Below are 144,179 nucleotides of genomic sequence, written 5' to 3'. Positions count from 1 at the left end.
AGTCGCTTTGAGTACCTCAAATTTCTACAAACATGCTAAAATGCACTTAATACATTTAACATTTGATTATATTTAAGAATGTTTAATTAAACAGTTTCCTTCTATTCATTGTTGTTATCTAACATTATAATGTTGTACTTACCAAGGTAATATTGAAAGAGGTTGGCAATGACCAGCCAATTTAGCTTGTCTATACATTTTACAAGCATGTCCGATTCAGATAAAAAAATTAAAAATTCCTGTCCTTATATACTAACAATTTATAAATTTATTTTAACAGTATAGTAATTGTTGTCGGTCGAACAATTAATCTATTCAATTAACTCTAATGGTAGTTTTTTATTTCTTTTTTTAACAAATTTTATTGCGACTGTAAATACATTTTGAAATAATATATTAAATATAATTCGACCTGTTTAGATTTTTTGTAGTTTTAATTGAAGTATTAATATCTGAGGCGGCCGCAGAACAGGAAAATAATAAACGGCTCAAATATAATTCCTCTAATTTGGTCTCTACTCCAACTCTACTCTTGGGCCGGGGGGTTCAGGTGCACAGGCGCTGAAGACAGATTTAAGTTGGCCATAGAGACTACCGGTGATTATCGCAATACTGCGACGAAATGCTGCCAGCCTTAAAGGTACACTGTCACAGGGACCAAACCTTTTAAATGTGTTTTTATTTTCTATTTATTAATTTTAATTATTATTATTACTATGTAGGTTAAGAAAATTGTGAATAATGTATATTTGTTTAGTTAAAAAAAATATTTTAATTTCAACTTACATTTCAGTTATACTATACGTTTAACTCACGTCATCATTTGTTAACAAGAATGTCAACAGAAGTATGAGTTTTATTAAAATAGGATTGTAAGGTAACTTAGAAAATAAATAACTCATAAAGATTTGTGTTTTAGTATGTTTGTAACGAATTAAATCAAGTACTACGCTATTATTAAAACATATTATGCATTTCGATCTAGATTCTTGTGATTTTTCAATAGGAAATCACCACATCACAATCTCAATCACTAGCAAGCGATACGCTTCATTGTTTTCGTAAGGGATTAATTTCCAATTATAGTGTTTGAAGCGGTTGCTGTTCGAGGTGGTATTTCGAAAAGGGACAAATACGGGACATAAAATAAGTAATAACCATGTACAAAGGTGTATGTTGGTGTACTAAGATAATCTTATTCACAAAAGTCGAACAGCTATTGAATAGTGTCCTTGTCACTGTCTTGACACTGAAAATGAAGGGAACAAAACATTCTATTAACGTGCACTAATAATTTTGCTTAAATTTTTTTGTAAAAAACATCGTAACTATGGGAACAAACACGTATATATTTTTTTCGTTTCGAAAAGTTTTAGTTATAATGGGGACAGAACTAAAATTGTTGTGTAAGTGTTCGAATGGTTTCGCGATGTGATAATTCTGTTCTTATTTAAATTTTCTGTTAATACATTTTCCGTAGTATTCGTATTAAGTTCTATATGAGTAGTAAATAAGGAAACAAATAAATCTTGCCGAGATTAAGTATGCCTTCCGTATGAAGGTTAGATTTGACGTACAGGAGTCATTATAGCGCTTAGTCTTGACTCTGTCAACCTAAATTCTATTAGGAAAGATAGCCGAAAAGCCGTATCAGTCCAGTAAATTACGTTATTTTTATAGTACGTACATACAAAATATAACCAATATTTTTATAATTATATGTTCCAATTAAACTTTGAAAGTAAAGATAGAAATATCTTGAAGATTCTTAAGTTTAAGATAATTATGAATCTGGCATCGTTCCAGCGCTGCACCCTTATGTAAGCCGAGGTTTCGCTTACCTCAAATTTTTTCCTGATTTACAGCTAGTAAGCATACCTTTTATACATAAAATTACGTAACCTAAATACGATTTTTGTAAACTAAGCTATTAAAATAGAAATTCTGTGTAGTGAAAGTATGAAACTTTCACAATTATTAACTTAAGACGCACAAAATGATACGACTGTATGAATGAGGCGCACACGTTTTACACGTCGCGCTTTGAAACATTTAGCTCTACATAGATCAGGGGTCAAATGAACTGAATAAATATTAATTGTTTTATATTAAAATTACGGGTAACACAAAATGTTATTCCAACGTAAGAACTGAGATACGTTATGTCGTTCTACGATTACAATATATATTAATTCTTCTTACTAAAATAAAGACAATTTTGGATAGAGGTTTGTAGGATTACAAGATGGTAATCAATGTCGCGCCGGCGCATTGCAGTTATTACGAAATTTTAAAAAAATAACCTTCTTTATTTGAGTAAATGACTTTTAGAAAGTTGCGAACAATAGAAAGATTTAATAAAAAAAAGCTATGATATTATTCATTTACATACTAGGTCAGCTCCGGCATAAAAGATTAGCTAATTAATAAATAGTTTTTACATGAAAAGACGGAATGATAAAACTGAAATAAAAATGCGCAAACAAAATTAAATAATTCGCCATGAAATGTTTTATTTAGATCATATCATTGAATCGTAATTCCGATTAGTTATGAACTGGAAATAAATTGCTATAACACAGGGAAAATCAATAATTCGCGCGCCGTCTCAGTGCCTCACTCGCACAGCTGTCTATTGATTCCTTGACGATTCCTAATTGAAAATAACAAGTAAAATTGGCTCACCAATAATATGCGATCTTGTCTCCGTGCCCCTTTTCTATATTCCTGTCGAGGAGGTTCACGCAAATATTTGTAACGGCGCCTTCCATCCATTTCACAAAAATGTCACCCTTGGTTATATCAAAATTATAGGAGACGAATTTTCCTGGCTGATACGGCGTCTGCCAATAGAATTCCTTGGCTATTTCCGACCAAAACTCCTCCGGGTTGTCGAGTGCCTTTTTGTACATCTCTTTGTATTTATCTAACGATGGCAATCTCGACTTCTCGACTACGTGAGCCGAAGGTTGAAAAACGCGCGACATAGCGACAGGAGCCTGATAATCGCGCTCAGTAAATGCGTCTGGTTATGATGGCGTTCAATCGGTTACTGTCTACTGATACTGAATGAACGGCAAAGTCAGGCTACAGAGACTCCAAACGAAACCGATTACGTATAGAATGACGCATGCATGAGACGCGCGTGCGCGTTCAGTATCCACTGAGAATTCTGCTGTGAATTGATCATGGCAGGCCTTGAGCACGTATCGCCAAAATAATGAGGGGTTTCTTAATTGTTGGCTTGGTCTACTTTATAGCTAATTACAAGCAAGTACGACATGGTAATGTAATTAATTGAACTGGTACAATTATTAGAATTGCGATGTCTATTAAGTATCTATAGGTTATTAAGGTATTACGAGTTCTATTTCCGGAAAAAAATAATATTCTAAAATTAGTCACATGTCATCTTTACAAAATATCTCAATCGGTTGATATTTGTGTACTCTCAATTTAGTGTAATTCATCGGAATTATTCACTGGTTAGAAAACTCCGAATCTTTCATTATTTTATATTAAGATACTCTCTTCTGCTTAAGCGATTTTAATAAATAATTTTAAATCACTTTCTTCGATATTTATTTTCAAATAAAAAGGCAATACATGATCAGCTTATACATTATCATTTATTAATGTAATCATTACTTATAATAATTATATTATACTTTTGAAGACGAGATTTTCGTTTGTACCAATCTTATTTACACATCTATTTTCTATGCCACAAGTAATAAAAATATAATAATAAGCATTTGGAATTTCTTTAACATTGGTTCAGTGAGTTCATTCTAGGAAATCGAAAACGAGTGACCAGAATTTGTTTTTTACTTTATAAGGGAGGCGAGTAATTTGTTCTGTGTGTCAAGCAGACGATTGTTTTGGGTTTAAGCCTAAGATTTAGCGTCGAGACTTTGTCATAGTCAGGTATTCATACATAGCGCTATTCTTGATTCTAAAACTTACGACAAAAAGAACAATATATTGTTGTATACTTTATTTTCAAAATAATGCTCACGTGGTAGAGTCTTTTATACACAAATGCGTTTTTAACCTATTTACAATTCACTAAAAAACGTTGACATTAAATAACAATCTTTGTGCTAATTAACATCACAAAGGAAATAAAATCTTAAAATAATCGTAATATTTCGGAAATTCTCCGAATAATAACACCGGAGCTTACAAAATAATCAAAATTTTTAATCATTTTTTTAAATGGTCATTGTTAAAGTACGATGTACAAATCCATTAACATGAAAAATGATTCTAGTTACTAAGATAGCTGTTCTAAAGTTCTCTTCAAATCAATATTGTGGCCGCTTAAACAGTTGAAGCTAATTTTCTCTCCTGTCAAAAAAACCATAGGTAGTTAGCTACGTCTTAATATAACAAATATATAATATACAAATATATATCTATATAGGCCTATGCCTAGCTTAGTTACGAGAGTTATTTCAGCATAAGTATCATCTGTTTTGTGGCAGTAGACTGTGTTCCACATCAGAATTTTATGTTTCAAGTCCCAACTCCCGTATATCAAAATCTAGCTTACATTTAGACATCAATCTTAAATATACCATAATCTTCTAATACAGATATTATCAAGTATTTTTAACAAATGAAATATTTTGCTAAACCAATTCGTGATAAGCTTGTGAACTGAAATATAAATATTATTTATTAGGAATGAACTACTAAAAACACCTTTGCATTAAACATCTTAATAATAATAAATTACGCATTACATGATGCCGTGGCCTCTACATAGTGTGTTTTACCTACTTTCGTTGGGTTGACAGATCAAAAATTGCATTAACATTGTTTGTTGAGAAATAAACATTTATAGTTTTATAAGATTAACAATAATTATGTAAACCTAATTAATGTAGATAATTAGTGTAAATGTACGTTCAATAACAAGAAACAATTGCATGGTAACTAATACTTAAGGTTGAAGACGTCCATAGACTATTTTATACAAATGAGAGCAAACAGGCACAAAGTCGAATAGTTCGGAATGACTATGGGCAGCTGGTTCCACATAGAGATACTGCGCGTGATTTAAAAAACGCTTAGTCATGTAACCGAATATGAAACTCAGCTTCAGGTCATCCGAACAATTCTTCTAAACGGACACATTTGATCACAAAAAATTGCAATAGAAGTGATTCGCTAACAGCTACTCCGTTATCACGACACATACATTTGACTAAGTCATATGTATCACAAATATTACTAAATACACAGTATAGAGCCCGGATCTATATACTTATGTGTCCTAAGTAAAACCTTGATATCTAATATACGCGGTAAAACGTGTATAATTTAGGTGTAATTTATATAAAATTATATTCACTGGTACGCAGTAACGCTTGATTACGAAAAAAACATGTTATAAATAATATATAAATCAAATAAAAAAGTTGATAAATTTATTCATACACGAAAAATTATGTACCTATAAGAAATCTCATTATAATACACTGTCGAATACGATATTGAAGCAACAATTGATTGTAGTAATTTAAAATTAATAATAAATAAATTACAGTCGACTCTCGATAATTTGAAACTCAAGGGACCAGAGATACATTTCACATTACTAAGAGTTCAAAATAATAAGCCGTTAAATATAATAATAACCACGAGGTGTAGGGGTCCTCAAGCTTATAGTCAAGTAAAAAAAATCGTGATTTATTGTTTCTATATTATTAACAATTAAATAATACAAATACATACATATTAATATTTTTTTATTTCGACTTACTTGCTTTTGATTGACCGAATTCAATGTATAATTTTAAGAAGAACTAAAAGAGTAAACGAAACGTCTGTACATGATAAACACTTCAAAGTATCACATGTAGGCCAGTAAGATATCTTACTACAGGTAATACTGAAAATGTTTAGAAAATGAAAAACGGCTTAATGTAGAAAGTTGCCAATAGTTTTATTGTTTTTCGAAGTAAGCGTTCCTCTCTACACATCGTCGCATTCTATGGAACTACTGAGAAAATCAGTGGGCCCATTCATCCTTAGGGGTCTCTTGTACATTTTTTCCTTGACTTCTTCCTTTCTTTACCTTAATTGGCCGATCCTCGAAAGGAAACACCGACTGAGCTGATTGTCTATTGGTTTCGGGTTCGTAGCAATATATCCAGCTTTCATCACCTGTGACGATGTCAAATACAGCATTTGAGTCACCGCCGTTGAACTTATCTAATATTTGGCGACACCAGTCCATGCGAAGGTGTTTCCGGTCGTCGGTTAAAATATGGGTAATCCATCTGATACAAAGCTTCCTGACGCCTAAATGTTCGTGTAATTTATTGAACTTGACTCATACTAGGCTAGGCTTGCCCGTATCTGCTGATAGATCACTCGTCGCACAGCACTGAAGTTATCTTCGGTAGTCCCTGTTAAAGGACGTCCCTCACGCGGATCATCATTGAGATTGATGCGTCCACGCTTAAACTCGTTAAACCAATTGTAAATAGCGGTACGAGATGGGGCTTAATTAAGAAATGCTAATCACAGCCTATCATAGCTTTTTTTGTGGAATAAGCCCACAACGAAAGTCATTATAAATCATTGATCGAAAATTTTCTCGCGTTACGTTCATTTTCACGTGTAACAAGAGTTTTAGATTTGCCGCCAATTCACAAAACAAATAACAAATGAATGCAATATACCACATAAGGTTACCAAAGAGTTCTAAAATTGATATTCAAAAAAGTTTTCATTAGCAAAGTTTCTAACTGGCCAGTTTTAAACATTTTCAGTGTTACCCCCCGTACTATTCCTTCAACTTCAAATTACCGAGGGGAATTAATTTATAAAGTATTTTTCAAGGTACCGGAAATTCAAATTAACGAGAGTCTGTATTACTTCAAATCACAAAAAAACATTAAACGTCAAACATAAATTCCATGAATCTATGTTTGACGTTTGAGTTATCAATCATATAGAAGAATTACAAAACACATAAATCATGTCAGTCGTCAGACGACAAATTTAAAAAGAAAGTAGTTAAATATGTGTCTTTTTTTAATGGTATTCGCAATTACAGGCATTCTTCAATTAAAATCTTAGGCCTAGATTTTTTCTGCGAAAACAAAATTTATTGGTTTTAGCTTTTAGATTCCAATACTAAAATAATTTACTTAAGTAGCCAAAGAAATTAATTTCCGCCGTTTCATTTTACGTCCGTATCTCTTCCAGAAAATAACTGTGCAATAGACTATGGCTCCTATTGCAATCACAGTAAGGGCTCGATTGCTATAAGTCGATTGTTGCTCGATGTTAGACAGGACTTTCGTCGGGGCTACGCCAGCCCCACGCCAGGCCCTAGGCGCTGGCTCTGTGCCTTCTGTTTCTGGTGCACCTGATTACAAGATAGACAATAAAATAAGAAATGAAAACTCTGCGTCAAGATAATTTGTTTTCTATACGGAAAAACGGGATTTATCTTTACGCCAGTGCGCAGTGCCACACACTTATAATAGATAATAATATTTTTTTTTTGGTATTGTGTTTTTATAGTTAGCTAGCCAGTAGGGTTTGCCTATTACCATTATTTACAAAGCTTTCTAAAAGGTTCGTAGTTTTTTGTATCGAGGATTGAAACTTTAAACGTACAAAGCCTACTAATATAATAAAGGAGTAGAATTTTAGTAAAATCCAAAAATGGGTATCATCCCGTCATCATACTATCAGTGTTAGGAGCAGATGGCCGGTACAGTAATACAAATCGACATTAAACTATATTTTTGTGTAAAACGTCTACATGGCGCCAAAATTGTAATATGCCAAAAATTACGTGAAAGTTTTTATCCTTAGTTATCGTAATAAATAATTCGCATGTTACGGTAATAAATAAAAACACATGCCAATGCTTCGTGGATCGGTAGGATGATGTCGTGGGGCCAAAGTGCGTGCGGCAGGCGGGGCTTGTACGGGCGTGGGCGACAGCGGAACGTCGCGCACGCATTCGGGTAACGTACGCGTACCGCTACCGTCAGGTAATAATACGCGCGAGTACGCGTGCAGTCGCCCACCTTCTGATCGCTGTGGTAACTCTATAAAGAACAAATATATAAAACTAGTTACACATTAAAATAAAACTTCTTAACAGATATAACCGCGAATTTATTGCATTATTTATATAACTCGAAGTTTCATTCGTGGCAGCAGGAGACTGCTACATCAAGTCGGTAAACATTAAATATTATGATTAGAGTAACTGTGAGTAGGTAACAAGACCTATGCGAGCCAGCTCGTCGATCTTGTCGTGCGTTCATACTCTGGCAGTAGATTGAATTTTCTAACCACCCAATTAACATTTGTTCATAGGGTGAAGGTAAACATCTTGAGGGGTTTTAGTCACAATAAAAAACAGTCTAAGAAAAATAAAGTAATATAACAGATACAGAAATGTGTATTATTTAGGCTATTTACTTATTTAAATGTTCATAGATTCAATCGCTAATATGTTTTATCATTTTTTATTAAATCAATTGTCATCAGTCATTTTAATTTCGTAGCTATGTCCCAAAATTTTATTTACATCTCTCTCTTGAGTAAGGCTGTCAACGGTCAACTTTGACAGATGGGAGTAACAATTTGGGTCATGAGTATTAAAGTAAAAAAGGTTTAATAGCTCTATTTTTGCTGATATTTTTTTACTCAAAGCCTAATCAACGATTAAACAAAGGTTTAATGGTATTAACTGAATTAATTGAGCTTATTTATACACAACTATTACATTCGACAATAAACAAAAAATATTATTTAAAAAATCGGTATTCTCTTCTAGAAATCGACCTTAGGCTTATAATTTAGAACCTAAATTTAACTGTAATATTGATAAAAAAGGCTATAGGAATAATGTAAATTGAGTAATAGATTTCACAATAAAAAACTTTAGATGTTGAACTTTTCCAAAATGGTATAGTTTCTAAAAATATTTTATATATTGGATAAACGTATGGTATTGGTAACTCGTATTCCGAAGTTGGTGTTAAATACCTAGACCATTTTAATGTAAATCATGCAGGACTGTTTATAAATTAAGGTCAAAATTCAGATGTTTTTGTAGTTAAAGAAATAACTATCGTCTCCATTTAAAGATAATTAATATATATTCACGAACGTTTTTGTGATAAAAATTAATGTAACAATACCATTTTATGACCGATGACAATTAGGTATTTAAGCTAACACAAAGTAATCAATTATATTTTAAGATTGAACAAAGCAAATCACAATTAATTAACACAAATGCATCGTTATGTGCAAATCGTATTGTCTAAGAACTGAGCACAGATAAAACATTACACATCTAAGGAATGGGCAACAGTGAAGTACTATGTTATTTATGGTAATCTTTGTGATCCACACTCATAAGTTTAGCCCGCTGTAAGAGGCAAATCACAAAAACCGGTAACGCTACAACTCTAGGTATTCTTCTGTCCATTTTTTTAAATAGGCATGTAGGTTCTCTTTCTCCGCCTGACTTCTTGGATCTAATTCTGTTTTCCTTCACGAGTGAGTGTTAAATGAAAAGACCATTGGCCAACCTCCAGGGTTGAGGCAGATACAAAACAGAAATAATTAAATTTACCAGAAGGTATAATATGCACGTCTCGATGCTTCGAAGCAGCTTCCTTAAGCGCTGAAGGGACGTGACCTCCAAGCGCGTATTGCAAAGCAGCTAACAGCAACCAATGGCAGGGTCGACCAGCTCCACTTTCAAGGCAAGACGAGTCACCGTATACGACTAGTCTACCCGCCTACACATAAATATATAAATTACTTTTTTTTCTTCTAATAAACTAAACTGAGGAAAATAAATTGTTGTAAGCATTTTATAAAAAAAATTGAAATAATAATTTTAAAAAATGTATTACCATTGTTTTGGAATTCAGTATTAAGTTTCTCTGGGAATCCTGACACAGGTATATTTACCTTCACATTTTATTGAATAGTTATAAGGAATAATAACATTTTTTTTTTAAATTTATTATGATCCGAATTGCCGCCATCTTGTGTGTGTTGAACACAGCAACAAGATGGCGGTTTATGATCAGCTGTTTTAAAATCAAATTACTTTGATGGTCAATGGTCAAAATGGATATCTAATGTGTATTCTACCAGTACAGTCCATCGCCAACAACCGCGAATAATATTCTGGTAATATACATTGGAGGATTATACTGTGATTCTAAAACGTATTTAGAAAAAAATATGTATAGAAAAACGGTTTTCTGGTAATTAAATTAAAATCAATTTTTGCTGAATAATGTGTAAGTTTTATAATATTTTTAGTTTGGACTATGCTTTCTGTAAATAAATAAATAGATAGAGAACGTTAAGAATGAAATTGAAATTGTAATTACATAGTCAAATAATTTTTAAACTTCGTTTATAGGTTTAGAGAGATTTAATTAAGAGGTGTTTAAATACATCGGCAATTTTAACAGATTTAAAAGATAAGGTTATCAATTCGATGTACAATTAAAAAATATTTAATACCTTGGGAACTTTATTAATAGTGTTATTGGTGTAATCTTTGGCCTCTCCGTCTGTCTGTAGAAGACCCAAAATCGGTACATCCACTGTTGGGGCTTTATTAGAACCACTCCCACCACTAGCTTTGCCCCCAGACATTATCTGGAATACGATCACGCATGTTTGTCTTCAAATTTATTTTATTAGTTTTATATAATTTTAAAAAATATTTTTGTATTAAAATAACCGTTTCATTTTAATCAGGCTTTACTTAGTTCTAAGTTTAATTAAGATCGGTTAAGTAGTTTATGGGATGTATACACCTGAATAATATTGTACATTTCAGATAACAGGTATTTGAATAATTTTATTGTACTTGTATAATGCATTTGATACACACCTGCTGTCCCTGATCGACCAGATGAGCATTGACAAGCACGCCATGTTCGGGAAAGCTATGTATATGTGTACCACTCGCGTAGTACATTGGATGGCCGCCCAGAGTAAAAGTGCCTTCGAACACTCGATCGCCCAAAGCCACCTGTATTAACGAAACTTATTCATAAAATTAAAAATATAATTCTATAGATATTTTTTAAACGACGGCCATCGGGACAGCTATAAAAAGCAGCTACCGCAGCGCATGGATGGATGTGAGTGGGTGTGTTGCCAGCTTTAAATCGTCATTAACAATTTGTTATGATAACAAGTCTATAAAGATTGATATATTTTTATTAATACCTAGGTAACACTGAAAATGTTTATAAAATGAAAACCGGCTTCATGTAGATGTTGCCAATACTTTTATTGTTTTTCGAAGTAATCTCCGTTCCTCTCTACACATCGTCGCATTCGATCGAACTACTGAGAAAAGAAATTGGGCCCATTCTTCCTTAGGGGTCTCTTCTATGGCATTTTCGTACGTTTTCACCGCATCTTCAGGGCTCGTAAAGCGAATACCTCGAATTGTATCTTAGTTCTTAGGACTAAATGAAAGTCGCAAGGCGCCAGGTCAGGATTGTATGGCGGATGACTGATTATCTCGACTATTACTATACTCGACATCATTCTAAATATTTTCAGTGTTACCCACGTATATCATTCTCGCACCAATAACTGGCGTTAACTATCTATATGTGAAAACTGAACGTAAAACCGTACGTTCGTTACTTAAATTAATATATATATGAAAATAAATTTCCTTAGATTTTTAATTTCCATTATCATTATAATTTAATTAATACTATTTCTCATTTTTGATTACCTGGAACATGCTCAATAAGTCATTCAGCGCTGGTACATTCGCACCACCCGTTTCTGGTATCCACCTGAGAGCAAAACATTGATTGAGTTACCCAAACCCAATTATTGTTTTCAACAATCACTTTTGAATATATGTAACCGCAGAACGAATAACGTGTAGGTAAAATTTGTATAAAAAAGTTAAATCATTTTTATATTAGTGGGAAAGTGATTTCATGGCATAAAGATGTATGATTTTGTGAAATTTGTTTCTTTTTTTTATATTTGTGTTAGAATATGGAACAATTTGTTCCTCTTTTTGGCACTAGAGGTCGTTTCAGTACTTTAGCACAAACTTGGAAGGCAACAAATTTAATTTCTCATTTCGTCACGAGAGGTTCTTTACTTTAACATAAAATTGGAACGCAACCAATTTAGTTCCTCATTTTGGCACTAGAGGTCCTTCCACTATTTAAGCACAAAATTGGAACGTATCAAATTTAGTTTCTCATTTCGTCACGAGAGGTTCTTTACTTTAACATAAAATTGGAACGCAACCAATTTAGTTCCTCATTTTGGCACTAGAGGTCCTTCCACTATTTAAGCACAAAATTGGAACGTATCAAATTTAGTTTCTCATTTCGTCACGAGAGGTTCTTTACTTTAACATAAACTTGGAACGCAACCAATTTAGTTCCTCATTTTGGCACTAGAGGTCCTTCCACTATTTAAGCACAAAATTGGAACGTATCAAATTTAGTTTCTCATTTCGTCACGAGAGGTTCTTTACTTTAGCAAAAACTTGGAACGCAACCAATTTTGTTCCTCATTTTGGCACTAGAGGTCCTTCCGCTACTTTTGCACAAACTTGGAAGGCAACAAATTTAATTTCTCATTTCGTCACGAGAAGTTCTTTACTTTAGCAAAAACTTGGAACGCAACCAATTTTGTTCCTCATTTTGGCACTAGAGGTCCTTCCGCTACTTTTGCACAAACTTGGAAGGCAACAAATTTAATTTCTCATTTCGTCACGAGAGGTTCTTTACTTTAGCAAAAACTTGGAACGCAACCAATTTTGTTCCTCATTTTGGCACTAGAGGTCCTTCCGCTACTTTTGCACAAACTTGGAAGGCAACAAATTTAATTTCTCATTTCGTCACGAGAGGTTCTTTACTTTAGCAAAAACTTGGAACGCAACCAATTTTGTTCCTCATTTTGGCACTAGAGGTCCTTCCGCTACTTTTGCACAAACTTGGAAGGCAACAAATTTAATTTCTCATTTCGTCACGAGAGGTTCTTTACTTTAGCAAAAACTTGGAACGCAACCAATTTTGTTCCTCATTTTGGCACTAGAGGTCCTTCCGCTACTTTTGCACAAACTTGGAAGGCAACAAATTTAATTTCTCATTTCGTCACGAGAGGTTCTTTACTTTAGCAAAAACTTGGAACGCAACCAATTTTGTTCCTCATTTTGGCACTAGAGGTCCTTCCGCTACTTTTGCACAAACTTGGAAGGCAACAAATTTAATTTCTCATTTCGTCACGAGAGGTTCTTTACTTTAGCAAAAACTTGGAACGCAACAAATTTTGTTCCTCATTTTGTCACGAGAGGTCCTTCCACTTCTTTTGCATAATAGTTGTACTTGTTTAGTATGAGATAATTTGTATTTACTAAATATTCCTTATTACAACATTCACGAACAGTCTAACAATTAGGAAATAAATAGAAAAAAAAATTAATAGCAAACATACCATTGCCTCGTGTTTTCATCGTAAAACTTGACGTGTCGTAGTAAAGACGCATTATACCAATCCGCAAACACAACGAGCGATAACCCTGAATCCACCGCCTTCTTCAGAGTCGCCATCTCCTCTGGGAAATATTCGTCTTCCGGATCTACCAACATGAGGGCACCGTACAACGACGTATTAACGCACGTGAGGGGAGCACCTGAAACATATAAACCTCGTATCAACTCAAAAATCTATATTTATTCAAACGAAGGTTGTACGAACGACCTACCTGAGGGCTGACTTTAAACGAAACGTGAAACTAGGGAAAGTTATGTTTTGATTCGTTTAAAAAGCACGCCTAGTAGCATCCATAAACTGGTAACAATTATCTACAACTAGCTGCCACCGCGAACTTCGTTTCGCTTTAATATAACTTTTTTAACGAAGCCTAACTTTTTAGTAGCTACATATGGAACCTTTTGCTGAACCATAGAGAATGTTCGCCTCCCGAAAATAAAAACCAAAAGACTAAATAAAAAAAAAAATTCTATTTTACTCAAGTTGGAATATAAAATATTTTACGATACACTTTTTTTATATAGATAACAAGTAGGCATTCACTTTACAGTTAAACATCTGACTGAATTAATATCAAACTACAGAACGGGCAGTGTGACAAACGCTCCGTTGTACAACGTGTCCTTTATAAACGCACTACAAAGAAAATAAATAAGCTATAAGTCGTATTTGTTGATAAACACTCTGAACTCACCCATAACTTCAACATAATATCCGTGCTCCCGCAGTCTTCGATACATATCTCTAAAGTTTGTGTGTATATGATCTGCGTGCCAATCGAGAGGGTCGTGTTTTGCCCGTAAATCGTCTCTTGGGAAATAGCCACCCGGGTATCGGAGACTATGGAATTGGTCCCAGAGGAGACGACGCGATCGAACCGGCACTGGGATGACACGCCCACTGAAAATGGTTTTATATGCTTTTATAGAATGGCTGGAGTCTAGGCTCAATGAGTAAGATTCAAAGGAGACTTAGACTCCAAAATTTAAATTCCTAAATTATTTTTCTTTCTATTCAAGGGCATCACTGCCCATGGACACCCATTTTAGTGAGTGCGTTACTAGCCTTTCTAGGTACGCTCTTTATTTAGACAACTGGATCTCGTATCTCCCAGGGACGACCCCCACCGGGCGTTGATTTCTGTGTGTACTCGTAGTGGCTCGAGGCGTAGTGAGAAGGTTGTAAGGGACAAAACCGTTCCAATTAGTTCGCACGTTACTTAACACTAAATAGTGGTAAATGAAAAAATACAACACAAGAACAGTCCTCTCCTGAATAGCGACTGTAAGTAGTGGTATTGGACACTTTCTCAAGTGAAATATGACTTAAATTACTTATTACTAAGTTAGCCTAGATCGATCGACAATTTATATTAAATACCCGCCATGACCCCTGTATGTCAAAAACCACCGAAATTTCGACATAGTGGACTAGCATTGTTACTTAATAAATTGTGTAGTAACTGCTACATATTTCATTTAATGTACAACCAAAATGTTAAATTAATTGAAAATACTTACCGTATTGGTAGCATCAGTGTTGTATTCCTGGTCTTTTGACGAAACGACTCGTCAAAACTTTCAATTGTAATATTCACATGTCCCTGAAATTTATTCACTCATTGCCAAATTCGCAGAATAATAACGTTATTATTATTGCTAATACACAATGTGTACCATAAACAACGTCAAGCCAAAGTCGAGTAAGAGGTCAAGTAGTGGACAAAATTAATTTAATGTAATTAATATTATGCCAAATTACCATTTTTACCATTTTATTGTCTTTTAACTCATCTCTTTTAATCATAAGGTTATATTATAAGATACTACAGGGTAGTAACTAGTAAAAACTTACTTCAACAATTCCATCAAAATCAGCCCCACTTTCCAGCACAGTGAACCTTAATGCCAGCCATCCAGAGTATGGCCAAATGATATCAATATGGTCCACCGCCACGGACAATATTAATCCGTTCGGCAAATGTGGGTGCCACGTTACACGTTTCTGAAAACAATATACGTATTGATAGGGTTCACGCAGGTAGGTGATTCTTTTGTTTATAGCGAAACAATCATTGTTTATACGGGATTTAATTTGGGACTCGTTAGTGATATACATACAAAGGGATTAAACTACCCGTTGTATAGATAAGCGATCCAAACTTGCGGTAGTACCAACTTCGCATCCCGGCTGTGCTTGTGTAATCAAAAGAAAAAAACATCGTGAGACGACGTTAGTTTAGTACAGTGAAACCTGGTTAAGGACCTGGATAAATGAGAAACCTCTATTATTGAGAGTTGCTACCAAGTCCCGGTTCTTTTTCATTAAATTACCTCTGTTAATAGTACTTTTTGAACCTGCTTAAATAAGATTTTAATTCTAAGACTTTTTCGATGTTTACCTCTATAATTGATCTGAATCTCAATTACCTGTATAAGTGAGACAAATTAATCAGATTTCAACACGTCAAAACGTGTTTGTTTACTTACATACATTTCTCGTCGTCTTTCGCGCATGCTTTGATTGTCAGTACTACATATCTCATGTTTTGCTAGCAATTAGCAATCAAATACAAACAAATGTAACCGATTACTTTAAGTCATAAACTTTACCGTATTTTTTTTCGACGCAATACATTATGTATGTACATTCATACCTACATTAAATTCATAACATCAAAAATACGCATTTTTATTAACATTTCCACCTCTAAAAAGTAATAACGGCACATTTCGACCTCTGTAAAAACTATAAATTTAAACGTGTTTAATTGGAAAACTGGATTATTGAAAACCCTCAATAATTGGTACATATGTCTTGGTCCCTTGAGATCCCAATTCACCAGGTTTCAGTGTATTTGTTTAAAAATTTGTGTTTGTTAAAAATTCTCATCTTAATAAATTTATTCGTAAACCTTTAAAAACAGTGCTGACGTCGTCGTTGTGCACCAACAGACTTGTCGACTTGATTTTAACACTTACTCGGTAAAGACACAGGCACAGAACCACCTACTCGCCTATTAGATTGACAAGTGATCACGAAACAGATACATAAATGTGATGCTCAAAATACTTATAATACCACTGTTATTATAAGTAATTTAGGTAATTGTAATGCTTACATTTGTAAAAAAAAATACGAAAGAGTATCGGAGATAATTGCCAGTTCTCGTCCATATTGAAAACAGACAAGAATGTTATAGAATAATTTATTTACGTTAAGAATGTAATTCCTTATTTACATCACAAGTTAAAAGGCGGTCCTACTGCTACAGATCCCTTCTTCAAATCTGTGCGTGTGTTTGTAATTATACTCATATAAAAACATATGTGTTCAAGTGGATTCAAGAATTGTTTCGTAAATATAAATGTTTTTTTGCTTTGATCAACATTATTGAATCAAAAATTATAACTTCCAGTTTGTGTATTAAACTTCTATCTGCTAGTTTATAATAAAAATATTTTAAAGTTTATTGATTTTTAAGCATTTTTTTTTAATTTAATTAAATTTTATCTTACCACCTCTCCAGCTACACCAAGGCCATTTATAATAGTGACATTGACAATCGTTGGCTGAGCACTGTAGTACAACGGTTGAGTACAATACGGCCACATGTACGTGCATTCCGTTAGATCAATGTATGACGGACTGAGACTAGCTTGGGGCTCGTATTCGCGTAGAAACTTAAATTTGAATTGTACATAAAATAAATTAAAGTAATTAAAAACATCGACCTGTAAATATGAAATATATCTGTCTACTAGACCTATTTTGATTTAACTCAGATTGTTTTAAACTGAATCCTTTTTTTTTAATCAGTATCTAACATGCAGGGTTATGTTGGTTAAGTGCTTCATTTTTATAAAAACAGGGGCAAACGGAGAGGCTGCTCATCTGATGTTAAATTTGAGTGCCCATGGACTAACACTACCAGAGGACTCGCATGTGCGTTGCCAGCCTTTTAATAATAACACTCTTTTCTTGAAGGAGTCTTCAGTCGAATTGGTACGGAAATACTCTAGAATGGGTAGGTTCCACATAGTGGTGGTGGGCGGAAAAATTTGCCTTAAAACCCGCACAGCTGCGAAGCGACAGACCTCGAGATGATTCGGGATAGTATTTTGCAATCCCTTCTATTATATATTAATAAATATTATTATTATAATTTCATTTATACTTTTTGTCAGTGAAGAGAGATTCGGATGTCTTGTCCTTATCTAACTCTCAATACAATAATTGAAAATTGATGCCGAAATGTCAGAATATTAATAACTACATCCCGAAGATCTTCGTATCACCTAAATATATTTGTGTCGATGCTAAAAAATATTTTTTTTCAAACTGAACAAAGAGTTCACACCTCATACTTTAGATATGAAATTTCTGACATAAAATTTAATGATAAATATATGACAATCAAGTAATAATTTTATATTTCCAAAAATCTATATAGATAAAATATTTACCAACCAGGAACAGGTTTTATTGGAAAATTCATTTGTCGTTTCAAGTATTTTTCTTTACTAAGCGTTTATGTTTCCCACGGTTTAAGCCTTCTCTAAGATATATTAGGTCCTTACATATGCAGAAGCGCTCAGCGCAATGGTTGGATCCTGGCCAGCCAGCCAAATCCTGCCCCAAGCGAAAATTAACCCCAAAAAAGTTACTTGTAAGCGTTTGGTGGACTAGTGCCGGTATTGTTCATTGCAGTTTTCTCAAATCTGGCCAGACTATTACGGCTGATTTCTATTGTCAGCAATTGCAAACCATGATGGAAAAGCTACCGGCTAAACAACCTAGGTTGGTCAATCGCTCCACGCCACTGCTACTTCACGACAACGCTAGACCACACACTGCACAACAAACGGCTACCAAATTAGAAAAGCTTCAATTGGAATGTCTATGACATCCTCCGTACTCCCCGGACCTTGCTCCAACAGATTACCATTTTTTTCGAAATTTGGAAACTTCTTGCAAGGGAAAAAATTTAATTCTGATGGAGTCAGTCCAAATCGCCTTCAAAGATTTTATTGATTCCCGTCCGACTGGTTTTTTTAGTGATCAATGCACTACCTATGAGATGGCAAAAGTGCATAGAAAACAATGGTTCATACTGTTACGAAGACGGGTCGACTGCAATGTTTCTATACTTTTCCACTAGTTAGAGAACTTTTCAGCAGGCTGTAATATGATTTCTGATCGTTTCAGGAGAGGGTTAAACACTTATTAGACAATTGTAATTTCCATAATGTCACCCTAGTTTTCAGGAAGCTGAAACCTTTTTTCAGTCGGTTTCAGAACATGTGTAGTTGAGTGGTGCAGTTTTCAGGGGACCCGTTTTCAGGCGTTTTCAGGCCTAGTTATACCCCCTTTCTAGGTGTGAGACAAGGATGAAATGATACGAGAGAGAGAGAGAGATCAGAACTTTCTCGAAACTAGACTGAGCACTCTAGAACGCCGTACGACAAGGACGGAGCAACGTGCGAAAGAGACAAAGAGTGCGAACGTTCTAGAATTGTGCAATCGCTACTCGAATATTGTTTAGAATTATTCCCAGGGATATATAAGCGAGCCGAAACGCGACTAGTCGCCTTTAGTTTTGAATGCGATTACACGAGAGGAACACCGAAGCTATAAAGTACTGTGTGACGTGTGCATAAGTGAAGTAATAAGTGACTGTGTTTTTGTGTGTTATTAGTGCATCTCTGCAATTAATTTGTGCCCATAAATTCCTCATTGATTTATCAAGAAATAAACCGTTGAAGAAATCTACGACATTTTCTATCCGATCCCCTAGCTCGTAACAATACTTTGATAAAAAAAATTATTAAAAATATTCGACTTTTTCCTCCTCCTGACTCCTGACTCCCATACAAAACGCCAATTTCATATGTAAGGATCTAATAGAATGGTTGCTCCGATATGGTTAATTATGATCTTAATATATTTGTAGACATTATATAGATTATATCTGTTTAAATCCTCGAACAAATCCTGTTATCATTGTTTATTTCGGGCCGATTAAGACAGACAATTTTCAGCTCCCACATTACCTGATAGGCGCTAATAAGGTCCAATTTCCCGTGTCCTTGCTCGAACATGTTAGGCCCTACCAGTCTTCGAGCGGTTATGCACAACGCTTGTTTGACCGAAGCCGGCGTTAGGTTCTGTCTAGGCACACCACTGGCTAATAAGGCTATTGCACCGGCTACAACTGGCGATGCTACTGATGTACCTGTTATTTCCGTAAAAAAATCCTATTTATTACAGTATAAACTCAGTATAGCGTGGAGGCATTATCAGAAGTTGTTTTTTTAGAAAGTTTTTATTAAAGTGTAAACTCAGTATAGCGTGAAGGCATTATCAGAAGTCGTTTTTTAGAAAGTTTTTATTACAGTGTAAACTCAGTATAGCGTGGAGGCATTATCAGAAGTCATTTTTTTAGAAAGTTTTTATTACAGTGTAAACTCAGTATAGCGTGGAGGCATTATCAGAAGTCGTTTTTTTAGAAAGTTTGACATTACATTGAATTTAAACGGTATATTTAAAAGAACTGCTGATGGAATTACAGTCATGTACCCTCTAGATACCCAAAGCATCCAGTCGTCCTATATTTCCTTCTTTCTAAAGATCGCGTTGTGGCCTAAGCATTCTGATTAAGGAGTTAGCTAGGTCTATATTGCTGCTCTCACACTTTAAATGTTCCTTTAGTCTTTAATTGTTGAATGAATGTTTTATACCTTCATGATTGTAGTTTATTATTATTAATGCTGCATATTAAAAAAATTGTATGTAAAAGTGTGCCCATTATTGGCTGGTAAATGAAAAAAAAATTCTATGTATACCGGCAAACATCTTGAACAAATGTACTTGCCTGCGCAGAAGCGATTTTTAGGTATTACTGGGAGCGTGTTGAAGCGGGCGGTGTCGATCTCGTGATTTGTAAATTAGTTGATGTCTGTGTCCCGCGCACGATGCACTAATTTTCCCCCACTCCCACACGCTCCCAGCGCTCATGCTAATCCTCAAGAAGTTTGCCGGTATCTGTATTAGTCATTAGTTAATTTTGACGAATAGTAACAATCAATCAATTTTATAAACTAAACACGGGCATTTAAATAAATTATACATAAAATAATACCTTTTGATTAATTTTATAATAGTATTAACTTCGCAAGACAGGAATTTTCATTCGCATAAGCCAAATTAACTAATAAGTCTAACAGTTTCAACAGAGCATTCATTCACTTCGAATAAAACACATAACTACATATACTGCCATTAAATCAAAATGCGATTAAAAGTAGTACCTATATGGTTCAAGAATATACTAACAAAACAAACTTATGTATAAATTTTCTATTTTTGTAAGGATACACATACGTGGTTACAGGTTTTAAAGTTTAAGTGTAATATTTTATCTGTATGTGTAGTGTTAATAAATAAAATAACAGAGCATCGAGTTATTAAAACAATTCGCTTGTTTATTGTCTATGGTTTTTCTTGGACTTACCACTAAGAGACCGGCACCCTCCATTCACGCTGGAGCCACGGACTCCACTCCCATATGTCACTATGTCGGGTTTAACGCGGCCATAACCCTGACAATACAACCATATTTAATTATTAATATCATTGGAATTATAAATGCAAAACTGTTGTAACCGATTTAAAGAAGTAAGCGATCTTTTGACTCTGATTCCTGGTTAAAACAATGGCAAATTCCGTTAAAGCTGTAGTTAAGTTTTTTTTAAACGGACAATTCAATCTTTAATCACGGATTAATATACTAAAACCAGTTCAACACAGCTCCGATATCTAAATACCTGATAACTTCATCGTACATAAAAAATAGTCGGTGCAAATAAATTATTATTCGGTTATCTGTGTAAAAAAAATTGTAACCATACATGTGAAGGTAAATGTTTAAATCCGCTTTGAACATTAAACATATTTACATGTGGCAACTCCCACGTAGTCATCCCTCTTGAGGAGAACTTTGCTATCCGGTCATCGAACCCGATGCCACCCACGCCAATAACGTCCATTTGATCAGCCGGATTATTCAATGTACCATACAACGGTCCATCATTACCAATCGCTGACACCATAATCACCTGTTGTAACAGTTTAAATTTGTTTGAAGCACTTTTTGCTACCACTAACCAACACCAGCTGTCAGTAAAAGTATTTAAGCGTATCATTGAAGAAGGGCAACACACCCGTAAGCCTCACTACCTTACTTATGCATGATATGCATGCACAGCGATAAGCAGTTCTTATTAAAGCCAGCTCGTTTGGTACGTCCCATAAAATCGTGAATTTATTTAATAATTATTATTATTATTTGTGCCAGGTTCTGAAGTGGTGAGAACTGTATTGCAGGAGCCTGTGATCTCCCAGTTACATGTATTGTGTAGCGATATCGACAACTAATTTCTGATAAAGTAACATACATTTATCTAATAATTATATTTGTCTCTTATTTTATGTTTGGATTTATTGTTTATGATTATCAATTATTAATACTACACTCGATTTCGCGAATAACGATGATGAAGAATGTCGTCTTTATATCCGGAAGTCTTAACAGGAAAAGGTAGAAAAAGACACATACATGTGTATAGTTTATATTAATTTATAACAATCAGAAGAAATCATTTATACAACTACATTAAAAAAACTTAGTATTTATTTTTTTGTCCTTGTGTGTTTTTAAATTTTTAAGGATTTGGATTCAAAGTATTCTAAATAATTTATCACGGTTTTTCCAAATCGTAGATATTGTTGAATAGGAAATTTTGTATTCTTTGCAATAATCAGTATTCTTTTCACCGTTTTTCAATTTTGATGTGATTTCCGCCTTTTCTTTAACAGTGAATGTGCGTCTATACAGCCATACTTATTCAAAAGTTTACTTTAGTCTGTTGCTACACAGAATACCACCTTTTAACTGTACTTTAAATTTAACTCCTAAGATAGGAAATTTTTGTGATAGAGATAAATAGTTGTGGCTTTGGCGGCTGACTCCGGTCGCAATATCTGCATAGGATTTCTAGGAATTTGTTGCAAATTCATGAAAACAGTCGTTATACCCGAACTCGGCCTTACGTCCCAAGTCGCTACAGTCACATGAATTTTGCACTAAAGTATGCTTTAAATTTTACGTCGTCATAGCTACAACCAAGTTCATAATAAATGAAATCCACTGTATTTTATTTGAAAGTTATTTTCACGGTGTATTTTTACAAAAAAATAGATTTATTACAAATTTAGCGTTGATTTGAATGTACAAAAAGTTTATTAGCTCACCTTATTTGCAGTAAGTTCCCATACTTTGTCAACAAATGGGTGATCCATAAAATCTGGTCCACCTATACTTAGATTTAGGACGTCAATTTTCTTCATAATTGCATAATTAAATGCATCGAGGAACCACGATGTATAGGACACCTAAAATAATGTTATTATTAAAAATTTGTGATATTTATTAACCGAAGGAAATTTAACAAATAAAACATGACGTATTCAACGGTAAGTATTTGTACCTATTGAACAAGAATTGTTCGTTTGATTTGTATTTGGTGGAAGTTATTATGTACATTGTACACATACTATTTTGACTAAGATTCAAATCCACGATTATGCATGTTTGTTTTTTGTTTTGGAATTAGATGAAATATTTTATACTATTTTTTTTTTTGAGACTCACTAAAAGTTTAAAGTCTTTTTAAAAGATTTATTTAACACACCAAAATGAAAACGTAAACTTTAATAAAATGTCGGGTCACAGCTTCTACACAGTCAGGTTTGGAGGACGCACTTACGGGCCCACCTATAATAAGCGAGAAACTCAAATTGTGAAATAGCGGAATCTTGACGAAAACCGCTTACTGTGTAGAATCGGACCCTACTTTATATTCATCATTGGTTTAATATATACCTAACAATCGGAATTACATTGATAGCGCGTTTCAGAAACATATTTTCTTTGATTCAAATAAACGCTTAAATCGTGGATTTGAATCTGTCATATGTTTTTTATATTTTTGTTTTAGATTTCGATGAAATGTTTTACACTATTCTTTTTTTAAAAGCCACAATAATAAATAAGGGGATTCAATCAGCCGTTTTTGTAAAATGTCCTCGAATATTTCAAATCGCTTTGCGCCAATAGATGGCCTTAATACGGAAACATTTCAAAGGACGCTAATGAGAATATCAAATAGGCAATCATGAAAATGTAACAGTCGTACGCTGGAACTCAATCGCCATATCATATTGTATAAATTATATAATTAATTGCGGTTAAAAAGACCTGGTGTCAATTAATTTAACCCCAGATAAGTCATACTAATAAGTAATGGGTCACAATCATTCGGTTTTAAGAAAGCCCACGAATATTACAAATCGCTTTGCGTCAATAGATGGCGTTAAGACGGAAACATTTCAAAGGACCCTAATGAGAATATCAAATAGGCAGTCATGAAAAAAACGTAGCAGTCGTACGCTGGAACGCAATCATCACATTGTATAAATGATATAATTAATAGCGGTTAAAAAGACCTGGTGTCAATTAATTAAACCCGAAATAAGTCATACTAATAAATAATGGGACACAACCATTCGGTTTTAAGAAAGCCCACGAATATTACAAATCGCTTTGCGCCAATAGATGGCCTTAATACGGAGACATTTCAAAGGACCCTAATGAAAATATCAAATAAGACAAACAGAAAATATTTCTATAATATTATACCGTAACATTAATATGTATCGATTACATTTTTAATTTTTATGCCCCAAAAATATTCCCAACATAAAATTTCGACAATTACATTATTAACTTTAATAAAAGTGCGGGTCAAAGCTGCTACACAGTTAGGTTTGGCGGGCACACTTACGGGACCCCCTTATAATCATTGAGGAACTCAAATCGTCTAACAACGGAATCTTGACGATTGCCGCTTACTGTGTAATAACGGACCCTACTTAGTTTTCATCCTTCGGTTAATATATACCTAACAATCGGAATTGCTTCGATAGCGCGTTTCAGAAATGCTTTGGCCATACTTCACAAATTACGAAAATACATGTTTTTTCTATTTTTTTTATGGAGCTAATTTTATTTCTTCACAGAAAATTTAATTTTTTTTTTAGTTATTGTGTGTAAAGTGTTTTTTCTTAAGGTTATTTAAAAATACATTTTATTTTTTATTATTTTATAAAAAATATTTATTTCGACTTTAATGATACTGTAGTTAACCAAACCAGTATATATTTCCGGTGAGTAGTTTAATGAATGTAAATCTTATAAAAAAAATATCTTTGCATTTGCTTGTTAAGGAATTTAAAATTATGATTAGTAGGTAATCTTCTAGCCGCCTTCGTTATAGTGGTTTAATGAATGTAATGTAATGTGCGGAAAGATTTTTCAGAGGTTTTCGAAAGTTGTAGGCTGCTCACCTACTTGTGAAGGATCAATGTTATATAACCAGAAATGTCTGCTTCATTTGAAGCTGTGTCGGAGTTGTTTAGCATGTAGGATAACAAAAACAAAACCTGGTTATCAGTAAAAACGCGAAATATATGCAATTCAGCATCAGGCGCGAATCCAAGGCAGTCTGCTCTTGAAGCGATTACCCCAGCAACAAACGTCCCATGCCCCAAGGCGTCATCTAGCGTTTTCTCCCCAGTCCAATCGGTTCGTTCACGTATATGACCAAAATGTGGGTGGTTGCGTGACAGCCCGGTATCGAATACTGCAACTTTGACGCCTTCACCTACAATTAATATTATATTATTATTTGTGTGTGAAAGGAGTCTAGCATTAAATCTCTAATGGTATATTGAAGAGCAACTCCACTTGAAAATTTATGTTTAACTATTCAGATAAGCATAAATCAGGATAGACTGAATTGAATTTAACTTATTTATATACATATCTTATCATTACAAAAACAAATGAACATGACTCAATAAACAATTAAACTTACATAATTTCGTTCAATAAAGCATAAAATTAAAGCAGGTATTCAAATTTAGGTTCTGTAATTTCATAGAAAAACAAAACAAAACAACACATAGAGAGACAAAAATATAAAAGACAGAAAGTATGAAAAAAATATATTGAACTCAAGTGGGAAAACAGAACTTACCTGTTACACCGAGCGACCACAACACATCGGCCTTCAACACTGACGTTATTTGTCGGGGCACTGTTCTTAACAGCTTTCGGGATGAGTAGCCATCATTCTAAAATGGAGGATAATTTTAATAATTATTGATATTTTCTTTGATCAGGTGGAGGTGGTCAGCTGTGTCTAATTCATTCAAGCCAAGAGATAGCAAGTTTCTTTTTTGTTTCTTGTACACATAGATTGAATAGGGAAATGCTATTGAATATTGCTATATAGAATTGTGCTTAATACAATGTCCCACATAGTATGATAGAGAATGACTTAGTGGTTATACGGACAAGGTTTTAAATAATGAGTTTTGATCAATAAGCACCAGGATTTATTGCAGTTATGTGCCTGAACAATAATTTATATCCCTGTGAAAATAAATATATAGTACTCACTTCTTGCAACTTTCTCAGAGAGTGTAAAGCATGCCCCTTGATACTTTGACTTCTCCAGCCAGAGTAGAGACACTCTGGTGATCCACAGTCATCCTATAATAAAACAAGTACTTTATTTAGAAGGCAAGGATTTACAGATACCATTTCACATATACCATATATAGTAGACTTTTATTATTAACATTTATTTAATTGAAATACAAAAAAAGCTTAATTATTAATATAAGTAAATAAATACCTCTTTGATGTATTTTATAGTGCGCTGTACTTGCCGTTGAGCTGTGATTCGTCGAATGGCAGGGTGATCACCTAGTGATTTTAAAGCCAGATTTTGGTCTTCATTAAGTACAATAACTTCAAAATCACTAGGAAAGTCTTGGGCTGCATTTTCTCTTTCCAAGATAGTCCAATTTTTTATCTGAAATAGATAAATCAAACATGGAATTATGATAGTGTTACCAATCACTTATGAATAAAGCAGTTATTTACACAAATAAAAATATATCAACATTGGTGTATCTGTAGTATTAATTGAAACTTATCTCAAGGTTTAATCCAAAAACATTGACTCCTGAATTCTTAAGTGCAGCCATAATTTTTTTTAGATAATTTAGAAAAATAATCAGAAAATGTAACTATGTGCTCACTTAGCACAACATCAGGAACTGATGTTAACTATAAGTTTACAACAGTTGTAAATTTATAGTCAACAAATTGTGGATTTGTACTATTAAAACTATTTGTATTCTCTCTCTCACCGCTTATATATAAGGCTAATTCTATAAATTCCAGAGGCGCGCAAAGCAGTTATTTACATAAATTTAAATATTGGAGTACATGTAGTCTTAATAGAATTTAATTTCTAAGTTCAATGCAAAAAAACACTTACTCCTGAATTCTTAAGTGCAGCTGTAATATAGTTTTCTCTAGATAACTTAGAAAAATAACCAGAAAATGTAACTATGTGCTCACTTCGCACAACATCAGTTGTAAAGTGATATTCTACAAGTTCTGGATTTGTACTATTACAACTATTTATATTCTCTTTCTCTCCAAATACGCATAAGGCTAATGCTATCCATCCCAGGGCCGCGCAAAGCAGGAACTGGGTTAATCCCATATCTGACTCAAGTACACAGTTATAACATGATTTGTACCAGGGTTTAGTCAAACAAAACAGCAGATAGACTTGTATATTTATTCATTATTACAATGGCGACGCAGCGTTCTTTATATTAACATTAAGTAATTAAAGTAATTGAAACACTTATCGCAATGTCATCAAGAGACTTTAATTATTCTAGAGCGATGTAGTCAACGGCTAAGGCTTGAGGATTCATCTTTTGTGTGTTTAAATGTTATTAAACTTGAATTATATTTATGGTCATCAGAACCCTGAAATAAACTCAGATGATATAATAGCACTGAACAGTAATAAATGAATGTAAATTTTAAATTAGTATTTAGATGCGGATTTGCGACTACGAAATTGCAAGATGTAAACATCAAAAGTCAAAGCCTATGTTATATTGTAATCTTTGACCAAAACAAAGGTCACAGATAAAAGAAAACTTAATCATAGTTTGTGAATCTGTGAACACCCACAGATACGGCCTATCGTCTATCTACATTGTTAACATGTTATTAATCTTGCCTAGATTAATTAATTAATGCACCGTCGAATAATCATTGATCTTAACTTAACTGTTACTTTAGACTGTCTCACTCAAAAACATTACTGTTTTATAATAACTGTAATCACTAGGACTTTTAATAAAATTGTTAATATTTATGTTATTCAATTTACAATTGTCTAGTCCTACATAAATGGTTCAAATACATGTTTATTCTCTTCACAAAACCAATTGGCTATTTTGAACTTAAATTAAAAGTATTTAAGATTCTTTTTTTAGGTGTCAAGAAACAGCATTGTAAAATTAAATAAACAGAAATGTTAACTGGGGCACGTTGGTGCCAAGTTGTGGGTACTAGAGAGAGAGTATTATTATAAGACATTAAGAAGTATAGAAGAGTTGTAACTTGGTTCCTACTCTCAATAATACTTGATTCTTACTCTCAATAATACTTGGTTATTACTCTCAATAAAATCTAGTGAGTAGGAGGATTGGCAACCAAACAAAAGATAGACCATAGTCAAACAGAATACAGAGATAACTTTGTTGACTTCAACATTAAAGCTAGTCATGACTGTCACTATAATATTGCCGTAAAATACCTTTTGTATAATTTATTTTGTTAATCCTAAACTTCTCCTAGATTTTATGATAAATTGATCACAATCATGGCTTACAACCGTAATCAAAGATTTGCCTCATCACCTCCATATTTTAGAATTTTAGATCCTGGTGCATATCAAAACATCGGTACAGCGTTAGTCAAAAGCAATAAAGCACCATTTCTATCCAAACAAGAAAGACAAATACAGTCTGGCAATAAAATATGGACTCATGCAATATATAACAATAATACCACATCCTTCATTCCCAACTGTTCGGCCTTGATGTCCAATATTCCTAGATTTCCGTATGAAGCTGTTAATAAATTTTCTAGTTTCGAAGATATTGTATGTGAATGCGAAGATCCAAATGTTTGCGAATGCGAAAGTGATGATAAAAGTACACCGGCAGTAATATGTCAAGGGAAGGTTAGACGTATATTATATAAAGGCCCACCACCAAAATCTAATCAAAGTAGTGGACTGTCAGCTCCTTCGAAAAACGATAATGGATTTGAAATTACCCCAGATGGCTCCCACAAACGTGTTTTTATAAAACCTGAGAAAGAATGTCCTCCATTTTATAATACGGCCATAAATGAATCTACGGCGTTTTATAGAGGCTGTAAGTGGAGTCGCAGGACGGGTAAAGTTCCTATAGCTAAAGACGACTTTCCTGGGCCGGCACATTATTCATTAGTGCATGAGCCAAATATTGATGAAATTTGTGCTGAAAAAGTAAGATCCTTTAAAAGAAAAACATCAAAGCAATTCCGATTTATAGAAATGGTCCAAAGAAGAAATATATTAGACAATTTGCCTGGGCCAAGTAGTTATAAACCTGAAAATATTAAAGGGACTCAATTAAGCTATTTAGGACCAAAGGCAGCACGATTTCGTAGCTCTATTTTTAACAAAAATAAATGGCCGGGACCAGCAGACCATTGGCTTCAACGTGACTTTGATCTACCTAAACGTCCAAGTAAATTTTGTAAAGCAATCTTACCACCAAGAGCACCTTTTTTATCTCACGCCACAAGACTAAAAACTCCAAAATTAGTGGATTTAAGTCCAGCAAGCTATGTTCCCATTTACAAACCTTGCCAATTTATTCGATGTTCAAAAGCTCCATTTTTTGTGTCCTCAAAAAGATTTGAAGAAATAATTTATGATGACGAAGATGATCACGACTATATTGAAGAATTTGAAAATGGTTCGCTCGAGGATAAAAATAAAACAATAACAAAACATCTCACATGGCAGTTTAAATCCCAAACGGTGAGGATGAGACCTTTAAAAAAGGAAGGACTTAGATCCATTTCGGTTCATGCGCAACCATCAAGCATAAAAAAAAGATCGCTAGAGTTACAACATTGTTCACCATTCTTTTCATCTGAAGCAAGATTTCGACCTTGGTTCAACTGGATAGCGGTTCATGCAAAAGTTAAAGCACCTGGACCATCTTACTACACACCAGAAAAAGCAAGATGTTACCCTGCAGTCACCCATGGGCCATTAACGAGGGTTCAGAGATTTCTACCCTGCCATAAACAGAGCCCTGCGCCAAATGAGTACCACGTTTCCAATGGTATTGAAACAATTTTACATACTCATAATGAACGACTAAAAAGTAATATTATAAATCAGCACAAATTTCATTGGAATCCGCCAGGAGTATCAAGACTATTAAACAATGAGGAGAAAGAATTGATTTTACTAAATAGGTCAATAGAATTATTAAATCCTGATGATGTTATTGATAGTTTTGGATCCAAGTTAAAACGTGGCAAAAAAGAAAAGAAAGTACTACGTTGTTTTGTTAAAAATTAAAAATGTTGCTCATAACAGACGAATATACGTAATATTTTATTCTATCCGAACAACCAGTGTTTAACAGAACTTATTAAATAAACCAGCTGTATACGTTATGTAGGTTGCAATCACTAAACCAATTGTGGAACATTAATAATAAATTTGGTGCAAATAATAATGCGTGAGTATTTAATAAATTTCGATGTAAACTGAATAATATAGTGAAAATATTTATAAACTGCATCAGACATCGAGATTATGACGTAACTATTGTATTAGAGTCATATAATATATATAATTATGAATAAAAATGGTTGTTTAGTTGTTTCAGTGCAACCTTATTTATTTCCTTTCACTTAATATTATAATATTAAACACCACCTTTTAAATTTAAGCCGCAACTGCCTATCTCAAAATCAAAATACTCGAATGTCAAATAACAAATCTGATATCTTGACGTTAACAAAACTTTAATATTTTTTACAGATAATTATTTTTTATTATATAATTATAGCAATGTTGTTGTTTTGCTAATTAGAAGATTTATTGAAAAGTAAAATAAAAAGATATAGTAAATTTAATTGCGAATTGTTCTAATATTTTCTCTACTATGTCGCGTATACCAGCTGTGCATTTCAAAATGCCTTCTGGAGTCAATCAAACAGGGACCGTTATATTTTTCCACGGCTCTGGTATGTTATAAGTAAAGTTACCAATACAACTTCCAACGTGTTTGAATGAGAATAAGTAAAGGTAACCGGACGATAAAATTGTTTTTAGGTGGCACTGGTGACTTAATGAAGCAATGGGTGGACTTAATGGTTAAAAACTTTTCATTTTCTCAAATAAAAATAATATACCCTACAGCTCCATTACAACCATATACACCTGCTGCTGGTGAAATGAGAAATGTTTGGTTTGATCGGATAGATATTAACCAAAAAGTTCCTGAAAATTTATCTTCACTAGCACAAATAGAAACAGAAGTTAAAAATTTAATCAAAAAAGAAGTTTTAAGTGGTATTCCAGTGAATAGGATCATAGTAGGTAAGACTTCAAATATTAATGTATTCTTTATAGGGTGTCATATGAATATTAGATAATAATATAATAATTTCTTTATTTTATCCCATATAACATTTGCAACCAATAACGAGATATCAGTTAAGAAGGTATTGGTAGACTGGTTTTCAAACTAGTTAAGAAGCTGTGATATGGATAACCAGGCTTCCATTCCAAAGCAAAGTCATACTGAGTGGTAACAAAAAGTACATACATATATGGGTAGGCAAACAAATTTAAAGGAAATAAAAAGAAAAAGTCAACTAGTTACAAATAAAGTTGTATGGGTGTTAGGAGGGTGTGTGTGTGTGTGATAGAGAGAGAGTCTGTGTGAGAGTGAGTGTTAGGTGGGTGTGTGGGTATGTCTCAGGCACACACCTGAGATTATAAGTGAAAATTATTTTAATACATCTAGCAGATTTTCCATTTGGTCATAGATCAAATTATGTAAAAATTTAAGAGCAATAGTTCTAAAGCAAATATGCTTAACTCATTTTTTAGTTTTAGGATATAAATTCAGAATTGATAGACTACAGATATTTAATTCAAAGGTGTTGTAGTATGGTTTGTTATTTCATTGATATATTAGATAAATATAGTTAAATGATTTATCCATGTGTGTGATAAGATGCTGTTGATGAGATAAGATTTAGGTTATATTTATTTTGCTCTATTTCATTTAAAATAATAATATTTTATATCAATATAATGTTTTATATAGCTTCAAAAGCATAAATGTAATGCATCATTATATTTAAATGTTGCTTTTGTTTCAGGTGGGTTCTCAATGGGTGGTGCATTAGCACTGCACACAGCATACAGATGGGAGCCCAACTTAGCAGCAGCATTTGCCTTTAGTTCTTTTTTAAATGATAATTCCATTGTTTATAAACAACTTAAAGATGGTGATGGAAAATGTAAGTAATTATTGTTAATAATTATTTTTATAAAAATATCTAATTGTGCTCTTATGTCTCATTATCTCAAATTGTGTTTATTATGTTATGAAAAGAGAGTACTTCAGTTAGATTTATATATATGTTGTATTCCATCAGTTGATTCTTAAAACTAGTCCATATTTCAGTGCCTCCATTACTACATATCCATGGAAACAGTGATGATCTTGTTGATTTATCTTGGGGGAAATCTACTTTTGAACACTTAAAAATGCTAGGTGTTCAAGGAGAATTTCACACTATTCATAGGCTGGGACATTCCATTAACAGAACAGGACTAAATCTCATATATTCATGGATACAAAAGCATCTCCCTGAAATATAATTTTTTTGATAATTCCTCTTAGTATATGTGGTATAAACATTAACTTTATTCAAATGTGTTGTATTAAGTTTAAAAGATTTGTATTGAAATGTTCTGCTGTTTTTTATTTGACCTCAATATCAATTGTATTAGCATTAGTTATATATATGTATGTATGAATATTGTTTTGAGAAAATTTACCTTAATATTATTTATACTTCAGCATTGTGAAGTTTGCTACTATTCTATGAATGGTATAACTTAATTGACTTGCTGCACCACACTTTATAATATCTACTTATTGACCTAATCTCATATATTCCAGATATTCATAATCTCATAGAAACGGGTCTAGTTGTTACGGAGGTGTTCTATGAGAAACAAAATGACACGAAATTGTATATTTTATTAATTTATAAATCTTTAAGGTTTTCTTACCTTATAAAAAAGTAAATTTTAAGCTTTATTGACAGATAATGTCACTGTTTGCTATTGTGAACTTAGATTGTGCACCATTTCAATTTATTTATTGATAGTTTATGTTGTAAAGCAAATAGATTGTTTTTAATTAAACAACTACATATATTATAATATGGGGCCCAAAAAACCTGGTAAAGATACAGAGGATGAATTTCTCTGGCGCACCTGCATTGAAGAAGCCGCATTAGATGATGATACATGGAAAGTTAAAGTAATTTTATTTGAGGCAGCTGGAAGTGACCAAGACAGACTATACTTAAATAAATTTGAGGTATATGCAGCAGAGGAAAGACGATTTGTTATAAAAAATATCTGCAAAACTGAAACGATATTTATGGTTAATCAATTAGGTGGGGAAAAAAAAGTTAAGGATGAGAATCTTAGAGTATTCGAAGAAGGCCAGTCTTATTTAAAAGAAAAGCGTGATATTCCGGCAGATATTTTAGCTTTAATAATAAAAAAATTGATATTAAAAATGAAAGATGAATACCTTTTTATTAAACGCCAGAAGCTTGAAGTCAGAGAAGGTATTCGACGTGAGTCTAACACTATGATTAACAGGTCAGAAGTTCGAGGAACTGTTATTGTTAAACAACCAGAACCAGTTGAACCGCCCCCGGAAATTCCGAAAGGTAAAGGTAAAAAGGGAGACCAGGAAATTCCAGAGGTTCCAGAAACAGACGAAGATAAAAAGTACAACACGCAACTTCGAGTAAGAGGTGAAGAGTGGAGAGACAAAGTGTACGTAGATGACTTCCCTACAGATGGTCCTAACATTTATGTTGCTGTCACAGGATTTGTAGAGCCATACCTTGCTGAAAGTCTTATAAAAATAGGAATACCTTTGACAGCCGTAGTACAAATTAGAATTAACCCGGCTGAGGTTAGAATACCGTCGACGTTATTTCGGGCAACGAAACGTGGCCAAAGTCAAACGGATCTTATAATGGAACAGTCTTTAAAGTTTTGGGAAGATTTGCAGCAATTAAGAATACAAAAACAATCAGCCGATTATTTTAAAGGTACTGCTTTTTTAGTATATTCTCCTCCTTACTGGCAGAATGAAAACTTATCGGGTGAGTCTGAAAAAATTTACGATGAACTATGTTATCTCATGTACGATGTTCAAGATTTGACTAGGCAACATGTTCATTATTTAGAAAATGTAGATATTGTCAATGTACCAGAAGATGAAAGTGACGGAAAGTTTACTAATTTTTATTGCCGGCTCATTGAAGATATTCCTTTAGAGTGTATGACTATTTATTCTATTTTAGATAGCATTTTACAAACGGTTTCTAAAAGTGACTATTATGGCGAAACTACAAGTCAAACTTCACTATCTACAGCTGTAACCATAAATCAACCTCGTCAAAATTCAAAAAATGACGACAAGGCAGATAAAGCTGAACATTTAGTGAAAGGCGTGTTTAATGCGTTGTGCAGCACTGATGCAAAGACTAAATCGTATCGTATTAGTTACGGTGAAGAATACGAAAACCATAAAAATCCTTTAATTATAAATTTTGGAGATATAGTTAAATATAATACTTTTCATCTAGGAAATTTAAATCTGGATAGTTTGGTAAAATGTATGTTATTTGGGATGCCTACAAATAATTTATGGTGTAGTTACGATTACCCTAGAGGCGAGTTGGAAGCAAAAATTCAATTTCATATTAATATTCTTCTATCGTGTTTTGACAGAACCGATGTAGAAACTACAGAATTGAATAGACTTTTGCATATTTTAGCTTGCCGTAAATTATACAACAATAGAAGCTCTTTAAAAAAGTGCCATTTACCAATAAGTACACTAACAGAATTTAAAAAGACATATCTGAAACGTAGTATTCTTGCCGAACCACTTCCAAGATGCAATTCTGTGTGCCGTGAATGGAGTTCGAATTCGCCGTCGTTTCCTTCAATGCTTAAGAGTAATGAAGACAACGTGAGATCTCTGGAGAGTGATGAAGAAACATATCGAATGAAATTTCTTTTTGAATGTCCTGATATAAGTGAGCTGGTCTCGGCAGCTGAAATAGCTAATCGTACACCTGTTGCTCATATTATTGATGATTTTGAATATTTTGAAGATTTTAGTGGGTCTTGTGCTTTTCAAACAATGACCGAAGCCTTTTATAAATTTAACTGCTTAGACTACAAGTATTGTGAAGTAACGGACTGTCTTATTATGATGTTTTTTAATAGCCATGATTCAGATGGTATATCTCGTGAAGAGTGGCGTTGTCATTTGCCGACTCCATTATGTTTACAAGACTTCTTTGACTTCGTTCTTGAGGAACAATATGATTGGATACAAAAGGAAGAAAAAATCTACGATGAAGAAATGGCTTTAAAGTCAGAGTCAGAATGCAAAGTATTAATTGGTGAAGTAACTGCGAAATCTTGTGTTGAAAATTCAGATATTCAAATGGAGCTTCTTATAGAGGGATCTTTAAAACACAAAGAATTAATTGAAGCTGAAAATGCGGAGCCAGAAGATTCTGAAATTCCGGTATCTGAATTTAAAAAGTCTACAAAATCCCTTTCAGAGTCGGAAATGGAATCTAAAAGTAGTAAAAAAGCTAAGTCACCAACAACTTCAACTCCAAAACCTCTAAAAAGCTTTCAAACTACTGAATCTGCCATGTTTGTGGAAAGTCCTAAAAAACCATTTTCTGGTTATGACTTGGGTGATAGAAGAGTTGAAGTGTTTGGAAAAGATTCAATATTTTTTTCCCAAGACGGAACTCGAGTTACAAGTGCATATTCATTAATGATACCGAATAACCTAGAATATATAAGCCTAAACATAATTCCGGGTAATCGTGATAATACATTTTGGATGCATAAAACTCTGGGAGATTCTCTAAAACCTGAAACACTTGATACTTGCGAATCTTTTAGAATTGTTAGTAAAAGCAATGTAATTATTTATGTTAAAAAACAAACTTATGACGTACCGTTACCTACATTGGCAAATGTTTCTTTGGAAAATGCTAAACCGAAAGAAAGCACTGTCAAGTCGCCAAATTTATCATCTAAACTTAGCAATACTATTCCTCAATTATTTGAAACTATTTCTTTCTACTCGTTACTTGTCACATGGCCTAATGGCCTTGTCACGGAAACTATTCATGAACATAACTCTCACCAAATATCTCATATAAAACAATCTAATATAGCCACAACAACAAACTTAAATGAAGAAATGAGGTGTATAAGTTTAAATGGCGAAGTAGTTGTATTTAAAATAGAGGGTGACATTGAAATATTGCGTCCAGATGGATCATATATACTCATTACAAACTGTCAAAAACGTCGCATCTGCAATGATTTAGATGAGACCCTCAGTGAAACTAGCTCTGAGAAAAATAAAAAAGGCAAGGTTAAAGGTAAGGAAAAACTAAGTAAAGCATCTTCAAAGTCGTCTAAAAATGTAATTATAGATGAAGATTTATCGGAAAGTAAGCCACCTGAATATGAATTAGTAATTGAAGAATTTATAACTATTGATACAAGCGGCTTAAAAGAGAAGTGGATTTATGATAATTCATTCTTTATGGAAAAATTACTTGTTAGAACCGCAACAGATTATTGTCTGGGTGAAGTATTTTCAAGAAGAATGGATGGTACTCACATTCTTTTGAATAAAGAAGGCTTACAAAGTGTTACTTTCTCTAATGGTACTCGTATAATATCCCAATATTTTATTGAAGATGAAGAGATATACCCAGAGTGGAATGAAGAAGAATTACTGTATTTCTCTTTGATTGATTCTGATACAGGAGATATTGATACTTTGAAGTCAAAAGGGTCCGAGTCGCAAAAAAGTGTTGATTTGGAAGAAGCTGATTATAGTAGTAGCTACGCCAGTGAAACTTCAAAAAAAGTTGAAGAAGAGTCTAGCAAAACGGCCCGTACAGATGGATTTATATCCGTACAAATTTTATATACAATAGAGCATCCCAATTTCACTACAGTTACCATAAATAAATCAAGTGGAAATATTACAATAGACTCTCCCAACGAAACAAGCGTTACAATAAATAACAAAAACAATTTTAATATTTTTTTGGATAAAGTCACCACCGCGTGTTTTAATGGGGAAAACCTTGATATAACTTACGAGGCCTGCTCAGGCTGTCAGTCCAAAACTAAATGCACGGCTAAAATCAAGCCTGAGGAAATGTCCAGTGTCACTCAAGTACAACGAAACTGGTTAAAAATGGAAGATTCATTTGGAAAAAAAATTGTTGTTAACGACGAAGGAAGCCTATCAGTGAGCTGCGAAGCGGTATCTGAAGAATATCTTGTCGTTGACGAATCCTGTCAAAACGGGGAATTTGTTCAAGTTGGTAAAAAACCATCACTCAATAAATCCACAAGCACAATATCAAAACACGGAAAATGTAGGGAGATGTACCAAGCGAAAAATATGAGATACTTTATTTTGAAGCGGTAAGTCCTGTACGTACAAGGACTCGAAATTCTACTTTTGCTCTTATTGTTTTTAATTTTTAGTGATTTGACCTGTTCTGAATTACTACATCGCAGCGTTGTGGAGGATTACAAAAAGGATTGTCGATGGCAACCATGGTGTTCAATTAATCGTTACAACACATTTGGCGATCACCGAAGCATTGTATCCATATTAACTCCAGTACATAGAAATGAATCGGAGGTATTATGTCCAATAATCTGTATTTGGAAATGAATTATTGCTAATTAGTGACTTTTTGGGGAACGTATTATATTTCATTCCCAATTTTAAATATTATAGTTAAAAAATCGATTTACACTACAAAAATATTTATTTAGTATTTGCCGAAGCTGCTATATTGAATTTTGTGCAGATATTTTTTTTTTAGATAATATTTGTATAAATTCTTCAATTTCATACGTAATTTTTGTTCTCCCAGAAATGGTTAATGGAATCTAAAATGGCAGACAAACCCAAGTATTTAACTTATAAGGATCTTAAGAAAGATAGTGGTAAAGGGTTTTATCATTGGATGCGTCCATATGAAAGATTTAAACCAAAACCACGGAAACCAGATAATGTTCTACCGGATAGGTTGCCTTGTGCCTATTTATTCAGGTGAGTTTCTTTCGAACCCCCTTTTTGTTTCAAACCGAAAGTTCGAACCGAAGTTTTTCCGGACCGCAATACGCACACGCACTATTCTAAAGATAACCTCGGTCTGCTAGACTTATAGCCTATATGTACAGGTGTTTAATACTCATTGAATATAGTTAATACCAATTCGTCATTATTACCTACTAGAGCATGAACCTGGACAATTAAACCCTAACATGGCGTATCTATACCTTATTGTACATTGTTAAGGGTTTAGTAATTTCAGATTTACTCATTACAGATTTATTAGAAACATCATCATAGACTTTGAAGTAAACAATTATTTCTCTCTTGATCTTACCGGGCCTTATTCAGTAAAAACAAAATATTACTTTTTTTATTAACTTCTTGGTCTTGTTGTATGAAATTTAATTTACGCCGCACTGAGATCTAGATATCTCAGTGCGGCGTAAATTAAATTTTTGAGTTCAACTTGTAGAGTCGTGGAGCAACAATGGAATGAGAACGAAAGAGAAGAACTGAAGGGTGGCAAGGAACTTTTGTACGCTATTCTAAGATATCGTCATATTATTGAGAGTGACAGTGGGACAATTTTGAACATACCAATTATTGACTTACGACCTGAAGATGAACGTCGAACCGATAGTATTATTCAAGCCATCGCTCATAGGTAACTAACTCAGAGATTTCTAAGTAAAGTTCTGTGACGAGGTTTCACGATAATTTGTAAACGGGTCAACTGGATTTTACTTTTTAACCTTACCCCTATAGTCTAGTTTCATTTCAGCGTCTTAATTATTGAAATCCCTCGTTAATAGGATTTGTGTCTTCCAACCCGTAACTACTATTGTTTCGTCAGGAGCCGTAGTCATAGATCAAATACTTTTATTAGAAAACTCTTCAGATACCTTTAGAGAGACAGTGTTATGGTCACAGATTCTGGTAACCACCGCGGCTTCATTTGTTCAATTGTAGTATAATTTAAAAACTTCATTTCAAATTTCTTTGGTTATAGGACGTATGAAGAGCTGAAGACAAAATTGGCAGAAGACGTCCAAAGTCGTGTGAAAATGACAATTACTACAAAGGAGCCACCGTCGCAAGACGAAATGTCTATAGATGGGGAAATCGATGACGGTAGGTATAAATTTATATTAGTACAAACAAACCCAGTATTATCATTTGAAAAGGGAAAAATAAGTATCTTGTTTCTACAACGCAAAGTCTGTCTCCCGTTCGTAAAAAATGTATTTGATTTTAACAATCAAGAGTCATAGTTCAGTTCACACATACATTCATTTCTACATCACTTCTCCGTACTTCCTTGACCCTACCAATCTTGGAATCCGCGTTCAACTTCAATTTATGCTTGGGGTCGCTATTGAGAGTGGAGTACTCGAGCCAAACTCTTGCACTATCCCGTGTCTCAAGAATGAAACTCGCCTAACTCCTATTTCTGAATAGAACTTTTTTAACAACTTCCACCACCAGTCATGTTCATATAGGTACATAAATGTTTTATGTAGTAAACCAAAGATATGTTTTAGGAGAGACGACTGGAGAGTTTAAATCAACAGAAGAAGTCTCTAGTTTAGTACAAGAAGTGGCAGCGGCTGAAGAGTTGAGCTCAAATCTTAAACGATACTGGCGTCGCCGAGGTGAAGAGTTTAAAGAGGAACAGTTTTATCAGTTAGTATGCGTCATAGTTAAATTAAAAAATTTCTCAGAATCTAAAATTTGGCAACCAGTTAGGCAAGCCCGATATTAAGAAGGATAAATTATATAGTAGAGTATGAAGCGTTAACCTTACGATTAAAAAAAACAATATTAAATATTCTAGGTTTTTAATGTCAATCTCTTTTCTCTCTGCCCGCGCTTTGTGCCGTAGGATTTAGTGTCGTACTTAGTAAAACCAACGCTTGATCAGACTTATTAGAAGAGAGCCCCTTTTCAATAAACCTTGATGTTGTTTTTAGGTTCCAGTTGCTGTCGTTTGTATCCCGAGTCAATTTTAAGACAGTTTACTTAAGGTAATGTTTGTATAGGTACCTTCTTCGCGAAGGCAGCGTTCCACCGTACTTTAGAAATGTGTTAGGAGGTGCCATCTGGTGGGAAATGAATAACGCGGCAGGTGAAGCGGCTACGGTGGCTGAACGGAAAAAGATGAAATGTCCTTGTCCGGATGAAGAAGTTTCAGATGTGCCTCCTTTTATGTAATAAATAAAAGAAGAAAATTTGTTTTATTTCTGTTGTATGAACTACTACGTACGTAAGACATTAATTGCTATTGTAACAGAAATAAGGTTAAATTTTTGTATTGAATACATGAGCAGCGTTCATTGTAAGAATACAACCATGTAGTGAAACCTAAAATGTACAAATTGTATGGTGATAGAACGTTCTAGCTGTCAGGAGTGACTTATACGAAAGGCTTCAGTACAGTAGATATAATTAGCATATATATGTCGCAGCCAACTAGCTTAATCAGCCGTTTAACTAGCCTGAAAGATGTTCAGCCAATTGATCAAAAAGTTAGGCACATGACTTGGATCACGTTTCATTACTTGCCTAGCCTGTTGACTGTTAGTTTAAAATTAATTCCGCTGCCACTCTCAACTTCGTAACGAAACTCTTCAAACTATCAATATGGCGTCGGCTAACCACAGCTTTGATGGTGTTAGCCAATGTTTCATGAAAAACAACAGGTACAATGGAAGAGTTTAGTGAAAATCATAATGTGAATTTAATTTTAAAAGAAAAATATTTTATGTCAAATGTTTTAATTCTACGGCTGAATATCTTTCAGGAGTCAAAAGGCTAGGCTGTTAATTGCACGGCTAATTAAACTAGTAGGCTGTGACATATATACAACTGAGCGTTACCTAAAACCTTTATGACGGAGAATCTAGAGAAGTGCCTACTGATACTTCAACGGTCCGCCTTCGCGAGCAGCGGCGCAATTTATCCCTATTTAAATAAACGAAGTGTGCGGCACACCAATAGTTCGAAAACTTTCAAAATTCGAACAAAGATAAATCTTGTATTCAAAAAATAATTCGTGCCTAATTGCTATTTATTTTTCGAAAGGATTAATTTTCCTTTTTAGCTGCATTTCAGTTTCAGAGACGAAGATTAACCCGATGTACCTAATAAATTTTAGCCATACGTTAGTAATACTTATTATTATTATTATACGATTTCCACTATTAGGCATAGGGTTACGTTGGCGTGAAACTTCTCCAGATTTTTCATCATAGAACTTTCGCGTATAAATTCTATAGAATAACTTACTTAACTAACTTATTTACTGGGCAAGTAACAACGCTAAACACACATTTCTTTATACAAATGTACTACAACGTGAACAAACTAAAGAATCTTTCTGAGGAAGAACAAACAACACGTTTTCTTCTAATTCGATTGATTTTATAAATAATACCTGGGTAAAATTTATGAACAAGCTTTAGGCATCCTTCATAGGACACCACCACACACTAGGACGCGCTCACAGATTATAAGAATATAGAAAAAGGCGCAGGCGTTTGTTTTTTAAACGCTTTAAAACTCATCACAGAGCTACTGAGGAAGTGAGTAAGTATTATTTTCGCTGTTAAAAATATAATTTTTAAAGAACTTTATTTCTCATTACAAAAATGTGTTTTATTTACATGAGAAACTTAATATGTATATACAAGCGTTATGAAATCAACGTTCGAAAATTCAGTTTTCCTGGATTAAGTTGCATAGAAGTAATTACCAAAAATAATTTTAACTTGTACAAGCCTAGGGATTAGTTCGGGGGTGTGTTAAACGACAAACTCGACGACGCGTTCGACTATGTCAAATTCAATTGGTCAAAAAGATGTAATAACATGACGTATCATATTGCGTTTCAACGATATTTGAAAGGACTGGACTTAAGATACAATTGGCCAATCACAATGAAACACAGCACAACGTCTCGTCTTACGTTTTAAATTCTTACCGCCCTGCATGATCTCATGTTGACTGAGCTGCATAATATATCTACAATAAACAAATTAGATTCACTATCACTTTTTACTAGGTACTTCAGCTTTGTGCTAGGTAAATGTTACTAATAAGTGTAAAGTCGAGACTTGACCAAGTACTTATTTGGACTTCCGTAAGTCAACATCGTTTTTGTAGTTTTTTTCACAAATTTGTGTAAAAAGTACAACAAAACCCCGATTAAAATGAATGGCATTGGCTCGTATAATATTAAATTCATCGGATGTCAGCATAGATATGTGATATCATAAAAATGCGATGTTTGCCAATAAACTATGACAATTATATTACACAAGTTTAAACAAAAATATCTCATAAATAATATGCTAAATAGTAATAAGATTTTTGTGTTAATATTTAGCGAATTATATTTACGATAAAAAAAATACCCAGAATGTTGACTAGCTTCCATTATCTGAAAGCACTGGCTGACTAAGAAATCATCGAATTGGTTAAGCCTATTTGTGTCTGCCTAGTGGCGTGGCCACTAGGCTAATTATTTTGCTAAACGCTCAACTCTCGACTTAAGAAAATAAGGGCGCAAGTCGCGATGCTGTAATCCATTAATTTACTACTACGCACTACGTACTTTAAATTTGAGAACATATATCTATATTATATCAAAAGGTCGAACGCGAATTAGTATATCGCCTTCCCCACCGCTAGCTGCTGCAAAGTTGAGCCAGTTGCGAGCGAGCCGAGCGAGCTCAGTGATTGGTTATCGCGACAACCAATGTTTGAGCCGGCTCTGTCGTCCCTAATATCGAAGTGAACCGCACTGATTCCCAGTTCCCGGGCAGTCCAGCCCGGGCCATTGGATTGTGCCGTTGATCTGTATGACTTTTGTTTGTCAACAAATATTTTAGTGAGTGTATGTGTATTTTATTCGGATGTCGCTATCGTGCCGCTGATACTTTCACGTGACGTGAGTATTTAGTAATATTGTTTACACAATGCGAAAAGAGATGGCGTTAGTTATAGTTATTCATAGGTCGATGGTGTCATTGAACTGAGGTATTACGCGATCCGAATGCAGTGTGCACGGGTTGCGATGACTTGCTAGCTAGCGCACACATTTGAATGATTATTGAATCGATGTTTATTTACAAATATAGCCTATTAGTGTCATTACTATTAGCGTTAGAGTAATTATATTTAAAAAAAAAACAAACTCTATTGTACATCCTTTAAATTATCATTAAATAACGGTGTAGCTCACTACGAAATATAATACCGAAGAACATTTAATTATGCTTCTTTCTTTCGATTAGGTCTATTAAAAACAATAAAATTCTACTCTCAGCTTCCGATTAGACCCAATAAAAACAATTTTATATCTTTGCTAATTATCCATTAACTGAATGAACGATCCTAATTACATAGATGGTTATATGGAACCTTATTGAAGACTGTTTATAACAACGAAGTTTACTGTTTATGTCGACCCACTGACCTGATTCGAGCCGAGTTTTTTGCTCAATAGGGACACGACAAAGTTTACCGACGGGTGCGTAACGCTATTGTATTAAACAAACTGTTTTGTTTGTCAGAAGTCAGAAATTCAAACCACGATAACGATAACAAATTATATTCTAATTGTTATCGTTATCATGGCTAAAATTAAAACAAAAGCATAGAATTAAATTGCACTGTAAATCAAAATTATATTTTATGGAAAACATTCTCGCAAAAAATCTGTCGGAAGCTACATAAGTATATTAACAGTTATTTAAGTAAAGATCTAAACTTGTTCACCATAACACATCCTAAAACAATCATTTGCTGACGTATTCCCAGAATCATTACACATCACATTAGTGAAGCCGAGTTGCGCAGTTTAAACAATCCATATTATGGTCCTTAAAATAATTCCGGTCACATCGAATTGTGTCTTTGCCGCTTGTATTAAGGTGTATTTTACATTGTAGAAAAACGTGCGTAATAACACATCCTGCTTTTGCTAGGCAATAGATAATTTAAAAAAGGCATTCTGAATAACTATTTTAAATGGTGAAATGATTGCAGCCTGACATTAGGCATTAAGTTAAACAATAATTGGATATTAAAAATAGCGGCGGCGACTTCTCCAGCTCTCGTTTTTAATCCCATGGTTTATGAACTAGCAGGAAATGTAAATGTATTAATGTATTATCTTGACACCTAAGTTGGTATATAAGTGCACCTTGGTACATAAGTGCACCTATATGAATAATTAATGATATTTTACTTTATATGTAATTATTATGTATTTGTCATAAGATCATAGCCTTTTTATACTTGACCGTTTACTAGGGTGGGTTGGGAATTTCGATGATATTAACTAAGTAAATAAAAAGGTTTCGACGAATTAAGAAATGTTTGCGACTGAACTCCAAATTAGGCTCAGTAGTTGTATTTTTAACTCATATAGAACTCATTTGCTTAACTAGGGTCAACTAAGGTACAATACTCGGTTCGATTACTGGCAAAAAAATTGCTTAAAAGAAACTTAAAAATATGACGACACAGTTGTCCCATTGCCACATTTAGGAAACAGATATTGCACAACTTTTTATTTAGACATTCTTTGATGCTTGAGAAACAAAGCCTTGCTCAAACTACGACTCATGTCAAAATCCAATTTTGACATACGGGAGTCATACTTAGCGCTAAATCTCAAAAAATACTTTTGGTAACAACATCTAAAGCGTTTCCCACTTTGCAATTGTACCTCAAATTCTCTAGATTTAAGATTTTTAAACCAAATATTCGAGCTGACCAGATGTTTCTCTGTTAGCCTCTTACAACATTCATATTGAAATCGATACATAACCTATCTAACTCCAGACGTTATTATTTAGGTAAGAACTCACTGAATTTCCGTTACTTGTAAAAGCGACTTTGTTGCTTTGAATTAAGGTCTTATTTTGACGATCCCGACTGACGACATTTTTGCTAAATTAATAAAAATTTAAAACACTTATTTGTGGCATGGATAAAATAATTTCTGCTGGATATTATAGAATAATTCAATCATAACTTTTCCGGAAATTAAACACAGGATAAACGTCATGGTAGGTTTAAGGTCCAAATTAATATTTCTAATAATAGTTGAAAATGGTACCCATTCTTAACTGGAATATTAAATAATAATATATAAATTTAAGATTGGTTTTTCATGTTTTCAAAATATTTTGGTATAGAGGCGCAGGTAGGGCTTTGAGAATATAGCTTATCCGCTAAACGTTAGGATGTAGAAACCGCCCCGTTGCCGCAGAGGTATATGTGTACTTGAATTTAATACCCGGTTTTGAATCTTATTCCGTGTTTTTTTTTGCGTCTGCTGCGCTACTACTAGCCGAACTTCCGAGTTGCCCAATCCGATGATCGAAGCGAAGGTTGCGAAGGTGTGGAGTAGGTGCGTAATCTCGTTCTCGTCCTCCAGGCCTTTTTGCGTTGAAGGTCGTCAAGGTGAGGTGAGGTATCGTCTACGAAATCACACTCGTGACATATGGGGGTTGCCTCCCCTCCTGTTAGCCCTGTGAAGGTATACACAAAACATCCAAGCCAGTGAGGACCTGAACTAGTCGGTAAGAGAGTGCCTCCCATCTTCTATTTACCCACAAGTTGAGCACTGGACGTATAGATGTAATTGTACAGACTCCTGCCCTGTGATTTGTAACTCATCCATCCATTTCTGAAGAACGGTCCCCTGGATTTCTCATCTCTAACTGTTTATGTGTTCAGACGGGGGTCAGCACTCCTACTTCTGCTGTCTGCCCTATGCCAGTAAATCCTGGCAGGGCAGCCGCTTCGAGGTGCCGGGGGGCAGATTCTGCAATAACGCAAGAGACAGTGCGGTACGCCCGGGGTGGCAAACCCTTATGGCCATCACATGTTACGACTGTCTCAGAATCGCCCTGTTTTGAGGTAATAGAAAAATGGCCCTAATGGGGCATCCGTAGAAGTCCTTCGCCCAATCCGGCTCTTATGCTACCATAACTTCGAGGACAGTTACCAAAATTTCTTGGTCCCTCATAAGTTCTCTGCTTAAGCATCGAAACTTGCTGAACTGATTTGTATTTGGTGCTTACATCTTATAACAATATAAAGTACACGGCCAATACCGAAGCAATTTCAGATGTAGGCTCGATGAAAGACGAAAGATCTAAATCTTTCTATCTCTTTTTTTACTACTAGAGAAGAGGACTTTGATGTTAGCGGAAAAGATCTCGAGGACCATCGCCTACCCGTTTGTGGAGTACCTATCAGATAGTACCGGGAGAGGGACTGTTATGGAGGCTCAGTGATAAACCCGACTTTCAGTGGTAATGGAATCCAAAGGAATAAAAGATGACGTAGACTATTTTTTACAGTTGAAGTAGATATGCAATATAACACCTTGGTTATGTTTTTAAATAACTACGCATAATGGAACAGGTGAATCGCGAATGTGAAGTGACGAAAACATTTTTAAGACATTATTGTTAACAACATATGAAATGAAAGCGGACTAATAAGTAAAAATGTAATATTCCCTATTCATTCATGTCTATTTTAATAAGTAATATTTAACCGATTACGTATAAAGCGACCTACCACCGACCGACCAATTTTAATTGGTACTGTAGTATAAATGATTTGTTTATTTTCATAGAAAAATCGTCAACTTCGAGTATAAAAATGGTCTAAATTCGTAACTTTACTTATTACTACTAGTTCTAGTTACGGTTTTCTTCATATAAATATAAATTTAGACTTCATACATGTAATGTCATACACCCCGAATCTGAACTCTCGATCCGGCCTTGAAGACGTGAAACTTTTGCCTTTTTGGGGAATACAAAAGCGCGTTTATCAAAATAGATGGGAAAATACCGGAGGCAAAATTTAATAATTGTACCAGAATCGAGAGATAAGCCCTATTTTTAATGTTATGGTCTTATGGTGCTGATAGATTAAGTATAAAACAATCTCAACTATAAAAAAAAGCTATGTTTTCGTTATAACGCCTTTTTTGTTGTAATGTACTCGTAATATAAAGATATCTCATTCCGACAACCAATTTGTAATGTCTAGAGAAAGATGTTTTTCAAACTAAGCCGGCGTGAAGGAATGCAATAGTTATGCAATAGTACTCGCGTGTCATGCGGTTCCCGGAGACAAACCCCTCCCCAAAAAATATTTAAGTTCAGAACAAAAAATGAATTATCTATCGGAAGAAGCCCAAGTTTGGCACTCTCCTGTTATCAGGCTTATAATTGACCGACAAATGTACGCCCTTAATTCATATTCAATATGAATTGTTTGCCTACAAGTAGTACAGTACACTGATTCAAAGGGCCATGCTTATTTTAAAACATGAAACAATACAAATTCAAAATATGTTATTGTAATATAAATGTTATTTCTTTTATTTTTTGTCAATTTGATAGATTTACTCTGATTTGGTGAGTTATATAATTATTAATAATTAAGTGATTGATTTTCTGTATTTTTTAATAAAACACGGGGCAAACGGGCAGGAGGCTTACCTGATGTTAAGTGATACCGCCGCTCATGGACACTCTCAATGCCAGAGGGCTCGCGAGTGCGTTGCCGGCCTTTTAAGAATTTGTACGCTCTCTTGAAGGACCCTAAGTCGAATTGGTTCGGAAATACTTCAGTGGGCAGCTGGTTCCACGTAGCGGTGGAGCGCGGCGAAAATTGCCTTGAAAAACTGTCAGTCGTGGAACGTCGGACGTCGAGGTGATACGGGTGGAATCTGGTATTCTGCCTCGACGTTCGATGATAAAACTCAGCTGCAGGTACTAATCCGAACAACTCCTCTGAACACTCTCCATGGTAAATGCGGTAGAAGATGCAGAGTGACCTCACATCTCTACGCAACGTCAAAGGATCGAGCCGCTCGGAGAAGGATTGGTCGTCGACAATTCGAACCGATCTTCGTTGGATACGGTCAAGTGGAAGCTGGTACTGGGGAGCCCCCGCCCAGAGGTGAGAAAAGTATTCCATGTGGGGCCGTATTTGCGCTTTATAGAGTTGAAAGCGGTGGCCCGGAGTGAAGTACCGTCTCGCCTTGCTGAGCACACCAAGCTTTTTGGAGGCTAATTTAGCCTTTCCCTCCAAATGACCGCGAAACTGAACGTGGTTCAATATGTCAACGCCAAGTATTCCGATGCTGGCTGTGGCTTCAAGAAGAATGTTTTCGAAAAGAGGAGTAGCTACAAAGGGTGTTTTTTTCGCGGAAAACGCGCAAACTTGTGTCTTCTTGGTGTTAAATTGGACTAGGTTTAGTCTACCCCAGTCCGAGACTCCACGTAGTAGAGATTCGACTTCAGACACAAGTTTGTTCTGGTACTCATCGACAACTGCCCGAGAAATACCTGCCCGGCCAGTGTAAAGAGTATCCCCAGTGCTGTCATCCGCATTGCAATGAATGTTGCTAAGTTGCAACATATCATTGATATGCAGAAGAAACAAGGTCGGGGATAGAACACAGCCTTGTGGGACCCCAGCATTTACGGGTTTAAGGTCGGAACATGCTCCCTCTACGATGACTTTGATGGTCGGATCGGCCAGAAAGCTGGATCGATAGGCTGGAAGCTTCGAGAGCAGTGCTTTGTGCCACACCCGATCGAAAGCTTTCGCTATGTCCAAACTAACCGCTAGCACCTCCCAGAACCAACTCAGGAGCACAAGTACGCAGTACAATTGGAGGGATACCATCTGGACCGCTCGACTTATGAATGTCCAAGGAAGATAGTGCTTTGCGGACAGCACGTTGCCGGAATGTGATTTCCATTGAATAATCACACCGCGAAACCGATCGGCACTGCAGAGAATGGAATAAAGAGTTCCATGCCCTGCAGAACCACTTCGGCGACAGAGGCAGTGACAGAATCTGGAGCTTCCGACGAAAAGTACATAGGCCCCCAAGGGTAGGATGCAAAGAAAGACCGCATCCCATCCCAATCTGCTGGCCGATAGTGCCAAATACGGCGACAATCCAAAAAACGGGGCCGAGGAGGGCGCGTAGTAGGCACAATACTTTGGACCACACAATGATCCGATGAACCCAATGACGGGGTTGATAGGTCAACAGAGACTTAATAGGTCTCCGGATGTGAGGTCAGCAGAAGGTCCAACAAAAAGGGTTTATGACCATCCACATCTGGTATTCGCGTAATCGCAGGGACCATTTGTGACAGGTCGTAAGCTAAAGCAAAGTCTTGAAAGGATCTTCCCGCGTGATCGGTGGTTTCCGAGCCGAGCCAATCGGCATGGTGAGCGTTAAAATCGCCAAGTATCGTGATTTCAGCGGTAGGAACCCCTTCCAGCAGGGAATTTGTAGCCATTTGGATGTGCTCATTATTTGTAAGTCTTGCACATTATTAACTAGTCTGGCCATACATTCTGTAACATAAAAACTTTTCGTTCTTTTAAATTTTTAATTATTTTGAATTTCGAATATTACGCAGGTATATATAAAACTATTTTTTTAAAAACTTCGTTCAATTTTGCGCCATTTCACATATTGCTTCGTGTTCATTATCAATTTACAATATGGAATGGGGTGCTAAAGAAAATAGGATTGCAGTGATCTCCTTGCACATTGGGTATGGAGCCATAGGTCATATTCCAGACACTTCAAAAGCTTGGTATCAGCCGAATCCATCAACAGTTATAATAACGCTTCGTCTGTCGAAGACCAGACGAGATCGGGGCGGCCGCGTGCTGTTAGAACTACAAAGGCTGTTAAGCCAGAATTCGTCGAAACCCCATAAGGAAGCAAAAAATCTTCATCATCGCGAGAAATGAAGATTCCCGTTAGAACTCTGTGGTGTATTATAAAACAAGACCTGAGGCTCGTTCCTTATCGTCGATATACAGGACATGCCCTAAATCAATATTTACAATTAAAGAGAGTGGATCGATCACAACGACTTCTGTCGCGATACGAGGACTTGAAAAGCACAGAAATATCCTCTTTACCAATGAAAAAAAAATTCACGATTGCAGAACACTACAATAAGCAAAATGATAAAGTGTACGCTCACAGTTCTTAAGAAGCTACTCAAGTGATTGGAAAGGTACAACGGGGTCATCATCCTATATTTCCTAGAAGTCACATAACTATATTTTCGTGAAAAAGGAGTGAAAATTCAGCCAAAGTGTATCAAGATACAGTCTTGGACCATGTTGTGAAACCTTTTAATAATACACTTTTTAAAAATATTCCGTGGACTTTCCAGCAGGATTCTGCACTTGGTCGCAAGCACGAACTACCCAAGTCTGGCTTGAAACCACTGTTCCGAACAAGACCTCAAGACCTCAGAACCCTTAGACTTATGGTCAGTTTTAGAGGACACGGCCTGCTCAAAACGACACGGCGACATTGAGTTTCTTAAAAAATCTTTGGAGCAAGCAGTGGCGAAATTTGCCTTGGAAACTGCATTAATCCATAGATTGGTGGCGAAACAGATTAATCGAATAAAATGTTTTTTTTTAATTTTCTGCTGTGACTAATAAATATGTAGATATCAATTTTACTTTATTTAAAAAAAACATTTTGCATTTATAACAGAACTTATGGCTGGACTAAGTATATTTATTACATTAACGAGTGTTGCCAGTAAGAGATCGCGTCTCCTCTAACATATAATTACTTTTTTATTATTGTATGTGTGATAAAGTGTAAATAATTGATAACATACAAAGATAATATTACAAGAAAAGGTAATATTTTAGTCAGTCCGCAACAGTTTCGTATAGTTTCAAAGTCAACTGATCTCGGTCAATGTCCTGTTTTATAACTTATCTGTACGGTTCGGAGGGATCGCTGCGAAGCGAGGGTTGCAGCCACCCTTCGATCGATAGAGCCACTCCGGGCTACAGCCCCGACGTGATTATGTGGCACTATATCTAAATATAGCTAAATTGGATCCATAACTTGCGACCGATATAGGGATGTTAAAACGTTTTGTTGTTACATGTGTGTTTATATCTTCATTAATTTGTCTATGATGATTTTTTTTACTAGTAATGTTTGTGGTTCTCTTTTGACATTGTGTACAAGTCCTGTTGTCTGAATCAAAAGTATGTGTTAACAAAACAGTCTTCAGTTCGTTTACGATTTTGTTGGTATTTGATAATATTTGAGTTTAAGGTTAAGGTTTTTAAACAGCCGTAGTAACTTTCGTGTGTTATGTTGTACCACAAATTTACCTACGTGTTTACGTTTCAAGTTAATGATTACGATATTATTGGTATCGAAGCATTTCTTTCGCAAAATAACATTTGTTCGACGAAGGAAAATGTCGTAGTAAAATCGGCAAGTCTGACATGTTGTTTAGGATTAAAAATCCAATACGTTTATGACGTATGGGAGACGCAATTATCCAGCCTAAACACTAAAACTTAGGGTTAGACCCACAAATCGATATCAGGTTACTATCTAGTTTTCTCGAGATGTGATAAAAAATGGTCTTAATATAATTAGGTAGACCAAATATCCAAATAGGGATTTGGAATAAATTATTGTTTATAATTAAGGTGTGAGAAATTATTAGGTTACAAAGGTAAATCAAATTCGTTATCAATAGTCTATAATTATTATTATAGATTAGTTTGTCTTTAACAGCCATACCTATTTATTAAGAGCTTTCATTTGTTAATGATTGTGTAAAAAATAAGTTCACTAATTCAATATAACCATTGGTTTCATGCATGCATTTAATCAACAATTTGGGCTGAGATGAACCGACATTTACTTTATTTAAATTAAATATAACGGATGTCTCTGTTAGTCACATCTAAGTTTAATTATTTGTACGGTAGTCATAACAGTATTGATTATTTGTTAATCTTCATGCAATTGGGGTTCATCGGCCGACCATCACAGATCCACCACACCCACGCACAGAGCGGGACAGAGAGATTTTAATGCGTGAGGGAAAGAGATAGAACATTTGCGTCCGCAGACATTTGACAATTTTAAAAATCCCTAATCTTTTTACCTGACTAGCGCTTTTTGTGACCCGAGTTCTTATGATGAATAGATTTGAATGATACAAAGTTGTAAATGTGGGTGACAGTGCTTTCGATATACCTACTTATATTATACACTATCTACAGATCAGCGAACATCCTTATTCATCTCCCAGACTAAATATTTAAAAAAAGTTTTTTTGTTATTTATTTAGAATAACAATTACTATTTATTTTAATTATCTAAGATTTAGAGTCGAGATTTTGCGCTCAGTATGAATTTCGATAGTCGAAGGTTAGTAGTTAGTAAAAGGTTTTCGATGAATATAACAGCCAAATCGAATAATACATGTTGTAATATTATCTCAGTCTTCAGCCAGATCTTTTCGTTGGAGAAATTACAAATAAAAACGACCCGTAAAAAAATGAGTTTAGATTCTGGTTTAAGAACTACTACTGACATCGTTACCAAGTAAAAAACAACTCGTTTCATTGTGCTTTTTCGTAGTTTCAGTATGTACTCACAGATGGCGCTGTATTTAAGTAGACTTTCCTATAATCTAAGAAAGATGTCATCGTACACAACCTCGTTACAAAAACTATATTTAATAAAATAAAATACAAAGCCAATTAACAAACAATATATCCTTTTTCATAATCGTCAAAGATTAAAAAATATAAATGTAAAAAAACATATATTTTATATAAATATCAAAACCAATAAAATATCGGTGAATTAAAAAACCGATTTAAAATTGCATTAATTAAAATCAAACAAATCAATAATTTGGAAAAATTAAAATGAAAACGGTTTATTATTTTTGTTATACTAATGTTTTATATAAATACATAGATAGTAACTAGCAGGCACTATCGACTTATTTATCATCTATCATAAGTCATAACCCGAGTTGATAAATTGTTTATGTACAGTCAAACCTGGATTAGGGAGAGTTTAAGGGACTGCGATCGCATTCTTTTATAGAAGTTTCTCAATAACCCGAGTTTCTACCTTACAGAGTTACAGAAGGGGTCTGTCTCACGTATAGAGGTCTATACAAATACGGCAAATGTGACGTAATTAGAAGCAAAATTCGTCTATGTAAGCTAAAGTTGTGAAGCGTCTCAAATGCCTTTAAGCAACTGCTGTTTATGAACTAACTTATGTATTAAGCCTGACTAAGAAGTCACACTTGGCTTTTTGAATAGAATGAGTTCCTCGAACTATAGGTAATAATAAAACAATAACACACACATTTCTTTTGAATTATTACATTATTTAATTCCCTCTCCCAAAATTCAAAGTCCCTCGAAATTTAAGAATGTGTCATAAATAGCAAAGTTAAACACGTTCAACTATCGCTTATAGAGGTAAAGGTAAGTATCAATCTCTCTTATAGAGGTTCACGCGTGACAAATTACTGTCACTTATAAAAGTTAATATTTCTCACTCATAGAGGTTTTAGGAGGGAAAAATGATAGGACCTGGTAAATACCCTCATAAATAGTGTTCTCGCACTCACTCACTTATCCAGGTGTGACTGTATATCACTAAGAATTGTAGGGTTGATGCATTCCCCTTTTTTTCATTAACCCTTTCTTTTTAGTTAATAGTTTAATCTATAAGATTGGTTTTTTTCATCGTGGTCGTGTTATATAACATGGTCGATGTGGTAATTTATTACTTTTTAAGTGTTTTAACTTGAAACGCTTTAAATTTTTTTTTGTAAAAACAACTTGACACATATTTACTATATCCTTCAAAACTACCTACATATTAGGTACCTATAAAAAATTGAACACACCTTTCCTTAAACTTTCCAGGTATTAAGAATATTATATCTTTCAAATTAAATAAAAAACAAAATGGTATGGTGCGGAGATACTATGTGCGGCGAAGTGGATTAGAGATCTAATATTTTATAATATGTTTTCTCTCAAATAAAACAAGCCGAAAGATAAGGATAGCTATAGAAGATGTAATAATACCGCAGAAACGCTAATTTCGTTCCTCGCGCCCTTTCGTGCCGTTCCTAGCAACCGGTTTTGTTTGTGGAACGGTCGTAAAACGAGTCCACCAATAACAGTTCACTATCGGCAGCGGGCGTACCATTGGCGATGAGTAAGCGTTGGGCTAAGCTGAGACAGAATATTTAGCGGGGTTTGAGGGGAGGGTAGAAACGCGGCGCGCGCAGTTACCTCAGTTGTGTTTCACCATTCGGAAAGGAGGTTATTGTTGCAATGAGACGGGCACTGCACTGTCGATAAAGTGTGTTTGTATGTCGTTTTCGTCGATAATAAGTGTTGTGTTTACTTTCACCCGTGCGAATGTCTCAATCCTTACTTTTTTTGTTTGTTTTTAATTTTATAACTGCCACATGGGTTGGCGTTTTAGTTAACCCTTTATTTTGAAACGATGGAACGTTGTTCTTACGGTTTTTACACCAAAAGGTATTTTATGTTATATTTTTACTTTTTCAATGCGAGTGATTGTGGTTGAATGCGTCGCGTGTGGCTCATTGCAATAATTTATGGTCAAAACTTATTTATTGTGCACCTTAAACCATGTGCTTATGTACAATTTTAATATAGTGAGGGTAGTAAAATAATATGCATCCAGTAAAATTAAGATCTACTTATATAGTTATTATACTATATTATTTAACCTCAATATAATGAGGACCAACGTCTATTATTTAAGGGATTTGGTATTATTATTGCAACGCTTCGGGGAAATGCTGACAATGTGGGGCTCTCGTGCCCGCGGCACCCGAGGGTCGGTTAGCGGGGGAAGGGAGGGTTCCGTCTGTCTGCACACATGCAGAACCGGTTCGCTCTCCAACTCCCCTAGTGCGCTTTATATACCTCTCTGTTATGCCACACGTGTTCGTATTAAGCCCTCTCTTTCGCACATTTCATTATTTTTTGCTTCCCCTTGTGAAATAATGCCAGACAAGTCGTTTTTATTTGGGTTTCTTTCCCTAAAAAGGTGTATAACCTTATAATTATTGTGGTCCTGGTAAGTATGGCGCACAATTAAAAAAAACCTGATGTATACTGAATATACATACATATGAATAAAATGGGACATAACATTTTATTAAATTTATCGTATAAAATGATCTAAATTGATGGAATATAAACGTTTACATAGATAAATGAAATTAGTTCACTTAAATTTTTTTTCTATTTTTATAAGAAGGATAAATCCTCACTGACTATATTATTAACCTATTATGTTACTGTTCATATGTTGTAGATATTAACATTTATTTTTATATCAAATTTGGATCAAAAATATGGGTTTTGTTTTATACTGCTTTAATTTTACACTGACAGGTTATTGATTTTTAAGTACAGTATAATAAATTAAATAGGTGAACCCAAAAACACACTCCCATGTTACTAGTTCTAGTTTTCTTTTAATAGTTTTTAGTTAATATAGAATTGCTTAATATATTTCTCGAAAGTACCTCTACCTATATTAGAGAGCAGTTATAGTCTGATATTACATTAAAATGTTAATGAAATGCAGTATAATCTAACTATTATAACATACATATTGAAATATTTTATATCAATATTAGATTGATGGATTTATGTACCTAAAGTGAGAATGCAATGAGAATAAAATTGATTAATAATTTATTATTAATATAAATATATCTTAAAATTATTTACAATATTGCTTTAGTTCGTATGGTATTTATAATAATAAGTTAAAGTCAAAATTTTATTTCAGTTATATTATTTTAACTGAAAGAAAAACCAATGTTAAATATAACATGTTAAGTAATAACTAATTATAATCAAACCCGGCACATTCTTCCGGAGACGATTTTCAATAACGAAGCCAATAAAACAAAATAATTATTTAAATGCCTATTAAAATTCCACAATATATCTATTCGGTTTTAAGCACATCACTGTTTATATTTACTTGAAAACTATAAACTTTATATAGTCTGTTAATGATGCTAACCGCTTATTTCTAAATGACAGATAAATGACATTGATGGACGAGTTATTAATTTTTTGGTTAATATTTACTGTTTATTAATATGTAGATATATTTTTTTAAATTTTGTTCTTGTTGAACTAAATCATCAAATAATTTTATCCAAGTCAATAAATATCCATTAGGTCCATTGCCACAGTACATGCATCTTTGTTAATTTGTCCGCGGAACGAGAACGAACCTAGTCCTATTAAATTGCCTACTTTTTGCTAAAAAATACTAATGATTTTCTGCTCAATTCTTAACAATGACTGACCCTTTCAGGTAATTCTTGTCATCTGTAATTGTGAGACCGCAATGGTCTTCAAAAAAGTTAATTTAAAACTGCTTGTTTACTTGATTCTTTTTATTGTTTTAGATCTGAAATTTTGGACAACATTCAAAAGAAGAAAGAACAAGAAAAGGAGCAGCCAAGTAGTCCAAATTTTCAACAACAACAGTTATCTAAGCCACCTGAAAAACAAATTCATACCCCTGAAGCGCCAAGTGCAAGTTTAGTGTCACAACATGTCCCCACACAACTCCTTTCTCCAACACAAGTTGCTGGCTCAACAGTTCAGTCAAAGGAGGACTCTAAAGATAAAACATTAAAAGTCACAAACTCTACTACTATAACGTTAATAGAAAATAACAGTATAAATGGTGAAAAGGATAAGGATTTCCCAAAAAATTATTTTACTTTAGAGCCTAAGAATGACAAGAAAGACGATCTAAATAAGAATAGTATAACAATAACAAGAACAGTCCCAAAGCAATCTCCGGGATCGGGGCAGCCTGACAAGGCAAAAGCTGGTACAAAAACTGCCAAAAGACCTTTGCAGTATTTGGAGACTTTGGCACAAAAGGCAGGTATTACTACTGAAGATAAATATGAAGCGGCCAATACTTTACTGGCTCTAGATAAACAGAATAATACCTTCCGAAGGCCGGAGCTGAAACAACCAAAGGCTGAACCAGAAACTCATTCTCAAGCTGAAGATTTTAGGTACAGAAATCAAAAAGAAGATGATGACAAATTACAGGTAAAAGACATAGTGATATCCTCCCATTATACAGGGACAAAGCTCAGAAATTTCTGTTTGACCAATATTTTTTTTAGATAATTCTTAATTTTGTGTTTTGTAACTTTAAATAATTATTGTTATTCCAACCCAGGACACCCAAGTGCCTAAAAATCTAATCAAAATATCATTTATTCATATGAGTAAATAAATGTATACTTAAGAATGTCAATTTCTTGAATATAAACAATAGCTATATGCAATAAATTTTGTTTGTAATCATTGATTTTTTGCCACTTTCAATTTGTATTTAACTGATAATTATAATATTTCTTAGATGCAAAATAAATAAAAAAATTATAGGTATTGAACTCATTGCTTTCTGCATGTGAATTATGCATTTAATTAGTATAGTTACTTTGGGGAATTTGAGCAAACACAATATTAAGGAAAAAATAATATTAAATAATAAGAATGTTATTCATGACTAATTTTATATTTTCTTAATATTTTCAAGTAATTTATTGCTAACAAAAAAAAAAAAATTGTGTGACAAAGTAGGAAAATATGCACCTTAGATTTTAATTCTGTACAATAACTTGAATTAACATTTTCCACATTGTAAAATTATTATTTGTTTTTTATACAAAAATTACTTTTATTCATTTATATTTATGATTAGATAATTTTTATATCTTTTAGATACAACAGCAAATAATTCAGCAACAGCAACAACAGCAGTTGCAGCAACTGCAGCAGCAGCAGTTGCAGCTGCAGCAGCAGCAGATCCAGCAATTTCAGCAACAAGCGCTACAGAGGCAACATCAAGCCATTCAGCAACATCTGAAGAATCAGCAGGATCAACAAGAGTTGGTAAGTACTTTTATTTATTTCTACTTATTATTATTTATATTTATTTTCATAAATATTAAGACTGACTGTAGCCGGCCTTATCACTTATACGCGTTCTCTTCCAGCCAGTTACTTAGTTTTTATATATGATAGCAGTTTGTCTGAAATTGTTGTACTGACACAACTGTTATTAGTTAACACATGGCTTGTCAAGTAGTAAAAAAATCTATTACTTCTGGAAAATGCAGAACACATTCGGTATATTCTCAAAACAACCAAATATTAATATGAGTACAGTTGTTTTTATATATTATTGAATGTAACTTTACATTAAAGTGGATGTAACGGACCACAGCCTCCTATAGAAAGGAAAGACTTATACAATACGAATTCTATATTTTTAGCCGACTAATGCTAATAAAAACACAGATTAGAACAAAATGAACAAAATCTTGTCCGGCCATTGAATTTTGATAGTATAAATTTGTTCGATACCTATGTGTATGAGTTCTAATGATAGGTAGTTCCATATTTAAAACATCAATTATTAATCCATCGATTTAAATTTGACTTTGTACGCATATTTTGTGTTGACAATACTTCGCTTATCAAGACCTGTCCATTTTAATATTATTCAATACCAGACATTATTATTTCTGTACGAAAGTTCAGAATGGCGTGAGGGTTGAGGGTTTAATACGAAAAATCAAGCCCTATACCCGGAGTTCGGTTTAGGTGAAAGATCACAACTACAAAGCAGGTAGTTCATTCCACTAACCAATTCTAACCGTCTGCGTGTATATTTGTACACGCAATACGACACGTAGTTTTAAAAGATTTCATTAAGTGAACATTGATAAAAAGCCATATATTTTAGGACAGGTTTTTGCTTTAAGATAGGTTACAACATTATTTAACCTATCTAAGTTTCCACCGGTTTTATATAGCATAAAATGGACTTAAAAAGCCAGTAAATTCACGTTGAAATATAAAATAATTTAGTTGGTAGGTCAAGCCCATTTAAAGTGGTTTGTGGTTATTATTTATTCCATCACATGCCGTATGACAAGTATGAGTTAAAAATTTCCACTAATGTGCAATTTTAATGAATACAAATGATAAAAAAGGCAATAAATTACAGTGTTAGCTACTCTGTATTTACGTGCCATTAGACGTTAACAATGTGTTTTATATGAATTCAGAGTCAATTACTAGAATTTTCTAAAGGACTAGAGGGGTGATGATGATGATTCGTGTTCGAATAGCGTTAAAAAATATTGTGTAACAAATATAGCCCACGATACAATTAGTAAAGTTTTTGTGTATATTCGTTACAAATTTGGTATAAACAATCTTTCCTATTTATTATAAATATAGATGAGACGTAAATTAAGTTTCCTTAGAGTATTGTGTGAATTTTCCATGTTATTTGCAACATTGAGCGTGAAGCATTAGGCGGAAGCATCTTAGATTAAACCACTAGTCTCTCATTTCTGGTTCTTTTCAAAGAGTGGCAAAGGTTTCTTACATTTTATTTCACCCTCTGCTTGTCTAACATTCGTGTGTGTGGGTATCGATTTTACGGTTGTAACGCCTTGCACCTTGTCCCGTTTTCGTACCTTTATCGCCAAATAACTTTCTCATATTGTGTACATGTCCCTCATATAAATTTTAACTTATCTTTTCTGTGGAGGGTACGGGCATACGTCAAATTTGTTTTGGGAAATTAGCTAAGTACTGTTATGAATATTCCTACTGCATATAAAATTTGAAATACTTATATTTTCCTCTTAATACCGGGTTTAGCCGTGTTAACCATTAAACTATGCATAACGAATCGATCAGAGTAGTGCATTAAATTATATTTAGTAGTAAAATAATAGTTATAAATATATCTATATAATTTTGGACATATTAGTGAAAGCGACTTCTAAATGGGTTTTAGTATAACCATAAGCATTGCCACTAAATACGGCTGGTTGAAAAATGGAAATGTATTAACGACTTTCATCAGGTTTAGTACGCCATCTTGATCAGTATAGGAAGGAGATATATTTGCTTATGTCCGAGTAAAAGTAAAAGTTGCCTCATTATGAAGTCCAAATTAAAAAGCGCTTTGGTATTTTACAGTGTCAGATGGAAGCGTACGGTATTTGAATTTTTAAGTCAATCTTGTTATCTCGCCTTATCGCGTCCCAAACGTGTAAGTAAGAACGAGACAATGCACGAGCTCTTGTTTCTACCACACGCCTATACGTACAGCTGACCTTGTCATCACTGTTGAGTTATATCAGTTCTATGGCGCCCGAATCGGGTTTACCATTTACATAACGAATTATTGGATATTCAGTTCGAAATTGCCGCTTGTTAATATTGTCCCCCAAATCAAGGCATGCCCTACGTTTGATTCACCGTTATATACATCGAAGGGATGCTTAGGTAGAAATGCTATAGAAATTATTCAGAAAATAAGCCGCCACTTATTAGTAGACCCTCGCGAATGAAAAATAACGAAGGGCGAGACCACTTTTAAAGGGTAGCTATATTTATTTTTACCTACCTACCTACACGATGCATTAATCTTATGTCAGTATGGTTTCATATTAAGCTCAACGGTAAAACAGGGGTGTTTTAACCGCTTATATCCAAAACTAAATCAAACACGTTTAAACCGCTGAACTGTCTCTTTTTATCACGGCGTAAGTACAATTTGGTAGAAAGAGACGAAAGCATGACTTGATCTAATTATTATCAATTAGGATTAGACATCTGAATGTTAGTAATGATTACAGATGTAAGCAAATTTTTGACGACGATAAGCAAGGTAAGGTATTATTACTTTCTAAATTAAATTAATTGAACTTGTTGTTCCTGTGAGATGTAACAATAAAAGGCCGCATTGGTCTTGCGTGGTAACTGTAACTAACTAACATAACATCAATACATATAATAGGTATACTAACAAACGCTTAGCCTCAACACCATAAAAGAGGAGCGTTTTTTTTAAATTTAATAAGTTTTACCACAATTCGTAGTGTAGTACAGTACAATCATATATAGTAAATCATTTGTTTCATAATATTATTTAGACTTGAAATATAGTTATCCTTTAGATTTTTCAATCAATCAGTTGGAATTTGCCTGTAGAATTTTGTTTCACTCATCATTTTATTTATGAGTTTGATCAGCCTTCTGTGCCTGATACACATCGTTGATTTGTGTTGTCTCTGGTGTCACGGTGCTTTCCTTCACATGTGGTAATTAGTCACGTAGGAAGAATAATTGTTTTACAGCCGATGTTTGAAAAAACCTCATGATCGTTCGTTCTTATTGGCACGGTCATTAAAAGCGAACATTAACAACAAAGAACACCTATATCGGCGAAACAATTTTAGACAATATAATTCATTTCTTGTAAATTTATTTGAGAAATATTATATTGTCACTTGAGATGTTCAGGGACACACCAACATATTATATAATACATATCAAGTGAACGTTATTTGAGGCAATGTTTGCTATGTGGAACCAACTACCCATTGACGTATTTACGAATCAAATCGGTTAAGTGTACTGCAAGAAAGAGTGCAACAAGTGTTAAAAGGCCGGAAATGCACTCTCGTCTCTGGCATGAAGTGTCCATAGGCGGCGGTATCATTTAACATCAGGTGAGCCTCCTGTCCGTTTGCTCTCTGTTCTATAAAAAAACATCCATTTCATCTAACTCTTTTGTCGTAGCGATCGAAACACAAAACGATTTCAACTGTTATTCTTCATTACGTCAGAGACCAACGTATATCTTGATCTAAGACTTAAGTGTCTGTTTATACCAATTAGAAAATATAGAGAACACCGTCCATCATTATTATGATGGAAATCATAAGAATATAAACAAACTTCACTTTGCACAATAAATATGTTTACAGTTTGAAAATTTGTCAGTATGGTTGGGTAACTACACAATTGTTTTTATTATCTAGATTGAAATAATTTTCATTAACACAAAAAAAATTGAACGCAAGAACAGTGTCTTCGATTTATTAGAGACTGTAAGTGTGTTGGACACTTTCTTATGTTAAGGATCATCAAGGATAAAGAAGGATGTTTCACGATGTATAGATAAAGTACCAAATAGCTATGCAACACATACATTTGGAAGATAAAAGTTCCGAATAAGAAACTTCGTGGTCGTGAAACGCAACAATAGTGTTGATCCTACCAATAAGTAAATTAGGTTAGACTTAAACCACTTATTAGTCTTAAGTATGGCTAGATAGTAATTTTCCATGATGTCTTAAAGATTATGTATTAAAAAAAATACACTTAACTGCTATATATAAAAATAAGCTTAACGTACGGTTTAGCCTATTTTCGCAATATTTGTATTCTTCTTCTTTGCTTCCACTCTTTGTACTTCAAACAACAATTTATGGTTTTGCTGGAGATACAAAGCTTTAAAAGTAACATGACTGTTAAGCTGCCTTTTTTTTCATGTTTGGTAAAAAAAACAAAACAACGGTAAAATATGATAGGGGTTATGTTAACTAAAACTATGTGTAAGTGTTTGTCTTTCGTCTGAAGAGCACCGTTTTAGAGGGTACGCCGTGAGACACAACCTAATTGAGAACCAAGTGCGTGTTTCGTATATTCTAGAATTCGCCAGCTGATACATCAAGCCACCCTTCGTGCTCAATGTAAAACGCGAAATAATTATATAATGCCATAAATATAACGAGCAAAAAGACGCCCGCGCCTTGCTTGTTTAGAATTTCAACACAATATCTACCTGTTTATCTTGATCATATTAATTTAAATTTCTTTTCTTATATTGTTTTATCTTTTACGGGTTAGATATTAATTGTGTTAGTTTTGGATACATTTGAAACAGCTTTTAAGTTTTTCCTTAATTTATTCATAAACACTAAAGTCTAAATGCTCTAATTATATTACTCTTTTGTATTTTTCCTACAAATTATATGCATCTGTCTCTTAAATCATACTCACACACACATACATACATATAAACTATTGAAGTAAGATAATCATAATCACAATGTTATCTAGTGCATTCATCTGAATGACCAACTGGCTTTCCCCTTAAAGAAAAGGTTCAGAAGTTCCCTAGTAAAAAACATTGCATGTTTACTATAAAATTATTAGGTCAGCGACTAAGCATCTAATAAAACATAAGCAATGGAATTACTTATTTACTAAAATAGTCGCGCAAGCGCTAAAGAAAACTAGCTTTAATAATAAAAAGACATTTGGTTCAAGGCGATACGTTTATAATGAAACGTGTATGTTACCGAATACCCTAACTTATTGATTATCAACTATGTTTGCGCGTCACTAGTAGCAGTTGAAAAAATCAAGAAAATGAAATGAAACCATCCAACAAAATCCAGCAGCAAAATTAAGGAACTTAAAGTAAAAGATGGGCGAGAGAACTGGAATAGTCTAGCCCCATATAGGACAGAATGGGTTAAAGTAGTTGTCAATTTCGGAAGACAAACATACTATAAAAGATTTTTCAGTTTTCCAATTATTTATTTATGTAAATGATGGACAGTGAACAAAAGTGGTTTGTTATTAGTTTAAAAATTTACACACCGATTGTTAATACCGAAATTAGTAAATGGTATCCAAACCTGTTTTCTTCGAGGCCGTCGTAAGGTTTTGGAGAACGGGACTTTTGTCTGTTATTTAGATTTGCAAGTGATGTCGTCCTTATTGAAATTTGGGATTTTGTGAGTTGAACAATGAGGTATTTTATTGAACAAGCTTTTTAACCGCAGGTACCTTCACAAAGACATACAAAATTTCTGAATACCTTCAAGACTGTATAGGGTTTAACAATCTTTACATTGATTATAAAGTACAATTGTAGACAGAATTTTAACTTGATAAATCTGAAATCTAATCTTAAAATTAATTAAAACTATGGAAGTACTTTTATTAGAGTTTATAGCTACCCATCGATATTTAATAATAATTGGCCCTACTTACGTGGCTCCAAACGACGGATTATACTTGAATATTTAAATTTCAACAGAAGTGGTGATTCTCCTTCTGTTACGGACCTGTCGGTTTCGCGATGTTTGCCTATACCGTAAGGACAAATTTTAGGAGTGTAAACTCCGTGTACGGCTTTTGTTTGAACGCTCGACCTCATGGTTGAGAGTTCACTTAAACGAGTTGGCAGTTCACGTTGCTATCTCTTATCTTTACACTTTACATCCATTTGCCCAGTTTCGGAATTATATAAGTCAGCCATATAATACATATATACAACGGGCCTTAAAGCAATCAAGCGATCTCTTCCAGGTAACGCTAGTAAAGAAAAAAACATAAATACATATTAAGTGTAAAGTGCAAGACGGGTTCATGAATTACAATGCAATACAAAAGAATAAGAAATACAAGAATTACAACAGTCACGCAGTGCAGGACAGGATATGGTTAAGAAATGTTTATGTAGAAGAAATTTAAAAGAGGTTAGGTTAGGAGGTAGCCACGCATTCCGGAGAGGAGATTCTAAACGAATTGCCTAAAAAGGATCAGCTGTGAGGTGCAATTTAAAAAAAAGCATCTATTAGAGGAGCGTAATGTTAGCTCGTAAATATGTGATTGGCGTTTTGTATGGGAAGAACAAAAAGTAGATTTTATTAAATAGAATATATTTAATTAATCAAAGTATGTACCATTGTTATCTATGCACCTTTGCCATCTTATAGGTAGTCTAATGATCCCTTTACTAAAAAAAAACACTCGAACGGGAATTAATAAAATCTTTGAAGGCGATTTCGACTGCAATCATCATTTTCACTTTGCAAGAAGTTATCCAAATTTCAAGTAAGGTCTGGGGAGTATGGTGAATGTCTAAGACATTTAAATTGTAGCACTTCTAATTTGGTAGCAGCCTGTTGTGCAGTGTGATCAGCCTAGGTTGTATATCAGCTATCTTTTCTGACTTGGTTTCCAACTGCAGTGCTGTCAGTAACTACTGACAATAGACATCTACCGTAATCGTCTGGCCAGATTTCAGAAGGTTGTAGTGTCGACCCCGGCACTAGTCCACCAAAGGCTCACAAGTAACTTTTTCGGAGTAAACGCAGCAATCAACGCGCGTTTGTCGATTTGCTTTTATCAATTCGTGAGGTACCTACCCACCTTCCAAGCTTTTTCACGTTCCCAATTTGCTTTAAGAGTATTAATACAGTTTTATCACTAACACCATGCACATTCATGGTTCGAAAAACAAATGTACGAGCTGAAAAAAAATGAATTTGGAATTCTTAACCCCTTTGGAAATATTTGAAGTCAAAGTGGCAAAATACAACAAAACGTCAATTTCATATGTAAGACCTAATATATAGTTAAAAGGACCTGAGAATATTATTTCGCTAAGACAATGTTTCCGAATTGGTACCTAACATTTATCATAGAAACAAAAATTAAAAGCTTTTGTTTTCTGGTTTTGAAATTATTGACTTTATTATTATTATCTAAACGATTGATATTATCAGAGATCTCAAGTAACGTCTTATAGGTGTTATGTTACTTGATTGGCATATCCGTACTTTGACTCATCGGCTCAGGTAGGTGGAAATACTTAATATTGTATTACTAGCGTGTTGTTTATGGTTTTGTTTGACGAGATAAAAGAGAAGGTGCAAATATTGTAACAATGAAATGAATACATCATCTATTATGCAAAGCATTCTTAGCGATAAGTGGCAAATTTAGTAATGGTTGTGTGATGGTAGCTAAAACTTCTATGGCTACACGTATACGTATACAATAATGAAGGTCACATAAAGTAATAATACCTTAAGCGAAATGAAGTTTTATTATTGTCGGTCGGTTATATAGAAAGGTCTTTTTCCTCAATAGTTTTTCAACGTTACATCGTTCTTAGATATAAGAATAGTGCAAATTGTATTTTTTAATAGTTATAATATTGTTATCCTAATTACGTAAAAGTAACGTCTATTTATATTATACTTGGTGATAGTGATGAAGGTAACTTAATTCATATCTTATATGGAATGATTCTTGCAATATTTCTGTTGTAACAATAATGTATTTAATATATAAACTTCATCCTTACACTCTCTATTCTGTTTTTAGTTACAAAAGCAATATCAGCAACAACAGCAGCAGCAGCAACAACAGCAGCAGCAGCAGCAGCAGCAGCTGCAGCAGCAGCCTCAACAACCGAAGGCTGAGATTCAACAATTAAATCAGTCTCAACAAGATTTGCAACAACAAAAATTTGTTCAGGTATTTATTAAACTATCCATATTTTGTTTCTATTTTATTCAGTTTAATTATTTATTTGTTAAATTTAATCATAGACTTTACCTGCCTATTTATAAAATTATATTAAAAATGTAGAATATGAGATCACATTACGTTAAATTTCTTTGTTCTAGGTGGTCAATAATCAGTCTCTTCACACGCAGCAGTTCAATGTGCCCGGTATAGGTGAAATAAATCTCAGTTTTCTCGCATCACCGCAAAATAACGTGAACCTTCTGTTCGACAAGAATCACAAGCCCGGCATGAGCGGAGAGATCAAACAATCGGTGAGGCAATATAAAAAATATTAAAAGTGACATAATGGAGATATTGTATATCGACTAATTTCTTATTTCAGTATTTATATTCATTGGTGTCCTAAATTAATCTCCTTGCTAAGAGTTTAAAATTTAGATTTAATATTCGTACCTATATAAGGATTTCAAATCTATTTTAAGCTGTACATGGTTCGTTTTTAAATTCGATAACTCCAAGGTGGCAGTCACAGTTTTTTTTTGTAACTTCAGTTATTCACAGAGTTATAAAATCAATCTTTAAAACAAATTGAAATGTCATAAATTTTACTAATGGAAACTGGTAGCGCCGACGGCTCGCTATGTTCTGATTAAATTGCGTAGGTTAACTATTTTCGTTTACTTTGGTAGGTTTGAACGATAGCGCGTTTCAAAGCTGAAACAGCGCCATCTAGTTTGTATATAAATATGTTATGATCTTCCAATTTTTAATATTAAACTGTTATATAAACAGATAACAGAAGGTCAAAATCAGCAACAAATGAGTATGTCACAGCACGATTCGAATCAGCAACACCACCAGACAGTAACTGTGGTGTCTTCTATGCCCAGCAGTATGGCAACACATCAGGTCAGTGTACGCTTTTATTTTTTGGGAACTTAATTAAAATTGGCTCGAATAATAGTTTAATCCTAGAAAAAACACAACGTTGTGGGTGATTTAGGTACTAAATGGTATTTGTATACCACAAAGAAATATATTGTAAATTGTGTATATATGTATGCTATACTACATACGTTTTTTTATACAGGCTTTTCACACACAAATCATTTAAAATAATTATGTAATATTATTTGGAAAAGTATATAAAATATATGAAAAGCGTCCTTTTAAACTTCTTTCAGTCTCTTAAGGTCTCGACACTGGTTCCTAGTGACCATGGTTTTTAATAATCAGTCGCCACGTCGAGTTATGTAGTAAATTCGTATTTGTACGTGTTATAAAATATTGTGTTGGTCCACACCTAAAATCGATGCCACATTAAGCTTACTTACATTATTCGTCTTGAGATTTAAATAAAATGAATATAAAAAAATGATTTCAGAAAAGCCATTTTTTTGCATATAGTACCCAGTATTTCATTTGTCTGCTAGCTGATAATTTAAATTCACCTCGTAACCCAATCAATTTAAGTAATGTAAAAAAAATCTGTGATCTGCGCCATCTATGCTATGCAAGGTATAGTAGTTGTAGTTTCTGCCATTTACTATGTTGTTTATTAGGTATGAGTTATATACAGTTGTCTTAGTATTGAATCGAAATTATATATTCACGAGAATGTGGGATCCGTGGTCTGATATCGTTCAATATAAATATAAATATTTTAAAATCGTAACGTAATATTATTTTCATCTTAAATAAATCATTCCATTAATTAGGGCGGAATATTTTGAAGAAGTTGGCATCACTGGTTACTGAGTAGCGATACTGTTCAATGTGATACCTTTACACTATACACATAAAGCTTTAATTTTTTTGATTCTTGGTATTATTTTAATATTGGCGGTTCTTCTCCATGAGACCCACTTTTTTTAACCGTGCAACTAGACGTTTCATAAGAGCCTGCAAAGGCCTATTTTAAATAAAAACTTTTGTTTTTGATTTTGTGGTAATTTCAATAAACAAAAACCATATTAGGTACACTGATTACGCTAACTTTAATATTACATTTGTTTTCGATGATTATTGTAGTCTAAACAAAGATGTTCGAATTACATTAAAGTGAATTAACTTCGTTCGCATATATAGCGATGTATGTAAAGCTTGCGTACTTAGCAAATGGGTCTTATTACAATGGGAAGAATTCATATTACGTCTTAGGGTGATAGTGAACGGTTTACAGTACGAAAGATGGATGCTTTTTGTAATGTAAGTTTTTTACGGTAACAATTTGAAATAGAATTTAATAAGTAAAGTCTGGTTGTTAGAATGCACGAATGTAATAATCGTATTGTATGAACATCGCGGTGAAAACAGAAAGTTCAAATAATAAGGTTTCCCATGAAGTTTTTGTCTCGCTTTTGCCATTTGGATAACAGGGAAGCCTTACGCGGGAAGGGAGGATGATATCACAAACATAACGGGCACCAACTGCTTTCGGGATTCAAGGGAAAAAAGTTATTAATAAAGTAGACCTTCACCTCGCGAGATACCTTTACAGATTTTTATACTAGCAAAGTAATTGTTACTATTTTGTAAGAGAAATTCATGGTTTTTAATGAGATATTGATTCACTAATGAAACTTAGGTTCCGCAGCAGCAAGCAGCTGGTACAATACAGCAGCAGGCTGGAGCTAGTATATCCACTATGGGACCGATACAGAGCTTACCACCGAACACTCCACATCCTCAGCAATTAAGGTAATACTTAATTTCGTAAAAAAACAAAATTTAATGACATATACTTCCGTTTATTGCTTGAAGTATCATTTCGAAAAAATCTATAGTTTTATAATCTGAATTCTATTTACGATTGCTTGAACTTGGGTCTAATCAATGAATATCCAAAACCTTTGTCATAATATTATGTCTATGTGGTTTTAAGTGCCGATTGGGGACACGGACGTGTACAAGTGATTCAACAGCCACTTCAAAATAGCACTTACCTGCAGCAACTGTACAATGCACAAGGGCTACTTATGCCAGGAAATATTGCGTTACATCCACAGATCAATTCGCAACAGATACAGGTACATAGACTTCATTACGATTATGATACAGTTTTAAGTTTGTAATATGTATATAAGTTTGTGTGTGTAGTTTCGGCAATTATACCAGGAAATTTTTCCGCTTTCAATTTTATAGCGGTTTCAATTAATACGTCTTTACTAATTAATAGGAGATTCAACAGGATTAGTTGGATGTAAATAGTAGAAGTTAAAATGTAATTGGAGATATTATAACCAGCATTTACAGATTCTGCCTTTTTTTTAATTTAGACAATTTAAATGGGAAAACTCCAAGCAGGCAAGGCAGTACAAAACGCTTTCGCTGACTTCATCGCCTCCCGTCCGGTGGACTTAAACAGTAAAGCGATAAACAAGCTGCTATCAAAATGGTTAGCTGAAATATCACAAAAAAACCAAAATATTTATATTTCAAAATTTTCATACAAATCTCCCAAATTCCTAGGGACCTTATATTAATTTTAGACATTGAGAAATAGCTGGCGGTGGTAATAGCAAAAAAATCAACCAACGCTAAGGTTCTTTAATATCGCTGATGTTTACGTGCTAAAATATCGAATATTTTTTACATAACACAGTTATCGACCTGAGGCATTGCTCCTGCTCCTGCAGATCCTCTAACATCAATCGAAATTATTTGAGAATGATATTGCGTACGTGACCCTATACAAAAAGGTTTGGTCTCAGGCCCCAGAAACATCGACTACAACTATACATAGTTAAGTGTAGTCGATGTTTCTGGGTCTTAGAATGACCTCTTTCTATTATTAGTAATGTGTGACTGTGCTAAGGGAGATTTATTGATTTACTTCAACTAAAACATTATTACCGGATAACTGCTATACCCGGATAACCGGGTATATACTCATAAGTCGGTTATTAAAAAAGCCGGGTACGAAAAAAACCCAATTAGTACATATTGTTAATAGAATACCGTCCATAATCAAGTTATTGATTAATAGTATTCATTTTCATAATGGATTCGTGTAGGTAATCGCCGCTGGCAAACCATTTCAAGGCAACCAGCTCGCCCCACATATGCTGACTACGCAGGGGAAACAAGTACTACAGGGACAGACTGGTGAGTTTAGACATATTATGTCAAAAATGTCAGATGACCTGGCATCGACTTACGAATATTTACCTAGAATTTTCATACTCTTTATAAATGAACTTTATACATTTAGTCTCTACATGCATTAATGAAAACATTTTTAAACGAATTCGTCTAAAAGTTCAAAGTAAATTTTCATTTTAGAAACAATCGCATCTATTCTGTGTTTGTTAATTACTCTTATTGTTATTGACAAATTAAAACAGAATATATTATGTTGGTTAAGCATTCGCTTCTCACATGTACGTTCGAATGCCGGCTGTAAACGTATTTTTATAACATTTAATTAAAAATCAACATCGTATTAAATCCGGGTACAAATTTTACTTGTTTAAAATACTATATCAGTCCTATTAAACTATCTGTTTTACTCGCGTTAATATGAGATTTTAATATAGTAAAATTATTTGTTTTATTAAATATGTATTGAAAATGTTATTGATTATTTTGTTGTCTTCTAAATCAACACCGCTTATTAGTATCAATATTTCTCTCCTTGCGTATATGATGTATTATAGAAGTTTTCATACGAATCTCAAAACGTATTTGAAAGTATTTTTTAACCTGTCTTCATCAGGAATAAGGTAGAGTTCTAACGGTTAGAATTTTTTAAATCGGTTTTGATGCTTCTATGCAATTAAACAATTTCTCGTTATAATATTAGTAAATGATAATCACGGGCAATGTTTAATGTTTTTGTTTTAAAAGAGTTTCCGCTGAATTAACCGTAAAAGAAAGACTCGTCGCGAAATCCTTGTATTTCCCTTCTTTTTCTTTAAGATATTGGTATAGTTTTTTTAGCACCTAATAATAAGATGGTGGTGGTGGTGGATGGTGTAATAAGACTGATTTTTTGAAATACTTAAGTTATAAGTTACCTAAGATACAGCTAAGATAGCTTAGAAATGGAATATAAACGATGCAGATTAACAGGGAACAGCTGCACTATTTAGGTTTTTTAGTGAATTTTTCAGGTCTTACTACGTATCAGGACCAAGGTTTATGACATTTTAACAATAAATATTATATGTGTATTTAATTTCGAGCCGTTGTTTTTTTTGTGAATGTCAATGTAATTTTATGATGGACGCTGTAATATTTTTATATCCGGTATTTTTAATTTAATGTAGATATTACGTATTGGAATAATGTTTAGTGAATGTGCTTTTGAATTGGCAGTGTAATGAGGGTAGACGCAATGTTATTGCTTTGAAGAATTTCAATATTTATAACTTTTCATAATTGGGATAACGTAGGCCTGCATGCTGATGGGCATAATTTGATGGTATTTCATTGTTACATTTGTTAATTCCTATCTTTTTTACTAGCATCGTTCCCTGGGTACACCACTATACCGACGATACCTACTACGCAGAATCAAACATTCGTGTTTAGCCCTTTGGGGGTGCTGAATTCCCAACCGAGCATTCTTCCCGCCCATTCTCAGGCCTCGGGGATGAATCAACAACAAAAACCCGGAGATATGCATAAGGTAAACAGAAATGGTTATTGTATATGGATGTCATTAAGCAAATAACGTGATAATATATAAATTTAAATTATTTTAAATCTATCTAGGTTTCGTATACTTGTGTTATAGATTTAAGGTTTGAAATTGAAGCATTATATGTGAATTGAAAGGAATGTTCTGGATAAATTTTAAAGGGATGCGCTCTTCAATTATTTCTCTGGAGATCGATAAGGGGCAAATAAGTTTGAGAACGTCGTAAATAAATTCTATGTTCGTCCAAGTTTCTATAAAATATATTTTTGAATTTTTATATCGAATTAAATAGTTAACAGGACCGATTTTAAACATATCTATAAACACCACGCTACTTATTAGTTTAATTAAATGCCTTTGTTACTCATTGTTTTCGTGGAATTGACGATGAAAGATTTCTCAATGAATCCAGTATAAGTGTATATATACCTAGGCCAGCCATAATATATATATATATATATATACCTAGTCCAGCCATAAGTTCTGTTACAAATTGTATTTTTTTAAAATTAAGTAATGTAATATTATTTATGCATATCGATTAGTCTCATTAAAACATAAAAAAATATTCTATTCAAAATGACCACCTTTGTCTTTTATTTGTTTGGCCACGAATCATTGGATTCGCGCAAGGAAAATTTTGCCACTGCTTGCTCCAAAGATTTCTTATAGACACTCAATATCGCCGGGTCGTAATTAGTAGGCCATGTCCTCTAAGGTGCTGAGAGGTTTCACAACATGATTCAAGACTGTATCTTGATACACTTTGGCTGAAATTTTCATTATTTTTTCACAAAACTGTAGTTTTGTGACTCCTTGATAAGACACGCATCAAATCATCACTGACGCCGGATGAAGATTACGTTGTACCTTTCCAATCACTTGAGTAGCTTCTTAAGAACTGTGAGCGTACACTTTATCATTTTGCTTATTGTAGTGTTCTGCAATCGTGAATTTTTTTTTCATTGGTAAAGAGGATATTTCTGTGCTTTTCAAGTCCTCGTATCGCGACAGAAGTCGTTGTGATCGATCCACTCTCTTTAATTGTAAATATTGATTTAGCATGTCCTATATATCGACGATAAGGACCGAGCCTCAGGTCTTGTTTTATAATACACGACAGAGTGCTGGTGGGAATCTTCATTTCTCGCGATAAGATTTTTTGCTTCCTTATGGGGTTTCGACTAACTCTGGCTTCAACATCATTAACAGCCATTGTAGTTCTAAAAGCACGCGGCATTCCCGATGTTTTCTGGTCTTCGACAAACGAAGTGTTGTTGTAGCTTTTGAAGTGTCTGGAATATGACCGACGGCTCCATACCCACTTTGTACAAGGCGATCACTGCAATCCTTTCTAAAACAACCCCTTCCATATTTAAATTTGATAATGAACACGAAAAAACAAAACGTGGTCTATATTCAAAATCATTAAAAAGTCGAAAATAGAAAAGTTTTTATGCAACAGTATTTATGGCCAGACCCGTTACATATAACGCTAAAACAATTATATATTTAAAATTTGTAGGGGATGAGTGGAGGGAAAGTAACAACAGGCAAAGTGAATACAGGAAATGGTCAGACTGTACCACTTCAAACTCAATGTGTGCAGGTCTCTCAGCCAGTTCTTGGACAACAGCCACAAGCCCAAATCATCAGCCCTCTGCAGGTTGGTTAATACAATGTACCGTCCAGTTACTTTCATAAATCAAAATATCAATTTTCCGCAATTTTTTAATATATTAACAATTTATAAAAGTTCGTACCTCACTATTTCATTTATTTATGATAATCTATATGAATTTTGATTTATTGAAGTGACTCATATAATATGCCGTTGCGATTGTCGATTGTTTTTGACATTTAACATTTTATTATGTTTGATATTTAACATTGATGTGACTCTATAATCTATGCGAATGTTACTTTTGCTGCGCTTTATATGTTTATAAGTTATGGGCACAATTAATGTGTGGTGATATTCACAGGCTGGTGGACAGATGCAGTTTGCTCCTTGGCAGATATCAGGGGCCATACCCCAAGTTTGGGCCGGAGGATTGCAAGCTGGGACGATACCGGCTGGCGGGTTGTTAGCCCCGAACCCCATCTTCATACGAGGCTCGCAGCAGGATCCACCGCCTTCTATGTTCATACAACATTCACCCCAAAATAATGTTCAGCATACCAGTTAGTATTGCCAAAATTGATGGATCGTTTTGGCTTACATTTTTTAAATACCTTTATCGATAAGATAATAAGTTAACGATATATTGAAAAGCAAACAAACAAGAATTTGTAGGTAATTGTTATGTGTAAAAAACTTATCTCCAAAATGTCTATACACTCTTAAAATATGTATAATTACAATTGTAAAAAAAAACGTTACGAAGTTACATAACGTCTTAAAAATTATGTAACCTTTTTTTATTTGTATTTTTTACAAGTTACTTGTGTGTCTAATAAACTAATACTTAGTTAAAATTCTACAGATTTTGTTTAACTGTAATATAATTTTAATTTTACCAAACTGCTGATTTGTGGAAACACGAGAATGAATCTTTGAATGACTGAAAGTCTCTTCATATATTTCTCTCTTTTAATAAGTTGAGAGAGAAATAGGCAAATGAAGTTGGTCCATTGTTAGACTTTATAAAATACAATTTTATTAAACATCTAGATTTTATTGCGAATTTCTTTTATCGTTTATATTATTTTTTTAGTTAGCCTTATCTAACATATCCAAAATTTTGCTACGCTACCCCTTAAAGACTGTTCGCCTTTCCAGAATAAAATCTAGGTACTAAATAAAACAGTTTTTGTCTTTTATGGTTTTCCTATTTTATAGAAATAAAAAAACTTCTTCAGAGTTCAAGGAATCAATGAAAAACTCAAATTGGTCCAGCCGTCTTTGAGGTTCGAAGCATAGCAATATTTTGCGATTATTTCTTTTATATATATGTGTGGCTGTGCGACTATTGCTGTGCGCTCCTATGTAAATACAATTTTCTATATAACAATGTTGTTATAGGTGAAAGTGTGGCGTCGTCAACCGTCAGTACCACTAAGCCAAGAGTCTCCACTGATGGAATGTCAAAAGGACCCCGGCCACTGTCAAACATATTGCCCTCGAGTGGTATACGACCAGCTTCTAGTGTTTCTACGCAGACTAGCGCGAATCAGGCACAAAACGCTGTAAGTTTTATTTTTAATAATTTTTTTAATTCGCCAAAATGGTTTCAAAAACACTGATAGTTTGATATTCATAGATGTTTATTTCAAGCTGGTTCCAAAACTAGCAATACTTAAAACATGGCAATCCTGATAGTTTGATATTCATAGATTTTTATTTCAGACTGGTTCTAAAACTGGAATACTGATATTTTTTTTTATTTAATGCAGGTTTTTAAATTTTGCAACATTCAAAACATGGCAATAGTGATATATGTGGATTTTTTTATTTAATAATGCTATTCATATTACAAGAACCTTCGACACTTTATAACATTTTATTTTTAAATGTCATAAAAGACATAGAAGAGCTAATTATTAATTAATATAAGGTACAAATTATTATGTACACCATTTTCTATAAACTAGCTGACCCGGCGAAATTCATACTGCCTAACAGTCAATGAATACTGTGTCACAGACTAACTGAACTTAATTTATGAACGTAATACAATGATTACAAAAAAAACCCTAATTTATTAAGATAAAAACAATATAACAATTGTGTATAACACACGTATAAATATTTCATAACCAACTTATGTTCATACTTTTTAATTACTGATATCACATTTCTACAGTTACGAAACCGTTAAATACGTTCGTTTCGTTCTTTTTCCTTTTATTTAATAATTTCAACATAAAAATCCAGCCGTTTAGCCGTTATGTACACGTGCTATTGATATACAGGCAAAGCAACGGATGAGAGTGGGTGTACGTGCATCTACGCCGAAGCAAGATGCAGCGAATCAAACGAATAAAATGCAACATTCAATGCAACAGCAGAAAACGCAGTAAGTATTTCTATTTAGTTAAAGAATCATAAATTAACGGTTCCGGTTTGCCGACGGACGGAGCAGTATTGGCCTAGTTGTTTTAAATGGCGACTTCATCCCTGAGTTCGAAGGTAGATAGACTTTCAATAGACTATCTATCTGCGCAGTTAACACTCGCTTGTTGTGAATAAAATCATCGTGAGGAAACCGGTTTCTCTTGGAAACCTAAAAAGTCAACGGTGTGTGTCAGGCAAAAGGTTGATCTACTTGCTTATTTCAAATGATCACGGAACAGCACATAAATCTGAGTACCAGACCTAAAAAGTTGTAACGCCGTTGCTTTATATATTGCTAACGAACTAAGAAAAGAGTAGAGTTCTTCAGCATCATCATCAGCATCTTTTATTTTACTTCTAGGTTACTGGTTATGAACTCGACGGGCCAAATGACACAAATCTCGAGCGTAGACAAACAGTCTCACAACAAAAATGTGCAGCAGCAACAGCAACAGCAGCAACAACAACAGCAGCAGCAGCAGCAACAACAGCAGCAGCAACAGCAACAACAGCAGCAACAGCAACAACAACAACAGCAACAGATAATGCAGCAACAGGCATTGCAACAGGTAATGTACGACTGATATATTTAGTTGCACACAGGCTGATTTCACAATAATTGCAATATTTATAAATCGTTATAAAAATGTTTATGTTTTATTTATTCTTTTATTTATAAATTATATTATGTTCTTAGTTTAAATTTTGTGTTAATAATTTTCCCGTTGTATTAGTATTAAGTTACTGTAAGAATATAAAATAAATGTTTGCTCTCTGCATCGTTGTAAACATACGCAATTTTAACAGAGACTACCTCTTTATAGTAATCAATATAAAAAAATATTAAATAAAATGTAAAAAATCATAAGGCTTACAATAATAACAATTGAAATCGTAATGATAGTAAAAAGAACCATAAATAAAAGTATATACTGCTTGTTTATCAAACTTATTGGATATATGTAAATGTTACAATATTCCTTTCCAGCAACAACAGCAACAAGCGCAGCAACAACAACAACAACAATTGTTGCAGCAACAGCAGAACCAACAGCTAGTCCAACAGTATCAACAAGGTGATTGTTTATATATGACAAATTTAATTAGAATTTTTTATTAAATTTCACGAGTTCTTAAAGTATACAGCGACTTTCGCCCGATTTTTCATCAATAACTAGTTTAATCACACATAATTATCTCTATGTTTAACAAAACAATTTGGCCTGCTATAATCAGTATCAATTTCCATATTTAACTAGACAACGCTCAAGACTTGATTTAGGCTTGAGACTTGAGAGAATAGATACTAGTATATATGTCAAGTCTGGAACGTTGATTTTAACTCGTGTTGAATAAAACTAAAATTATTTGAGTAATTATGTTATAGCATGCATATTATTCAGTAGTTTGAGTAGAATATGTGACTTCCAGTTTTCGGGAGCGGTCTTTGGACACCCGGTATGAAACTCATTCATTTAATTAATGTTGTCTATGGTTTTTCCGATACACATAAAATGCTCGATAGTTAAAACTCCAGATAAGACATAGTAATGAGTAGTATTTGTAGAAAATCAGCGCAATGCAAATTTCAATTATAATAAATATTCAAATATCTGTTATATGGAGCTTAGCCTGGTAGCTTAGGCGTGCGACTTTCATCTCTGAGGTCGTGGGTTCGAACCCCGGCTTTCTATGTGCGCATTTAACACTCGCCCTTGCGAAGGAATCATCGTAAGGAAACCGGCGTTAGAACAAAAACGATGAGTGTCAAGCGCATCAAGCTAAACCTACTTGCCTTGCAAACAGATACAGAAATCTGTGGCTAAGTATAAGTTGGTGTTTTATGTCGTTAAAGAAGTTTTTTTTTTTAAATTAATAAATGTTATTTTATATTCACCTTGGGAACGCTGCGAAAATTAATGGACTGGTGAAATTTTTGCACTTATAATTTTTTTTTCTAGGATTACTAGGGATGCAACAAGCATTACCAGTGGGTTCAGTCGCTCAGACTTTGCCTTTGGCAGGCCTTCCGCAAATATCTATGGTGCATCAAATTCATCCAGTAAGTTAATCTAATTCTTACCTTTTGAGTTTTTATTACGAAAATTGTGGAATAAATGTATTTGAACAAAATTATAAAAAAAGAAAATATTTATGTTATTAGTTCTTTTTTATTAGTAAATTTTTGCATTATTTCAATGTAGGATTAATAACGTGAAGAAAAGCAGGAAGATTTTGATTTCCCGCAACTACATGACACAACCGTGTTCATTTTAAACTGGCCTGTATTCTAGTACGTCTAAATTAAATCTAATTTCAAGAGCTGTCGATACATTTTTTTCTATACGACGTTTGTCTCAAGATTTACATAATATGGCGGGTAGATGCCTGTGCAACTACCTACATAGACTGCATGTTGATTGTCTTTTTAAAATACTCTTTGATCAATGTGACTTTATAACAGTTAAAACGTCTGGAAATACAACTTAGTAATAGATAAATATAAAGTCAGTGGTCAAGAGAAAGAAACACATTTTAACAATTCTTCTACTGACGTATAAAATCAAACGGATCCATAACACGATTGAATTTTTGTTAAGTTGTGACGTTTAGTTCTAACAGTGAATAAAGAGCTCCTTGAGTGCAAAACGAAATACAAATAATAAACAGACATTAGTAATCCATACGAACTGGTCACAAAATTATCGATTGTACTAACATACGTACATTACGTAATAGTCTCAGATAGCCATTTACAGGTGGGTGTTAAGCGGCCCAAGTTCAAATAAACTGACTTGTGCTATTTATGGATTTTATTTGCTCCTACCAAACAAAGATTGTAAGACAAATTCGTTAAAACCCCTCCATCTAGCTAAATTTCTAGAATAAAATAAATATAAATATATCGACTACTTTCCTAGCTTCGTTGATAAATTTATATTTTTTCGGATAAATATAATAAACTCGAACTTTGTATTTAAATGTGACAAAAATAAGATCGAAGCCTTCAGAAGGTTGGGAAAGAAAGGTGAAAAAATAAGACCGGCTGTTATGACGTTTATTACCACGAGTCCGGAAAAAACATCGCGGGAATATCAGGCCATCGCCCTCTAACAAAAAAAAAACATAATATATATCAAGCATCGCTCAGTACCAGGACTTTAAGAACACCCGAAGAGGAGTCGCAAAGGATAGAGAACAGTGGGAATGGTTTGAGGTGGCCTTTGCCAAGAAGCACACCGAACTCCGAGATATACTGAAGTACATTAAAGATCAAAGTGTTTCGGAACACAAAGGCTATATTATTATAATCTAGATTTAAGTTTCATTGACGTTCTGGAATACATGCCTTTAACTATAAATGGGTATTTTAAGTAAAGAGCGATATTAATTTTTAAAAGAATCCATGAATGGATTTTTTTAATTTTTTAGTCATTTGCTAAATATTATTTTGCAGTTGGGTGGTGCTGGTCAGCCTGGCACATTAGTTAGCCAAATAAGCACTAGTCAACCAGCGCAAAATGCATTAACGCAAGTCCAAACTATTCCACATCAGCAGGTAGGAAGATTATTATAGACTTAATAGGATTTTTTCATATCTAACAGCTAAGTTCATCCAAGAAAGTTGAATTATGCAACCACTTTAAGTGATTCACAGTCATGGCGCAACAGTGTTGGTACTCTGTTATATAATGAACTTGGTTGGCAGAATTCAATGGATAGGATTTACAGTAATTGAAAATAGATGGCGCCGATGAATGAAGTTAAATAATGCTAAGATGATGCAATATTATAAATAAGTCTTATTTCTTAGTCTTATCTTAATTGATACGTTAAATACAACTATATTTATATCGCCTCATTCATTCCTAGGGAATGGTATCCGAAAGGTATGGAATAGTTCTGTGCGTCCAACGTGCGAAAAACGTCCAATATGTGTGCCCTTTTTTGGCACGGACCTCATCCAAATCCGGCCATTTCTGTCTGAACTGAGCCACTCTCTACAATTATCACCTGCTAAATTGTCTGCCTACCTAGGTCACCAGTTTCATTCTTTGTTGCTCTACTTTCCTCTTGCCATGTGGGCACATTTCCACTTAAGTTTATTTATTTCAATTTATTCAATTCTAAATAAATATCGGGATTACTATAAATAATAAAGGCGTCGTTTTAGACATTTTAAAAACTATTTTTTTCCCTAAAATACAGTTTTTACTTGATACGATTTTTTAATGTCACTAATAAATTACGAAGATCAATAAAAACATCTTTAAGAACGATTTACGTACTATATGTCTCTCTCTCCAGAGAGATAACGATAAAATATTTTGTATAAATTTGAGAATAATACTACGTAAAGTAGTATTTTTTTAAATATGTTACTTATTCATTTAGGGTCTAGTTGGAAGCGGGTTGGTTCAAACTTCAGTTGGTATGGCTATCCAACAACAGTCACTCAACGCTACTCAAATGTCCAATGTAAGTACTAAGTACGAAAATGTTCGTACGTACGTAACGTACGATAACAGAGGCAACACACACATTTCTGTCTACAACTAATAAGAATGCACAATTTAATAAATTGTGCATTTTTTTTCGATTTAAATCTAGTCAAAACCCCCTGAATACAAATACCCAATAATTTCTATTTATTTTGAGTAATTATCGGATATATGACTACATCAGAAGGCGTTAAACGATGTCTATGTTATACTCTACATGACAAATAAACTTGACATTTGACACCCGTTTCATATACGTCATTTGATGTTTTAGCGGGAAATTTAATGTTTATTAATTTTTTTCAGGTATCGTCAAACAGTTTAAGTACACCTCAAATAACAATCCAGGCTTCAGGCCTTGGACTAATAACGGCACCGGTACAAGGCTCCGTTGTGCCGTTACAGTCACAAATTGTGTCTCAACAAAGTCAAGGGAAACCAGATGAGAAGCCACAGCAGATGCCGGCTTCGGTAAGTTTTATACTCTACATAGTGATTTCGCCATAGCCTGGTACTTTAACATTATTTTGTTGTGTATTTATTTTAAGTTTTTTTTTAAATTCGTATGATTTTTTGCCAATCTTTTAGTGTTTTCACAGTGAAGCTATGGTATTCACTGTCCCCATCCGCCTAGCTTCTACTCTATCTCCCTTTAAATCTCTACTATACAAGCATTATCTGTGCACACCGTGTCGTTAACTTTCGTCTTTAATGAATATACTGAATTATTACTATGCACTTCTTGCGCTCATCTTGTTAATGATAAGGCCGCCAGTTGCTCGTCTTATTATATAATTATTTCAATTGTACAGTATTTTAATGTAAATTAATAAATATTAATGACCCCGAGATAAATTTTCTGAACAATTTTAATTACCATTAATATGTAGCAAATGATTTATCCAAAAATAATTCTACTATACGCAGTAAAAGATACGAATAGGGATTTTTTTACGTTTTTACTACACGAACCCTTTTATGTATACTATTACGTTATTGGAAAGTTATATCAGTGTTGGGCAATTTCACTTGTTAAATGGGCAAAGCCCGCGAAGGGTTCTGACAAGGGTTGCCACCTTTTTTGCTATTAAAGTACACAAGTATTAAAAGTAGGTACATAGTATCAGAGTAAAGTAAAATTTATTTCTCTTTCTTATTTTGTTTCAAAATATATTTTGTATTATTTACGGAACAGTTAAGTAATGTGGCTGTGTGGCGCTGGTGAGTAATGTTGAGTGGCAACATCAATTCAGCGCCAATCAATAAATTCCGTTTAACGAAAATATATTTACGTATAAAGAAATCACGTAGTGCAAAATAAATATTCGTGTAATTTATTGTTGTCATATACCTAGTATAGTATATACCTTAAATAACATACAACAATGTCTGACTGAGTTTAAAGTGACGGTTTCGGATGTCACTGGCCAATGCCGGCTAACATTAACATATTATTTTTCAGACGACAGTCCAGCAAGTGTCGACCTCTGACGCGTCTACGGAGGCCGTGCCATCGAGTGCGCCGGCTAGTGACGTCACTATTTCTACAACTGTCACCACACCAAGTAGGTTTTAGTCATTACTTATTGATTTAAAAAAAGGTTTTACAAGATTTTCATAGAGCATTTTTTTTTAATTTTCCCTTGCAATGAGCTTTTTAAATAACATTTCACTATGGAACCTACAGAAATTGTTATTTTTATTTATGGCTTTAAATTAAACATTCATAATTACAAGAAACCTCCTGAAAACTCTTGGCGTCAGTCCCTGTGACGTATGCTTGTAATCACGTAAACAAACCGCCGAGTTAATGATTCATAAGTAACACAAATATACATATTTTGATCAAACTCCTAGATAGTAGTAGGATTAAACGAATACGTTATTTACAAGCATGTTACGTCACCGTCGATCGACTAATCTGTGACCGTTTTGTGCCACGTGACCGAGTTTTAATTTTTTTTTAAATTTATTTACAAGTTATTTTATTTCGTGATGCATTTAAAACCCATGTTTTATATAGATTACTTTCAATTATAACTAAATACTTTAAATAGCCCATTTTAAAGCCATGTTTCTCTGACCCCTTGACTTATATGGGTTAAAACCTTTTTGCAGATATCTCTCCGTCATCTGAAGGTTCTAAGCGTTCGGAGGCTTCCGTAAGCACGTCTGTCTCTACCTCCATCTCTTCGGCACCCACTAGCAGCACGGTTACTACGAATGTTAAGCAGGTATTGTTTGTGTATATTTCTATAAATAATAGAATACTCCTAGAATGCTCTTTGGGAGACTTGTAAAATTTTATGGAACATCGTTCGAAAGACTTGCGTGGTCTCAATAAAACAGAAAAAGTTATAAAACTCTTAAGAGGAAATGGGTGGTCTTATCGCTGATCTGTGATTACTTCCAGGCAATTTTTGAATAAAAAATTCTAGGGAAAGTGCTATATGTTTGAATTTAAATTACATCATAACTGATTTTAATCTTATACTTACAGTCACCAGTTGCAGTGACGTCATCGACGACGATGTCCTCATCGGCGAGCGTGACGTCAGCGACCATGACGTCACCGACAACTACGTCTGTAGCGGCAAGTTCGATAACATTCAAGAGCAGCCAATGTACGCCAAGGAACATCAGCTCCCAACAAGGTATTTAACTTGACGCTTGGCTGTGACCCAATTTGGGGTCGTGCGTTCGACCCCCGGTGGAGAATCCATTGATTGGGAAGATAGGGATGATTAACACAGTAATATAGCCAAACGAGTAGTGAGGCTACACCATTTATTATTTTTAAACACCGGGAATCGAACTCAGGTATAATGATTTAAATATAAAATATAATAATTCGTTAAAGAGTTAAAATTATTTTCCAGTTACGGACAAGGGGTTACCCAAGGCGATGGTCAAACCGAACATTTTGACTCACGTGATTGAAGGTTACGTCATACAAGAGGCAGCTGAACCATTTGCCGTAAGTTTAATAAAAGTGATAGTAAAATGATTTTTTTTTTCCTTGCTGCACTTTTTTATACAAGCTGCTAGCTGATATTTATTATTAAGTTTAAAGAACTTTATTTTTCATTATAAAAAATTTATTGTTTTTTACATAAGAAACTTAATATATACGAACGAGATACATGTCGCCACCTGACAGCCGTCAGTCTGGCCATAAATACTGTTACATAAAAACTTTTTTTTTCTTCAATTGGAATGTATTTTGAATTTGGAACACGTTTATATTTTAAAAACTTCTTTAGATTTTGCGCCATTGTACATATTTTATCGCGTTTATTATCAAATTACAATATGGAATAGGAGCCGTCGGTCATATTCCAGACACTTCAAAAGCTAAGTATCAGCCGTATGTTCGTATATCGTACTATCAACAGATACAACGACACTTTGTCGGTCGAAGAAAAAATCGGGGCGGCCGTGTCCTTTAAGAACTACAAAGGCTGTTAATGCTGTTAAAGTAGTAATATAAATTGTAATGTACAAACAGAAAAGTAGTAATTGTAATGTAAAAACAGAAAAGTAGTAATAGTAATTGTAATGTACAAACAGAAATGTAGTAATTGTAATGTACAAACAGAAATGTAGTAATAGTAATTGTAATGTGCAAACAGAAAAGTAGTAATAGTAATTGTAATGTACAAACAGAAAAGTAGTAATAGTAATTGTAATGTACATTATACATCTGTTTGTACATTACTATTCTGTAAAAATCTACTATTGATGTACGCATTCGTTGCATTACTTCCAAAAAACCTATGAAACTTGAATAGTGTCCAAAGTTTAGTTTCTAAATTTATAGACATACATACATTTATCTAAGTCAAGCGTGTGTCGGGCACGTGCGCCTCTATAACAATGATGTCTGTTGTATTTAAATAGATTATAGTCATATAATCAATTCAATGGTAAAAAAAACAGATTATTATTTATATATTTCAATGGAGACATTATTAAATAAAGGATAACATTTTATCAATAAGTTATGAACAGATAATGGTTTAGTGGTTAAAATTTAATAATTTTAAGGTGAATCGTCCGCTCCGCGAATGGAGTTCTGGTGATAAGGAGCAAGAAAAAGAAAAGGCAACAACGGATGAACCGCCACGTGAGTATCTCTACGGTATAAACAAATGAACAATTATACAAACATTCCTATTTTTTATATTTTTCTAGTAGAACTAAATCTGATAATTTTAATCTATATAAATAAAAAGATAGTTTCTTAGCGCACTACTCGAATAAGGCTGGACTGGCTTAAATTCGGAAAGTTTTTTGGAGATGAAATTGAAAAAAGTTATTTAGTACATAGGTTTTTATTCCTGTTTAACGAACAGTCTCTGTGGGGTAGCATAGTACTATAAGTTGGTGTCCAGCTAAAAGGGCTAAGTAAAAAATCATACAAACGCGAAACGCAGTTCGCGGGGGCAACTAGTTATATATACTAATCAGTTTTATATCTAATACTGTTACTACTTTTAATACCGACGTTTTCATGCTATTTGTATTCAATATCAAAGCCTTGGGATGGCGTAATAGAATACTTCAAAATTATTTTTTATGAACCTATAGATTTGAGGGCTGAACGTTTCCGCTTGATATACAAAGTTTTCCATAACTCCAATATAATAGTAGTCCAGTAGCTCTACAACCAAAGGGTTGTTTAGAGCTATTACCAGTTACATCTTTCTTTGATCATTATTTCATAGACGAGTAGATGAACAGTCTTTTATCTGACATGCCGGTTTCCTCACGATATTATCCTACACCGTACGAGGCCATATGGGGAAATATAGAAAGGGACGAGAGTCGATGAAGGTACTAGACCAACAATGCTATATACGCCGATATTTTTAATACTTTAGCTGGCAAAAGAGCAAGGATGGATATTACTACTAGTCTACCACGGATATCGTCAAGCAACGACTCCAATCTTCCCAGTACTAGTCAGGCTAGCAATGAAGTTTCGGAGGCACCTGATACAATCCAAGTAGACGAAGACGCGAAAGAACTGCCCAACGCTCATAAGTGGACCGTAAGTGTCGGTTTTCTTGATATATGCATTTAGTACCTGATTTCATATCACTGTGAATAACACGGAGTGATAAATTAAAAAGATATCCTAGACTATATTTAGGTGGGCAATGGCTCTTAATATTAAAAATTGAGTCCTATATAAATATTATTAAAATTTCTACAAAAGCTAAAACAGACTATAGACTAAAAATAAATGGTTATGTTATTTATGTCATTTGTCAGATGTCGCTATTGGACCGAAAATTGTATCAAACAATTTGCAAATTAGGAATGTGTACCTCAAAATTGTATTATCATTTACTCGTGTTAAATTATTTATACAGATTAAAAACAACACGCCATGCGCGGCCTTTCTGACAGATTTCTTGTCATAAAGTTTATTGATTATGATTTTTACATTTAAGGTTACCGAAGTGTGCGAATTTATCCGCAACATACCGGGTTGTGCCGGCTATGCGGACGAGTTCCTCATGCAAGAAGTGGATGGTGAAGCTCTACTTCTGATCAAGCCTGAACACTTGGTGATGGCGCTGTCTATGAAGCTTGGACCAGCTCTCAAAATTGTCGCTTGTATTGATTCGTTGCGTCCGGAGAGTGAACAGACAACCGCTGACGCAAATGAATGAGGTATAGTTATACATTTTCAAGGCCAAGATCCACTAATTTGACTTTTCCTTCAAACTAGCGTACAGATACCGGCAAACATCTTGAACAAATGTCCTTGCCTGCGCAGAAGCGATTTTTAGGTATTGTCTGTGCACTGTCCACTGGGTGGTCGAAGGTGCGCCGCGGCGAGAGAGTGACGTGTCTCGCGCTGTGTACGATGTGCAAACTTTCCCCCACTCCCTTGTTCAATGCTCAAGAAGTTTGCCGGTATCTGTACCGATTCTTAAAAGGCCGGCGCGAGCCTTTGTGCGTGAGTCGTGTTTCCTCCTTGGCCCACTGTTGTATAAAAAAAAGAATTATACACGTCTGCGTAGATCACGTGATAACAAAAATATCCTCATTGAACGTGTTCCATTGAGAGTTCCATAATAAAAATAACTTATATAAAGAAAGCTATATCTAGAAAGTACTGGTTCGAATTGTAAAAAAAACTTTTTCTTTGGATTTATTTAGAAATAGTATATCCAGTTGTTATATTCACACCTATGAATTTTAATTTTGCAGCATAAACTATGTCATTGACGTCATTAAACTTGTGAGACATTCTTACAACTTTATTGGCATCTCGTAGCGGGTATAGTATCAGAATTCTTAAACATGGGCAGAGTATATTAATTTGTCTATTGACGTACGTTTTTTTTTGTTTCAGATTGGTTTTAAGGCCCCGGATTATCCGGTGGACCTTAACATGACTATTATATATTTATATTCATAAAAATCAAACCTATTGCACCGAGTTAACTCTATTTTATTTTGTCACAGTGTAAATTCAATTTGATAGACAAAAAAAAGAGTGCAATTAATTTAGTTCTTATGAGTAAGAGCCGATATGAGGCATAGTGTTTGCATGTTTGAACCCTTTAAGAATGTACAGTAGATATTTTCCACACAGTTTTTATGAATAAGTAAAAGTCGATTGGAGGCATATGTGTATACGCTTTTTGACACCTTTTTTTAAACGTACGAACGTTTGTACGACGAAATTGTTCACTGTTTAAACGAGCGTTTAATACTTTGAAATCGCAAACTAAAACTCAATGGCAAGTTTTTACTATGGATGAATAAAATATGAATATTTTATTTGTTCTTTTTGACACACAGTTTTTTTATCACTAACGCGATGTTTATAAATACAATTTGTTTTATCTATGCGTATGCTTCATAATCGCTTATCCGTTATTTTACCTTTTTTTAATTTCGTATATCTGGACATTGTCGAATCTCCGCCTATTAGTTTTAAGCGTTTGATTTTGTGTTATGCTCACGCGCTGACAATTTTAGGTTAAGTTGACGGGGGATTTTTGTACAATGCTGGAATTTTTCGTAATAGTTCGGCCGTTGTAGAGCGCTTGCAACGCCGAATGTACTCTTGCTTTATCGTTAAAAACTGGTGAAATTTACGTGAATTTTATAATTATCACAGATAAATGCGAAAATCTCTCGAATTTATTCGGCTTCACTCCCATGATCACACCAACCCACAGAAATAACCCCATGTGTGATGGTTACAACACCACATTAACGCCCATATAATCTTTAGCAGAAAAGTAGTTTTTCATTTAAATTCTAGGATGGTTATATGAGTCGTGATTTGAACTCCCATGACAGACTGGAGTCATCACTAAGTCTCGACTTTCGACACTGAATAACCTTTAGTAATGCTTAAGTTTCTGTAGTCTCCACTATAGTTTTTAATGTGGTGGTGGGTAGTTAAGTGTAAATAGGTAATGGCAAGTGCAATTCGTTAGTGTACGTGTCTTAGGTGTTTAATATTTTATTTACGTTTATGGTGCTACGTATTTTAATTTTATATTTCTTTATAGTTTAAGAATTATTTTTAGGTAAAAATTACGACGTTGTTAAAGTTTAGGCCAGGTCATTCTTAGGGTTCGTTTACACGCATGCAGAAAAGAATTGTAGATAAATTCACCGGCTTTATACTCTCGGCTAGTTATTTTTTGAATAAAGAAGGATAATAAAAATATTTCCCTATTAATTTTCACATAAAGAGTCCACCTTAAGTGGACGTTACGTTTGCACTAAAGTTATATAACGGTACTGAAATGTATTCTTATTTTGAATTCTCTTGACACTGCCTGGCATAGATAATGATAATTAATTTGTATAGCCATTTCAAATATGAGTGATTGGGACAGATAATATTTAATTTCAAACCTTTTATACTTGTTTGGACTTTATCAATTAATAGCTAATTTGAATGTCAATAGTAAATCGTTCTCGCCTTTGTTAATTAAATAGTAGATGCTCTACGAAAATATTTTTTTTATCCCAACACTCGTTGATTAAATCGTTTACTTATAGAGTTAAATTGTGTTAAATACCAAAAACAGGTCAGTATGATTGTAAAATATTAGTTTATAAATATTAAAATGTACTTAGTATAGTGTGTTCGACACGCCAAGTGGCTGCACTACGAGAAATTGTTACGTGTAAATGGCGCTGTACGCCCTAAAACCTAACAAACTACAGTTATTTGTATCTGTGTATCAACTGTATATACATCAATTTAAATCATGCAGTTAATATGAAACCGAAGTTAACCAGACGATCAAACCCATCTGTAACAATTTCTCGTAATGAGTGTACGTCATAATTTGTGTTCTCTAGAATCTAACGGCATATTATATATTATATATTCATAAGGTGTATATAATAATAAAATTTTGACTAATGTTAAACACAAGTTACTTTAATTTATGATTGTCTATGTCCTCAAATACCTTCAATAGACAATTTTGAGTTAAAGATAACTTGCTTAATGTCAATTTCACAAGTCCAAGGACACTACGTAGTTATTCGTAGTTACTATAAACTGAACATCACACACTGTCACATCTGGTAAGATATGTTGCTGTAAGTGCTTGCTTGTACAGAAATACAATGGGCCAAATAGTTTAAGCATTGTACAAAGGCACTAAAGATATTGCGATGCCCATGTATTTCTTATTTATAGATAGAACATTCGTTAAGACTTGATAAAATTTGTACTAAAACGAGTTTGTCCCTCCTGTTGCTCAATTAACAGACGCTGATTCATCTAAAATAAAGAAATGAGACTGAATTTTTATGGATTTTTATTTATAAAATGTATATGCTCTGATTTATGCAGTGTAATATTAAATACTTACAAGTTACTTTACAAGCAAAGAAAGATCTTTGCGATGGGTATAAATAAAATAGATAAGTCGTTAATAATGTTGTATATAATATATCAATACCTTAGCTGTTTATCAAAATTTATTACAGCGTAATAACAGTATCGCGGTGGACCCATCTAACTACCTTAATCTACTACGTTTTAAAGAATTCTTTTTTTTTTAATTAATATAATAATACAACTATTAGTATGGACGAATACAACAAAAACAGTGCATGTTACTATAAAAATTATTTATAAGTTAATAATGAAATCACAAAGGTAATCAAGCGGCTTACGAACTTAATTACGGTAAGCGAATAGTGTAAAACGTCAGATTTTTCTTAATAAATTTCTTTGATAAGACAATCTTACAATTTTTATTAAACATTATTGAATTGAGAGAAATCCTGTGTTATGAAAAATGCTTGATTTTTATCTTAAAAGTATGTTAGAGATAACGCCTTCCTATATAACATAATAATAGTTCAAACAATAATTCATTGAAATATGTTTTTAAATAAAACACATGTTTTCTATAAACCGAGTGTTGCGTCAAATTTCAATAATTCAACACTTAACTAAATCATTTTTCCTTAAAATTAAGCGTAGGTCGGAAAGAAGCCCTCGGCTCGAAGGTTGTCCTCATAACGGTAGGGAGGGTGGCGAGTATCATAATTTTCTTTACGCGCTGCTTGCTTGTCCAATGGTTTTGTTTTGGAAGTTTCCATAATTTTCTATGCAGAAAACAAATCAAATTGAGAGGTAATAAGTACAACTTTCTGTTTATCGCTTTAATATATTGCGTTTATATTATTGTTTTGAAGAGAAAAATAAAAAAAACAATAAATTTAATTTAAGTATCTTAAGAACGGTGCAACTGAAAAGACCCGTAAGCAGTGAAAATTCGTTATAGCTTTCAAAAGTGTTCTTACATATATTTTTACTGAATGGCTTAATAAACGACTCTTAAGTACAGGTTATTAGCAAAGATAATGTAATCACAAAGTTGCAGCTTATTGGTCCCAGACCCATTTGAGGCTTCTTATACATTTCCGTGTCTAAAATTAAAACATTCAAGATATTACCCTAGATTGATCAGTGAAATCTGTAGGTCTGCTGGCAGGTAACGGTCTGATCATCATGCGGGTCTTGGCAAGTGGTGAACTAGGCCCCTTGAACGAAATCCAGTATATCGACTGGCCATGGTGATCTTCAGGAGGGGAATACTTGCCATTCAAGTTACTGTCAACATAAATAGTATTTCGTGGAAACAATAGGTTTCTGCAGATAACATTAAGATAAAATAAGTTTTTCTGCTAAACTTATTTTTTAACCGGTGTATAATACTCATACTCGTAGATAGTTTAAATGAAACTGTTTATTATAAATATGCTTGTTATGTAATATGCTGATTACACTAGTGAGTACAGTATACCTCTTATCACATTCCTTGTACCACCACGCTCCACCATGTTCTACCGCGCAGGTCCCATCCTTCCACTCATCATTATCCACATCGGGAGTGGAAAACTTCTGACCCGCGTGGTATGACAAAGAATCGCCTAAAAATATTTATCGTTTGTTTATTTTAACATAATATACTATACTATATTTTGATCACTTTAGTACCCACTAAAACTGGAATCACGCAAGGATATTTTTTCGGTTCAACACAATGAACAATCTAAGAATATCCAAGAACAATATGATAACATAATATAGCTAAGTAAAACCAGTGTCGAAAAGTCACCTAACCGTGCCTGGCCCACGACAGACACCAGTGGAACCGGATGGAGGAGGCCTATGTCCAATGGTGGAAACCAAACCAAAATCTGACAATGCAAGGACATGATGGTTCCTAAATGTTTACGTTAAAAGTTTTGTTTTTCCGGGTCCATATTAATGAAACTTCAATGTTTATAATTAAGGGTTGCTAATAAAGACTATTACTATTATTATACTAATAACAAAACACTATTAGCAAAAGTGAGTACATTTTGTAATGGGCTCAGACTTTCTTGTCTTTTGCGTACAGGACTCACATGTAGGTTCCAATTGCAACGGCAATTTTAATTTTGGTACCCAATTTCGATATAGTTTTGTTGCGCACGTTTAAGTTTTCTATTTATCCATTTTTAATTATTATGAATATTAAGAAATATTGTAAAATCTGCATAATATATGTATGTGAAATGTACATATTCAATGTCTCAGTGTTTCCGTTAAATCGTTAACTCGTAAAGCACGCGGAACGTCGAAACAGAATTTTCAAAATATTTTGTATAATCCGACCATAAAAGTATTAAAGACTGTTTACAGACCTGCGTTTCCTCTATAAGTGCCTAAAGTACTGATCCTGTATCCTTCATGTTCAGGTCCAACAGTGAACACGGAAAATGTTGCGAAAGTTTCTTGGCTGGTTTGAGATTCCATTTCAATTCTCAATTCGTAGAGTTTCTGATTCGTGAGATAGTTCAGTTTCTCGAGGCCGAGCCAAAACTCACCTGCCAGGTTACCAAACCCATACTTATAATCTGACCATGTTTTAAAGAAGTCTTGGGACCCGTCAAATCGATTTTGTATAACCTGTAATGTATAGGCATTATAATAAATCACTTATTGATGTACGTATTATATTAACGTAACGTAATTAAATAATTTTCAAATGCATTTTATTGAGAATCTCTAATTCATATTCTTTATCTTTGCTCAGCGCTGAACATGAAAACATCCGTTGAGTAGTTTCAGAGATTATAAGATAAGTAGAATAAAGCTTATATGGATTATAAAAAGAAGTAAAATATTATTTCTGAAGTGCAGAGGCTTAAATTTTATAAAACAACTAAACCTATGTTCTCATGGATTATACCGTTACATTAAGCTTGCCTCCAAACAATTATGGTTTAGCATAAAATCTAAATGCCCTGTCTAAGGACCTGGATTAGGTTACATTGTATGACTTTCATAAATACCTATATATTGTATGAACTCGACTTTAAATTTCCACTAGCACGTTCTTACTGCAAACAAGCCGTATACTTTTTCTAAACTCACCGTCCAGCCACCGCCCGCACTGCTAAGATCACATAAGACGTAAAAAGGCTCCATATCATCGGGTCTAATTTTATAAATCCCAGACACATTGAAGCCCTGCATTTGAATCTCCTGGCAATCGGTTGGATATCTTTCTATGCGATCCACTCTACCAATCCTGGAAACAAAGTGTTCATTTACTGCGCGGCTACGAAAATATAAAACGTTAAATGTATTTGAAATTAATTCCTATTTAAATATGTAATTTTTATATGATAGTTCCACTGTGCGCTATCAACTAAGATTTAGATCACGTTATTTAAATCCAGTTTAATAAATATATTACGGTAACTTTTCCTCCAATTTCAATTTTATTAAATTTCAGTGGAGACTCTTGGAGAGTAAGGTTTAAGTGGTATCGTTCCTCGCTCTGCGTAAAAGTATTGCAATACAGCGAGGAAAAGTTAAAAGCAAGGAACTCGGCCAAGCTTTTAAACGTTATTCCAATGTTTTCATTATTTAAAGACCTATTTTAAACAGTGGCGGATTTACCAGCAGGCTGAGGGTGGTAGATGTTTGGGGCAGTAAATTTGGGGAGCGATTTTTTCTTTGCTAACTCATAGAACACATTTTGACGTTTTCAGATGTTATGTAGATAGAAGTATGCCACAAATTTTGCCGATGACTTTCACTTCTCACTTGTCAGTCTATATTTGGTGTATATACATATTCTTGGGGAACTAGCTAGAGGCAAATAGAAATCCACATCTGCGCCCTCAGCTCACGCTTTGCATTTTGCAAGTGAAAATGCTGAAACTGTATTTCTCTCTTCCTTATCAACTTATACGTGTAAGTCCTAGTACTGGATGGTTAAAATTATTTTACGTGCAATTTCAACGTAATTGTTGGAATGTAAAAATAATGTACGACATGAAAATTGTAAAGGCGAGGGCGGCAGGAATTTCACAGCATTTACCTTGAAATTTTGTTATTCCCGCCACTGATTTTAAAGTTTATAATTAAGTAAAGTTTACGAATAAAATTGTTATTGAAATAAACGTGGTCTCATCAAGAATCACTTAGTATTATATCAAATCAAAAAGAACCGCTAAGGAGTATTATATTATGTAGTACTCATAAAAAAGGACGATAAATATATCAAATAAATACTAACTTGCAGTCACATTTTCTCGACTTCTGTTCCTGTAATGCTCTTCTAAATTCTGAAATTAGTCCAATTGTTTCCAAAGAACCGGTTGCGTCTGGCCTGTAAGGAAACGATTCTTAATTCCAATACATTTTTGACATACAAGAATCATTCTTAGTGCTAGAAGAAATTCCTAAATAAACAGATTTTAACTTGAACGTGTACATTATCGTTCCGCTAAAATAAATCAGTAGAAACCGCGTGTATTTAAAATTTAAGAACAAAAATATTGTTGCCACATTATTTTTGGACACTTTCATTACACACAGTTAATACTGTGTAGACACATGGTTCTGTCTGAACACATAAACCTCTCTAAAATTGTTATCGCGATGTTTACAAATAGCTTACCTTATATCCGAAGCATCATTAACTTACATATGTTTAGTTAAAATATTTTCAAGGAAAGTTAAAAATAAATATTTAAAGATTCAATTGATCAATTGATCCTGTTCAAATTACATACATTATTATATCTCTGTATTTTGCTGATAGATTTGAAAAGCGAAAGAATGTTTTAAATGCATAACATATTGTTACGAGCTAGGGGATCGGATAGAAAAGGCCGTAGATTTATTTTATGAGGAATTTATGAGCACAAATTAATTGCAGATATGCACTTATAACACACAAAAACAATCACTTATTACTTAACTTATGCACACTTCACACAGTACTTTATCACTTGTAATCACTTTATTCGCACTTTATCGCTTCGGTGTTCCTCTCGTGTTATCGCATTCAAAACTAAAGGTGACTAGTCGCGTTTCGGCTGGCTTATATATCCCTGGGAATAATTCTAAACAATATTCGAGAACTCTCTAAGCGGGCTTGCTACTGAGCAGCGATTGCACAATTCTAGAACGTCCGCACTCTCTGTCTCTTTCGCACGTTGCTCCGTCTTTGTCGTACGGCGTTCTAGAGTGCTCAGTCTAGTTTCGTGAAAGTTCTGATCTTCTCTCTCTCTCTCTCGTATCATTTCGTCCTTGTCTCACACCTAGAAAGTTTGGTCTAGAATATTCCTTCATCAAAGGGTTATACCTAGGCCTATAAACGGGTCTCCTGAAAACTGCACCACTCTACTACACATGATCTGAAACGGACTGAAAAAAGGTTTCAGCTTCCTGAAAACTAGGGTAACATTATGGAAATTACAATTTTCTAATATGTGATTAACCCTCTCCTGAAACGGTCAGAAATCATATTACAGCCTGCTGAAAAGTTCTCTAAGTAGTGGAAAAAAATCTAGAAACATTGCAGTCAACCCGTCTTCGTAACACTACCCCCTCCTTAGACATGCTCGTCCTCATTACTTATCCTTAACAGCTGCACAAGCTCTACATTTCTTGATCCAGTCGTCTACATCTTCACGATAATGTATCCAATAAAACATTTCCTTAACCTTCATAAGAGTCCGGTTTACTTCTAAATGTCTACTAGACAAGTCACTATGACATATTTCTAATATGTCGCGAACCTTGAATCTTGGTACAACAAACTGCAAATGATCGCCTTGAGAATTTTTCAATTTGCGACATAACACTCCATTATGTAGAACTAAACTGTCCCATTGAGCCCAGTAACTCTTAGTAGTGTTACTTGTAGATTCAACTTTACTCCACTGCGGTTTGACAGCTGAAGATTTCATCCAATTCAAAATTGGTTTAATGTCAGAATCTTGTTGTTGCTGCTTTTGAATTAATTTCCCACACCAATCTGGACCTATGGCGTCTGTCCTTAGTATCCTCACGCGTTCATTATCCCTTCCATCCTGTTCGTTAACTTTATCGCACGGTCCATGAGACACATCATCTGAACTACTTCTTAGCTCTCTTTCATGAGTAGTAACATGTCAGAAAATTTCTTTAATTGTCCCTCTGCCTTTGATAGAAGTATTGACAAGGCTTCCTTATAGTTATCCGGAACTGTTCGAACTGTGTTCTACTCTTGTTGATTACTAACTTGTCCGTCCACATTGATTACTCTACAAACGTCATAACCACTATTTGCAAAGTTGCCTTTTAATGCGACTTCCTGTTCTCCACACTTAAACATCCCTTTTTACAAATCTATCTTACACTTATAATACTTCATGAAGTCTAATCCGATTATGCAGTCATCTGCTATGTCGGCAAGAACAACCTTGTGTCTGTATAAACTTCCACCAATCTTGAAGGTTGCGATACCTTCTCCCAGATCGGTTATGCGCTGACCTGTTGCCGTAACAAGCTGTACAAATCCTCTAGAAGGGCTTTTATAAAATGTCTTCAAAAGTTGGTATCTGATCACTGTTCGTGAAGCTCCAGTATCGAGTGTTAGGTTACACTTAGTTCCATTGACTTCTCCGTCGATGACTAAGGTATTCCCACGTCTAACCTTCACATCACCTCGGAAGTCTTTCTTAGGGCACGAAAACCTCATATGCCCTACTTCCCCACAGGTGTAACAGGTTGACCTACGTTTAACATTAGCTTTTTCCGTGATAGCCCTAATGCGGTAAGGTTGAGGATCTTTCCGAATCGCCTCCACCTCCAACGCATGGGCTAGAGCATCCTTCAGGTTCTTGGGGTGACCAAGATTAACACTTATCCTGACTTCACGATCTCTTATTCCATCAATGAAGGTTTGTACTAATATCTTGTCTGCTACATCTGGTAAGGATGCATAGGCTTTCCTTACCAGCTTCTCCATTTCCAGGCCCCATTCTTGTAAGCTCTCATTTGGTTGCTGCACTCTCTCCCGTAATTGAGCCCTATAGACTGGCTCCAAATGTGAGTCCCCATAACGTGATTAAAGGGCATCCAGCAGTCGCGTTAGTGTCACATCACCTTTCATGGCTTCTAAAACGGTCAAGGCTTCGCAGTCCCAACATAAGAGCAGCTACAGCCTGATCATATTTCCAACCGTTCATCTTGCACAGAGCATCAAACTGTACCTTATAGGCCCCCCAAGAAGAAGAACCATTAAAGGTAGGTGTTTCCAGCGTTCCAGATGATTCCACAAAACCTGACATCATAAGGCACTGAATCTCCTTTTCTAACTCAAGCAAGCGTTTCTCCTGTTTAGATAACCTACTGTCGAGGTTTTCAAACTTATCTTTTAACGAATCAGTTTTCATTGTCTGCATCTCCGAAGCTGCTGCAGACTCTGCCACAAACTCCTCACGATACTCCCTTGGAGTAATTAGCATTTTTCTATCCCACTTCTGACACCAAAATGTTACGAGCTAGGGGATCGGATAGAAAAGGCCGTAGATTTATTCAAGGGTTTATTTCTTAGGAGGAACAATGAGGAATTTATGAGCACAAATTAATTGCAGAGATGCACTTATAACACACAAAAACAATCACTTATTACTTAACTTATGCACACTTCACACAGTACTTTATCACTTGTAATCACTTTATTCGCACTTTATCGCTTCGGTGTTCCTCTCGTGTTATCGCATTCAAAACTAAAGGTGACTAGTCGCGTTTCGGCTGGCTTATATATCCCTGGGAATAATTCTAAACAATATTCGAGAACTCTCTAAGCGGGCTTGCTACTGAGCAGCGATTGCACAATTCTAGAACGTCCGCACTCTCTGTCTCTTTCGCACGTTGCTCCGTCCTTGTCGTACGGCGTTCTAGAGTGCTCAGTCTAGTTTCGTGAAAGTTCCTCTCTTCTCTCTCTCTCTCGTATCATTTCGTCCTTGTCTCACACCTAGAAAGTTTGGTCTAGAATATTCCTTCATCAAAGGGTTATACCTAGGCCTGTAAACGGGTCTCCTGAAAACTGCACCACTCTACTACACATGATCTGAAACGGACTGAAAAAAGGTTTCAGCTTCCTGAAAACTAGGGTAACATTATGGAAATTACAAAAGTGGAAAGAAATCTAGAAACATTGCTGTCGACCCGTCTTCGTAACAATATTCTATTAGTCACTGTGTTTACAAGTTTCATTTATTATACAGTCAATACCACTGTACCTTTTTCTACTTCTACAAAACCATGCCATGCCAGCACCACAAAAAACAGACTATATCTACCATAGGTACGTTAATACTGTATTTATTACAAGCAAAATTCATTATATATACTAATATTATTAAAAAGAAAGAAAATTTGTTGGTTTATAACGATAAAATTCAATCGATTCGAACCAATTTTAATCTTTTACCTCTAGAATACTAATAGCTTCCCTTAGTAACATAGATTAAAAATAATACATGTAAAGGGACTGGTACCTCTTACTATACTTATATATTCTATTATAAAACAAGGGTGCAAAATGAACCAAATTAAAAGGCACTCAATACATACCTGACTACAGTTCTTGTATTCTGTCGAGTCTTCACTTCGGATATAATCGAGGCAATTGATTCGACACTAGCCATTATATTCTTCATATGACTCTCCAAAAATGTCAATCGATTATCCAATGACGTTTCCATTTGGTACTCGGTCCCTTCAACTAAACAATTATATTTTAAGTAATGAAGAATTTCTTAAACACACGGGGAACTGGCATCAAATTCTGAAATTATTTATGTTACCGTACACTTTAGATGAGATAGAGCACATAATTTACGTATGTTTCGTACAATACGATCAGTTTTAAAAGGTTAACCGGCATTTTTGTCATGGTTATTAGTCATTATGAAACAAAATCTTGTCCTATTAACTAAATAAACCGTATGAATAACTACTGCGACATACCGAATAGCACGAGAAGGTGCAGATAGAAATATTCTTAAAATTATTTATTTACCCTTATCACTCGCGCGTAGATTCTTATCAAATATATTTTTTATATGACTTATATCTTGCTTTATTTTATCTAATTCCGGTTCCATCTTCTCTGAGTATCCTGAATTCTGGACAGTTTTTAAGATCTCAGTTAAGTATTTAAGAATACTATTAGATTTTTCATGTACCTCTATATCTAACCTATTTAGTCTGAAATCTATGCTATCAACTTTCTTTAAATATTTTTCACTAGATGTTATTGATTCCAACAACTTTTCTAACACCATTTCACTGTCGGATGTTGATTGTGGGACCCGAGTATAATTTCGATGTTTCTTCGAATTTATCATTGCGTTGGTTAATTCATTTTCATATTCGTTTTTCCACAACATTTTATCGCCGTGGTCATTCTTGTGCTTTCCGTGTCTCTCACTCCTAGCTTCGCATAAACCGCTTAGGAGATATATAAGAAAAAACCGTTTCACTACCATTTTGAGAAGTAGCTAGCGTGTTTGTTGATCGAAGACTGGAGCATGTCATATTTCGACGTGTAGATAGTTGATAAATAATGAAGCACCAAACAAAAACACATTTACTATATGAATACCATTTACATGATTTGCCTGTGACGAGTAATTGTTTCGATACAAGATAATTATGTATACGTTGTGTGTTTATACTAAATTAAAGAAAACAATAATTTAGTTAATAACACTACTGGGTAATAACTTCCACAAACGCCACATTTCTGCGCCTGGTGTAAAGACAATTTTTACGGAAAACGATCAACAGCTTACTGTGTTATTGGTAATCGAACATTATAGGCCTAGTATACGCCTTTGAACTGTCAGAAAATCACCTTCCCAGGGAATTTGAGTTTCAGGATTGATTAATTTAAAACCAAGACAGGCGCAGAAATATGTTCCATTAACCAAATAGAAACTACCGTTCACTTGCAAATTCTTCCCGAACCCGAACGAAAAGCGTACCAATTCTGGAAAGGCCGGCAAGACACTTACTAGCAAGCCTTCTGGCAATATGAGTGTCCATGGGCGGTGGTGTCACTTAACATCAGGTGGGCCTCCTGCCCGTTTGCCTGATATTACATAAAAAAACTTAATCGTCAATCATCTCACCTCGCATAGTCGGAATCTGTGCTAATTTCTCAGCCACAGACTGCTTCAATCTTTCCAAGTCAAGTTTTAGCGATCTCAGGGTGTCCTCCATGATTTCTGCATGCGGTGCCTTTACAACCCTTAATAGTTCGGCTAAATACTTTAATATGCTGTTTGTTCGGTCGTGAAAAGTTGCATCGAGGTGACTGATCTTCTTTTCTACTGTTTCAACCAGCTTAAGGTATCTCTCGCTTGCCATCAATGTGTCAACAAATTTCTCTACAACCATCTCCCCCTTCAGAGACCGACCTGTGGTAGTTGGCCGCGAAACATTGTATTTTGTACTTACATAGTTGAGATCGTCGTATAACCTGTCGTCTTTGTCTCTTTTCGCGATAGATGTACAGAATAGTAAGGAAATAAAGAGAATTGTTGCACACATTTCGAGTGCAGTCACCTGTGACCTGTTGCCGCTTACTGGTGTTTAATGAACGTGCAATGTGATGTTAATTGATATGAAACTTATTTTAAAACATTTCCTCTTACAGCCCTCATTGTTGGGCATATGTAAACAAATAATACTGAATGTTTAAGTTACTAACTTAAACATATGCGTAGGTTGTATAAGGCTACAAAAGAATCTTTATGGTTTGCGGTAAATACAGTTAATAAAGTCGCTGAATACTATTTATACATATATAATTAAAATCTTTAATTCCAACACACAAATATGAAGCATTAACATTTATCTTAACCTACATAGTAATAATAATAATTAAACATTAATAAATAGAAAATTTAAAAGGTTTTGTCCCAGTGACCCGATGTATACGTTAATCAAATACGGTGGCGTCGTATATATTACAAAGGCATATTATTATTTACTATGTAGGTTAAGATTACTTGAAATGGTGTCGTTAAAACTTTTATGCTTATTAATTTTAAAAAAAGTGAAGATATATGGGGTATGTCAACAGTCACTTTTAATTCCTTTATTGATGTAATAAGCTCTGAATTGTCTGTAACTTTCAACAGATGTATCGACTGTGGAGTCTTTCTGGACCAAATTAAATTCAGTAAGATTACACCATTGCTCAAGGCAGGCAGTGAGTCTTTAAACCTCAGACCTGATTCAGTGCTCCCCGGGTTGAGCAACGTTTTTCAAAAGATAATGCTAGACCAAATTACTTTACATTTTAATAAAAATAAGTTTTGCATAACAAACAGTATGGTTTCACTAAGGGTCGCTCCACAATCGATGCCGGTGTGAAGTTGATTTCGGACATATTTAACGCCTGGGAAGAATCATAGGATGGCTTTGTGACCTGTCAAAGGCCTTTGACTGTGTTCATCCTGATATTCTGGTTGGAAAGCTTCAACACTATGGCGTTGATGGCAAAGCTTCCAGCCAGAATTCATATTTAAAGGGAAGGGAAATTCAATCCAAAGAGTCACCCCTCCGGGTTTGCAGGTGTCATTCGGCGTCCCCCAAGGCAGGATTCTCGGGACTTTCTTATTTCTGATTTACATAAACGACCTCCCATTCTTTGTTCTATTTTCATGAGATAATATTATTTGCTGATGACACTTCACTTCTATTTAAAGTGAATAGGAAAAACGTATTAATGGACGATGTAAACCATTCTATCTCTCGTATAGTTAACTGGTTTAATGTAAATAACTTACTGCTTAAGAATAAAACAAAACGTTTTAGATTGACAACTACTAGCGTAAAGCGAGATATTGGTTACCTCAATGTTAAGGACAGTGAACTAAACTTTGTTGATAAAACTGTATTTCTAGGCATAACAATAGGTAGTAAACTCCAGTGAGGCACACACAGAGACTCTTTCTAATACGCTGGCCTTTGCAAAATATGAAAAAGTTGGAACCAAAAACACCCTGTATTTTCTTTTGCGACACCGCCGCCATACATATCATTAATCCTTCGAACCGTTTCTGCAGCACTGATGCCGATAACGGGATATTTCATGTATTCCATTTTGTAGAGTGACGCAAAGAAAAAGAATGAAATTGGGACCATTAAATGAATCATAGTTTTCGAAAAACAAATGCATGCAAATGCACGAGCTGTAAAAATTTAATTTGTAATTGCTAACCACAGGGGAGATATTTAAAGTCAAAGTAGCCAGTATGACAAAACGTTAATTTCATATGTAAGGACCTAATATTAAGCTAGAAAATATAGCATAGCTCTTAAAAATTTATAAATTTTCCAGGAGTAGCAATATTATTATTATGTCTGTATTGAATTTGTTGACTTTTCTTTTATTTGCATATTTAATTTCTGTGTAGGAGCTACAATATATAGTAATATTATTAAGTAGCCTTTTATGAGAACTTCTTCCTCCGACCTCCATGACATAGTTACACCTCCGGATCAGGATCGTCATTATTAAAGTGTTCAGGAATAGGTGCTGCCCACTTTTCTTTACTATAATGAACAAATGCTTTTGCCCGATTCTGAGCAGCAGTGAAATTTACGTCCGGATTTTTAATGCGGTTTTTCTATCAATAGTAAGATCCTTATAATTTTCTCCACTTTTGCAATTGCAAAACCAGTTCCATACATCGTCTGTGTTGTTTGTAGCAGAATTTTCTGATTTTTACTTTAGCTTCAACCTTGTTTGTTGTATAATTGTCCAACATTAGTCGAAGATATTGATATAAATTTGTTGTTACCACAAAAGTACCAACCTTTGCAGCCAACGTGGTATTGTAAAATTATTAGAATACAGTCATTTTTTTGTTTAGTTCAGGTGCTTTATTTAATGGTACTAGCATTTTTATAATAATAATTATTACATTCAGAATTCCAGTCAGATATTTTGACTCTGAAATAAATCAAACTATCTATTAATTATTAACACTGTAAATAAATAAAGGCATTTACTTCAAATACGGATCAAGCCATTTGGCAAAGTTAAGGCTCCGTCCATTAATGTCCACGAGGCATGCAGGTGTGAGAGTCAGGACGGGGCGCTTGTGTCCCTTGTCTTCCCTCGCATCGCCTCGCTATTGCTTAGGTCGGTTTGTATCGCTTTGAGTCAAAGGACGCGAGTGGGTGTTCTCACGACTCACATTGTTGTTAACTATTGCATAGTAAGTCGGCTCCAAATTCTCGCGCCTCGTCGAGGCCCTCGGCGATCTTGGCGAGTGGAGGCTGCACGAGAGGTAGCACACTCTCAATTTTAATCTTTGTCGAATTATTTAGTTGTTCGCTAGTCTCTACACTACGGCTCACCTGATGTTAAGTGATACCGTCGCCCATGGACACTCACATTGCCAGAGGGCTTGCAAGTGCGTTGCCGGCGTTTCAAGAATTGGTACGCTCTTTTCGTGTGGGACTCTAAGTCGAATAGGTTCGGAAATACTTCTGTGGGCAGCTGGTTCCACATAGTTCCACAAAATAAAAATAATATTTGCCATATAAGATGATTTGCCCTGGTTCAATGCTTTGTCTCAGTACTGCGTAGTTTCTGACTGGTTCTAATTTTCATTGAAATAAACTAGAGAATAGATTTAGCAAATTGATAACATGTTTATAATAAAAAATGTATATATGGACAAAATGTTTAATTCATTTATTCTGTAAGAGGAACGAACTATAAATAACATTATATTACAATTAAAATAAAAATAAATAATTTATTTGTTGCAGCAATCATGATGGCAAACATTAGTACGTTTTAATTTTCAATATATTTTACGCCCGGGCTTGAGATTAGTTACAGTAAAAACCGTTTACGACGACATTGTTTAGAACATACCGGTTATATTGACCAAAATCAATGGTTCCGGCTGAATTCTATGGTATTAGGTACTTAATAACAACGTCATCGGTTGTTACGACTATCTGGTTTTTACGACCATATATGAGTAGAGTATATTCCCCCCCTCCTTCGATGTCGTTATATTAGATTTTGACTGTATTTTATTGGTGCGATTCCATTACGTTTTAAAACTCAACCCTTGCACGAAAAAGCGTTAACAATTTTTAAAAAAACAAGCGATTTTTTTATTTACACAACGTTTGTAAGGAGTTGCAACCATTACACCACACATTGTTTCACATGACATCAGCAGGAGCCATGGTGAAATAGGAGCATGCACTTACATTCTCATGGGAACAAAACGCAAATACATAGTCGAAATAACTAACATCACCGCATACCCGAATTCAAGTACGACCAGTCACCACAAGTAGCACCCGTTCACGAGTATCACGCATGGCCAGCCATTCAGTCTATAATTTGTCATAATCTATTCTTACAAACCTACAATTGTCATCTGTTTCCCTTTTCTAAATCTGTGACAAATAGTTATGGAGCCCTTGTAAACATATACAAATTTTATATTGATCATTTATGGTACGTAGTGTGCTATATAACTTTGTCTCTTTCTGAATATAGTACCGTTGCATTCGACGAAAGAGATAAACACATTTTAAAATTTATGGCTTAAATAACTCCAAGTGCCAGTCTCGGCCATTTACTAGCTATTGCTATACTCTTTGGTTATCCGTGATGGCTGCTGCTATACATCCGGATACATCGGAAACTTGAAAAATAAGTTTTACATTTTGATTTGATTTCAACTACATAGTGAGAGTATCTAAGTATTATGATTTTTTTCAACTTTTAATAACTTTAAAACAAATTTTAGTTGAGTATTTCTGAGCCTTTATCTCGTATCCTGTTGACCAACATGATTAGATAAAGGGCGTGAAAACACCTTAAATAACATAATTTTATAATCGAATATGCCATGTAGTGATGTATGTTTACTGCGAATTTCTAAGAAGAACTAAGTGATAGTGTATTAGGTTTAGTCGGTATGCGGCACGACTGCAAAGTCAGCCTGTGTTATGAATGAGGAGGCTCTGTTGGCACGGGCTTCCGAGGAGCGGGAGCGTATCTTTCAGAGATACGAACGCGGCAGAGAGAATCTCGTCGGTCAAATCGACCCGTGGGAAGATCCAGAGTTCGAGGACTATCACAAAACTGATAGGTAAGTGATTACTTGCTGTAACTGGCCTTTTTCATTATTTATTTTATTCATGTTTGTTAAGTATTTAAATAGTTAATGTAAATTAAGTATTGAACCCGTATTAAGAATTAATATAAGTCTGGAAATATTGAAATACTTATACTGTCAAATCTCATGAAAACCTGGAAAGTTTTCAATGTATTCATGTATTCATGGTTAACCTGTTTCAATAACATCCAGATTAAATATGCTATCATACATCATTGTATTTGATATTTGTTCAACCAAGTTAACAAAATTTATCCAAATATATTGCATATTTTATGAGCGCAGCGAAGTCTATTTTTGTGCTTATAGTAAAATTACCATGAGGAAAAATTAATTAATAATTTTCCATTAAACTTCTGTAAGTGCAAAATTAAATTCTTTAAGTTAAAATAAGGAATTTAAAATTGACTGACTATTGTAATTACAATTTTTTTGTATGATCCTTCCTTCCTTTTGTCTTATATAACATGTACATAATGTGTTGCATGCAAAGCAGAAATACTTGTTTTGAGATATGCAAAGAGAAAGTGTCATACTTTCTTTAACCATATGTCTCACAATTTGACATTCTATATTTTTTAATTTTACATTAGCTTTATTTATGATTGACTATTATGTTTTATATTCTAGATGCTATATTCAAATTCTACTAAGGAACTAATTGTTTTGGTTTGAAAGTCTCGGAAGGTTTCTCTCTTGTATGGCTTAAAAATGACAGTGAAAAATGTAATGTTTTCTTGCAATTTGGAAGAATGAACATATAATTTTAATTTTATCTTGAAATAAGTAAAGACAAAATTAAAAAAAAAACAATTACTATAATGTGTGTCCTTGAATAAAAATTTAGTAGCTTTTGCGATTTTGCTTTATAAATAATTAGTTATAGCGAATTTTATATTAATTTGGATTCACAACTGTAGCTTTTTGTAATTGTACAGAAGGTAGCTTATTAAGTAAAATAAGATAGATCTGACGTGTTATTTCTGAGTTAGGTAAGTAGGCTTCCAGTAGCATGAATCAAAGCTTAGTTATCACAATGTAAAGAATTTGTGATTCATTCACCATAAAATAGTTATGTTTTCCTTTCAGATATGGTTTCATCCACGATGAGCGTTTGCCACGAAAAACGGCGCCTCAAAAGATTAATGTTGAAGTCGAAAGGGCGAAGAAATGGGTTAAGATGCTGGCATCCTGGAATTCTCCTGCTACAAGGGAAAAATTACATAGAAGAATATATAAAGGCATTCCAAATTCTCTAAGAATTGAAATATGGTGTAAACTTTTAGATGTAAATCGAGTAAAATCAGATAACCCAGCAAAATATCAAGAAATGTTGAAATTAGCTAAAATTTGGTCGACTGATGTCAGACAAATAGATTCAGATGTAAACAGGCAGTTTCGTGAGCATCAATTCTATCGAGAACGATACTCAGAAAAACAATGTTCACTTTTCAATGTTCTATGTGCTTATAGCATGTACAATACTGAAGTTGGTTACTGTCAAGGAATGTCTGGATTGGCTGGTGTTTTACTTATGTATATGGATGAAGAGGATGCATTCTGGGCATTAGCTATTTTACTGTCAGATAAGAAATATAACATGCATGGACTTTATATTGAAGGTTTCCCTAAATTAACTAGGTTCTTAGAGCACCATGATAAGATACTCACAAAGTTTATGCCTAAGTTAAAATTCCATTTTGATAAGTATGGACTGGATGCCATTTTATACTCTTTAAAGTGGTATTTTGTTTGTTTTGTGGAACGTGTACCATTCAGTTTATGTTTGAGAGTTTGGGATATATTTTTACTTGATGGGGAACGTGTTATAACTGCGATGGCGTATACAATTCTTAAGCTTCACAAAAAGGCTATTATGAAGTTAAATGATATGGATCTTATTGTGAATTACATTCAAGTAAGTTTTTTGAATCATTTCAACAATTTAATTTTGTAGGAAATTGTTATAAAAAATCATTAAGATAACTATTGTCTCACACAACAGTTGTGAGAAAAATAATTTCATTATTTTTTATGGTCAACATAGAAACAATGAAAAACATAATCTGATTCTCATGTGTTTTAGGTGAAACTGCATAAAGACTTTGGTTATGAAGATGACATAGTTATCTACAATTTAGAGCGATCCATGGAAGAATTGAAGCGGGCGAAGTTGGACTATCCTGGTCTACCACCACCGAATGAGTTACCTAAAAGGCAACTTGGAGTTTTCATTGAGCCGGATAAAAAATCCAAAATTGGTCAGCGAGCCGAAAATTTCTCTGATACAGAGAAACACGCTAGGGCTACTGTGATTTTAAGGTAGTGAACAGTTTCTGTGCTTTTTTTGTGGGTTACTTGTTAACACTTTAACATATTTCATGGTTCGATAGGATCGTTTCGGGTATTAGTCAAAAAAGGTATTTGTTAAAACAGCTTACATATAAAGATCAATAAAACTAATATTTATTTTCAACATTTAACGCGACTAAGCCGTAAATAGTGTTGCTTACAAATTCTAGCAGCTGGGATAGTTATAAACAGGAGGCTTATTAATTAAATTTGTCAACTATGAATACAAATTTCTAGTTCTTGACAACAGCTTATTATGAATTATCTCTGTGTGCCCTATTTTGGTGAAGGCCTGGTCCAAATCCCGCCATTCCTCTCTACACTGAGCCACTCTGCCATGCCACCACCTGCTGTTTCCTTAATTTGGTCTATCCAGTTTCTAATTTGTCATCCTCGTTTGCTGTACCTTGGGCACCAGCTTTCTTGCTCCAATTTTCTGTTCCTATTGCCATGTGGTCGCTCAACAAGTTTTGAAAAATCAGAAAACGAGCGTGTTAATTAAAAGAAAACTTTTCAATAAAATGACACATATTTTGCCATAAATGTAGTCGATTTTTTACAGACGTGAAAAAGCAGCTGTAGAACTACAGGAGCTCAGGGTGTCTCAAAGCGACACGGTCTCAGGTAATTTAGACGCGTCTTTACCTTCATCGAAAGCATCTTCAATAGTATCATTAAACTCAGATAAATTCACACATCTTTAATTTAATTTTGGTGGCACACGAAAACAGAAACTTTGCTTTTTGTATAGGTTTAAAGCAATTCATGTCCGTTATTTAGGGTACGAGACCAACTAACTATGACTAGCGTACGTCAAAATCGAAAACTTAAATTAGTTCAATAATTCAGTTTATTCATTCTAAATGTATTATATTATATTCTAATGGGAATCTCACTAATTTGTTAATAGTGTGTCATCATATTAAATTTTGCTTATTATATTATTTTTGTAGATAGGAATATAGATCGTACGAGATACTCAGTTGCATGATATAAATTAGTTGATATTATTGTTAAGTGATCACGAATGGCAGTTCATTAGTATTTAGTTAAATGGTTGCAAATCATGTTTGTACTTATTAAATGTATCGTTTAATGTGTCGACATATTGTGATCATTCTTAGAGTACAAATGAAAATCACATTGCAAATTGTGGCTAGAAAGAAAATTTATACACTTCCTTCGTTCTCGTTTTAAGCTTATCTTGTCTTATATTCTGTGTCAAAATAAAGGGCGCTTGACATGATTTAACATTTCACTATCTAGGTCGAGAGCTAGAGCCACTTAAAGTAATCTATAAAGTAAGAGAAAATGACATGCCAAGGGGTGAAGTAGGCTTTTAAAGTGTTCAAAGTTATGTAGCAGAATACTTAAAAATGTAATGCGTGGCTCAATCAGAATGTATAAACATGCTGCAGTATTTGGTGCCAATTGATTATTTTTTAAATATACAAGGTTGAACTCTATATCATCGATAATATTAGGCGTTGTTCTTAATAATAAAAAGCAGGGTCTCTTTAACCACCTAGATTATAAGTACGAATCGAAGCCATTACACGATATTTTTTTGTTTTGTTTAAGTACTCAAATGCATGTAAATATGTTTTATTTATGCCATCTTAAAACTTAATTAGCAATTACTGTTCATGTTAATTATTGTATAGTATCGAATTAAGTTTCACACAAAATTGTCTATTGTTCGCTTGCCAAGTCTTGTTTCATTCCATTTATCACTGTGGGTTAAACATGTTACCTCCGCACTCAAATAACGGGAATGTCCGGCATGTCATGATACGGCGCAAAAGACACTGGAAATATTGTTATTTCAATTTAAATACCGATTTATTTACGTAGTTAGTATTTAATCATTCCTTTCATTTTTAATAATAAAATCATCGAAATTTTGAGTTTGATACAAAGAGATATATTCCTAATTCAAAAGTATTAACTGAAAGGACTTGCTACTATAACATTTGCTTAAAGTAGACGAGCCTAAAAAGAAATTTTGAATATTGAATAGGATAAACTACGACGATGATAAATCCCAAGTTATAACTGCGGGGGTGATACATGATATGCACTGGCATGGTGTGGGTTATATGGAGGTGGGTTTATGTCATTAACTGTTTACTAACGTCTAGAATATGCGGACCGCATACTAACAAATAAACTAAGACTTCATGTTATTCATTCGCGCTTTTCGGAAATCTCTGCTCAATATAAACCCACCCCCAAGACTCACGATTAGTATTTAAGAACTTATATAATATTTAATGTACCTATAGGTACAGTGTTGAAGTTCTTATAATAAAATTTTTACTTAACGCATGAGATTTCATTTTTCACACAAATTAATGACAAATCCTGTTTGGAAATAATGTTAATTAAAACTTAGAAGTTAGGCGTAACGAGTGCTCGCTAAAGATGTTTATTTGCAGATGAGAGATGTGAGCTCCCTCTCCATACTTCTCAAGCGTCAATGAATATTCTCGCCCCTAGTACGCTTTTCGAACCTCCGAGTTATTTAATAAAAAAAGACAAATTAAAAATGAGTTTGTTTTAAATAAAAATATTGGTATAGAGCAGAGATTTTCTTTTTGATGAGCATGATGCACAGTTTGTTGCTTAAAATTGTACGTGTTTAAGCTTTGGTAAGTTCTTCTTTTTTTTGCCTGCATGTTGAGTATGTTTTAGATGCGTTGACAAAATCCTTGACTACTGGGTTTTTCAAAAACCCAGTTGCATATACGAGTGGTAGATTTACTGTGGGAGTGTTTAGAAATATCTACCATTTGTAGTACATATTAAAACCCAGTTGTTTAAATAGGATATTAAAATTAATTGCGATTTAAGTTTGTGGAAACTTAGCATTTATTTATTTCATTCAAATGTAAAATATCAAAACTTGTCGCAGTTTAATAATGTTCATAGTGTCGCTTGGTAGATAGACCTGAATTGTCATTAATACATTTTTAACGTATAAACAATTACGGCATCACGAAAACATTTAATAATTGTCGTTTTGTGTCTGAATTGAAAACCCCAAGTATTGTAGAACATAATGACTCCCATTAGTCAGTAATCCCTAACAGTCAGTTATTGTTGTTAAAATAAACGAGCAAAATGGCCCGTATAAGCCACGCAAAGATTTATGCCTCGATTCTCCTAATTTAATTTCGTTACGAAAGCTTCGCTTGAACATACCTATAACTTAGCTTGTTAATAAGAAAATTAACTTTATTAAATCAAATATTTAATTATTTTACATCGTAATAAATCATGGTTAACGATTACGATCACTTCTAAAACTATTTATCACCTCCATTTATGAGAAAGCCATATAAAGATTCGTTTTGAAATGTCTGCCCTTAATAAAGAAGCAATATTGAAACGATTTTAAATGACGTATTGTAAGCTTCAACTGGTTGTGCCTGTTATACTTTTAAGAGAACTCGATAATAAATAAAACAATTGTAGTTTGAGGTTTATAGCACGAATCTTAAGACTTGTTATATATAATAGTTTACAGGAAAGTGAATGGTAATTTCAGAGCACAGCACGGTAGCCGGCGTCCGTTGTGAAGACTCATTATCTGTGCTTGGATCAAGACGCTCTCTAGCGGACACAAGTGTAACCAGTACCGCGGATTTGAGTGTTTTCTCAAGTGGACGGTCCCACGCGCCAGAGAATTCATTAGATACGCATAGCAACATTAGCGATGACGCTACCGGGTCAGATGGGTGAGATTTTATGTAGAGCTAGATTAGATAGCTGTGCGCCAAAGCGGACCTTTTCACACTAATATTGTGTGAGTAACTAAGACCATAAAAACGAGAACTCTTGATAGCAAATAAATTCCTAGCTAAACAGGGATTCAACTTAAAAGTCCTTGAAGTATTACCTACTAGTACTATATTATGTACCCCGTCCGGGTTAGGCAACCGTGACCCGTAAACCTTGAAGATTTTATCCCTAAACCTACCCCGTGAATCATTGTAGATATTGGTAGAAATAGTTAAATTCCATGCAGTAGTGTTTCACTTAAAAGACATTTATATTTATTTTGATAGACATGCTATCACTATCATCTCTACATTCTTGAATACAATCATATTTGTCTCAGCCCATTGTTTGAAACGTTCTCGTTCGACCGTTTTCATTTTTCGGGCTAATATTTAACAACATACTTAACAACTCTTCCAAATAATTTTCTACTGGTAGAATAATTTTCAAAAGAATTAAGTAGATCCAGAGATTACTCCCAATCTCATAAACCCTCCGAGCTCTCCATACCTCCATCTCCTATGCCCACCCTTAGTATTGGGCGAATATTTTACATTAAAAAAAGTTTAGTTCCTTATAAATCTATACTATAGTTATTCTTCATTTATCCGCTTTCAATTCCTTTTACGTGAGACTAAAAGTCCTAAGACTTTTGTGGTTGTTAAATTATTTACCTATCTTGCGGGCTTTATTATTTATATGCAATAAATATATTTATTTTGTATTTGCTTGCTTTTTGCTTCAAAATTATTTATTTATATCAGAGTTATTTTTAAACGGTTATGTAACTTTTAAAAGCTTTCAATTTTCAAATATTCATTGTTTTAATGTTTTTAAATTTTATTCGCTTTGGTGTACAGTCTTTGCACAAACTACGACACTTTATGAATACTGTTCAGAGAAAGTACCTACAGACCAGATATAGTAGAACTAGAAGTTATCGAAATTACTTGCTTTATTTTAATGAGATTGTGGTCGCTATTTAGTAAGGGAGTGCACTGTTGTTGGTAACAAAGCAAGAGAAGTTGAGAAATTTTGATGGATTAAGAGAATTTGTCATTAAATCAAATGATGTTACATGGAGTTTTCAGTGTATATTGTAAAACGAAAACACATGATAACAATTTTTTAACCTAATTTATTTGAATTATCAATCGTTATCGTAACGTATAACATTATGTGTCGGAGTAAATATTTCATCTAATGACAAAAGATAAGTAGTTTTTAGACGTGTACCTAAGCTTAAAACAATAGTTGTTTTAAAAAGTTGTCTTTGATTTGTTTTGCACTTTGATATTGTGATGCACGTATAGATAGCAAAATTTAGTTTAAGCTGTTTAAACTTTTTCTATCTTATGAGCCGTAAACATAGTCGTCAATACAATTGTATATTGATTGAAAGTGTGTAATTTATTTATACACGCCTAACTCTCTTATTTAATATACATTATTTTAAATGTCAAACAGTAAAATGCTTACGCAACGAATAGGTTTCACTTCACAGTTAAACGAAACTTAACCATAAACGCGAATTTAAATCGCTGATGTGTTCTCTTCACTCGACTCTAATGTAATATGAATCGCGCTTGAATCAGTTTTATTTATTTGTACCTATCATCTAGTTGCAAACAAATATTCATATTCTTTGAGGCCTGTAGCATGTTTTTACGTAAGCCTATATCATATGAATACGCTTAAGGTGGGACAGAAGGAACGTTACAAAGCGGCACGATGGCAGAGTTGGAGGTCAAACTCAAAGAAGACCGTGTCTTAACGAAGTGGAACTGCCCACGTACAGGGGAGGTTGGTCACGTCACCCTGCCCATTGAAACAGAACATTCTCTCAAACGCCTGATTCAATGACCTAGACAATTTGCTAGTGACACAGTTCACTAATAAATTGAGTTGTATGTCACACGGAATAAATCTAAGATAAGCCTATCGTAGAACCATATATGCCATAGAGCCGCATATATATTTCATTTCATGTATGATTGTTTAATCACATGCTGTAGAGATATGCCACTGCCTCAATACAGATATCTTTATTTATTCCGTGTTTTATATCAAAATAAAAGATATCTCTAGAATACAATGAAAATATTTTAGGTTAAATAAATGTTATTAACCCAAATGGATTTATAGATTAGAACGACTGCCAAAGGGTGATATAGCGGATGAATATGAGTTTCTATAAAAAAATCTCTCTTTAGTAGGAACTGGTATTTGGGAACAAGTTCTTATCTCATTTAATACAAATATTAAAGTTTGTTTGGGTGAACGCGCGTAATTGGATTGTCCATAGGCGAAAATAAAATGCTATCAAGAAATTAACTCGGTTATTATGTAATAAAAATAACTGATTCAAATACTGGTCAATTTACTATTAGAAAAACATTGAATCAAAGTAAATTATTTATATTCAAATTTTTTAAACGAAGCAATCGCGTTTATTCATTATATTATTAAATTTATGTTGTATTTGGTGTTGGATTAACAGTTCATACTTACTTAGCTTCATCTCGAAATATTTCAACTGCCGAACGATATAATTACGGTGCCTCATTTAAAAATCGCGATTTGTCTCTTATTTCGATAAAATATCGTAGTGATTGTAATATCAAACTAAAAATAATATGTGTTAAAACATTAAATTAGGCGTTTGGTATAGAGATACTATTTATCGTGCCTTCACTCATTTTAGAATGCAACTATATAGCCGTTGACTTTGACTGCAAACAACTCACTATTTGTTCTCTGACTGGTATTTCAATATATCGATCAGGGCCTTTTTACAAATTAATATTGCATTGGTAAGTCAACGGTGCTCTGTAACCCCAATTGCGACTTTAATGTTGAGTATACAAATACTCACGCGATCCCGAGGCGTCATTAGCGCTACGGACATTTATATACAAAAACATCGGGATCGTTATCGCTGTAGGAAGTTACAGTACCGGTGCTAGTCATTGGGATGTTTACCAGATATATAATAACGTCCTTATGCAATTTAACGAAATATTTAATAAGTTGTATATTTGACTACTTATGTATGATTTTTATCACGCAGCTACATCGGATATGTTTCCATCGGCTAAAGCTTGCTATACAGAGCTTACACCATTAACCATAAGCTTTTGCTCAGGTTTATTGCGAACTGAAAGCTTAGCTAAACCCTCGATCCGACTGTCGCCTAATTACCATGCTTCTTCACAGGTCCGGGATATGCGGCTTAAGCATCCAAAGAGCTATGTCTACGCCTAGACAGACCGTCCATTCAACGCCGCGTGGCAGCCCACACCCATCTTCAGTTTCACCAACATCGGAGGACGTTGTTCGTATTCACGTCACTTATAGCCCACTAGCCGCCAGCCCATCCCACTTACGGCCCGTGAGTCCTTCGAAATACAAGTCGTTTGATGTACAGAAGCCCACCTCTCTAGGTTTTTATGCTACGAACGGTTCAACTAATACTGAGAATACTATAAGAATTCAAGTGCCATCTGAAGAATTATTAACACCGATAGTCGATTCCGGGCGTATTATCACACAAAGATACATCGAGTCTCATTCGGGAATCTATGATATTAAATAAGGCTTCTATTATATACAGATCGCGTTCATTTAGTGGCATAACAATTATATACAATGTTCAATATAATTTAAGAATGCAAAATTTCGTTCATTCCATATACTGTGACGCGATAATGCCAGTATTGTTTTACATAAGTATTACGTCCAAGTTCTTTAAAATAGTGTATTACAATATTGGAAATCTTATCTCCCTTTAAAACTTAATCTGTGTAAGCTCCGTTATAAATGAATAACTTTCTGTGTTTCATTACAGTGTAACCACAAGCGGATTTAGGTTAGGGATATTTAAAAAAAACAAAAGTTAAAGAAATATTTGACGAATTTGTTGCATACGTTGCATCGAATAAAACACATTACACCGATATATGAGTATTCGGTATTCTATACTAATAATTATTAAATTAAATGCAGAATAAGACATGGTCACTTAAAGGTCACAAAATGCTTACTGCTTTAGTATACGCAAGCCATAACTTTCTGATAGACTCTCGCCGCTCAAGGATTTTAATAATTTCGCAACAAAACGATACCATAATATTACAAAGCCTGATCTCAATTAGCTACACTTAAACCTATTCATAAAAATCCTGACCAAATTGACATTTTACCATAAAACTGTTTCTTCTCTTTCTGCCACAATTGTAAAGTCGCAACATTTCAAAGGGTCAAGGCATCAATCAAGGTATTCCAAAATTTCCAGCCTCTCTTTGATCGGCAACTCATCGTCTGAGCGTCGCGTCGTGGTCAGCAAGGAAGCACCTGGAGCGGACTATCTGTTTCCAGCGCTTCTCTTATGACAGTGTACAGTTTTAGGGACGATGAGTCTTTCACTTGATCGGCCACGTGATGTGTTGCCATCTGTGTTACGAACCACGATCAGTTTCTCCAACGCCTCGCTTCTGCGCTTTGTATGGCCGAAATAGTATATAATTCGCTATAGGCACTACAGGCGAGTCCGTATGCGGAGTTGGGTCGGGATCGGTGTATTGGTGCGCTTCGTAGTACACGGTATTCTGAGCATTCGCCACCAGCACCACATCCCAAAAGCATCGATCATTTGCCTTCTTTGAGCCAAGATGGTCTACGTTTTTACTCCATGCAGGAAGATGGGGAATTCTAGCCCGTATCAGTCTTATTTTGGGTTTGAAACCAATTCCTCTTTTCTTCCAGATGTAACCTAAACGTGTCATGGCATTTTAAGCCTAGAAAATCTTAACAAGCCAGTTATATTATGGAATATACAATGCTTTGTAATGTACATAAGTATAATATCGAATAATTATTACAATTTTATTGTAACATGTAATAGGTCATGCGATTTAATATAAATCTTGCTACGCATCATTTATTTACAAAAATTATATTCTTTTAGCTTTTTCAAATTAAATATGGATTACACGTACTATAAAGACAAAAAATGTTGTCAGTATAATAATGCTACAGAGGGATTAGTCAATTTAAATTTCGACTAAATGTTGTCTAAATCCCCAGAACTCAATCTTAGCTGCCACGACTGTTTTCTTTTCACACTGACTACATAACCTGATCTAAAATACAGATGATTGAAACCACGATTGTGTCATTGTCGAAAATTTCAAATCTTATACACATTACATGAAATATAAACATGTGGACAAGTATTACATTTTAACTTGGCACAGTAAACTTAGCTGGTGGTAAACCTCTGCATCTAGGGCTGTCAAAATTATTGCAAAGCGATTTCTCAAACGCTGCTTAAATTCCACTGTCATAAAAAACTACTCTACACTGTTTTTACTAATTGTGTATGTTTAAAAGCAGCGCAGTAGAAGCGAGAGTTTGTGAAAATCCTCGGTTTTGGTTCGTTTTAAACCACTACTATAGTTCTATAGTCGCTCAGCAGCAAATATTAGGCAATAGCTTCACGCCATGAAGTGTTAAGTACGTAACGTTTGTTATATGCACCTATTTAAGCCATCTTGGCCTAGAAACCTGAGAGAATTCTGTAGATTTATAATAGTTGTTGAAATTTTATCGTTCAATATTAGAAATCTATCTAACCATTCAGTGAGAAACGCAATAATATCAGTATAACTGTTAAATTAAGTGTATATTACGTATAAATTTCTTTTTTAGAAATTGTAAATAGTCAACGTTTGTGCGAATTGCACACATAGATATTTAAATTTTGTATGCATAACCAACTTTCTGTAGGTATAGGATACTAAATGCTTACTTTGCGGCCTAAGGTCCATTGTATTAATATTAATACTGTATGGAATCGTATCTTTCTCCTCTTGCTCTTATTGTTTTGCAGTGAGTTAGAGGTCAATACATTTATTTTACACAGTAAAATATCCCAATTACCGCGTAAAAACTAAGCTAAATATGTATTTTGCATTGCGCTTATGATGTGATGAAAGAACAGTAAAAACTTAGTTTTTATGAGGGTGAACAAGGCCGTTTTCGGCGTTAAAACAATCAGCCGAAACATTTAAAATATTTTGCGATTTTCTAAAAAAATAATAGTACAGACCCAGTCACAATCTCTTCTATCCTCTTTTAATATAGTTATAAAAAGCAATAGAAACGCCTTACTCTGAAAACTAAACTTTGTGTTAAGGGCACACATTAACTACAGTTTTATCGATTCTATGGCTAAATTAGAGCATTTTTTCAATAAAGCCATATGCTCATATTATCATATTTATATTTAGGAATGCTTTGTGCATTATTCTGATATGAATTAAAGATGCCATTTAGTTTTTGCGCTAACAACACCTCCGTAAGATTTTGCAGACCTTTTGACGTATAAATAAACGAGTAATTGTGTGCCCTTAACTGGTTTAAACGTAATAAATGCTATTGAATTGTATCTGCAAATCAAATGAAGTGAAAAAATCTCGTAATTATTAAACGCGTAGACCGTAATAGGTAACACTCGTAGCAAAGTATCTTCGTCGTCACAAACGAATCACGCAAATACAAATCAATAGCTTTGATATTAGATGGCTAGAACAAATACAAAAGATTATTATATACAAAGATAATATTAATTCGATATTACAGTTACACATATAAATGCGATATTGTTACAGTTTAGTCCAGACTTTGGTAGAGAAGTTATTTATACACGACACATATATTTAAGAAAACTATAAATTATAGAACAGTTTCTCGAGGTCACTTTGGAAGTTTTTTTACAATATATATTGTATTTTATAGTTACAGTTACAATTTATATAAAGTATGTATTTAATTTACAGCACCGACGTTTTCGCTTTAGTCAAAATGCAAATATTGTTTGAAGTTAAAAATCGTTTATTCAAAAGTTATCTTATCCGATATGCATATAAGGATATCTCTAGAATTTAAAACCTACTAAACAAAGAGAGAAGACTCAACAGGGCTTAGCTTTCAACTTTACACCAATAAACCTTCTACGCTGGCCACGATCCTTCTATCGTTGTCGTAAACCCTATTCGAGAATCAAAGATAAGTTTTGTTTCAACTGGCTAGCGATTTTTATCTATGGTGGTATCGGTATTCTCACTTAGAAGAATCTCAATTTTATCAATATGGTTGAGTGATTTACTTAAAAAGCCAAAACTATACAAATTGTTGGTCAGTATTGTTACTAAGAAACGTCGGACTACAGATCACGCCCTCTTATTCATAAAATCTAAAAACTCAGGATAGAGTTTGAGAATTGAAAAAAGACCTGTGGCGTCGTGAAAACGTCGGCTTTTCGTTTTACAGTGTGCGTGGCGATAGTGTATAACGAAACAACGGTGCGTCTCGTTTGATTTTAATTGGTCAACACACTTAGGCACGCGGCATACCTTATAAGGTAACGGAATGCTGTTCCGTTAAACACATCGATCCGTCTTTGTCATAATTTCTCACCATTCTGTGTTTATATTGATAAATTCGTGTATGAACGAAAAGTTGATGAGAGGGATAGCCTAGGATGTCTTCCGTTAGCCTTAAACAAATCAATAATATTTAATACAAATATAACCGTCGACTCCATATCATATAAGCCTCCGTTTGTTATAGACAGTGATAAACCAGTCATACAAATTTGTGGCTTATGCCGTACGAATTTGGACGAATAAACAATGTTGTGCAGTTAGACGTAGTTCAGTGAAATTGTTAATAGTAAATAGATTTAAGTATTTCTCCTTCAATTATAATGAACGAAAGAAATTTACGTGTTCATATGAATTAAGATTTTAGCTGGACCGTTATCCGTTGGTTGCTCTTCTCGTGACCTCTGTCGGCACAATCAGCCATACTATTAATGCGACACGCGAAGTGAGATATGAAATACAAATATTTTTTTTACTAAATATGATTTTAAAAGGACATTTGACGTTTGCAAAGTTATAGAACGAAATTATAATAAACTACATTATTTTGAAGTTATATTTTCGTTAACAAACCTGAAAAACAAGGAAATCTTGTCACTTGTTTTGGTTGAGGGTATTAGATTAAACTTTTTTTATTTTTGTATTTTTCTTTAAATGATCTGGTTATACTTAATGCCACTAATTAGTTGTAGGATGATTCGACAAAGTTTTAGTAAGTTTAATTATAAGTTAAATTATTTAATAGTGTATATATCTGTAATTCTCATATTTTTTTAGTTTTTAAGTACATTTAGAATCTCATGCTGAAGATTACTATGACGATACTCGGCATATACGATTGTCAGACTCATTAAACATTTGTTCAAACAGACTTTTTCATTTCTTTTAAGAGGATAAGGGCTAATTATCTATTTCCCAGCGAAGGCCAACAGACATTACAGGTTCATAGGTTGAAGCTTACATATTGTATTAAGGTAGGAAGGTATAAAAACCATGTAGTAAATACATAAATTACCATATATTATTTTACCGTTGGAATATTTCATGGTCTCTAAGTAAGTTTGTTTTTTTAAGGCAATGTCCTTATAGAAACAACTGCGGTTCCAAAAATATATTACCTTTACTAACCTGAATGTAATTGAGAATTCCTTATATTCCTTAGAATATGCTGTTGCATAGAATTAAAACATTATTTTTCAGTGTATAATAATTGGGTGAAATGAAAGACTTATCTATATGTATCGTTTTATTTTACAAATCAGTACATAAAAAAATGTAAACTTTTAAATTTAATATTTTCTCTCATACAATGAAATTTAATTTGTTTCTGAACGATTCTAGATTTTTGCCTTTCGCCCGGGTTCTTTATCCAAAAACCGATCGTAATTGCTACTTATGATTATAGTTATTATCAGTTTCTAAAACTGCCCGAATTTAGCTTAGAGAAGCCAACGGTAGAACCCTTTTTATAAAATGAATTATCTCGCTCTATACGTTGATACGATTTTGATTTCTCAAGTTTATTTAATTTAAAAGTTATATTGTATTTTGTGTATGTACAAAGTGCACACTATCAGGAAGCTTTATTGGAAGTGTAGCCAGCGGGCAAAGTTTAAAATAAAATATAATTTCTCAATATTCGTTTTATTAAACCCCCTGCCATAAATTATTTATGATAATCTAAGATTAATGGGCTGACAACTTACCCATATACAGCGAAATTGAACTCGTCCATAAACCAAGTAGGATGGTTTCCAACAGATTCTTCACACGTTACTTTATTACTCGGAAGCATAATAGCTAAGTGTAACAACCCAATGTTGGTCTTGGCCTCAGATTGCATATAGATGTAGGTGATCAGCGTTGTATCTGACACATGTTGATTGTTAGTTCTAAGAATCGTGTTAGAAAGCAATATGCTTTTAATGGAGTGTTACTTGTTTGATCGGGGTTACACCATGGCTGATCAAGTAACTTTAGCAGCAGCTTTATTATATATATATTTTAAAGACTAAATACTTTTAGTTACACCACTCCGTGACCAATAATTCTCACTTCCAAAACAAAAACAAACCGTTTTGACGCACGCAAAATGTCGCATGGAATCCATTGTGGCCGGATACAAGCTGAGACGGTCTGCCACATGACGCAAGGTGTTGTCATGCAGCACGGTTCTTGCCACAATGTGCAACATTTTTAACTTTGTAGAATGCGGCCTTGTGGTATGCCGCAATGCCGCACAGTGTTGCCGCGGTGTAATTTCCACAGTCCGTTTAACAAGGCATTTTCTTTTGCGAACTAGCGAACTGTGAAATCGACTACCGGTGGGGATCTTCCCTGAGAGATACGACCTCCAACTCTTCAAAATTCGAGCGTACTCCACCCTCAAAGGCTGGCAACCCACCCACTAAAATAGGTGTCTATGACTGCCCTTTTTGGGCGTTCCGCAGGCTCGTTTGCCCTCCTATTATGTAAAAAAATAGCGTTAAGATATCCTAAGAATAAAAATTAAATAAAACATGTCTCCCAGTGTTACCTCTTTGACGTACTTAGAGTTTTAACACTTTTTTGGGTATAGTAAGAAGGAAGGAAACGTTAAGATGCCAAACCAAATAATCGGCAAAAAGCGGGCTGATCACCTACGTGCTAACCTATATCAATTAAAGAAATTGAGAAATATATATTGGATAAATAATTTTATACATACACAAAAAAACTCGAAAAATTGGTATTTTCCTCGTTTTTTAATTTTTAGAAAGTCTAAAATATGTATAGTCAGTCCTATCAGGAAGCCATAAGTGAGATTATAAAATGGATTTTTCGGAATGTATGTTAAAAATAGGTTTGTAATAAATGTGTATGCCCCATTACCATCAATAACATACCAACTTTGCCATGAAAATCTTAATTTTGTGACCTCTTTCTGGTGTCGTTGTCTACAAAGGACAACATAATATAAACGATTTCAGTAGACCTCTGATCACTGATAAGGACAATTTAACTATCGGCATATGTTAATCTGTACGCTCAAAACAAAAGCGTTGCTATGTCGCATTTAGTAGTGAAACTTTTCTTAAGACAACATTATTATTCATAGCAGTTACGTTTTGTACTTTACAGAACCTGGGCGTTACATTAAAACAATCGTTTAAATGAAAGCATTCTATTAGCAAAATACAATCTGCTACATAAAATTGATTAAAAATGAATCATTCAAAATTAATTGATGGAATCTTAAAATAAACCTGATGAAACATTAATTTTTCTACAAGTTTTAGGAACTTTAAATATTGAGGATAAATACCTAATCTCCTTAGACTCTAGTACTACATAAAATACCCCAAAATTCAAGGCACACATTATCGGTCCCAATAATCACGATGTCATGGATGAGTTTAAATCTATTAGGAATTCGCATAATTAGCCAATACCTTAGTGCCAAAAACATATCCAACTGACAATACCGCAAGAGCCTCACCAGATCAGATAAGCTTGGAGCACTAAGATCTAATCTGTGTTAAGATTCCACCAATTATCACAATAATATAAATACAAAATAATAAAAAGAAAGTATTTACCTCATGAACTGAGCATAATTAATTTGTACATGTACCATATAAATGCATTGAAATTATATTATAATATCCAACATTTTCATTTAAACAACATATTTTGATCATAATAAAAATATTTTTTAACAAATTTGTACTGCAACATTATCTATCTTTGTTTCAGTTGTATAAGGAAATTAAATACAAATTCATTATGTATACGTGAATAATACATTTCTAGTGATGGCCAAAATACGCTGTCGAAGAAAATATAATCCTGTATAACTTTAAAACAAAAATATCTTGCATTTAAATTCTTCTACTCAATAGACCATGCAATTAATAAGGAGGTAAATATAATAATTATTCTGTATACTTGACGGAATTCAAAACAATTTCTTGCAACACGATAACAAATAATAAAAACAATTTAAAATATAATTTCGACTTTCGACCTTGTAATGCATATTTGATGGTAATTAACTAGATTTTCTCACAATTTGTTTGTATAAATTATTTGAGCTAATCGGGTAACGAAACATTCATCTGGATATCAAATCCGTTAACAAACGAATATGCGTTCTTGCAAGCACAGCAAATCTCACTGTTTTATACTCCGGAATGCTTTTAAATTTTCACATACTTTAACATCTCACGCCTCATGCACAATATCCTAACTTAAACTATACCATAGTGCCTAGTAAAAACTTTAGGCAACTTGAAGCTTAGAATCGATGCTAGAAAAGTCCTTTAGCATTTCTATAGCACCACTGATGGTAGCGTACCTCGATACTATGTTAGTTAAAATATTACTCACTATCACACAATACAATTATCCTAATAAAGTGCACAACTTAAACTATTCACGCACTATCGTTGATAATTCCTATGATTGCAAGTTTAGTACCGAATATTAGAGCAAACAGACCAAATATGAGTACAAAAACGTTTTTCCAAATTAGATATTTGTACGGGCCGTATCCGATATCCCAGTATGTGACGACCTCAATAAAGGCCGGGGCTATTAAGCCGAGAAGTGAGAAACAGAGAGCTCCAATTACACTCATAAGTGGGCCAATAGATGGTACAGCAACCGCAAGGCTCACACAGAGTGTGACCATGATGGTTCTCATAACATAGTCCGCGAAATCAGGCCGCTTGGTAAACTTATCCTTGATCGCGTTCCACATGATTTCAATGCACACGAAGAATTGGAGGCCGAAAGTACAGTAGACAGCAATTGCAATGCTCACTTTGACCACTTGGGCAAGGCTGAAAGGAGATAAAAATATATTAATTAAGATATATAAACTAAACTAATTTTAAGTTAGGCGACGGTCACCATTATCACAATTTAAAATTATAACGAATCTGAATCATGTTTTACTGATTACTGAAAATCAATTTAAGGTCAGTTGCATATAGATAAGGGACAATCAAAAGGATATTAGTATGCCGTAATCTGACTAAAATAACTTGTAAATAATCTAATTAATTACAAATATAGTAAATATATTTTACACTTATATTTTATATAAAATATATATATTTGCGTAATGTAAGAATGATAATTAGCACGTAAAAACTTGACGTTTGTTTACATGATTACATGGCATAGTTACCATGCTTGTAACGTAGGCATTATAGAGACTGGTGCGATGCCATCTTATCTTGAGAAGAGTTTTAGCGGTTTCTTGAAATTATAAATATTTACTTGGAATATTTAAAGTCACTAATAAATAAACTGAAATGGTTTTAAAATCATGTCAAATAGCCCGTTATAGAAATGGTATTACTATACTTTAATAATTTATAGTTATTAAAAATAAACTTACATTTCATACACTTTGGGGTCACCAGGGTTCTGTCCCAGGTTAGAAGAGATCGTGTCCATTACATCTTCTCCATAGCGTAAGTATCCCAGAAATCCAAGAAGGATGTACACAACGGTGACTCCAGACATTCCTTTGTTCAAGACACCGCAGTAGCCTAATAAGGCTTTTGGAGTCTTCATTGAGTTCTCTAACGGCATCACCACACCAATAGCTTCCATAGCAAAAATCGTCAGAGAGAAGAATTCGGGCCACTTTACGGGTGATTTTATAAGGGCCACCTTGCCAATATTCAATTCACCAGTGCCCACTAAGAAGTAAACAGTGATTCCGAGTCCAAGTCCCATGAACAAATTAGCGATCATCGATACTGGAGCTAGGTACTTTAAGTTTTTAATCCAGACCATGAATATTAGAGGGATCAGCAGTAATAATATGATTATTCGTATTGACAAGTCCTCCGTTCCTTTTATGTATAGCTGCACAACCTGTAATAAAATAATTTTGCTATATGTCTTTGAAAATGATACGAGTTCAATTACGAAATATTCTACGGCAATTAAAAAAATACATGATTTATAATCTTATTCGAAAGATTGTAAGCTAGTACTGATCTTGTAAATATTTTTTAAGTAGTTTTCAATTAACGTACCTGAAGTATATTTTTCGCTATGATAACGCTATACACGGAGCAGGTCCCAAAATACGTCAGGAAAAGACTGGTTAAAATAAATATTCTGTAAGAGAGAAGTTGTATTCGTTACTATATCAATTAAATTTTACTAGTACAAGTAAAATTCGAATTGGGTCCATGTCAAAATTTTACCATAAAAAAGTTATACAGTGACCTGAACAATAAGTGTTGGTACTGGGTAATCTCATTGCTTAAACATCAGTGCAACAGATATTTATTTGAAAAAACCGCTTACATAACTACAAAGAAGAGTGAAAACTAAATCGAACTTGCATAAAAAATCCTCGGGATAGGTTTCACTGTCGGTATTCGTGACTACAGATGACGGGTCATTTAAATGAAAATTTAACCCGCCCAGGTTATACGCCTTGTAAGCCATGGAGGAGGTAGATGTACTGTAAAAGCTAATAAAGCATAGCTTCTTTTGTATGGTCTTTAAACAATAATTTATTCTAATGTGACTAACTGGTGTGTATGTAACTGGAGTGAACTTAACCTTGTGCTTAATGTATTTTAGATATTCGATAGTTCCTTTGATCTATTTTCAGGAATTGAAATGGATAATATTTCAAGGTTGTCTGTATCGAAGTGTTTTATGTTGTGGTCCAATCGTAAAATAAATTATTTTTTATAATATGAAAGAGAAGGAATACCTAAATGAATACGCCCATCTCTTTCCCCATTCTGGACCATTCAGTAGAGATGCCTCTGCTACTTCTGGGAAACTCATTGCTGGCTTCTTCGTCTTTTTGTAGAGAACGTGAGCGCATTTAATCTGTAATTACAAAGTTTACTTTAAAAATATTACTTGAGAGTTCGCTTCTATTCGAAATATAATTCGCTGCGCAATAAATAAAATAATTCATTTAATCATTTTATATATCATACCGACCTGAGTGATATGATATACATATATATGTATCTATAAAAGAGATTACAATAGACAATTGCAATAGCAGAAGTGATGTGATACAAATTTAAATGTATTTATAAAAAAGATTGCAATAGCAGAATAAAGTCGCAATGACATTAAATTCGCCAGAAATAGTTTATATAATAAATTGCAGTTAAAATATCGCATTACAATAGATTTTGCATTAATAGTATATAGTATCCAACTGAGTTGCGAGTTTAGTAAAAAGGTTTCGACAACAATACTCGCTGTGGTGCTGTTATACATGATTTAGCATTTTCGTAATCAAACAAATAAATTATTGATAAAGATTGTATTCCTGATAAAGTATAATTTACATGAAATTTTTAATATGTACGTATATTCTTTTGCGAGCTAAGAAATAAAATAATAATGAGTAAGGTAATTAAACTAACTAATTAATGTTATTTTTGTTTATTAAGCGTTATATGTTCATGAATAAGATCGTCTAGATACTTACTAGTACGTACGCGCAGTGAGTGCATACAACCGCTACTAGAATCGTGAAGAATATTCCTGCTATTAATCCAGAAGCCGAAAACGCCTTGGGCATAGCCAAGATACCGGTGCCAAGTGAAGCTTTGAGCAGATGGGCGAGTGTATCCGTGGGACTAAAAAGATTTAAAAAATTGAAAGCCTGCTGAGATTGGAATTCCCAGAGAAGGTAGACACATATGTTTAGTTGAATAAATTTACAATATTTTCACATGAAAAAATCCATTGTGTACTAGGCTTCGCCTCACGGTAAAGAATTTTAGTTTAAGATGGAACTGAATGAAAAAAAAAAGTTCGTTTCTTCGTTAAGTCCGGATGATTATAATAACAGTTGTAATTGTTACGATTCGTAAAAGTTTTGAAAGAACAGGATGGTTGGTAGACTGATTCAAAACCGGAATATTTTTTTGTATCTTTGTTTTCCGATTCCTTAAGCGTAATCGCGTTTCGCGGTGATTTTTATTACTATTTAGTTACGGGATATCCTAATACATATTACAATTTACTCTTAAGTTGTTTACTAATAAATTATATTCAAATATACACAACTTGTCTTGTATAAGATTTAGTATGGAAAATACATATTTACTTAACACCGCATATATAATTAGAGGCAAGTCAGGTTGCTCTTTAATAACCGCTTTTTGAAAACCCAAAGGGGAGGTTAACGATGCCCATTTTGGATCTTTTCGGGGAAGGTCGCATGTCCTTGGGGCTGCCACCGTATTTATGTCATGTAAAAAACAAACGAAAAAAAGGAAGTGTAAGAGTTACCTAACATTAGTTTAGTTATATATATCAGCATATTTAAGGATAAACACTTATACGTAAATTGTAAGGAAAACTTTGTTATAGGTATTAACAAACGCTGACTATAATGATAATAGAATATTATTGCTTACGTTTTAACAAGGAAACTATCCTATTTTTTTGTTATGATAGAAGTCTAGTTTCTTTAAAATAAACTAACTGCGTAGATTACAGATAATTAAAATCATTCAACGTATTTTGTTCCCGTAATTGAAATCAGTGGTTACGTATTTTATTTAGGTACACAAATCGGAAGAATGGTGATTTATAATTAAACATGCAATTAAAATATAGACTTGTTTTGGTTCAATGTGCAAGCGTCGTGCCAGTCATTTTTCCAGTTGGATTTGAATTCAATTTGCATCATGGATTTTCTACGTGCACATAACACTTGCTCTGAGCAAACCTACACGTCATACATATACGTTAATAATGGCTTCCGCGCGTCAATTCCAACGTTCTTAAGATACGGGAGACACAGTGCTAACTCTCGGCTCTGTATCTAAGAGTTAAACACAAACCGACGACTTTGGGTTCACAAGACTAACTGTAAAAAAATATCAACGAAACGACCAAAGAAATGGGACTTTTGGCGTTCTTAGATGTATGGATTTGTACATCGCTAGCTTAAAGTAACTTTATAATTCTCAAAAATACTTACGAAGTAGGATTTTCTAATTGCCTTTCATCAAATGGATCATATTCGCCTGATTCTGCATCTTTTGTCAGGGTGTATCTATAAATATTATTAGAATTACAATGATATCAATTATGTATAATTTACCTATTAATAATGTTCCAAAAGTCACTCAAAAACCTGCATTAAACTCTGGAGTTGGGATAGAGGTGTCAATAAACTCGGAACAATAGGTGTTCAAATGTGGACGAGAAGCCGGAGACAGATTGCGATTGTGAACCATATTATATGTAAGATAAGAAAGGCCTTTGGTGGAGTTGTGTTGGAAACAAAAATTGCAAATTGCTTTAAAAAATTGTAAAATCTATAAAGTATGATTATTCAATGTCATTCTTAATATTTTCGGTACGTTTATGGTGTATATATTAGTTTTTATTCCCTTATTATTTCTCAGAAGATGAAAACCACCGTAGTGATTCATGTAAAATCGATTTGTATTTTCAGCCATGATAATTATAACCAACTAGAGGGGAGGAGAGGCCATACTAAATACACTTTATCATCCCGAAGCCTATCAGTTACATTTGCTCTTATAATACGTAAGTATGTTAATATGTTAACATTAAATTCTATGTATAATAAGCGATTTAGGTCATATAACGCTTTAATGTCATCTGATACTGCTAGATCACCTGACACATTAAAAGTATCCCAATACATATTATGCCTCGAGTTGTTGTTGGGGAGGGTCACTGTGTATGATTTTTTTAAATTAAAATGACGAGGATCTGCTCGATTATCTGATTAAAATGACGAGCTATTAAAAAAAGTGAAACTTACTTTTTTTCTTCGACCTCTTTGCCTTTTTCGTTCTGAGGCAAAAACGTCTCCATTTCCTGAGCGGGCGGCACACCGTTAGAATCCTAGAAAATACAATGACACAGAATGAATTGATTTTCCTTTGCCCAGGGCGTGCTAAGTCAGTGTGCAAGTTTATTATTAAATAACAATTTTATTACTACATTCCTTAGGTAAATTATTACGGAGGCAGAAAGTCTGATCTATGCTCCAGTGGGGTTTAAGATAGTAGTAAATTGTTGGGAATTTTAATGTCTGTAGCAGGTAAATCTATCTATATATTCATGCAAAGTGTAATAATTAGGGAATATATTTCTATACTAAATTTTACACGTTCACGCATCCATGTACCAACTGAAATTGTTTTCTCAACTTACGTAATTGTTTTGGGAATTTATTTTTAATACAGCCAATTAACTTACCATTTTAAAAGTTAAAGTTGATCCAGTTAATCTGAAACAAAAGTAAATTTGAACTGACGAAATTTAGAAAAGGTCTCTTTTCCTTAAGAACATTAGAGCCTTGGCTCAAACAACTATCATTTTTATAGTTGAAAGTTAATAACGATTCAATGAAACATTACAATGATTCTTTCCAAATCGTCATCTCAAGGTTAAGACAATGTCAACTAATCTTGAGGTTGTGGGTGTGTTTTTGTGCAAATATTTGTTTATTATTAGAACTCAATGAGGTATTTATAAAAAAATACGTTTATATTTATATTTTTTTTTATTTTTTTGCTAAATTAGCAAAGAGTTTTTGAACTTTAATTACCGGAATAATTTAAATTAATTTGAACAGAGCGATAATAATATACATTTTGCGTGTCCTAAATATGGGATGACCATGGATGAATGACGTGAATTATAAGCATTAAAAGATGTCAGCATTAATGACGATAAATAATAGGATATTACTAGTGCGTATCTCATAAGTTATACAAGTGAATGAATTAGTGAAGTGGAAATGAGAGATGAGTATGGATGATATCAATGTTTCTCTATATCTAGAGACTGTTATAATGTGGTTAATAAGCTAGACTAAGTAATCACCATCACCATTTAGTTCAGCTGGGTACAGAAGCTTGACATCAGTCCCGAATCTGCCTCCCTATCGCCATCTTCGTTATTTAAATAATTAATTTTTTTATTGATTCTCGACGAGTAAGACACAAAATTTATATCCTAGAAACCTATGCACCATATCCCATATGTCGTCGTTAACTATGAATCTTATCATTAAAAATATCGGAGAAGTTGAGAAAATTGGATCAACGTAAAGTTTTAGCAAGAAAAATAAATGTAAACCAATAGATATTGCAGGTCATATTTAGCAGACATCATGCTTAAAACAAGAATTCACAATTAGTGTACATTTTCATAACTTCGTTAATATTGTTATTGAAAATCTAATAAATTTATTAATACGATTTATGTAATTAGTACGAAGTCACATTAATTTGTATTTCTTTTTTGGTTCTAAAACCTAATAAATGCTATATTTATCTATTTAATATTGATTAATTACCACATCATACGAAATAAGATTGAGTCTGTTCAAGGTTGGTTAAATCATAGAAAGCTTTTGAACAATTGATAACATTCAAACTTATTAAAGAAATACATGTAAAATTTATAACCACCTCTATCGGTTTCGAAGTGTGTTAAAAATAAGTAAATATAATAAAACGGTAAGGGTAGAATTTGCCAAGATATCTTACGACTCCAAAACCAAGATGTTCCATACAAATATTGGAGGACTAATTTAATTCAAAGTCATGCGATTTAAAAGATATAAAGAGAATAACCCTTTAGACCTACAAGAATAAATTTTGCCATAGACTCGCAAAGAGGAATAACATTAGCCTTAATTTATATCCGGCACAGTTATACCATAGAAATACTAATTACCAATGCTGTTATATTGTCCTTAGACAAAAGCTACCTGCGCGCGTTTTATGTTACTGAAATATAATCTGTATTGCCTGAGACTATGGTGCATTATACAACGCATATATATATATGTAGTATTGTAACAGTCATATGTGATTTAAAACTAAGGTTCGTCTACCGAAAGCTTTATATTCGCGAATCCAAGTCTTTCTCCTAGAACTTTAAAGAAAAAAGACTTTACACACATGCTCGTAACGAGTAATGTAAATAATTAAATTATGTTAATGTTTTATTTTTAACTCGCATAAACGCAAGGCCATTTTAATTCAAATCTTCGCTAGTGTAATGCTGATAAAGAAAGTCACGGAAATAAATAAACAAGTATTTGCCATATTTCGAAATCTCTCCCATTATCCGAATTCACGAATTTCATATAGGTGGTCCTTTCATCGTCTTTCAGTGCTAGTCTAAAAATAATGAACATGATGCAACTTTGGCGGTAGATTAGTAAAATAACATCGCACAAGCGGCTGACGCAACGTATAGGCTTACTTTCATCGTTTTTCAAGAACGTTTTACAACATTCAACATCTGACTCCAACCCAATGCTACATGGGGAAGACATGCATCAGCATCATAATTATTGTTCATCATAGGCTAGCAGATGATTATTGATCTAATTACGTGCTTGATCTAATGCAGGATTCCTCATGATATTGCCTTTCACCTTGCGTCCAATTTGCAAATACATTTTCGTTCGCAAGCCTCTAATTTAAAAATGCATACACCTTCTAAATTTATAATAGTCATAATCAACAATATAAATAAAGTACATATAATAACATCTTAATATAGAATCTAGATCGCACGTGTCAAAGTAGTGCAAAGTTGCAATATCTTCACCTCACTTGACAGGAATGTTTTGTTATTCGAAACACGAGACATTGATATAGCTGATACGAGCGATCTTTGATACTGTTATGTGTCGCTAATAGGAGAGGGTATAGTTCCCGACAAATAACTTTAAAAAGTAGATGCCGAGACGTATATTTGTCTGTTGTATAATAGAATAATTAAAACGAACTACAGCCTCGTGCGAATCTATTGAAAACTATTTGTATACTGATTATCTCAAATCTTTTTAACGATCGTGAACTTTTGATCTATGACTATATTACGCGACAGAATTGTTATTTAAAGTAGGACTTTATCTAATAAATTTATTAAAAAATCCAAACAAGATTTACGGTTAAAAATTATTAAGTAGGTAATTTATCAGTTACGGAACGTAATAAGAATGAGTTCTGTAATAAAGTTTGCATTAATAGTAAAAAACGTAACACCTTATAAGTATCTATTAAATTATTTTTGACTAAATAGTGTTAACACTATTATTATACAATATTATTAATAATATTGTTCCACTATGATATTTAATCTTAGCGACATTAACCCAACATTCATTCAACTTCTAATTCATTATAAGTTAAATTATGCATTACAATTGTAAGGTTCCTAGTTCCTCCATTAGAAACATCACTTATCAGATGTTACAAATTTTATCGTAATAAATTTTTTACAATTTTAAAATTTTACCACAACTTTTTGTAAGTTAAAATTTTTACTTTTATCTCTATATGCGAAATCCTCGTCCTCCGTGTAAGATGTGTTCAGCAGCCAGATTTATAGAAGTTTTTTAGCAGTGAGCGGATAAGTGTTTTGGAGACTATTTAATTTATTGCAAATGTAGTTTGTTTACCTATTCCGTCTAACAAGCTTCATCAGTCGTATTAAGGCATTTATACAAAACTGATCTGAATCAATATCACAGAAAAAGAACAATATTGTTTTTAGACTGTTGCAAGGGTTCAGCTTCTGCTGTATAATCATTAGCTGTGTGAAAAAGTGCATATACTTACAGTTTTCTTTATATTTTCTATTCAGTTAGACACTAATATCACAAATAAGCAAATCAGGTAGGCCTGCATACTGCTTAGAAAATATGACATAAGAAACAGCGTCGAATCGGTAAGTCCACGATCCCACAGGAAAGGAAGGTGTATAACTAGTGTGGCCATAAATAAAGTTACATAAAAACTTTCCTTTTTTTAAACTTTTAATTTGTATTTTGAATTTGTATATTATTATTAATCATGTATATTATTTTTAAAACTTCTTTCGATTTTGCGCCATAAATTTTTTAGAATAGAAGAAAATAGAATTGCAGTAATCGGCTTGCACAAAGTGGGTATGGAGCCGTCACTAATTTTTTTAAATTATTTTTTGTATATAATAGAAGGGCAGACGAGCCTGCGGGACGCCCAACAAGTGCAGTCATCGCAGCCCATAGACACCCACTCGAATTTGAAATATTCAATATTCCAAACACTTCAAATGCCTGGTATTCCGTAATATGTTCGTATATCGTACTATCAACAGATACAACAACACTCCGTCTGTCGAAGACCAGAAAAGATCGGGGCGGCCATCCGCTGTTAGAACTACAAAGCCTGCTCTAAAGGACACGGCGACTTAAAAAATCTTTGGAGCAAGCAGTGTCGAAAGTTTCCTTGTAAATAGTGCTGGAAATAAATCCATAATTTCGTGGACAAACAGATTAAAGGCCTCTACAAAAGCCAAAAGTGGCCATTTCGAATACAATATTTTTTTTATTTTTTTGCTGAGACTAATAAATATGTAGCTATACATTTTATTAATATTACATTACTTCATTACGAAAAATGTATTTTGATTTGTAACAGAATTTATCAAGTGCCTATCTTTGCAAAAATGAGTAGAAGCAGCCACTTCTCTCTCTCTTCTTTAAGAAGACTTCTTTATTATGTGAACGCGATTATTTCTCAAACGGATTTCGCAAATAGACATAAACCTCAAAACTTTAAATAAAAACAAATATTTCATTAAAATTTGATGTCAGGAATAATTATAGATACATATTATTTTTACAGTACTCCGATCTCGAAGGCTTTTTTGATGCGGTTATATTGAAACTACCCGAAGTGGTCTTTGTGGGTATACCTCACCCAGCTCTCTGAATAAATTGCATAATGTTAGTCAAGTCTTACATGTCTCTTGAGGTGCAGAGGAATTAACAAACCAAATAAAAAAACGAAACAAGACAAAGAAAATGGTAGGCTATTTGCAATTATGTATTGTGAAATATTTAAGGCGTAAGAACGCAATAGTAAAGAAATTGCTTATATTGACAACACTTTATTTGTCAATGCGGAATAGAGCGGAAATTAGCAAAAAGTGCTGCGTTATGATCAAAATGTCTAATACTGCGTTGAAAGTTTTTACATTACTTGTAGGTACTTCGCTGTAATTTTGCTTGAAGTACAACGGTACTTTTTAAACTGTCAATAGGCAAAAAAAAAAACACTGAAATAGCCTTTGTACTAACCAAAGTTTACCTTTCAGTATTTGTTTGTCCTAGATTTCATATTTACGGTTTATACAATCTTCAATGGTCTTATCTATGACAATTTCTTGTTTATGCGGAATTTAATCGCGTCCTCTTCGCCTTAGATAACCCTTTCAATAAACCCCCATTTATAGACGCGTGAATAACGCATTCATTTTGACTTATGCTAATAATTTTACTAAATACTGTAAATAAATAAACGCTGTGTAAGCCTAGCGGCCCACAACGTTGTGCCAGTATGTATTTGTGTACTTCCAATAACTATCGCTATATCAGTCCTAACGTTTTTGCTTGCATTTCCCATCGTTCTCTTTATACGTAGTTTGGATGTCGCAACCTTGGAGCACAAAAAAGCATAACATCAAGTCTACACCGCTATTGCTATTGGTATACCAATGGTTTGATATGTGCACCATGAACCAAATAATATAAGTAAAATATACTTTTTAATATAAAGTACAAATGTAATGGAAGGAACAGATATTTTAAGTGTTGAATTGCATTTGAAACGAAATACGTCTTAAAGCCGACAACATTTGCCTAGGAATGTTAATCTCAGTAAACATATACACATCATAAGAAAAATAAATTTGTGTTTTTAAGAAGAAACCTGCCTTAAGTCGATATTTAGCGCAAGTTATGATTCCCGTATGTCAAGATCTAATACATTTTTCACGTACGGAAGTCATGTTGGTAAGAACTAATAAGCACTTCATTGTCTAATAATAAATAAACAACATAATAAAAGAAAATTGAGAATTTAAAAAAAACAAATTAAAATATCAAGCATAAGAAACAGTGCTAAAATAATTTTGCTCAAATATTTTTTTTTTGTAAATTGGTACGAATCAGTTTGAACCGTACGCTAAAGCTGACCAACGTTATGAGTGTGATGTTACACAGCGAGCATTTTTGCAGTTTGCACTACTATTAGGGAGAATTGAGTGTTACGCTGTAAAAAGTCGTCTCGAGCACACGCACACACGTGACAAAACTGTTATTATTTCTTGAACAAAGAAAAAACTATATATTTTATATATTTTTCTTATTTTTAATTTGGATTAAACAATAATTTATTACAGTCAAACATCCTAATATAACCTCGGATCTTGCCTGAGAATGGCTGGAGAATATCGAGTTCAAACATGCCTATTACGCCGATTTTAGAACACAGCGTAACATACTCGATGTGAATATTACATTACACCTCGTCACGTTGGTCAGTACTCTTAAGACATCTCAAATCTATGATAACTTCTGTAATAGCGATTATTATGTTTACACAAATCTTCTGCCTCACCTTCTATAGTTAATATGAATTATAGCTCGGTCAAAACAGCACAGTAGCAGTTTCTAGCAAATAACATTACTTGTGTGAAATCTAATACGATTTAGACATACGAGTCATACTCGCTAGGCGATAAAAATGAACTATATATTATAAATTACTACTAAAAGGTACTTAAATATATATTAAAAATCATTCATTTAGTATAATTGTCCTTGAAACGTCGTAAGCGTTATCCTTATTATCATTTTATTTAATTTACTCAGATAAAGTAATGAAGTATGCACGACACTATAAATATAATTAACACTTATCAATAAATATTTAAGTGCAAACGGAGGACGCTCATAAAATTGTAAGAATGTGTTACAAATAATGAATGTGTATTGTGAATACATCTTTCATACCTAACTATCGTTTTACTTTATGATTTGTATAATATTTTAATATACTCATTCGCCTCTATGGTATATTGTTTACATTGTAATTGATAGACACGTATAATTTTGTATATGCGTCGTTTGGATTCCCGTGTCACAGACAATTTAAATGTAAGCACTCCGAGCACACTACTATGTTATAGAACATAGATAATAATTACACTTGGGCCATTCCCGGTCGTATCCCATAGGAAGGAAGGCCCTTTTTAGATTTTTTTCCTATACTAATTGGATATATTTTTAACTGTATCGTTGCATGTTGTAATTTAAGATACAATTTACTGAAGGTTATTAATGGGTAGATACGAATTAACCTTTTATGAAGACTTTATATAATCAGACTAATTATAAAAATGAACTACGCGACAGCTTTCAGGCAAAGGCATTACGCGCTTAACTCTTAAAAATTACCCGAAATCTAGCCTAGTATATAGTGTATGACTAGAGACTCACATACTGTAAAACAACACTCCGTTTTCCGACACATTTACAAGATATACTTGCCAATACGTTTATAAATACTGAACCCTGCGGATACATCCGATTTAATTTGAGAACTTACACGTCAGCCAGACGTTCATTATTATTATTTAACGGAAGATTCGAGGAAGGTTGTGTTATGAACAGAAATATTTTTCACAAACAAACGCTTCATCTAAATTCTAGAGTATAAGTATTGCGGCTCGTTCGCTAATAATTAACCATATTATCATAATTCTAGAATTATTGTATGTCAAGGTTATATTGGTGTGGACAAGTTCAAGTAATAGCCTGTATTTTAAATTTAAAACTTAATGTTATACGAAGACCATAAAGTGCATGGGACACATACATAACTGTCTCTTTGGTATTTAAAGCAAGTACTCGACCGAACGTAATAATACAGTAGCTAAAATTATATGCAATATATTTCTTGCCACTTGCAATATTGACATAGATAATTAATATGCTTTCATTACTGTCACAATATTTGACATAATTGCTATCTTACGATAAACTTCATAATTGCTGTCTTAAGATAAGGAATATAAGAGACTCACCAAAAAATCAAATCACAGTACAACAATGAAGAATAGGTATACGTTTTATACGTATTTAATGATTTTTGATGAATACTGATAGTTAACTGTAAGGTAATTTTTAGGATATTTATTATTCTTGATTCGGTTCAGATAATAAGTAGAATATAGTTGGTGGCCTTGTTAGATATTAAGAATTTATCAATTTATTACAGTACGTTATTTACTTTTATATATTTTTTTTTAAATTTCTAGGCTAGACCTAACCTAAATTCGTAGGAGGGGAAAATCCTTAGGTACGACAATGCTCATATAAGAACAACAACCGAAAATTATGAAAAATTTAAATTTTAAGTGAAGTAAATATTGTTGTATCATTGGATATATAAACATGATTTTTAGTCACATAAACATTACCTATAAATATATATCTTGAAATATTTAAATATGATATGTTCGTAGTTCATACGTTATGTCTAACACATAAATCAAACCTATAATTAAAAAGTATGTCTGATTTTAGACGATGTAATACTATTAAAGGGCACTAAATAGCAATCCTATAAACCTCTAACTGACTAAAATTTTTTATTAAATTAGATCCACTTAATCAGCTGGCTGGCTGGCATTAACTTTTTTTTCGTTCATAATGTATTCATAATTATTTAAACTCGGTAATCATCTTCAATACTCCAATAATTTTTCACTTAAATTTATAATTTAAATAGATACCAAATTAGTCAATCATGTCTAAGATATAAATTTGCTATAGTTATACATTTTACTAAGAAACGAATTCGAGACTTCGTATCCAATGTTTGCTATAAGAAGATATGTTAATAGTGTTGTTTTGGTACAAAAAGTTATTAAAACTTTTGCCTTATTACTTTGATGCCGCTGAAACAAACACGACAAATAATTATCTAGGTTTTTGTGGCTTATAGTGCTGCGCCTGTTATAACGCTGATATGACATCATATATTGATAACAATTAATTCTGAATTTTTAGTATAACATTTCCAGCAGTGTTATATTTGAGATCATTACATTAAATTGATTCCAACGACATAATTCTTAAAAAATAAAACTGGTTAAATATTCTTACATGTCGCCTGTATAAAGTATACGATTGACTCTAAACTCATAATATAATACGCAATTAAATAGGTTACAGGAAAAAATATATCAGATAATGCTGTATATACATAATTGATAATAATTAATAGCAATTGCATGTAACCTGTGTATTTAAACGTATAGCTAATGTGATTTCGCCTACTTGGCCAAGGTAACAAGAAAATTCTTATTTGGAGGTGTCCATGGATTATAGCTAATTTATCACATTAAGATGTTTATTATTGTGTATTTAAATTACTAGCGGACCAGCTTCGCGCTATTGGGCACTTTATTTTTTAATTATAAAGGAAATGCAAATAACATTTCCAGCAGTGTTATATTTGAGATCATTACATTAAATTGATTCCAAAATCTAAATCTGGGTTAAATATTCTTAAATATATTTTATCGTCAATATTAATAAAATAAATACGTTCAATGGTAATACGATAAATTCACGCTGCTTCAATTCGTTCCGCTTCTAAGTAGTAAATGTAATTTCCATTTCCAATTTCCATTTGTTGCATTGATGTAGTAGACATCAATGCAACAAATGGAAATTGGAAAGTTATAATACTTATAATTGGCTATTGATAATTGTTTCAATTCGATGCTGATTTTTTATAAGTTCTACAAAACACATATTAATCTCAAACAATGTTCTGTTAATATTGATATTAATGGTAGTGAATGATTGGGATTGGGATTACTTATAGTGGTCCTCTACCCGCTTAATAATCGGCTGGCGACAAAACGCCTTTTATAATGCGTCGTTTTCTCGAAAATGACTGAAATGAAATGCATAGGGTTGCAGTCTTCTTGTGCTTCTATACGTAATTTAAATGTTATAGTGGTAATGTAAGTGCGTGCTCCTATTTAACCATACCTACGGCTGATAGAGGACAGATCTTTGTTTTTTTTTATTATTAATTCACTAATAATTACTTAAAGATGTCACGTGGAACATGGTGTAATGGTTGCAGCTCCTTACAAACATTGTGTAATACAAATAAATTGGCGATTATAGGGTGGCGCAGAGTTTATTTCCAGGTCTTCTTGTCCGTTCTACGCCCTAGATTTGAGAGCTGGCAGTAAGTGTAAAATTAGAAGCATTCAATATGTATTTACTTATTGACGCTTATAAGTGTACATTGTGTTACGGAAATGAATAAATGAATTTGTTACCTACCTTAAAAGGCGCCAATCAATAATTTCTACAACTAATTACGTCACGTCAATATTTAACCACTAATGATATCAACGACCCAGTAAAAAGATCAAACAACTATTGTTTACTATCGTATTTTGATTATATGCACATAATTTATTTAATATATTCCGCATTATATTAAGATTTTTAGGGAATGTTTGTTGAATCTATTCGTAAAATGTATATATGTAATAAGTTTTTATACTTAATGACAATCGTCACAAAATATAAAAACTTTTGATTTTCTCAGAATTTAATGGCCTCAATTTGTAAGGCGTGAGTAGGTACTTAGCTTGAATTTAGGACTTGAGTGAGTTATGTAAAAGTTGGGCTGAACATTTCTTAGCATGCAATCTATAAATTCTTAACTCACAAGAACGTAGCTATTATTATATATTAATTAAAAGAATTAAAAATTAAAACTGAAATTATAGTAATGTTTTGTTATTTTTATCTTTTTATTGATTATTACTATCTATCATGAGTTGAATTTGGTTAGAGATCTCTTCTCTTCAGTCGCGTTCTTCTGAAGTGTTAGTAATGCCGGACAACTTCCTCCACTCTCCACTGTCTTTCGGTTTAAGTGAACTACTGTAGTACTACCACACATTAAAAATACTTCTTTCACGCGAATTTACTACATTATTTTTTAGCAATCGCTGTAAGCCGGACCCATCACATAACGTAGACGGATAACTATTTATTATTATAATCATATTTAAATTGCCACAATGCGTTATCAATTACCGCGAATTCACGAAAATACTTACTCTACGTTATGGGTAGGTAACACGCGGTAAATAAAAACCAAGCTAAAGTAGGTCAACGCGTTCAAGGCTGCGATACAGACTCGTGATGATTCAAATTAAGTTCATTAACCCTAAGATAAATCTGAGTTTTATAAGTTCAGGACTGACAACTATATACCTAATAAATAAAACCGTGCTTTACGGATTATATAAAATTCTATCTAGTATATAGTAATTGAATCGAATCTGTCATTCTAACACCTCCATCAATCCCTGCGAGCCTTTAAAAACAGTATTAAAGGTAATAGTTCTACATAGAACATCGTGCCGAGTGACTCCAGGCCTCCGGACCGATACAAGTACCCTCGTGAGCTTTTCCGACCCGACGTCACCATGGCTTCTTCGCTAATCGCCTCCTTATATTATACTAATACACTTTTAAAAAAAAATACCGTGGACGTTCCAGCAGGATTCTACACCTGGTCACAAGGCGCGAAGTACTCAAGCCTGGCTTGAAACCAACGTTCCAGACTTTATAAGACCTGAAGACTGGAACTTATCTAACCCAAACATTTTAGAGGGCATGGCCTGTTATAAACGATTTAAATAGAAAAGAGTCTCTTAAAAAAAGTCTTTGAAGCAAGCAGCTGCGAAATTTGCCTTGGATCAGTGCGTAAATCCATAGATTCGTGGCCAAACAGATTAAAGGCTTGTATAAAAGCCAATGGTGGCCATTTCGAATAGAATATTTTTTTATTTTTTGCCGAGACTTTAATTAATATGTAGGTATAACTTTTAATACTACTTTACTTTTAAAAAAAATATTTTCATTTGTAACAGAACTGGCGTTTTCGCCAAACGGGAGGCAGTGTCGTGCTAAGTCTCGGCCCTGAACTTAACCTAAGAGTTAACGGTAAGTAAAAAAGTTCGCATAAATTGCATTTAATTTTTTATCTGAGTTGCCGTTTATAAGTTAAAATAACTCTATTCAGGTTTGAGTAGACGAACTAAAATACAACTTATAAGATAATAGCTTACAGCTAAAAACTAGTCATTGTAATTTGCTTTCACTCAAAGTTTTTTGAGCTGTTGAGTGTCAGAACAAATTTGTATTACCTACTTAATACTTGAGACATTTAATAGTGGACCGTTATATCGTCTATGAGATGTTTGGTTAGCCTTTATATGTTACTATAATTGCAAAGCAAATTGGTCCTCTAAAGAATTAGAGATAGTTCATAAATATATTTCAACACTATAGAACGAATTTCAAAATAGGGAAGAACTAGAACTACTAAGTTTTGTTTTCAAATAACAATGAAAAGTCAAAACATCATGTCTACCAAATACGGTCGGCCCATGATATGATAAAATAAGAAAATGAAAAAGACTTACACGACATTTTAAATTAAAACAGATATTATCATTGTTATTATTTATTTCTTAATTTGGATATATACTATATGAGAAGCCAATGCGACGTACCTCTTTCCTTTTTAATTATATATATATTTTAATTCTTTTTATATAATTATATAGACTGAAGAACGGTTTCGTATTGTATTCTTATTGTCCTGAAATTATATAGCCAACATCACATAACCTTAGTATTAACCCAAACATGAGCATATGCAAAAAATACATGAATTGATCAGCCTTCAGTTTGTTTTAATCGGGTAAAAATATAACTAAACTCTCACTGACTATATTTTGTTTCTAGCTCTCTCTATCAATGAGGTTTAAATTAACACTTTTTTAATAAATGTTAAAACTAAAAAATATTATGAAAAATAGTTCACTTTTACATTAGGGGTTAAAGTTATAACAAATTGTCACCAATAGACACTCCTAACGGGATAACGTTTACTAATAACCCCTATATTTTTTAATTAAATAGATAAGATACAGATAGAATACCCGTCAATAAAATACTTAATCGGTTTTTAAGGATTATACTAAAACATCGCAAAACCGCAGTGTTTCGCAACCGCAACTACAAGACAAAGTCATTCTTGATTGGATAAATAATGACTATATCGGTAAAGGACATTGAATATTCTATAATATATACTGTTATATTATAAATCTAATGTTTGTTTGGTTTGAGTTACGAGTTACTTAGTTTACGAGTTCGTAAAAAATACTTTTATGTCGAATAATTCATTTATCAAGATTATATACAACAACGACACGGGAATGAAGCATTTTTTTATATCCCTGCTCGTGGACCTGGGTCGTTACCGATTCCGACATATTTTCTCTATATTTTATCACCAACAGACCCTACACCTGGCTATTGCCGTTCCTATGTTACTCTCAATGGCGGAAGATATTGCCATCAACTTCAATGTTAAGTTTTTGTAAGGTGCGATCTCAGTTACCATATCAACGCTGGATATTGAGAGAACTATGTCTTTCAAAAATGCATACGAAATCGAAGGATTAATCATGGCTATCGTAAGTTGAAATTCGTCACATCTTTAATTTTAATGAAACAAGTACCTTTATACATTACCACGGCTCGCTTCGCGTAACACAATACCTACTGATTGTGTCTGTTGAACCTGATTAAGAGAAACTTAGGGCCTGTTATCCGACTTTAAAAAAGGAACAGTTTAAACTGTATGTATTGTTAGAATTGAATAACGTTTCAGTTTGTGATCTATTCAGCTTGTTCATAAATTTCAAAAACTTGTGAACAAACATAAATAAATAAACATAGTTCAGTAGTTTTTAAGATACGTACTTATAACCACGCATAGTACCTAGATAAAATAAATACAGAGGTAGTTTCAAATAGGTAGGTATACTTGAAGTTACTTTTATCCAGAAAGAGTTTAACGTAATGTTAGTGTCGTATATTGAACAAAATACGGATGAAGCCCGATAGTTTTTAAAAGGCTTCAGTGTTTTAATAATGTATGAGTGTTTAAAGGTCAAAGGCATGAATTCTATCACAGTGTATGGTGTTATTAAAAAGTTTATAAACACCCTGTCCATTTTGACTTCGATTTTGATAACGTTCCTGTATAAAAAAGTTTAACCACAAAAATGCGCTTAACCCTTTTAATAAAATTAAAACGTACAAAATAATATGTCAAGAAAAATCAAATAACATAATTACAATAATTCACCGCGTCACAATAAGAAATATTTAAAATGTATTAATATACAATTAAGATTTTATTTCCTGTGCGCGTATAATGAATAGGTACACGTAAATTAAAAACATCAGTCTAATCCATGGCAGACACGGCTAATTGTTATTCAAATATAATCTCCATATTAAATAGGACAGTGTTACTTATGTAGATTAAGTATATAACATTTGATTATATAACAGGAAGTACAAAAGTGACACGAAGCATTAAAAAATCAATGATGAGTTAGTGTCATGATATATATTATTAGTGAATTAGTTGCTATTTTTTTACATAATATTTTTAATGTACAGATATTTGCTCGATTTTACTTACGACCTAACGTCGGTAAAAAATGTAGTATTTTCCTATAAGTAGGTCATAATTGTATCAGTAAAAACGGTAATTAAACTTACGGTAGATATATCGTTATCTGAAAAACCGTGGTAAAAAATATCAAACAGTGGATGAATTTTACTGTTAGTTGTAACAAAATCAAGATAATTGACATTTATTTCCTCACAAGCGATATGAGCCATATGCAGTGAGAATAGGCAAAAACCCGCGTGAAACTTTAACACCGGGAACGGTAATTAATACTTTACTCAATCATAAAAAAACTTACCTATTTCTTCTGAATCAATTCTAGATTCTACGTAAATCACTTTACGAATTTTAGGTTATAATACGAACAATTCACTGAGACACGTGTTTATATTTATAGCGAGATACACGCGACCTACACGCTCCTTGGTTAAATGCGGAATGAGCATTGAACGATTGTTGTACACTGTAGTGTACAGTATGAGTTGGACGCGTATGCAAGCGATACGCAAGGGAAACACTCGAGTAACACCAACAGTCTTTGAGTAAGACGGACCAATTCTTGCGTCATAAAATGTCTGGGTTGAATGGCTGAGATTCTCAACTCGACCGCGCCCGGGAGCAATGCGGGTCTGTGGCACGTTAAAAGTTGCCAGGCGCGATATCCCGTAAACCATCCCTAGGCATTGCAAAACGCCACGTGGAACTTTTGGGGATATAGCGTACTGCGCAGGCGCTAAATACAAAAACTAGGCGTCATACTGACGCTGAATTTCTAATAAAATAACATTGCATGAAATATATAATTGAGCAGGACTTATTTATATAGGGAGTATTTACCAACAAAATTTAAACGAATGTTTGTACGGCAAATTATCTTTGATATTAAAGCTGCGGTACAATTTCTTTAACAAAAATTACTTTTTATTTTTAATTTTATTACTGTTCTTCTTTATCTTTATCTTTTTATTACTGTTACTAGTTTTATGTATTGTACAGTCAATATCACATTGAAGTTTTTCCATCCTCTGCCTCACTGTCGCCCTTGAATTGGGAATTTGTTTAAAAGTTGAAGCATTTATAATTACACTGTTAGTATTTTTGTAAATGAGTTAGATTTTTAAGCTGTACTAACACAATTGTATATTTGAATTGTTGTACATAAATGTGTCATTGCATTACGTTTCAGAATTCATAAAACGTTCTAAAAATAAATCTTATTGCTTTCTAGCGACTCGACATCTTAAACTTAGGCTGTAATCAAGATATCTCGGAGATTCAGTATAGATTTATCTTATCTGCATCTTAGGTGTAGAAATTATCTTTGAAGTAACCGATTCTGAGAATTCTTTTGCTGGTGACGAAACATTATTCTAGAGTAACATATATGCAATACAGACATATCCCCATGCGAACAAAGCATCACATAGTTCAGTGTACAAAATATAAATCACACTCGCAGATAAAGCTTGAAGCTTAACTAATGAAATTATCAATATATTGAACCAAAATATAATTAAATATTCATAGTGAGTTGGCTCGCAGGCAGTAATGCGTTATAATTTTACACTATGTGAATATTAATTACACACTCAAAAATATAATAAAAATAATATATATTTTACCTTTGTGTCAGTTGGCACAGTATTTACTAGGGCATATAAAAATAGATAGTCTCTTTACTTTCTG

At 33.7% G+C, this 144,179-nt stretch overlaps 10 protein-coding genes across 13 annotated transcripts in view; 6 read left to right on the top strand and 4 right to left on the bottom strand.

The window, feature by feature from the left end:
• The window catches only part of LOC123718529 (acetyl-coenzyme A synthetase), a 16,083-nt gene extending 13,028 nt beyond the window's left edge, over window positions 1-3,055 (bottom strand). The window contains exon 1 of the mRNA XM_045675130.1: window positions 2,686-3,055. Within this exon, the coding sequence (XP_045531086.1) occupies window positions 2,686-2,987 (302 nt within the window). The 5' untranslated portion in view covers window positions 2,988-3,055. The remainder of the gene's footprint in view (window positions 1-2,685) is intronic.
• Window positions 3,056-3,982: 927 nt separating this feature from the next.
• Window positions 3,983-27,636, bottom strand: LOC123718638 (membrane-bound transcription factor site-1 protease). The gene is made up of 21 exons (XM_045675320.1): window positions 27,039-27,636; window positions 26,388-26,567; window positions 26,150-26,242; window positions 25,725-25,821; window positions 25,129-25,349; window positions 22,879-23,019; window positions 21,525-21,683; window positions 21,080-21,167; window positions 19,620-19,801; window positions 17,085-17,249; window positions 15,421-15,570; window positions 15,087-15,169; window positions 14,261-14,466; window positions 13,507-13,705; window positions 11,777-11,840; window positions 10,913-11,053; window positions 10,537-10,674; window positions 9,626-9,794; window positions 7,893-8,081; window positions 7,167-7,387; window positions 3,983-4,350 (listed from the first exon to the last, which is right to left on the bottom strand). The coding sequence occupies exons 1-20, from the start codon at window positions 27,267-27,269 to the stop codon at window positions 7,167-7,169; spliced, it is 3,117 nt and encodes a 1,038-aa protein (XP_045531276.1). The 5' UTR covers window positions 27,270-27,636; the 3' UTR covers window positions 3,983-4,350.
• Window positions 27,637-28,352: 716 nt separating this feature from the next.
• Window positions 28,353-30,533, top strand: LOC123718930. Its single transcript, XM_045675931.1, has one exon. It carries the CDS (start codon window positions 28,452-28,454, stop codon window positions 30,213-30,215), a length of 1,764 nt encoding a protein of 587 aa, XP_045531887.1. The 5' UTR covers window positions 28,353-28,451; the 3' UTR covers window positions 30,216-30,533.
• A 129-nt stretch (window positions 30,534-30,662) lies between these two features.
• On the top strand, window positions 30,663-32,629 carry LOC123718931 (lysophospholipase-like protein 1). The gene is made up of 4 exons (XM_045675932.1): window positions 30,663-30,889; window positions 30,978-31,244; window positions 32,036-32,176; window positions 32,344-32,629. The coding sequence occupies exons 1-4, from the start codon at window positions 30,808-30,810 to the stop codon at window positions 32,538-32,540; spliced, it is 687 nt and encodes a 228-aa protein (XP_045531888.1). The 5' UTR covers window positions 30,663-30,807; the 3' UTR covers window positions 32,541-32,629.
• A 373-nt stretch (window positions 32,630-33,002) lies between these two features.
• Window positions 33,003-37,476, top strand: LOC123718965. Its single transcript, XM_045675989.1, has one exon. The coding sequence runs from the start codon at window positions 33,112-33,114 to the stop codon at window positions 37,465-37,467; it is 4,356 nt and encodes a 1,451-aa protein (XP_045531945.1). The 5' UTR covers window positions 33,003-33,111; the 3' UTR covers window positions 37,468-37,476.
• A 2-nt stretch (window positions 37,477-37,478) lies between these two features.
• LOC123718784 lies at window positions 37,479-40,320 on the top strand. Its single transcript, XM_045675571.1, has 6 exons — window positions 37,479-37,686; window positions 37,925-38,103; window positions 38,582-38,773; window positions 39,119-39,240; window positions 39,651-39,792; window positions 40,149-40,320. Exons 2-6 carry the CDS (start codon window positions 37,934-37,936, stop codon window positions 40,318-40,320), a joined length of 798 nt encoding a protein of 265 aa, XP_045531527.1. The 5' UTR covers window positions 37,479-37,686; window positions 37,925-37,933.
• Window positions 40,321-54,321: 14,001 nt separating this feature from the next.
• Window positions 54,322-89,255, top strand: LOC123718400 (polyhomeotic-proximal chromatin protein-like). Its single transcript, XM_045674820.1, has 29 exons — window positions 54,322-54,552; window positions 56,478-57,141; window positions 57,823-57,993; window positions 66,103-66,255; window positions 66,408-66,560; window positions 67,042-67,158; window positions 68,837-68,949; window positions 69,134-69,278; window positions 70,266-70,356; window positions 71,718-71,881; window positions 73,419-73,559; window positions 73,879-74,077; window positions 74,919-75,082; window positions 75,809-75,912; window positions 76,312-76,384; window positions 76,472-76,519; window positions 76,939-77,026; window positions 77,912-78,012; window positions 79,408-79,509; window positions 80,346-80,429; window positions 80,759-80,923; window positions 81,915-82,017; window positions 82,571-82,686; window positions 82,953-83,106; window positions 83,332-83,429; window positions 84,500-84,578; window positions 85,336-85,505; window positions 85,912-86,134; window positions 86,823-89,255. The coding sequence occupies exons 1-28, from the start codon at window positions 54,518-54,520 to the stop codon at window positions 86,131-86,133; spliced, it is 4,017 nt and encodes a 1,338-aa protein (XP_045530776.1). The 5' UTR covers window positions 54,322-54,517; the 3' UTR covers window position 86,134; window positions 86,823-89,255.
• Window positions 89,256-89,273: 18 nt separating this feature from the next.
• Window positions 89,274-99,905, bottom strand: LOC123718399 (techylectin-5A-like). Of its 2 annotated transcripts, none has more exons than XM_045674819.1 (8): window positions 99,440-99,905; window positions 97,878-98,028; window positions 93,541-93,633; window positions 92,388-92,544; window positions 91,655-91,919; window positions 90,769-90,895; window positions 90,419-90,575; window positions 89,274-90,067 (listed from the first exon to the last, which is right to left on the bottom strand). In XM_045674819.1, exons 1-8 carry the CDS (start codon window positions 99,858-99,860, stop codon window positions 89,933-89,935), a joined length of 1,506 nt encoding a protein of 501 aa, XP_045530775.1. In that variant the 5' UTR covers window positions 99,861-99,905; the 3' UTR covers window positions 89,274-89,932. The 2 variants fall into 2 exon arrangements, with proteins under 2 accessions (XP_045530775.1, XP_045530774.1); XM_045674818.1 differs by lacking the exon at window positions 99,440-99,905 and adding an exon at window positions 98,326-99,070.
• A 4,061-nt stretch (window positions 99,906-103,966) lies between these two features.
• LOC123718639 (USP6 N-terminal-like protein) lies at window positions 103,967-117,906 on the top strand. Of its 3 annotated transcripts, none has more exons than XM_045675322.1 (6): window positions 103,967-104,449; window positions 105,566-106,394; window positions 106,563-106,798; window positions 107,391-107,452; window positions 110,379-110,559; window positions 113,828-117,906. In XM_045675322.1, exons 1-6 carry the CDS (start codon window positions 104,307-104,309, stop codon window positions 114,204-114,206), a joined length of 1,830 nt encoding a protein of 609 aa, XP_045531278.1. In that variant the 5' UTR covers window positions 103,967-104,306; the 3' UTR covers window positions 114,207-117,906. The 3 variants fall into 3 exon arrangements, with proteins under 3 accessions (XP_045531278.1, XP_045531277.1, XP_045531279.1); XM_045675321.1 differs by having other exon boundaries at window positions 110,379-110,568; XM_045675323.1 differs by lacking the exon at window positions 110,379-110,559 and having other exon boundaries at window positions 113,828-113,963.
• Window positions 117,907-121,203: 3,297 nt separating this feature from the next.
• LOC123718640 (proton-coupled amino acid transporter-like protein pathetic) lies at window positions 121,204-143,004 on the bottom strand. The gene is made up of 9 exons (XM_045675324.1): window positions 142,792-143,004; window positions 128,290-128,320; window positions 127,850-127,932; window positions 127,034-127,108; window positions 125,528-125,678; window positions 124,787-124,908; window positions 124,092-124,176; window positions 123,443-123,927; window positions 121,204-122,879 (listed from the first exon to the last, which is right to left on the bottom strand). The coding sequence occupies exons 2-9, from the start codon at window positions 128,290-128,292 to the stop codon at window positions 122,471-122,473; spliced, it is 1,413 nt and encodes a 470-aa protein (XP_045531280.1). The 5' UTR covers window positions 128,293-128,320; window positions 142,792-143,004; the 3' UTR covers window positions 121,204-122,470.
• Between the last annotated feature and the right edge of the window lie 1,175 nt (window positions 143,005-144,179).

This window comes from Pieris brassicae, chromosome Z (assembly GCF_905147105.1).
Source record: "Pieris brassicae chromosome Z, ilPieBrab1.1, whole genome shotgun sequence".
Taxonomy (NCBI): domain Eukaryota; kingdom Metazoa; phylum Arthropoda; class Insecta; order Lepidoptera; family Pieridae; genus Pieris; species Pieris brassicae.
This window is presented reverse-complemented; position numbering and strand designations above follow the sequence as displayed.

What these genes read in the sequence shown, in the direction of transcription:
- LOC123718638 (XM_045675320.1), bottom strand. Translation starts at nt 27,269, where the DNA reads ATGGGATTAACCCAGTTCCTGCTTTGCGCGGCCCTGGGATGGATAGCA. An exon ending in ACCTTATTAGCGCCTATCAG is followed by an intron (nt 17,250 to 19,619) that starts GTAATGTGGGAG and finishes TTCAAATTTAAG; the next exon opens with TTTCTACGCGAATACGAGCC. An exon ending in CGTGCATATTATACCTTCTG is followed by an intron (nt 8,082 to 9,625) that starts GTAAATTTAATT and finishes TGTTCTTTATAG; the next exon opens with AGTTACCACAGCGATCAGAA.
- LOC123718930 (XM_045675931.1), top strand. Translation starts at nt 28,452, where the DNA reads ATGGCTTACAACCGTAATCAAAGATTTGCCTCATCACCTCCATATTTT.
- LOC123718931 (XM_045675932.1), top strand. Translation starts at nt 30,808, where the DNA reads ATGTCGCGTATACCAGCTGTGCATTTCAAAATGCCTTCTGGAGTCAAT. An exon ending in TATATTTTTCCACGGCTCTG is followed by an intron (nt 30,890 to 30,977) that starts GTATGTTATAAG and finishes AATTGTTTTTAG; the next exon opens with GTGGCACTGGTGACTTAATG. An exon ending in TAAAGATGGTGATGGAAAAT is followed by an intron (nt 32,177 to 32,343) that starts GTAAGTAATTAT and finishes TCCATATTTCAG; the next exon opens with TGCCTCCATTACTACATATC.
- LOC123718965 (XM_045675989.1), top strand. Translation starts at nt 33,112, where the DNA reads ATGGGGCCCAAAAAACCTGGTAAAGATACAGAGGATGAATTTCTCTGG.
- LOC123718784 (XM_045675571.1), top strand. Translation starts at nt 37,934, where the DNA reads ATGGAATCTAAAATGGCAGACAAACCCAAGTATTTAACTTATAAGGAT. An exon ending in AGATGGGGAAATCGATGACG is followed by an intron (nt 39,241 to 39,650) that starts GTAGGTATAAAT and finishes GATATGTTTTAG; the next exon opens with GAGAGACGACTGGAGAGTTT. An exon ending in AAAGAGGAACAGTTTTATCA is followed by an intron (nt 39,793 to 40,148) that starts GTTAGTATGCGT and finishes ATGTTTGTATAG; the next exon opens with GTACCTTCTTCGCGAAGGCA.
- LOC123718400 (XM_045674820.1), top strand. Translation starts at nt 54,518, where the DNA reads ATGGAACGTTGTTCTTACGGTTTTTACACCAAAAG. An exon ending in AGTACTACAGGGACAGACTG is followed by an intron (nt 70,357 to 71,717) that starts GTGAGTTTAGAC and finishes CTTTTTTACTAG; the next exon opens with CATCGTTCCCTGGGTACACC. An exon ending in TACAACTGTCACCACACCAA is followed by an intron (nt 82,018 to 82,570) that starts GTAGGTTTTAGT and finishes ACCTTTTTGCAG; the next exon opens with ATATCTCTCCGTCATCTGAA.
- LOC123718399 (XM_045674818.1), bottom strand. Translation starts at nt 98,794, where the DNA reads ATGGTAGTGAAACGGTTTTTTCTTATATATCTCCTAAGCGGTTTATGC. An exon ending in TCTACGCGCGAGTGATAAGG is followed by an intron (nt 98,029 to 98,325) that starts GTAAATAAATAA and finishes ATAATTGTTTAG; the next exon opens with TTGAAGGGACCGAGTACCAA. An exon ending in AATACAAGAACTGTAGTCAG is followed by an intron (nt 93,634 to 97,877) that starts GTATGTATTGAG and finishes GTTTCCTTACAG; the next exon opens with GCCAGACGCAACCGGTTCTT.
- LOC123718639 (XM_045675321.1), top strand. Translation starts at nt 104,307, where the DNA reads ATGAATGAGGAGGCTCTGTTGGCACGGGCTTCCGAGGAGCGGGAGCGT. An exon ending in GACTATCACAAAACTGATAG is followed by an intron (nt 104,450 to 105,565) that starts GTAAGTGATTAC and finishes TTTTCCTTTCAG; the next exon opens with ATATGGTTTCATCCACGATG. An exon ending in TTATTGTGAATTACATTCAA is followed by an intron (nt 106,395 to 106,562) that starts GTAAGTTTTTTG and finishes CATGTGTTTTAG; the next exon opens with GTGAAACTGCATAAAGACTT.
- LOC123718640 (XM_045675324.1), bottom strand. An exon ending in CAATTAGAAAATCCTACTTC is followed by an intron (nt 125,679 to 127,033) that starts GTAAGTATTTTT and finishes AAATCTTTTTAG; the next exon opens with TCCCACGGATACACTCGCCC. An exon ending in GACCCCAAAGTGTATGAAAT is followed by an intron (nt 122,880 to 123,442) that starts GTAAGTTTATTT and finishes ATCTCCTTTCAG; the next exon opens with CCTTGCCCAAGTGGTCAAAG.